General features: G+C 36.7%; 3 protein-coding genes and 1 long non-coding RNA gene across 13 annotated transcripts; 2 read left to right on the top strand and 2 right to left on the bottom strand.

Annotated features, from left to right (window-relative positions):
- Positions 1–20,359: 20,359 nt before the first annotated feature.
- LOC106050647 (cytochrome c oxidase assembly protein COX18, mitochondrial-like) lies at positions 20,360–41,137 on the bottom strand. 3 transcript variants are annotated; one of them, XM_056018654.1, is made up of 7 exons: positions 40,987–41,137; positions 36,480–37,010; positions 35,225–35,442; positions 34,462–34,612; positions 23,424–23,548; positions 22,025–22,132; positions 20,360–20,564 (listed from the first exon to the last, which is right to left on the bottom strand). In XM_056018654.1, exons 2-7 carry the CDS (start codon positions 36,919–36,921, stop codon positions 20,394–20,396), a joined length of 1,215 nt encoding a protein of 404 aa, XP_055874629.1. In that variant the 5' UTR covers positions 36,922–37,010; positions 40,987–41,137; the 3' UTR covers positions 20,360–20,393. The 3 variants fall into 3 exon arrangements, with proteins under 3 accessions (XP_055874629.1, XP_055874630.1, XP_055874631.1); XM_056018655.1 differs by having other exon boundaries at positions 40,975–41,134; XM_056018656.1 differs by lacking the exon at positions 36,480–37,010 and having other exon boundaries at positions 40,987–41,134.
- A 5,670-nt stretch (positions 41,138–46,807) lies between these two features.
- LOC106075649 (caspase-3-like) lies at positions 46,808–78,856 on the top strand. 6 transcript variants are annotated; one of them, XM_056018649.1, is made up of 8 exons: positions 46,834–47,115; positions 54,423–54,470; positions 61,160–61,741; positions 64,934–65,065; positions 67,994–68,109; positions 73,454–73,629; positions 73,811–74,027; positions 74,988–78,856. In XM_056018649.1, the coding sequence occupies exons 3-8, from the start codon at positions 61,281–61,283 to the stop codon at positions 75,233–75,235; spliced, it is 1,350 nt and encodes a 449-aa protein (XP_055874624.1). In that variant the 5' UTR covers positions 46,834–47,115; positions 54,423–54,470; positions 61,160–61,280; the 3' UTR covers positions 75,236–78,856. The 6 variants fall into 6 exon arrangements, with proteins under 6 accessions (XP_055874627.1, XP_055874622.1, XP_055874624.1 ...); XM_056018652.1 differs by lacking the exon at positions 54,423–54,470 and having other exon boundaries at positions 46,808–46,933; XM_056018647.1 differs by lacking the exon at positions 54,423–54,470 and having other exon boundaries at positions 46,830–47,115.
- Positions 78,857–81,462: 2,606 nt separating this feature from the next.
- Positions 81,463–90,260, bottom strand: LOC106061865 (mitochondrial import inner membrane translocase subunit Tim23-like). Its single transcript, XM_056018653.1, has 7 exons — positions 90,050–90,260; positions 85,930–85,997; positions 85,679–85,778; positions 84,938–85,025; positions 83,229–83,287; positions 82,321–82,431; positions 81,463–82,229 (listed from the first exon to the last, which is right to left on the bottom strand). Exons 1-7 carry the CDS (start codon positions 90,099–90,101, stop codon positions 82,123–82,125), a joined length of 585 nt encoding a protein of 194 aa, XP_055874628.1. The 5' UTR covers positions 90,102–90,260; the 3' UTR covers positions 81,463–82,122.
- Positions 90,261–95,757: 5,497 nt separating this feature from the next.
- LOC129924416 (uncharacterized) lies at positions 95,758–109,302 on the top strand. 3 transcript variants are annotated; one of them, XR_008776359.1, is made up of 8 exons: positions 95,758–95,858; positions 99,033–99,200; positions 99,963–100,133; positions 100,336–100,491; positions 102,341–102,461; positions 102,780–103,019; positions 107,340–107,471; positions 107,609–109,302. It is a non-coding gene; the product is annotated as an uncharacterized LOC129924416 (long non-coding RNA). The 3 variants fall into 3 exon arrangements; XR_008776357.1 differs by having other exon boundaries at positions 95,759–95,858; positions 102,373–102,461; XR_008776358.1 differs by lacking the exon at positions 95,758–95,858 and adding an exon at positions 96,087–96,111 and having other exon boundaries at positions 102,373–102,461.
- The last annotated feature ends 805 nt before the right edge of the window (positions 109,303–110,107 follow it).

Genomic DNA, 110,107 nt, shown 5'->3' with positions numbered 1-110,107 from the left:
TTCTCAAGTGGGGGGCCCGTGGGGATTTTCAAATACTCCCCCTCCCCCCCCCATTTTTTTGTACAAAGCTTATATCAACTCTGTCTGTTTGGTCAAAAAGTTTTGTAGTTTTTTTGTTCAAAAAGTATTTTTTTATGTTTTCTTGTTCATATATTAATTTTTAAGAGATGGGAATTTCAAGTCACTGTCCACTGAAGGAAAATCTAGATCAGTGGTCTTCAACGGGGGCGATATCGCCCCCTAGGGGGCGTTTTCGAGATTTTGGGGGGCGCTGAGAGCCAAAGGGGCGGTAGGGGGGCGCTGGGCACAAAATGGGGCGGTAAGGGGGCGCTGGGCATAAAGGCGGAAAGAAGAAACTAAAGGTGCCCTGAAACAAAACAAATTTTAAAATTCTTCAACATTAAACTAAATAGAGACAAAGTATAGTTAACTTACTTCTAATTTAAGAATAGGAACAGCGTTAGAAATTGAGTTCGGGAATCCCATTTTCTATTTTTAAAATTCTTACAGTTTTGCTATAGAAGAGTAGGCCTATTTATTGTCCATGGATCTCGCGCATATAAACGTTTAACATTTGATAAACAAAGTAGGTAATACGCCTTTTAGATTAAAATTTATTTTATCTACATATGTTAATATATTAATATGTAAATGTTAATTGCAAAAAACATTACAGGTAACATTTAATAGAATAATTTAACTTTTTAAAAACAATAAAAACATTGATAAAATGTTACGAAAACTCACTGGTATGTCATGTAATATTTCCTTGAGATTTAAGGGAATGGCCACTAGAAAAATAGTAAGTTCTACTTTGATGGCATTTTCAGATGAGGTTATGAAACCAAGTCGGTTTCACGAACATATAGCGATTTCCAAAAATAATTTAAGAATATTCATGAACAATTATAAAAATATACAATTAAAACAATATTAAAAACAAAAAACAGCAAAGCAGGATATGTTTTAATGGCTTCTTAGAAAAATGCATAGCTTTTAAAAAATTCTCATGATATTGTTGAAAAATTGATTAAAACTAAATTTATTTTAAAACATGTGTAACACAAAAAGACTTTTTTTCTGTTAGAGATGAAATATTATTTCAAAATTATCTAGTGATGTAGCTTATGGGGACATATAGGAAACCATCAGTGGTTGGACGCTACAATGACTTCGTAGGTAATATAGAATAAAGAACAAATCTATTTACTATTCACATTGTGAGTTATGATACACAAGAAAAGTTTAGCCAGCAATTTCATTTCTATTTGAATCTAATTATAAAACTGTAAATAAAATATAAACCCATGCCGAAAATAAGCGCATCTTTCAACAGTTTTTTTGAAACAAATGAAGAAAAAGGTGTTAGACTCTTGTTGTAAACTGAAGTTCAGTGGATTTCGAAAGGGGTTTGTTAATGGTTATGGCTCGTTATTTAAGCTCTTAAATAAATTTTTTTTTTGAGAAACGGGAAGATTCAACGATTGGCGATGACTTAATGCAGGCTAAAAAACATTGTTTTACATGGTAGGCATCTCACACAAATGAATGAAACCAACCTCTGACTGCTAGGAAAGAAATTGACTTTTATTGATAATATCATTTTCTCTTTTATCGAGACATCAAATCTATTTTAAAGAGTTTTACAATCTCACATAACTTGTTTGTTGACAAATGAATTACTGCCCGAGGACACCGATATCTATGCAATTCACATAACAATGCTCTATGAAGAAATTAAGATTCGCTTCTAAAATAAAAAAATATATATATAAATGACAATTATTAAACATCTGTTACTGACGTTCAAATTGAGTTGCATGAAAAAATAAATTTACAAAATCATGTCTTAGTAAAAAAGAATGTAAACATAGGAGGCACACAGCGGCGTAGCTAGGGTGGGGGGAAATTTGAAAATCCCCCGGGCCCCCATTTAAGAGGGGGCAAATTATTGCTTTTTTAATTAATTAAATTAAATATTACGCAATTTTATGCCTCCCAAGATGTCAAGCCCTCTGGCCCCCAAACGATGGAAATTCCTAGCTTTGCCCCTAGAGGCACAACAGAGATGTGGCTGCATTTAAATGTTTCAGTAAAATTCCAAACTTTGGTCGAAAATGGAATTATGTTTTAGCTATTCCATCAACATACATGGTTAACCTACATTTAGTGCGTAACAAAGTTAATGAATAAGCAAAGAAATAGACTGGATGTAGCCACTAGAGGAGACCTTCGCCTTGCCTTGGCTAATTTAAAGCTTGAAATTTCTAATATTGTCAGACTACGGAGGCACAAGGTTACCATTTGCTTAATTTCATTTTGTAGTGAATTCAGCAATAATAATATTTATATTAAAAATTAAAACTAAATTTACAATTAAACCTAAAAACAGTAGGCCCTAATATTGAAAACTTCAAACGGAGACTATTCTTAAATTCTTAGGATTTGAAAGAAAGTCTTTACAATTAATTTTTGTGCGTAATCACTGCAAATTATTTGACATAATTTTTGCATAATGATAATATTGGCTGTTTTTGCCTTTAATTCAGTAAATTACGGCTGAGTCCAGTGTTTCACATAACTACAGAAACCCAACTGCGACCTACATATTTTCTCGAATTTTATGCAGACAAAGCCGTTGTATGCTGGCTTTTCTTTGAGTATCAAATGTTTGTCCAGCAGTTTTTGTAAGAGCTCTCGAACTGTTTCTGTCAGAGGCTATCTGCTGCCAGAGAATGCTGCCAGGTACTTTCCTCTATGCCAGTGAGAGCGAAATGGCGCCTGAATAAATCTTTATAGCGCTCACGGGGGAGAGGGGCACCTCAAAGCTCGTCAGTCATAGGCCAAGGAGTTCACAACAATCGCCTTTGGCATGCGGTCGTCTCTCAAGCGGGATATTGAGAGCATAAAAATTAATAGATAGATGATATTTTGTTCAAATTTGCCTTCTCACGCTTCTTTATAACTTTTTTTCTTAGAGGGGGGCGCTGGCGGATTTTTTTAAAGAAAAAATTCGAAAAGGGGGCGGTAGGCCAAAAAAGGTTGAAGACCACTGATCTAGATCAAAGTCAGCGCTATTGTGTCTCTAGTGCAGTGTTTCCCAAACACATCGCACGTTCTGAGTATTTAGCGAAACTTTTCGCTTATTTGTTTTTCACTTGGTGGCCTTAATATGGATTGTGTATGTGTGTGTTTATATTGTTACGATCTTCTCTATCAGGCCTTCTGCAAACACTGCCAACAACACAACACATCTAAAACAACTTGACTACAAGAGCTTCAATAAACAAAGTGACGGTTTAATGACAAATTACAACAATAGCCAATAAACACAATTGGCTACACTAACTGAAATGCTTTTCTTCACAACAGAACTGCCTAACTAATCCCTACAAGTCTCTCTAGCTCGGACAGCTACATCTTCGAGGGCTCTCAAGGTACTGCACAGTTTTTCTCTTGCTGTCCTGGACTCAACTGTCCTTTCTTTACACCAGTGTTTCTCAAACTGTGTGCCGCGGCAGATTAGTGTGCCGCCGAAGATTTGCAGGTGTGCCGCGGGAGATTTTAGAACGCCACACGTGCAGCGTTACACAGGTCTGCCTAATATTAAATTTTTATTTTACGTTGCAATGACATCTCCACTTGAAATGACCAGTAGTAGTAGTGGATCTTTCCATTATGACGGAAAGGGGTGTTAGCTATTCAGGTTATGGAATTGTCCACTATACATATATTATTATAATGAATAAAATGTTGGCCGCCTTAGCAGACGCACAGCAGTTCTCGAATTGGTAACAATAATAATAAGCGATGTGTTTCATGTAAATTGGTTAGGTGTATGCTAATAATAACAAATTATCAATAAGCCTTATTCATTGTTATCCATGGAGAAATACGTTAGCAAGAATGAAACTGCGAAAGCGTTAAATGAAAAGCAAGGAACCAAAGAAGGTACAAAGAAGATTACACCAGATATGGTTTCATATCTTCTGAACCATTGCCATTCTGTCTGATCTGCAATGCAACTCTGTCGAATGAGACGCTTGTTTCAAGCAAATTGAAGAGACACTTGGAAACTAAATATCCAGCTGTAAAAGCGCAACCGAAGAAATACTTTTGAAAACATCAGGGCTCAACAAAATAAACAAGCTAAGACACTTACGAACTACCTAAAGCTGCCAGAAAAGGGATTGATTGCAAGTTATAAGGTTGCTCAGTTATTAGCAAAACGCAAGAAAGCACACTATGGGGCTGAATCAGTCATTGCACCAGCTTTAGCAATAGTTGTTGAAACTATCCTTGGACCCGATGCCGCCGAAAAAGTTAAAAAAAGTTCCTTTGTCAAATGATACTATCTCACGCAGAATTGAAGACTTATCGTCAGATTTACAAGATCAAATCTTCGAACACTTCGACGGGACTGACGATGACATGTCTCTGCTCTGGACTTTCCAAGTTGATGAATCCACAGACATTAGTGGCAAAGCCCAGCTGCTAGCCTATATTCGATTCATAAAGGATGAAAAATGTGTCAACGAATTCTTATTTTGAAAAGACTTACCAACTACGACCAAAGGTGAAGATATTTTCAAAGTGGTGAACGAAAATGTTTTGCCATTCAAACTACAGTGGGAAAACTGTCAGCGTTTGCACCGATGGCTGTCCTTCCATGCAGGGAAATAGAAAGGGATTCTTCACTCTTGTGCGTCAAGAAAATCCAAATTTATTAGTTGTTCACTGCATGATCCACAGAGAAGCTCTTGCCTTCAAATCTTTACCGAAAGATTTGATGTCTGCTCTGGATCAAGTGATTCAAGTTGTAAACTTCATCAAATCTCGACCGCTTGCATCCCGACTTTTCTCTCTGCTTTGTGAAGCAATGGATTCAGACTAGAAATGTCTCCTGTATCACACTAACGTTCGTTGGCTCTCCAGGGGAAAACTGTAAAAGCGCGCCGTCCAACTCAAGGCTGAGCTGATTTCATTCTTGGAGGCTGAAAAAAAAAGACTTTGGATTTTCTATTCATGACGAGATCTGGTGGTTAATGTGACGTTTATAATCTAGACTTGTATTAATTATTAGATCTAGCTCTAGATTCTAGATACAGTTTTAAGTCTTAGATCAAGACCATGAAGAAACCTTCTAGTTACGAATCTTGATTAGATTACTTACAACTGTATTTGACCTACATGTTACTTTATTGCTGTTTTTTTTTTATTACTATTGAGATCAGTAGATCTACTAAATGTGGCCTGAGTAGATTTACCTATATAAATCCTATATGTTAAGATATATAATCTAGATCTCTAGCATTTACTTTTGACTTTAGCCATTGGAGTAAGTGATACACTATTGTTGGAGCATAGTGGTATGAAATCTAGCATACCAGATTAACATAGGTGGACATAGGTTTCACCAGTCACACGAGGAAGCACTAAACCCCACATGAACGCAACACAAACTCATTCTCAAGGATGACAAAAACACAAGAGAAATTAAGGGGGATACAGAAAGCCCTAGGGAAGATGATAAAGTTAGTAACTAGAGCCAGCTAAAAACGATACCACGTGACAGCCTAACCCAATAGAGACTGGTGTGATGAGAACAAGGAAGAAATTCAAGAACTGCTAAAGAAAAAGCACAACTGCTATTGTTCTGTTCTTGCAAACAATAATGACAATGCAGCCAGATCTCTCTATAAAGCTTCTTGTAACACTCTGCATTCAAAGGTCCGGGCATATAACTAAATGGTGGCTTAAAGTTGAACTCTCCGGGGTTATACTAACACTGGTGACACACGCTCTTTCCACGAGTCGCTTATAGCTCTCATCTTACCAGACTGTAACCACACTACTTCGCCGCTAAAATCTTCCGATGATTCCACTCTTTTAACTAGCAAGACGGATACACAAATTTGCTGGACAGAACACTATGGCCTGCTATTTGGTGACAAAAGGTTTGTATCGGAGGGATCGGTGGTAAATATTCCTAAAAAAAAACTATGAGAGAGGAGCACGATGATTCACCATTTGAGGAAGTTGAAACTGCAATTCTCATATCCCTATGCAAAAAGAGTGACAAGTCTAACTGCTCCAACTATAGAGGCATCACACTTCTGTCAGTAGCATGAAAGCTCTTTGAGTTTTGCATGAGTTTTGCTTGACCGACTAACCCATATTTTAGTGGAGAACCAATGTGGCTTTAGAGCCGGTAGAGATAAGCCTACATGATATTTGTTTTGCGACAGTTAGAAGAAAATGCAGAGAGGGGAACTTAAATATATATGCTGCCTTTGTGGATCTCACCAAGGCTTTCGACACGGTTACTTGCGATGGCTTATAATCTTCTGCTGTAATAGCAAATGGTAATTTTCACGATTAACTAAACAATAACCATAGGCGTAGCTAGGGTGGGGCCACCTAAATGAGTGGGTTTGTTTTTTTTACACTAAATATTAAATATTACTCAAAATGCAGGGGCCACCAAAGAAGTTAAGCTCCGGGGCCCCAAAAGGACGGCAGATTCATAGCTACGCCACTGACACTAACAATGACGCTAAATTTAATTCACTGTTGCTTTTCTAAAGAATAAGAAAAGAAACTGTGGCAAAATTGAGCCTTGAGATTTGTAAAATGTTTGTAAAATATTTGTTTGTAAAATGTTTTTCTAAAATGTTTTTCTAAAATGTTTGTAAAATGTTTGTTTGTAAAATGCTTGTTTGTAAAATGTTTGTTTGTAAAAAGCCTGTAAAATGTGTGTTTGTGAAATGTTTGTTTGTGAAATGTTTGTTTGTAAAATGTTTGTTTGTAAAATGCTTGTTAGTAAAATGTTTGTTTGTGAAATGCCTGTAAAATGTTTGTTTGTGAAATGTTTGTTTGAAAAATGTTTGTTTCTAAAATGTCTGTAAAATGTTTGTTTGTGAAATGTTTGTTTGTGAAATGTTTGTTTGTGAAATGTTTGTTTGAAAAATGTTTGTTTGTAAAATGTTTGTTTGTAAAATATTTGTTTATAAAACAATGTTTGTTTCTAAAATGTCTGTAAAATGTTTGTTTGTGAAATGTTTGTTTGTGAAATGTTTGTTTGTAAAATGTTTGTTTGTAAAATGTTTGTTTATAAAACAATGTTTGTTTCTAAAATGTCTGTAAAATGTTTGTTTGTGAAATGTTTGTTTGTGAAATGTTTGTTTGTAAAATGTTTGTTTGTAAAATGTTTGTTTGTAAAATGTTTATTTGTAAATTGTTTTACTTGTTTTTGATGTTTTTTCAGACTTGAATATGATTTACTTCCTTGTCCAAACATCCCGCAGGGTGACGGGGGATGGCAGCGGACAGGGTTTGAACCGAGAACCATCGTAACGACCGAACGCACATACCGCACCACCAGGCAACCCTCCTTGTAACCATTTATAACAAACGAATATTCACACTTGATTCGAGGTACCCTACTAAAAATATTACTAAATTCAGACAATTCAGGAGAACATCTATGACACGAGGTAAGAATACAGAGAAACACAAAACCCAGAAACAAAGACATAGACAAATTTCTTATTTCACATGCTAGGACAAATTCGTACAAGTGCTCCTTCTTTTCGGTGCTTTTAGTGCATGTATTGGGTTATCTAAATTAGCTAGGAAAACCAACAACTTTAAGGAATTTTTAGTCTTTGATTAATATATTGGCTATTTAGACGTAATTATATTTCTTAATGAAGTTACGTCAGTATTTCATAAGATAAGTACAAAGAATTGAGTTATAATTTTAACAATAGCTCAATGCGTGACAGTTGATCTTCGTATCAAATCTCCTTTAATACACTAGTCAGTTGCCATTTTTACGAAGCGTATATCAACTTACTCTGTCTGTCAATCTGTCTGTCTGGCTAAAATTGTGTGCCCCTTATATCTCCAGCATCCATTCTCGGAACAAGTTGAAACTTTGCACGATTATTCTTTGGCAAAGACAAGACACGAATCAGTAAAAAAAAAAACAATAATCCGATTAGTCTATTAATTACTTGTAAATAATTATTTTGTTTGATTCTAACAAGAGAAATTAATTCCATCAGTAGTCTAAGTAAGCAGAGTTTCGTCCCCTTATATTATTGAACATGTTATTTTTACCTCACCCGTTCTCGAATTAAGTTAAAAATTGAAACCATTATTTATTGTACCTTATAAAAAACAAATCAAAAACAAAATTAAACAATTAGTCATTTGAATATAGGTAATTAATTATTTTGTTTGATATCGCATAAGGAAAATAATTTTTACATTAACGAGAAATATGCTTGCAAGTGTGGAATTCTTTCCCTTAGATAAGGTTTGTATTTCATAATTGGATTTAAAAAAAAAGACTTTCTCCCTATTTAGTGCTATCAAGGGACGAGCTTCGAAAATTCAACTCTACAGTGCTACAGTGTGTAAAAAAAAAATCATATAGTCCTAACCTTTCAATAAAACAACCGTATCAATGCTGCCTTAGTTTTTATACACCGGATACACCAAAGATAGCCGCATATAGTTTTATCACCTTTTTATGGAAATGTCCAATGACAGACGTAAACAAAGAGAAGAAGACTTTAACAAAAAGACAAAAGCACTGCGCGTGTGTGAGTGATTCTCTTATCTTATTATTGTGTTTCGTGTTTAAACAATACGTTTCCCCTTTCAGATCTTGCGAACTATGGGGCGGATGATGTTAATGTCATCTGTCTCTAGCATGGTGTCATGTGGCCAGCACAAGATCTATGGGGCGGATGATGTTAATGTCATTTGTCTCTAACATGGTGTCATGTGGCCAGCACAAGATCTATGGGACGGATGATGTTAATGTCATCTGTCTCTAACATGAGCATGGTGTCATGTGGCCAGCACAAGATCTATGGGGCGGATGATGTTAATGTCATCTGTCTCTAACATGGTGTCATGTGGCCAGCACAAGATCTATGGGACGGATGATGTTAATGTCATCTGTCTCTAACATGGTGTCATGTGGCCAGCACAAGATCTATGGGGCGGATGATGTTAATGTCATCTGTCTCTAACATGAGCATGGTGTCATGTGGCCAGCACAAGATCTATGGGGCGGATGATGTTAATGTCATCTGTCTCTAACATGAGCATGGTGTCACGTGGCCAGCACAAGATCTATGGGGCGGATGATGTTAATGTCATCTGTCTCTAACATGGTGTCATGTGGCCAGCACAAGATCTATGGGACGGATGATGTTAATGTCATTTGTCTCTAACATGGTGTCATGTGGCCAGCACAAGATCTATGGGACGGATGATGTTAATGTCATCTGTCTCTAACATGAGCATGGTGTCATGTGGCCAGCACAAGATCTATGGGGCGGATGATGTTAATGTCATCTGTCTCTAACATGGTGTCATGTGGCCAGCACAAGATCTATGGGACGGATGATGTTAATGTCATCTGTCTCTAACATGGTGTCACGTGGCCAGCACAAGATCTATGGGGCGGATGATGTTAATGTCATCTGTCTCTAACATGGTGTCATGTGGCCAGCACAAGATCTATGGGGCGGATGATGTTAATGTCATCTGTCTCTAGCATGAGCATGGTGTCATGTGGCCAGCACAAGATCTATGGGGCGGATGATGTTAATGTCATCTGTCTCTAACATGAGCATGGTGTCATGTGGCCAGCACAAGATCTATGGGGCGGATGATGTTAATGTCATCTGTCTCTAACATGAGCATGGTGTCATGTGGCCAGCACAAGATCTATGGGGCGGATGATGTTAATGTCATCTGTCTCTAACATGAGCATGGTGTCATGTGGCCAGCACAAGATCTATGGGGCGGATGATGTTAATGTCATCTGTCTCTAACATGAGCATGGTGTCACGTGGCCAGCACAAGATATATGGGGCGGATGATGTTAATGTCATCTGTCTCTAACATGAGCATGGTGTCACGTGGCCAGCACAAGATATATGGGGCGGATGATGTTAATGTCATCTGTCTCTAACATGAGCATGGTGTCATGTGGCCAGCACAAGATCTATGGGGCGGATGATGTTAATGTCATCTGTCTCTAACATGAGCATGGTGTCACTTGGCCAGCACAAGATATATGGGGCGGATGATGTTAATGTCATCTGTCTCTAACATGAGCATGGTGTCATGTGTCCAGCACAAGATCTATGGGACGGATGATGTTAATGTCATCTGTCTCTAACATGAGCATGGTGTCATGTGGCCAGCACAAGATCTATGGGGCGGATGATGTTAATGTCATCTGTCTCTAACATGGTGTCATGTGGCCAGCACAAGATCTATGGGACGGATGATGTTAATGTCATCTGTCTCTAACATGGTGTCATGTGGCCAGCACAAGATCTATGGGGCGGATGATGTTAATGTCATCTGTCTCTAACATGAGCATGGTGTCATGTGGCCAGCACAAGATCTATGGGGCGGATGATGTTAATGTCATCTGTCTCTAACATGAGCATGGTGTCACGTGGCCAGCACAAGATCTATGGGGCGGATGATGTTAATGTCATCTGTCTCTAACATGGTGTCATGTGGCCAGCACAAGATCTATGGGACGGATGATGTTAATGTCATCTGTCTCTAACATGGTGTCATGTGGCCAGCACAAGATCTATGGGGCGGATGATGTTAATGTCATCTGTCTCTAACATGAGCATGGTGTCATGTGGCCAGCACAAGATCTATGGGGCTGATGATGTTAATGTCATCTGTCTCTAGCATGAGCATGGTGTCACGTGGCCAGCACAAGATCTATGGGGCGGATGATGTTAATGTCATCTGTCTCTAACATGAGCATGGTGTCACGTGGCCAGCACAAGATATATGGGGCGGATGATGTTAATGTCATCTGTCTCTAACATGAGCATGGTGTCACGTGGCCAGCACAAGATATATGGGGCGGATGATGTTAATGTCATCTGTCTCTAACATGAGCATGGTGTCACGTGGCCAGCACAAGATATATGGGGTGGATGATGTTAATGTCATCTGTCTCTAACATGAGCATGGTGTCATGTGTCCAGCACAAAATCTATGGGGCGGATGATGTTAATGTCATCTGTCTCTAACATGAGCATGGTGTCATGTGGCCAGCACAAGATCTATGGGGCGGATGATGTTAATGTCATCTGTCTCTAGCATGAGCATGGTGTCATGTGGCCAGCACAAGATCTATGGGGCGGATGATGTTAATGTCATCTGTCTCTAACATGAGCATGGTGTCATGTGGCCAGCACAAGATCTATGGGGCGGATGATGTTAATGTCATCTGTCTCTAACATGAGCATGGTGTCATGTGGCCAGCACAAGATCTATGGGGCGGATGATGTTAATGTCATCTGTCTCTAACATGAGCATGGTGTCATGTGGCCAGCACAAGATCTATGGGGCGGATGATGTTAATGTCATCTGTCTCTAACATGAGCATGGTGTCACGTGGCCAGCACAAGATATATGGGGCGGATGATGTTAATGTCATCTGTCTCTAACATGAGCATGGTGTCACGTGGCCAGCACAAGATATATGGGGCGGATGATGTTAATGTCATCTGTCTCTAACATGAGCATGGTGTCATGTGGCCAGCACAAGATCTATGGGGCGGATGATGTTAATGTCATCTGTCTCTAACATGAGCATGGTGTCACTTGGCCAGCACAAGATATATGGGGCGGATGATGTTAATGTCATCTGTCTCTAACATGAGCATGGTGTCATGTGTCCAGCACAAGATCTATGGGGCGGATGATGTTAATGTCATCTGTCTCTAACATGAGCATGGTGTCATGTGGCCAGCACAAGATCTATGGGGCGGATGATGTTAATGTCATCTGTCTCTAGCATGAGCATGGTGTCATGTGGCCAGCACAAGATCTATGGGGCGGATGATGTTAATGTCATCTGTCTCTAACATGAGCATGGTGTCATGTGGCCAGCACAAGATCTATGGGGCGGATGATGTTAATGTCATCTGTCTCTAACATGAGCATGGTGTCATGTGGCCAGCACAAGATCTATGGGGCGGATGATGTTAATGTCATCTGTCTCTAACATGAGCATGGTGTCATGTGGCCAGCACAAGATCTATGGGGCGGATGATGTTAATGTCATCTGTCTCTAACATGAGCATGGTGTCATGTGGCCAGCACAAGATCTATGGGGCGGATGATGTTAATGTCATCTGTCTCTAACATGAGCATGGTGTCATGTGGCCAGCACAAGATCTATAGGGCGGATGATGTTAATGTCATCTGTCTCTAACATGAGCATGGTGTCATGTGGCCAGCACAAGATCTATGAGGCGGATGTCATCTGTCTCTAACTTGAGCAGGGTGTCATGTGGCCAGCACAAGATCTATGGGGCTGATGATGTTAATGTCATCTGTCTCTAGCATGAGCATGGTGTCACGTGGCCAGCACAAGATCTATGGGGCGGATGATGTTAATGTCATCTGTCTCTAGCATGAGCATGGTGTCACGTGGCCAGCACAAGATCTATGGGGCGGATGATGTTAATGTCATCTGTCTCTAGCATGAGCATGGTGTCACGTGGCCAGCACAAGATCTATGGGGCGGATGATGTTAATGTCATCTGTCTCTAGCATGAGCATGGTGTCACGTGTCCAGCACAAGATCTATAGGGCGGATGATGTTAATGTCATCTGTCTCTAGCATGAGCATGGTGTCATGTGGCCAGCACTGTATGTATAGGGCGGATGATGTTAATGTCATCTGTCTCTAGCATGAGCATGGTGTCATGTGGCCAGCACAAGATCTATGGGGCGGATGATGTTAATGTCATCTGTCTCTAACATGAGCAGGGTGTCATGTGGCCAGCACAACGATAAACCGTTTTTACTTTCTCCAACTACAGTCAGGTACCCATTACAGTTGAATGGACAAACATCCTGAAACTGAAAATCTCTTGTCTTCGCCGAGATTTGAACTCAGAACAACACGTTCGGAAGCCAAGCGCTAAAGCACTCAGCCACCGCGCCCCTTCAAACAATTTTGCTATTAATGTTTGTTTCTTAGTATATGAATAAATATATCCTCAAAAAAAAAATAACTTGTTGTTTTGAAATAAATATATTCCTAGCCATCAATATAAATTATCAGATAATATCTGCTTGAAATACTTGTATTAGGATCTGTCGTCATTGAGAAGTTTTTGAGTGTGTAATTCCTTCGTGCGTGAATATTGTTTGTATTTGCATCTATACAGTTATTATTACAGTAGTTACGCTGAGGTGTTCAATTGTAGTCAAACTGAATTTCCATTTGATTGGATTAATAAACATTATATTATCTTATCTTTAACTTTACCTATCCCTAAGTCTAATGGACCGTCGTCGACGTCTTTTGCCTTAGTAAGAACTTCTTTCAATGGCATGTTGCATCGTATCTTATCTTATCTTATCTTAAATAAAGTTTACTTATCTAAGCATAATTTAGAAAATCTTCTTACATTTTTCTCTATGCCCTTGACTGATAAGTTTCAAGCACTCTGAGATCTGTCCACCTAGTATAGTCTCAGGATGACACCTACAGACCACTTCTCTGTTGCCTCCTGCGAAATGGACGATGCCACCCACCCCTACAGCTACAGCAGCAGACAGCATCAGAAAGACGAACCCATCCAAGGCATTCTTATCTTCTTATCTTATATAATACAGACGTTACTTCAAAAAAAGAAGATGATTACGTCCTACGCGTTATGCATTTAGTCATGTATATTAACATGACATCCACTCCTGCTGTCACGCATGGCTGTTAAGTCGGTCTGACTGTTGGATAAATCCGTTAGTTCAAATTTTTGTAACAGCATAGCGTTCGGTGTACCAATAAAAAGTTAGTAAATCAATTTGCAGTGGAAAAAAAAAGAAAAAAAACTCTAAACTATTTCAAGGTATAGGTTTGACATCTGTCTACTAATTCATGCACAAATAAACTAAATCTAGATCTACATATCGAGGCATGGCGACCGAATGGTAAAATGGCAAAAGCAGACATAAAAAAAATCTATATATCTATCTATCTATCTGTCTGTCTATCGATCTATCGTTCCATCTATCTATCTATCTATCTGTCTGTCTGTCTGTCTGTCTGTCCGTCTATCTATCTATCTATCTATCTGTCTGTCTATCGATCTATCTATCGTTCCATCTATCTATCTATCTATCTGTCTGTCCGTCTATCTATCTATCTATCTATCTATCTATCTATCTATCTATCTATCTATCTGTCTGTCTGTCTGTCTGTCTGTCTGTTTGTCTATCTGTCTATCTATCTATTCCCGAAAATACACATCTACTAAAGTAATCTAGTTGTATATATTTATTTTGGCCTTGTTATATTTTGTGTTGGTACAAATGTCCTAGACGTTATTGCTTACAAAGAGGAAATAAAAAGGCGCCATTCTTGGAAAACCAAACAGAAAAATGGTTGCATTTGAATTGTGTTTTACGGGATACACATTTGAGCCCAAACGAAAATCCACTGCCGAGGACGGACGTAGACGGCGAAAAGAAAATCTAAATCGAACACCGGTGGACAATGGTTAAGCCTACTCTAGATGTGGCAAAATATGTAGGTCACTGCTGGGGCTGCGTAGCCAGGGGAAATACTGCATTCCCCATTAATCTTCGGATTCGAAGAGAAATCTTTTAATTATATCTGAGTAAAAGCGACATTATTAAAATGTAAAAAAAAAAATATTAAAATATCAATTTAAGCTACGTCGTTTCATTTTCTAAATAGAACTTTTCTATCTAAGCGACAAGATTGATTCATAGCATTGGTTTGGGAGCCCTGGGAGCTCCTTCATTTTGACATTCGACATCATGATATGAGATAATGGGAAGCGTGGTCGAGAGGCCAAGTACGCTTGAACTTGGCTTGGCTTGGCTACCTAGAAGGGAGCTCGATATTCGACACCCGACTCGGGCAGAGTTGTGTTTACTGAGCACCTAAAGGCAGCACGGAAAACCAACTCCTAGATACCCCCTCCCCTCACTGGTCCACAAATGAGATTGGACCAAAAGTGCCCTGAGCATGCTATAAGCATAAAAGTAGCGCTATATAAAAGCTATAATAGTAATATTTAATCTAAAAACATTTGGAGGATCCCTCACGTGGGGGCCCTGGGGTGTTTAAAATTTGGACCTTCCCTTCCCCCACCCTAGCTACGCCACTGATTCACTAGGTTCTTTTGAATAAAACAATTTAATGTAACTACTATACAACAATATAGATGCACAATATAGATGCACATAAGAACGACATTCACACACGAAAAACACATACACATAACCAGCGCTTTATAAATAGACTTCTCTGTACTTCTCGATGACGACAGAATGTTAATTTTCAATGTTGGTAATCCAGGGTCTATTATTACTGAATGTTTTAATTTTTCTTCTTTGGTACAATCATGCTTTCACGGAACTGGATGTACGAATTAACAGTTGTGGTATGTTCATCTATGTCTGGGCAGTTGTTTACAAACATATCCCAATCTGTTTGCTCCAGACAACTTTGCAGCTGTAAAACAGCGTCGTCAGACCATGACTGGATGGACCGTACTTTTGGTTTTGTTGTTTTTATAACCGGTTTGTACGTTGGTGTAAGATGGATTGTGTGGTCCGACTCTCCGAGGGGAAATAACGATCGAGATGTGTAGGCCACTTCTATGTTGCTAAAACACATGTCCAAGGTTTTATCGTGCCGTGTGGGACAATTAACATATTGAGTATATGTTGGCAAGTGTTGAGCCAACGAAAGATGATTGAAATCTCCCATAACTAGTCGGGAGGAACCATAGGAAGGGATTCACAAAGTGGTACAGGGAACCCACCTCCTCCGGCCCGAGCCTCAAGGCGGCGACGATGGACGCCATCGAAACTCTGCTCCCTATCCGGACAATTTTAGTAGCAGAGTGCCTGGTGGGTGGACCAAGCCACCCTCCAGATCCTTGCGTTCAATCAAAAATGTCTTTATAGACATAGTAGAAAAAGAAAAAAATGTAAACAAAACAAAAAAAAAAACTATAAAAAAAAGAGACGAAGACACCACACTCCTCGCGGAATCGAAAGTAATCTAAACGGAAGTTTAACCCTTAGAGTGCTGAGCGGTGTCTACTGTCTACAAGTAGGGCCTGTTCTGTTGTCACAGATTAATAATAAATTACTGTAGACGTTACTAATTAAAAATGATAATAACGAGACTGTCTTTATCAAAGTAGACATATATAACTAACTTTTTATTTCCGTCCGATCTTTTGCTTTCGCACAAAACATAAACAACAAACAATGACGTAATATATTATAATATTAACACACAAAATGAGTTGATATAAGCTTTAAAAAAACGAACAACAAAAGTTGGCCTCCCTTCTTTCAACTAAGACCTCGAAGTAGCTATACATTTTTAAAAATTTACTAATATCTAAAGATGTGAGGCAGTAATATATACACTGTCAACATTTAAGAAGGCTTTGTGTGATTATGCCATTTGAAAAATATAATAATATAATATAATCTTCATTGGGGAAAGTCACATTTTTAGAGTTCAACCCATTTTTTTAAAACAGTTATGGCGTGGATAAATCAAAAGAGACTCGATCGGATTGGGAATTATCTAATGAAAAATTAGTGAAAGGCGCTAAAAATGGCCTCTGCTGAGTAAAAAGGGCTTTTGTTGACCTTATTGTTACAAAAAAAAATTGTTGTTGGTGTACTTGGTGATGGTGTTGGTAGGCCTACACTCACTGACAGCGTGCTTGGCCAACTCACCAGGAAGGAGGGGGACGGACGGCAGTCTAGATCTCAGAGATGTGATGTGATGGAGATGCGTTTTGTAGTGTAACTGAGTTGATTTTCTGCGTGCGTCCAGCGTGTCAGAAGGTCATGCCCAGTGCGTGTTTCATGTCCAGTGTGTGTGTGTGTGTATAGACTGCATCCGCGTTATGCGAGACGTGCTGGTTTCATTCACTGTTTACTGTGGTCTAATTTTGTCGAATAAAGCCAAGTTATTGGTATACCGTACTAGTATTTGTTGTTTCATTACACGTTTGTTGTAGGCCAACTAGCTCAACTGTTAGCTTCAGCTGAGATGTGCTCAAACGACTCATTGAGTTTATGATAGACATGCGGCTTTTGAGGAGATATTTAGTGTCAGGGTGCGCTTGTTTCAAAACGTTGGAAAAGTAGAAGCAATAGCTTTCCCTTTCTCCTCTTTTACCGCCGGTGCCTACAACTCTAGCCTTGCCGACTTTAATTCTTGGCTCCGCTTGACGATACTTTAGGTGACTTTTATTTTCAATCTGTGCGTGACAAAGCTGAGTGGGACGGACGAAGTGGTCACTTTAGGTACGAAACTGCGTGGAAATCGGGCGAGCGCTTCGAACCAATCGGAGGGCTGCCTTTTTACACCATTAATCAGAATATATATAGATCAAAATCCTTCGAAAGAACACACACATTATGTAAACCAGGTTGACACAAAATGAGTTGGTGTTGCCCCCATATGCACTGCCCACTGTAGTCATCGAACTATTAGCAGTCCTGGGCATATAATTGTGATGTTTGGTAGCACGCTTCACTGGCAAAAATAAACGATTAATTATTTTTTTATGATGGTTTCGTGAAAAATTATTTTCATAATTAGCATAAAGGCTGGATTTAAAAGAGACAAAAAAGACCTAAATCATAATTATTTTTAGATACTGAGTAGATTTCCAATTAAATATAGGCTACCCTATTGATATTGAGGCGATGTGGCTGGGTATTTAAAGGGAAACTCTGAAGGTTTCTCAAATGGACCTCATTCACCAATCGTAAACAAACAACATTTAGCAACGTGGTGCTCTATCTCTTCTATATAATTTACGATCTCATGTTTAATTCATGATGGTTGTCACGTGACAGTTTTTTTTCCATTGTTTTATCAATAAGATCACGTGACTAAATGTTGTTTGTTTACGATTGGTGAATGAGGTCCATTGAGTTATTGACATATTTAAACTCTGCGTAAAAAAAGTGTGATAGTAAACATTTTATCATTTTTTATTGCTTCATTCTTATACGTTGGCTGTTAATCTTAGTGACGACCTAGCCCATAGCTATATGATAGTCACTGGTACAGTTATAGGCCTATAGATTTAAAGTATTAGGATAACAAACTCCAGACAAAAGTAGCCTAACATTTTCATCCACACCACTCCTTGTCACAAAATGTAAATAGATCCTGTGTCCCACTGATTCTAACAAACTGGTCAGTGTAAGGCTAGCCTAGAACTTTAGTAGTCGGCCATGATAAGACGACCATGCGATAGTGGCGAGTAGTCAGGCGAGACACACTGACATGATTAGTCAAGCGTTGTAGATCTAGTCTTAACACGTATTTTTTTTTCGTTGCTTACAAGATATAGATCTAACGGCAAAGACCTAGATCTATTTCTGTTACTAGATTGTAAACTTTACTGAATTGTTTTTCGTTACATAGCAAGGGCCGCCCAAGACTAACATATAGAGATGTCTGCAAGCGAGACATGAGAGCCACAGGCATCAGCGAAAGTACCTATGTGGGAAAACATAGCCAAAGACCGAAGTGCATGGAGACAGACTGTGCGTGCTGGGACAACCCTGCTGAGAATAAAAGTACTGAAGCGGCCTTAATCAAGAGGGGAAAAAAAGAAAGCTGCCTTGTCCGCTAGCCCTGAATCAGAGGCATACACATGTATAAATTGTGGCAAAGTCTGCCGTTCTAGAATTGGCTTGACTAGCCACACCAGATTCTGCCCCGTCTCAAGATTAAGCCAAAACCAGTGACTCATTTGGGCGCATCCATTGCCTTTCGAGCCAAAAGGAGCCATATATATATATATATATATATAGCAAGTCAATGAAATAAAAAAAAAAAAAAAAAAAAAAAAAAAAAAAGAAATGAAGGTAGACACTTTTCTAAATATTTTAATCGAAGGGGGCAAAAATAAACATAGATAGATACTAAAAAAAATACTTTTTTATTGTGCAACACATTTTTCAAAGATATGTGGTGCCAAAACATATCATCATCATCATCATCAAACTCCATTAGAGTGAGGGCTTGAGAGGCTCAAATCCTCTCTTGCAAAAGCCTTGGACAGAAACCCTGCTGTCTTGCGTAGTGCATAAATGTCGCCATAGAGGTCGAGAATTTTGGGTTTCCCAGACCTGTCGAGATGGAGATCAGCAATCTGGGGCAGTCAAAACAGAATATGAGGCACGGTTTCCTCTTCTTCCCCGCAGCGGGGGCACCGTGAATCAAAATTTGGCCAAAACATATAATAGATACCATCATACCAGTCGGTACTACTGCTATCTGGGTCGAAATCTACAATCATTTAGATCTACTCAAAAATCCAAACATACAAGTAACATACAAACATATACAAAAGATAAAAGAGTTACTTATATTTAAGCGGTGTTAAAAAAAAAACACTCCCCACAAATATTTGAAGATGCAACATTTGCGAAAATTCTCTGAGCTTGTGATATTAAGTTTTTTTAAACTGAATTTTGACTAGTTCTTGCAAAGATCCAATTTTGAAAATTTTAGAAATAAATCTTATTGTTTCAGATTATAATTACATTGGAGTTCAATTAATGCATGTTAAAATTCTGGTTTCACTTCTTCATAGCCCACATTGAAAGGCCTACTGAAAATGTCTAGTACTAACTGAAAGGGGAACTCTACTAAAACTTAAATTGACATTATAAGTGAAAACTAATTTGTGTAAAAATTATTATTATAAAATATGTGATCGACCACTATTAAGTAGTTTACTAGACCAGGAATGGCTTATTACTGATCTTAGCGAAAGGATTTATTATAAGAGTTTAATAAGACAGAAAGAAAAACAAAAAATGGGGTCAGACAAATGAAAGAGAGCATAGAATTTTACTTTGCAATTTGTAAGGATAGTCTGTTCCATTTAATTAAGTAGACTAGAAAAGTGGATTGTAACTAATTTATAGGAATGTCTCCTTCTGAAGGTTAAATTAAATTTTTGATTAGGACCATATTCCTTTCCAGAGACTTTGTGGGACTGTTTTATTTTTAAATCACTGCTTTAGAAAGAATATTGAACTAGTAAACAATTACATACTCCTTTAATGATGATGATATTCTCTATAGGTAGGAAATGATAAGCTTGCTCTATTAGTAAGTAAAAGTAGTAATAGTAAAGTTCCCCTTTTAGATTTTGCAATCTATAGGGCAGATGATGTAAAGGTCATCTGTTTCATTACAAAAAAATTATTCTTTAAAAAAAGTGAAACACAAATAAAACAATAATAAATAGTCAAATTATATTTTTTTATTTTTACACTTATTTGTTTAAATATTTGTTTCTGAATTTTTTCAAAAGGCTAGTAACAGGAGAATTACTTTCGAATGGAGAAACAGGAAGTCGGCACAAACGTCGAAAAGGCGACAAATCAAAAAGTAAATTTTGTGCCACAGCTAAGGCTCCAGAGCTGGCCCAATACAAGACAACAGCCTGAAACAAAGAAATAAAGTGAATCTCAAGAGGCCATATATTGAATATATTTCAAAAAAGCTAATATTTAATAGATTATAATAAAGCTTGTCTTTGAGTCCGAAGATTAATGAGGAGTGCAGTATTTCATGTGGCCACACAGCTGCAAAAGAGGCACTGGGCTGAGCGGTAAAGCACTTGGCTTCTCAGCAGTGGGTTAGGGTTCGAATTCTGTTGAAGACAGGGATTTTTAATTTTGGGATCTTTGGGTGCCTCTGAACCCAACCAACTCTAATGGGTGCCTGACATTAGTTGGGAGAAAGTAAAGGTGGTTGGTTGTTGTGCTGGCCACATAACACCCTCGTAAACCATAGGTCACAGAAACAGATGACCTTTACATCATCTGACCTATAGACCACAAAGTCTGAAAGGGGAAATTTTTTTACTTTTACACAGCTGCAACCTACATAGTTTGCCATATCCTGATTAACAAAAGAAATATGCATTTCCATTTCAAATACTTATTGACAAAACACACTATAACTTATGATTATCATAAAAAAACAACAACAAATAACTAATTTGAAACCTTCAATTCTTTCATTTACAAACATAGACGCAATCCTTTTAACTAATCATATGTTTTACAGGTGATTTTATCTAGTTTCTATTTTGCTATATATAAATGGTCACCACAGAATAAAACTTATTTACGTTTTAAATTTCAGGTTTCTTAAAAATCTAAAAGATGTTTATTCTCATTCAAATGGTATATATGTCAAAATACCTACTTCTTCAATACAAATATAATTTGAGACTCTAATGTTGTATTGGGTGTTCATATCAATGATTGTTTTAAAATATATTTAGTAAGTATGTTGGTTTTCCAAGCTGATTCAGGCAAACCCTTACATCTTCTAATGGCACTAGGGAAGAAGGAGCACTTGTACAAATTGGTCCATGTTGTTATTGTCCATTGTCGCTGAATGAACCCTTTATGTTGTCTGTTGTATTTATGTGTATTTTTCTATTGTGTTGTCTTTATATGAGAAACGAGTCCTTGTAATCACAACAAATTTCCGTAAGGATCAATAAAGCAGTCTTAGTCTTAGTTGATGCAAGACCACAGCTTATGAGAATTTAATGAAATTGCAAGTAACTCCAGTTTTTACTCATGGTACACTATAACTTATGGTTCATGCAACGAAAATACTTATTCTAGTACATCGTATAACTTTTGCTCATTACTAGGAAAATACTTATTGACAGTACACACTATTACTTATGGTCATTAAAAGGAAAATACTTACTTATAGTCCAATCGACAACTTATGGTTAATACAAATTAAGTAGTCGCTAATTGCAAAATTAATAACTTATGGTTATTACAAAGTACTTACAAATTAGCAAATGATTATTTCAAAGAATGAACTCACTGCTAGCATACTAGAACTTTTGGTTATTATAAAGAAAATACTTACGGTTGGCACAGTAGAGCTTATAGGTATTATAATAAGAGAAAGACCCCTGAGAGTTACAGTCAACCATTTCCTGTATGTTGTTACAACTGGTAGATTCAAATAGGCAATCTGTAAAGAAAATGAAATACTAATTGAAGAGTTAGTACAGCATGTATATAGTACAACCCAACCCAGTAATGGTCATTACCATTGTGGAACCCGACGGCCATGTTAAGTTGCAGGTGAGAGCACAAAGTTGTGCACTGCGAATAAAGGTGTGACCAAACCCAGTAATCATGTCATACAATGAGGAATCTTCAAAACAGGACTAGAGGCGAAGAGTTCCTAGTCCATGCTTGCTTAGAGAAATCTCAGTAGTCAAAGAGTTTCTGGAGTGTCTGACATGGCCTTTTTTTAAGGTAACATCATCAAACATAGTGGGATGCCTGCTCAACAGGCAAAGTGCGCTTGGGCTTGGGCTCGGCTACCTAGAAGGGGGCTCGAGGTTCGACACCCGACTCGGGCAGAGTTGTGTTTACTGAGCGCCTAAAGGCAGCATGGAAAACCAACTCCTAGATACCCCCTCCCCCCCACTGGTCCACAAATGAGATTGGACCAAAAAGCGCTCTGAGCATGCTATAAGCATGAAAGTAGTGCTATATAAAAGCTTTAATAATAATAAGAAGTATTCATCTCTCAAGTACCATTCAGACCCATAAATAATAGAGTTACTTTTGTCACATTTTTAAAATGTGGGTTGAATGAAAAAAAAAAAAAGAAACACTATAAAGATCAAATCATGCGCCAGTTTGCTTTTGCTGGCATACAGGAAAGCAGATGGCCCATGAAGAGACAGCTAGAGAGTTCTCATAAGGCCCTGGCCAAAGACGATGACGCAGATGATGATCCGATTCAATTAGAAAAATATGGCAATATGACAATGACATAAACAGAAAGTTGATGTTAAGGTGAACAAAGTTGCAAGCAAAAGTTTTTAAATTTAATAATATTTGTTCAATGTCAAATACATTCAATGTACCCAGCATCTCAAACAGAAAAAAAAAACAAAAAAACTAAGAAGAATTACATCAACAACAAGAGTTATACAAAGAATTATAAAAACAAGAATCATCAAATAGTGAAGCAAGAACTTAAGAAACAAGATTTGCAGAAAAGAGAATAAACAAGAAGTAGGGAAACTTTAGAGCCCCACAGGATAACATTTTTTTTCTTTGCAATATATACGGTCTTAATAATTGTACAAAGCCTGCAACTTTAACACAATTTATATTTGTGATTAAGAGATATAGATACAAAAAAATATAATTCCAACAGATGATAGACTATTTAATTTTCATGTGGCAGTTGCCACAGTCAGTCACTACAAACAACAAACTATAGTACCCTGTTTAAAACTTACTTCTATGTTGATTAAAGTCACAAGACCAACTAAAACTGGTAGAATCCAAGTTGCATCTGTTGCAACCAAGTCCGGAAACCAAGCTACACCTTCATTGGTTAAACTATTCAATACTTCATGATTTTCTGTAATTGTAAAAGAGATGATTAGCTTGAATTGTCAAAAGTAATTCAGACAAGAATACAAGACATATTAATAGTGTTAATGACAGCTCTTTTTATATTTTGCTTGCCCTGCCTATTTTTCTCACTCAAACAGTCTGCCTATTAAACACAACCTTCATCCCAACATGGATGTGACATGGAAGTAATCTGCAAAAATTGAGCGAAGGTTTAATGTGGCTAAGCAGAAGTGGCTTTGACAGATTTTAGGACTCACAGAGATCAATCACTAAGAAATCCTAAGCTGAACAACACTTGACCACTTAAATGTAATTGAGCATAATTATCCTATTCCATAGGCTAGAACTAATTTGTACAAGTGCTACTTCTTCCCTAGTGCCATTAGAGAATAAAATGGGTTGCCTGAATCAGCCAGGAAAACTAACGACTTAGCAGAGTTTAAGTCATCGATTAACTAATTTGTACAAGTGCTACTGCTTCCCTAGTGCCATTAGAGAATAAAATGGGTTGCCTGAATCAGCCAGGAAAACTAACAACTTAGCAGAGTTTAAGTCATCGATTAACTAATTTGTACAAGTGCTACTGCTTCCCTAGTGCCATTAGAGAATAAAATGGGTTGCCTGAATCAGCCAGGAAAACTAACGACTTAGCAGAGTTTAAGTCATCGATTAACTAATTTTTACAAGTGCTACTGCTTCCCTAGTGCCATTAGAGAATAAAATGGGTTGCCTGAATCAGCCAGGAAAACTAACGACTTAGCAGAGTTTAAGTCATCGATTAACTAATTTGTACAAGTGCTACTGCTTCCCTAGTGCCATTAGAGAATAAAATGGGTTGCCTGAATCAGCCAGGAAAACTAACGACTTAGCAGAGTTTAAGTCATCGATTAACTAATTTGTACAAGTGCTACTGCTTCCCTAGTGCCATTAGAGAATAAAATGGGTTGCCTGAATCAGCCAGGAAAACTAACGACTTAGCAGAGTTTAAGTCATCGATTAACTAATTTGTACAAGTGCTACTGCTTCCCTAGTGCCATTAGAGAATAAAATGGGTTGCCTGAATCAGCCAGGAAAAATAACGACTTAGCAGAGTTTAAGTCATCGATTAACTAATTTGTACAAGTGCTACTGCTTCCCTAGTGCCATTAGAGAATAAAATGGGTTGCCTGAATCAGCCAGGAAAACTAACGACTTAGCAGAGTTTAAGTCATCGATTAACTAATTTGTACAAGTGCTACTGCTTCCCTAGTGCCATTAGAGAATAAAATGGGTTGCCTGAATCAGCCAGGAAAACTAACGACTTAGCAGAGTTTAAGTCATCGATTAACTAATTTGTACAAGTGCTACTGCTTCCCTAGTGCCATTAGAGAATAAAATGGGTTGCCTGAATCAGCCAGGAAAAATAACGACTTAGCAGAGTTTAAGTCATCGATTAACTAATTTGTACAAGTGCTACTGCTTCCCTAGTGCCATTAGAGAATAAAATGGGTTGCCTGAATCAGCCAGGAAAACTAACGACTTAGCAGAGTTTAAGTCATCGATTAACTAATTTTTACAAGTGCTACTGCTTCCCTAGTGCCATTAGAGAATAAAATGGGTTGCCTGAATCAGCCAGGAAAACTAACGACTTAGCAGAGTTTAAGTCATCGATTAACTAATTTGTACAAGTGCTACTGCTTCCCTAGTGCCATTAGAGAATAAAATGGGTTGCCTGAATCAGCCAGGAAAACTAACGACTTAGCAGAGTTTAAGTCATCGATTAACTAATTTGTACAAGTGCTACTGCTTCCCTAGTGCCATTAGAGAATAAAATGGGTTGCCTGAATCAGCCAGGAAAACTAACGACTTAGCAGAGTTTAAGTCATCGATTAACTAATTTGTACAAGTGCTACTGCTTCCCTAGTGCCATTAGAGAATAAAATGGGTTGCCTGAATCAGCCAGGAAAACTAACGACTTAGCAGAGTTTAAGTCATCGATTAACTAATTTGTACAAGTGCTACTGCTTCCCTAGTGCCATTAGAGAATAAAATGGGTTGCCTGAATCAGCCAGGAAAACTAACGACTTAGCAGAGTTTAAGTCATCGATTAACTAATTTTTACAAGTGCTACTGCTTCCCTAGTGCCATTAGAGAATAAAATGGGTTGCCTGAATCAGCCAGGAAAACTAACGACTTAGCAGAGTTTAAGTCATCGATTAACTAATTTGTACAAGTGCTACTGCTTCCCTAGTGCCATTAGAGAATAAAATGGGTTGCCTGAATCAGCCAGGAAAACTAACGACTTAGCAGAGTTTAAGTCATCGATTAACTAATTTGTACAAGTGCTACTGCTTCCCTAGTGCCATTAGAGAATAAAATGGGTTGCCTGAATCAGCCAGGAAAACTAACGACTTAGCAGAGTTTAAGTCATCGATTAACTAATTTGTACAAGTGCTACTGCTTCCCTAGTGCCATTAGAGAATAAAATGGGTTGCCTGAATCAGCCAGGAAAACTAACGACTTAGCAGAGTTTAAGTCATCGATTAACTAATTTGTACAAGTGCTACTGCTTCCCTAGTGCCATTAGAGAATAAAATGGGTTGCCTGAATCAGCCAGGAAAACTAACGACTTAGCAGAGTTTAAGTCATCGATTAACTAATTTGTACAAGTGCTACTGCTTCCCTAGTGCCATTAGAGAATAAAATGGGTTGCCTGAATCAGCCAGGAAAACTAACGACTTAGCAGAGTTTAAGTCATCGATTAACTAATTTGTACAAGTGCTACTGCTTCCCTAGTGCCATTAGAGAATAAAATGGGTTGCCTGAATCAGCCAGGAAAACTAACGACTTAGCAGAGTTTAAGTCATCGATTAACTAATTTGTACAAGTGCTACTGCTTCCCTAGTGCCATTAGAGAATAAAATGGGTTGCCTGAATCAGCCAGGAAAACTAACGACTTAGCAGAGTTTAAGTCATCGATTAACTAATTTGTACAAGTGCTACTGCTTCCCTAGTGCCATTAGAGAATAAAATGGGTTGCCTGAATCAGCCAGGAAAACTAACGACTTAGCAGAGTTTAAGTCATCGATTAACTAATTTGTACAAGTGCTACTGCTTCCCTAGTGCCATTAGAGAATAAAATGGGTTGCCTGAATCAGCCAGGAAAACTAACGACTTAGCAGAGTTTAAGTCATCGATTAACTAATTTGTACAAGTGCTACTGCTTCCCTAGTGCCATTAGAGAATAAAATGGGTTGCCTGAATCAGCCAGGAAAACTAACGACTTAGCAGAGTTTAAGTCATCGATTAACTAATTTGTACAAGTGCTACTGCTTCCCTAGTGCCATTAGAGAATAAAATGGGTTGCCTGAATCAGCCAGGAAAACTAACGACTTAGCAGAGTTTAAGTCATCGATTAACTAATTTGTACAAGTGCTACTGCTTCCCTAGTGCCATTAGAGAATAAAATGGGTTGCCTGAATCAGCCAGGAAAACTAACGACTTAGCAGAGTTTAAGTCATCGATTAACTAATTTGTACAAGTGCTACTGCTTCCCTAGTGCCATTAGAGAATAAAATGGGTTGCCTGAATCAGCCAGGAAAACTAACGACTTAGCAGAGTTTAAGTCATCGATTAACTAATTTGTACAAGTGCTACTGCTTCCCTAGTGCCATTAGAGAATAAAATGGGTTGCCTGAATCAGCCAGGAAAACTAACGACTTAGCAGAGTTTAAGTCATCGATTAACTAATTTGTACAAGTGCTACTGCTTCCCTAGTGCCATTAGAGAATAAAATGGGTTGCCTGAATCAGCCAGGAAAACTAACGACTTAGCAGAGTTTAAGTCATCGATTAACTAATTTGTACAAGTGCTACTGCTTCCCTAGTGCCATTAGAGAATAAAATGGGTTGCCTGAATCAGCCAGGAAAACTAACGACTTAGCAGAGTTTAAGTCATCGATTAACTAATTTGTACAAGTGCTACTGCTTCCCTAGTGCCATTAGAGAATAAAATGGGTTGCCTGAATCAGCCAGGAAAACTAACGACTTAGCAGAGTTTAAGTCATCGATTAACTAATTTGTACAAGTGCTACTGCTTCCCTAGTGCCATTAGAGAATAAAATGGGTTGCCTGAATCAGCCAGGAAAACTAACGACTTAGCAGAGTTTAAGTCATCGATTAACTAATTTGTACAAGTGCTACTGCTTCCCTAGTGCCATTAGAGAATAAAATGGGTTGCCTGAATCAGCCAGGAAAACTAACGACTTAGCAGAGTTTAAGTCATCGATTAACTAATTTGTACAAGTGCTACTGCTTCCCTAGTGCCATTAGAGAATAAAATGGGTTGCCTGAATCAGCCAGGAAAACTAACGACTTAGCAGAGTTTAAGTCATCGATTAACTAATTTGTACAAGTGCTACTGCTTCCCTAGTGCCATTAGAGAATAAAATGGGTTGCCTGAATCAGCCAGGAAAACTAACGACTTAGCAGAGTTTAAGTCATCGATTAACTAATTTGTACAAGTGCTACTGCTTCCCTAGTGCCATTAGAGAATAAAATGGGTTGCCTGAATCAGCCAGGAAAACTAACGACTTAGCAGAGTTTAAGTCATCGATTAACTAATTTGTACAAGTGCTACTGCTTCCCTAGTGCCATTAGAGAATAAAATGGGTTGCCTGAATCAGCCAGGAAAACTAACGACTTAGCAGAGTTTAAGTCATCGATTAACTAATTTGTACAAGTGCTACTGCTTCCCTAGTGCCATTAGAGAATAAAATGGGTTGCCTGAATCAGCCAGGAAAACTAACGACTTAGCAGAGTTTAAGTCATCGATTAACTAATTTGTACAAGTGCTACTGCTTCCCTAGTGCCATTAGAGAATAAAATGGGTTGCCTGAATCAGCCAGGAAAACTAACGACTTAGCAGAGTTTAAGTCATCGATTAACTAATTTGTACAAGTGCTACTGCTTCCCTAGTGCCATTAGAGAATAAAATGGGTTGCCTGAATCAGCCAGGAAAACTAACGACTTAGCAGAGTTTAAGTCATCGATTAACTAATTTGTACAAGTGCTACTGCTTCCCTAGTGCCATTAGAGAATAAAATGGGTTGCCTGAATCAGCCAGGAAAACTAACGACTTAGCAGAGTTTAAGTCATCGATTAACTAATTTGTACAAGTGCTACTGCTTCCCTAGTGCCATTAGAGAATAAAATGGGTTGCCTGAATCAGCCAGGAAAACTAACGACTTAGCAGAGTTTAAGTCATCGATTAACTAATTTGTACAAGTGCTACTGCTTCCCTAGTGCCATTAGAGAATAAAATGGGTTGCCTGAATCAGCCAGGAAAACTAACGACTTAGCAGAGTTTAAGTCATCGATTAACTAATTTGTACAAGTGCTACTGCTTCCCTAGTGCCATTAGAGAATAAAATGGGTTGCCTGAATCAGCCAGGAAAACTAACGACTTAGCAGAGTTTAAGTCATCGATTAACTAATTTGTACAAGTGCTACTGCTTCCCTAGTGCCATTAGAGAATAAAATGGGTTGCCTGAATCAGCCAGGAAAACTAACGACTTAGCAGAGTTTAAGTCATCGATTAACTAATTTGTACAAGTGCTACTGCTTCCCTAGTGCCATTAGAGAATAAAATGGGTTGCCTGAATCAGCCAGGAAAACTAACGACTTAGCAGAGTTTAAGTCATCGATTAACTAATTTGTACAAGTGCTACTGCTTCCCTAGTGCCATTAGAGAATAAAATGGGTTGCCTGAATCAGCCAGGAAAACTAACGACTTAGCAGAGTTTAAGTCATCGATTAACTAATTTGTACAAGTGCTACTGCTTCCCTAGTGCCATTAGAGAATAAAATGGGTTGCCTGAATCAGCCAGGAAAACTAACGACTTAGCAGAGTTTAAGTCATCGATTAACTAATTTGTACAAGTGCTACTGCTTCCCTAGTGCCATTAGAGAATAAAATGGGTTGCCTGAATCAGCCAGGAAAACTAACGACTTAGCAGAGTTTAAGTCATCGATTAACTAATTTGTACAAGTGCTACTGCTTCCCTAGTGCCATTAGAGAATAAAATGGGTTGCCTGAATCAGCCAGGAAAACTAACGACTTAGCAGAGTTTAAGTCATCGATTAACTAATTTGTACAAGTGCTACTGCTTCCCTAGTGCCATTAGAGAATAAAATGGGTTGCCTGAATCAGCCAGGAAAACTAACGACTTAGCAGAGTTTAAGTCATCGATTAACTAATTTGTACAAGTGCTACTGCTTCCCTAGTGCCATTAGAGAATAAAATGGGTTGCCTGAATCAGCCAGGAAAACTAACGACTTAGCAGAGTTTAAGTCATCGATTAACTAATTTGTACAAGTGCTACTGCTTCCCTAGTGCCATTAGAGAATAAAATGGGTTGCCTGAATCAGCCAGGAAAACTAACGACTTAGCAGAGTTTAAGTCATCGATTAACTAATTTGTACAAGTGCTACTGCTTCCCTAGTGCCATTAGAGAATAAAATGGGTTGCCTGAATCAGCCAGGAAAACTAACGACTTAGCAGAGTTTAAGTCATCGATTAACTAATTTGTACAAGTGCTACTGCTTCCCTAGTGCCATTAGAGAATAAAATGGGTTGCCTGAATCAGCCAGGAAAACTAACGACTTAGCAGAGTTTAAGTCATCGATTAACTAATTTGTACAAGTGCTACTGCTTCCCTAGTGCCATTAGAGAATAAAATGGGTTGCCTGAATCAGCCAGGAAAACTAACGACTTAGCAGAGTTTAAGTCATCGATTAACTAATTTGTACAAGTGCTACTGCTTCCCTAGTGCCATTAGAGAATAAAATGGGTTGCCTGAATCAGCCAGGAAAACTAACGACTTAGCAGAGTTTAAGTCATCGATTAACTAATTTGTACAAGTGCTACTGCTTCCCTAGTGCCATTAGAGAATAAAATGGGTTGCCTGAATCAGCCAGGAAAACTAACGACTTAGCAGAGTTTAAGTCATCGATTAACTAATTTGTACAAGTGCTACTGCTTCCCTAGTGCCATTAGAGAATAAAATGGGTTGCCTGAATCAGCCAGGAAAACTAACGACTTAGCAGAGTTTAAGTCATCGATTAACTAATTTGTACAAGTGCTACTGCTTCCCTAGTGCCATTAGAGAATAAAATGGGTTGCCTGAATCAGCCAGGAAAACTAACGACTTAGCAGAGTTTAAGTCATCGATTAACTAATTTGTACAAGTGCTACTGCTTCCCTAGTGCCATTAGAGAATAAAATGGGTTGCCTGAATCAGCCAGGAAAACTAACGACTTAGCAGAGTTTAAGTCATCGATTAACTAATTTGTACAAGTGCTACTGCTTCCCTAGTGCCATTAGAGAATAAAATGGGTTGCCTGAATCAGCCAGGAAAACTAACGACTTAGCAGAGTTTAAGTCATCGATTAACTAATTTGTACAAGTGCTACTGCTTCCCTAGTGCCATTAGAGAATAAAATGGGTTGCCTGAATCAGCCAGGAAAACTAACGACTTAGCAGAGTTTAAGTCATCGATTAACTAATTTGTACAAGTGCTACTGCTTCCCTAGTGCCATTAGAGAATAAAATGGGTTGCCTGAATCAGCCAGGAAAACTAACGACTTAGCAGAGTTTAAGTCATCGATTAACTAATTTGTACAAGTGCTACTGCTTCCCTAGTGCCATTAGAGAATAAAATGGGTTGCCTGAATCAGCCAGGAAAACTAACGACTTAGCAGAGTTTAAGTCATCGATTAACTAATTTGTACAAGTGCTACTGCTTCCCTAGTGCCATTAGAGAATAAAATGGGTTGCCTGAATCAGCCAGGAAAACTAACGACTTAGCAGAGTTTAAGTCATCGATTAACTAATTTGTACAAGTGCTACTGCTTCCCTAGTGCCATTAGAGAATAAAATGGGTTGCCTGAATCAGCCAGGAAAACTAACGACTTAGCAGAGTTTAAGTCATCGATTAACTAATTTGTACAAGTGCTACTGCTTCCCTAGTGCCATTAGAGAATAAAATGGGTTGCCTGAATCAGCCAGGAAAACTAACGACTTAGCAGAGTTTAAGTCATCGATTAACTAATTTGTACAAGTGCTACTGCTTCCCTAGTGCCATTAGAGAATAAAATGGGTTGCCTGAATCAGCCAGGAAAACTAACGACTTAGCAGAGTTTAAGTCATCGATTAACTAATTTTTACAAGTGCTACTGCTTCCCTAGTGCCATTAGAGAATAAAATGGGTTGCCTGAATCAGCCAGGAAAACTAACGACTTAGCAGAGTTTAAGTCATCGATTAACTAATTTGTACAAGTGCTACTGCTTCCCTAGTGCCATTAGAGAATAAAATGGGTTGCCTGAATCAGCCAGGAAAACTAACGACTTAGCAGAGTTTAAGTCATCGATTAACTAATTTGTACAAGTGCTACTGCTTCCCTAGTGCCATTAGAGAATAAAATGGGTTGCCTGAATCAGCCAGGAAAACTAACGACTTAGCAGAGTTTAAGTCATCGATTAACTAATTTGTACAAGTGCTACTGCTTCCCTAGTGCCATTAGAGAATAAAATGGGTTGCCTGAATCAGCCAGGAAAAATAACGACTTAGCAGAGTTTAAGTCATCGATTAACTAATTTGTACAAGTGCTACTGCTTCCCTAGTGCCATTAGAGAATAAAATGGGTTGCCTGAATCAGCCAGGAAAACTAACGACTTAGCAGAGTTTAAGTCATCGATTAACTAATTTTTACAAGTGCTACTGCTTCCCTAGTGCCATTAGAGAATAAAATGGGTTGCCTGAATCAGCCAGGAAAACTAACGACTTAGCAGAGTTTAAGTCATCGATTAACTAATTTGTACAAGTGCTACTGCTTCCCTAGTGCCATTAGAGAATAAAATGGGTTGCCTGAATCAGCCAGGAAAACTAACGACTTAGCAGAGTTTAAGTCATCGATTAACTAATTTGTACAAGTGCTACTGCTTCCCTAGTGCCATTAGAGAATAAAATGGGTTGCCTGAATCAGCCAGGAAAACTAACGACTTAGCAGAGTTTAAGTCATCGATTAACTAATTTGTACAAGTGCTACTGCTTCCCTAGTGCCATTAGAGAATAAAATGGGTTGCCTGAATCAGCCAGGAAAAATAACGACTTAGCAGAGTTTAAGTCATCGATTAACTAATTTGTACAAGTGCTACTGCTTCCCTAGTGCCATTAGAGAATAAAATGGGTTGCCTGAATCAGCCAGGAAAACTAACGACTTAGCAGAGTTTAAGTCATCGATTAACTAATTTGTACAAGTGCTACTGCTTCCCTAGTGCCATTAGAGAATAAAATGGGTTGCCTGAATCAGCCAGGAAAACTAACGACTTAGCAGAGTTTAAGTCATCGATTAACTAATTTGTACAAGTGCTACTGCTTCCCTAGTGCCATTAGAGAATAAAATGGGTTGCCTGAATCAGCCAGGAAAACTAACGACTTAGCAGAGTTTAAGTCATCGATTAACTAATTTGTACAAGTGCTACTGCTTCCCTAGTGCCATTAGAGAATAAAATGGGTTGCCTGAATCAGCCAGGAAAACTAACGACTTAGCAGAGTTTAAGTCATCGATTAACTAATTTGTACAAGTGCTACTGCTTCCCTAGTGCCATTAGAGAATAAAATGGGTTGCCTGAATCAGCCAGGAAAACTAACGACTTAGCAGAGTTTAAGTCATCGATTAACTAATTTGTACAAGTGCTACTGCTTCCCTAGTGCCATTAGAGAATAAAATGGGTTGCCTGAATCAGCCAGGAAAACTAACGACTTAGCAGAGTTTAAGTCATCGATTAACTAATTTGTACAAGTGCTACTGCTTCCCTAGTGCCATTAGAGAATAAAATGGGTTGCCTGAATCAGCCAGGAAAACTAACGACTTAGCAGAGTTTAAGTCATCGATTAACTAATTTGTACAAGTGCTACTGCTTCCCTAGTGCCATTAGAGAATAAAATGGGTTGCCTGAATCAGCCAGGAAAACTAACGACTTAGCAGAGTTTAAGTCATCGATTAACTAATTTGTACAAGTGCTACTGCTTCCCTAGTGCCATTAGAGAATAAAATGGGTTGCCTGAATCAGCCAGGAAAAATAACGACTTAGCAGAGTTTAAGTCATCGATTAACTAATTTGTACAAGTGCTACTGCTTCCCTAGTGCCATTAGAGAATAAAATGGGTTGCCTGAATCAGCCAGGAAAACTAACGACTTAGCAGAGTTTAAGTCATCGATTAACTAATTTGTACAAGTGCTACTGCTTCCCTAGTGCCATTAGAGAATAAAATGGGTTGCCTGAATCAGCCAGGAAAACTAACGACTTAGCAGAGTTTAAGTCATCGATTAACTAATTTGTACAAGTGCTACTGCTTCCCTAGTGCCATTAGAGAATAAAATGGGTTGCCTGAATCAGCCAGGAAAACTAACGACTTAGCAGAGTTTAAGTCATCGATTAACATGCATAACTAGATTGATGCATAGGATGTAACTATCTTTTTTTATGAAGTAACATCTGTAATATATGCATCACATGAGGTTTGCAGGATATGTCCTATTCGTCAGAATGAATCCCATGTCCCAAGGGTAGCAACGACCTGGTGGCTGATATGAGGAAAAAAAACCTGGGATGTCCTTCTAAGTTGTAGGACCTCAGGGCAGCAGACACCAGTTCGGAAGTTGATCAAAGTGAATCTTTCTCTTTTATTTCAACTAGTTACGTTAATTCAGGCAACAAAAGCGACTGGTCTCTGACATTAGTTGAGGAAAGTAAAGTTATATGGTAATTGCGCTGGCCACATGAGAAAGGGTTACTTCCTCTCTGTTGCTAAAAGTAAAGTGAACATTAATAGAGAAATATTAAAGGAAAAAAAATTATTGAAACATCACCCACCACTATTTAGGTCGTTGTTAGTCCTTACTACCATGTTTCTCAAAGCATACGACAAACTGACGAAGACAGGAACCTGGATCCAAAACGTGACAACATTTTTCATGGGGTGACAGTTGTCTCGGGTGTACAGCTCTCTCAGTAAGATAGACAACTGAAAGTTTAAAAATACATAGATGAATAGTAATCTTATTTGTGGCTGGTTGTGTTTCATAGGTCCTGTTCAAATCTAATGTAAGGCAGTCACATAGCTGGCGCTGTATATGATCATGTGCACCGCCGGTGCAATACTTAGGATACACACTGTTGATTAATAAACAATAAAAAGGGCACAGTCCTCTGTCGTCGCTAGCCTAGCGTCGTCCTCTTAGGCGTCTTGTCCGTTATTCTTCTTGTTCATAATCCTACTCTGTTCTTACTCGTCACATTACTTAGGAAAAACCCGATTCACATCAACTTCTACGCATCTTGTGTCATTACAAAACTCATGGCAGGTATAGTGAAATCATTTAGACAATTATTATATTCACAACATGTGCCAAAATCATATTCAAAGCAAGACTTATACAGGTATACCCTGTTTGATAAGTTTAATCCTTAGCTAAAAAAAAAAACATATCTAAAAAAAAAACTTTAATCAATCAACCTATTCCTCTTTCTTTCTTTATTTCATTCAATTTCCTAAATATCCTCCTTATGTTAAAAAAAAAAACAAGTTTATCACATTGTTCTCCTATTTCATCTTTTAAAATACATAGAAAGATACCTTGTTATAATATTCTTTCTTAGCTCTGTTCTGGTCCCAGCCAAACTGGATCACAGCCTTTTTCACCTCAGACTTCAGTGCTATGGATTTCTCTTTGATTTCTGGAGCAAGTCGTTGAAGTCTGCTATTATTGTGTTGAGTTAGAAGAGTCACAGGAATCATCAGAACTACTCTCAGCAAGAATGCTGAAGAGATTATAGTCAACCACCAAGGTAAGCCTGAAATAAATACATATATAAAAATGGTCGCAAATCATCAAGATACTACTTTAAAAAAAATAATAAAAGATTTTTTAACAGCATCATTTCTTTGATTATTTTTCTGGTCAAGATTATTTGTAAACCTTGACGACAAAAGTTTCTTCAGAAAGGACGATTATGAAGTCTTTGTCCTAATCTCCTGCAGGGTGCAGCAGGTAGAATTTAAGCTCTGGACTTTCTTGACAACAGTCCAGAGGACATATCACATGTCCAGGCTGCCATCCTCCCTTACATGACCCACTTACTAATACATTATTTTTTGCCTTGACCATCCCAAGCTTTAAAAATGTTTTTTATCCATACAATTATTTAACATAAGAATAAATAGCATAAGTTTGGCACAGGTTATGCTGGGAAAAACATCTATCTGTAGTTTAAGAAAGGATACTACAATGACACATATCTTATATTTCTCTTAACTACTAAGACAATGTCTGATAGAAGAACGAACATAAAATTCATTGTCAAATACATAAGTAAAAAAAATTTTTTTACAGAAAAAGAATTCAAGATAAAGACCAATAAAGATTTATTCTTAAAAAATGACTTAAAGGTTGCTGCATTATTTCAAAAGGCCAATGTGAGGAATAAATCTATTTATGATATAAAGAACATATTGAGTATTCATTACATTTACAAATCAAGTTGATGTAAACGTCGATACTGAAGCACCATAATTCTAATACTCAGCTTCATGCCTGACAATGTAAATAAAGAAGAAATACTGCTGTTGCAAAATACTGTCATTTCAAAAAATCTACAGAGGAAAAATAACCAACTTCATGCAATTTTAATTTTATTGAAAAAAAAAATTATTGATAACTGTAGGATAATTATATTTGCTAGTTGTTAGCAAACTCCAAAAATTTCAATCAAAAACAAAATATGATCCACTAGTGGATCTAAGCTGATCATTTTTACTTAAATATATATAAGCAGGATTATGTAATTTAGGAACTATTGAACCGTTTGCTTATTTTATGAATAAAAAATACCTGTAAGATCATGCAAGTTTTTTAGCATATAGTCTGCTGCTTGAATAGTTGGAAAATCCTGAAAGATGAGTTGATTCGAAGGATTTGGCTTGAATACATGAGTGGCTATATCCTGTGGTATTTTGACACAATACGAACAACTTGTTGAGAACTGTCGCCTGACATTAGAAACAGGATGCGCAAAATGCTTTTTCAGGTTCAAATATGTTGAGGAATTTAGCACACTTTTGTCAATCTCACTATAGTGTGCCCTTGATGAAAAACTTGCATTATTGTTTAGTGAGAAAAAGTGATTCAATGTGCACTGATGTGTTGATCTTTTCCAGACACATGAAAACATAGTGTACTTACGTCTGACAAACAGGTTGTTTATATTTTTACAGTTTAATTGTGCACATCTGAATGACATCTTGAATAATGTTAAATTATTTTTGTTCTTCATACAGAATAAGAAAATTAAACCTCAATCTCATATAGAGGTCTAGTATAAGGCTAAAAATTTAAGCAGAAGTAACCTGGTGTGCTGAAGGTCTATGCAGAGGAAAACATTAACATTACTATAATAAAAAATTTATATAGTCCCATAATAAAACACACACTCTCTCTCTCTCTTAGTAACAATAATTACAATAATAATTTGGCTTTATGGAAGATTAGCTATTATATATTACAAACCAAAAAAAAAGTATTTATGTTCTATTTTTTTACAGTACTTTTAAAATGATTTTTTTTTTATGATTACATAGTAAAAAGCATGGTTCTCTGCATTGATTTGAGTAATTTTACTAAAGATTTTAAAAAATTTAGTATGTTTATGTATATTAATTGGAGGCACGGTGGGTAAAGTGGGTGGTAAAGCGCTTGGCTTCAGAACTGGAGGTGTAAGGTTCAAATCCCAGTGAAGACTGTGATTTTTACTTTTGGGATCTTTAGAGTACCTCTGAGTTCATCCAGCTCTAATGGGTACCCAATGTTAGTTGGGGAAAAGTAAAGGCGGTTGGTCGTTGTGCTGACCACATGACACGCTCATAAAACCGTAGGTCACAGAAACAGATGACCTTTACATCATCTATCCATAGATCACAAGGTCTAAAAATAGAACTTAACTTTACTACTTCTATGTATACTAACAATGTTATTTTAAGTTTCAATGACAAAAGTAATATTCTTATTTGATCTGTAAATTAAATTATCATTGGCCTCCTTCAGTGGTAGAACGACTATGGTTCATCTCAGAGCACACTTCCTCATGAGGCTGTGGAGCCCTATATTGGAGAGACACTCCCATCCACAGATAGCGCAGGTTAAGGTGGCTTTTGCTTTTGGTAGAGGAGCTGGCCATTTTTCGGATTGTATGTTTTTCTTCCTGAGCTGAGACCCATGTACTTTCACTGTCCATAGCTTTCTTGGTCACTGTCTCTCTCCATCTGGTGCGGTGTGGAGCTGTCTTCCCAATTGTCAATATTGATGTTAACTGATTTGAGATCACGTTTTATTACATCTATGTAACGGAGGTGGGGGTGACCAGTTTTTCTCGTGCCAGTCGCGAGTTGTCCATAGAGGATGACTTTCGGGATGCGCTTGTCCTCAATCCGGCGAACATGTCCAATCCAGTGCAAACAGCGCTGTCTGAGGGCTGTCAAGATGCTGGGAATACCTGATCACGCAAGTATCTCAGTATTGCACACTTTTTCTTTCCATGTGACTTTCAAGATCCTACGGAGACATCTCAAATGGAATGAGTTCAGTTTTCTCTCTTGCTTTGCATAGGTGGTCAACTATTCACTGCCATACAGCAGTGTACTCAAAACGCATGCCTTGTAGACTTCCATTTTGGTCACTGTAGTTAGCTTATGGTTTTCCCAAACTCTTGGCCTGAGTCTGGCGAAGGTCGAGGCAGTCTTCCCTATGCATTTTTTTATCTCATCTTCTAGAGACAGTCATGTTTAATTGTGGATCCCAGATAGCAGAATTCGTTTACGGCGTCCAGCTTGTTATTGTCTATGAGGATGGAGGGTGGTGCTATAGCAGGTGGTCCCATAAAATTTGTTTTCTTCATGCTAATAGTCAAGCCATATTCTTTACAGGCCTGAGAGAAGCAGGACATTAGTGACTGAAGTTCTTCTTGCGTGTGTGTCACTACCGCTGTGTCATCCGCAAATAACATAGCTCTTACGAGGGTGGTTCTGATTTTAGTTTTGGCCCTCAGTCTGGCAAAATTTAGGAGTTTGCCATCAAATCTGGAATGGAGATAGATGCCTTTGGTGGATTTGTCAAACACATTGTGGATAAGCAGTGAAAATAGTATTAAAAGAGGGTTAGGGCCAGGACACATCCTTGTTTAACTCCGCTGTTTATACTGAAACTTTCGGAGCTGGCACCGTTGAATTGCACTGTACCCATCATCTTTTTGTTGGAAATATATGATTACATTTAGTAGCTTTTATTTTAAAGAGGCCATCTCTGCTGACTAGATCAAAGGCCTTTGTCAGGTCAATGAGCGCAATATACAAAGGTGGATGGAGAAAATCATGTAAATCGTGAATTTCCCTAAGCGAAAGCCGCATTGTGATTCTGGATAGACCTGATCAGCGAGTTTTTGTAGCCTAGGAAGTATCACTCGAGCAAAGACTTTGCCTACAATACTTAGGAGGGAGATTTCCCTGTAATTGTTGCAGTCGCTTCTGTCACCTTTGTTCTTTTACAGTGTAATGATTTTAGCATCCCGCAGGTCTTGTGGCACATCACCTTCTTGCCAACATTTGCAAAGCAGTTTGTGTAGAGGTTAGATTAGAGTATTGTTTTAGAAGATCTGGGGGGATACCATCGCATCTGGGTGCTTTGCGGGCAGCAACGTTGTCTATGGTTTTGTTGAGCTCTAACAGGGTGGGTGTTTTGTCTATCTCGTTCATTGTGGGTAATTGTATGATAGCCTTAAAGGGCTGAGTCAGAGACTGAGCTTGTTGTGGCGTAGAGCTCAGAGTAATGTTCAACCCATCTGTGCGTTTGTTGGCACTTGTCTGTGATAATTTCCCCAATGGTTGATTTAAGAGATGCTGTCTTATTTTGGGAGGGTCAGAGAGCCTTTTTGATTCCTTAGTACATCCCTCTTATGTTGCCCACTTGGGCTGGGAACTGTATATTCTCACTGAGCTCTACCCAGTATTCATTGGCACAGATCCTTGCTGTCCTCTGTGCATTGGCTCTAGCTTCTTTCAGGTTTAATAGGTTGTGTTGGGTAGGTTTTGCCTTGTAAGTAGAGAGTGCATCTCTCTTTGCTCTGATGACAGGTGCTAAAATAGCTGATTTAGAGTCGAACCAATCATTTTGTTTTGTAATTTTTCTTCCAAAGATTTCCAGGGAAGTCTTTTGTATGGTGGACTTGATGTGTTCCTATTTTTTTGTTGCTGTATTTCCAGAGACATTTTTATACTCGCATTCAAAAGATTCCGCAAACTGTAACTAGAGATCAGGGTGGCACATCTTGCTTACATCCAATTGGGGTCTTCCAATCTGCTTGGTATGGTGGATTTTTCTGAGGAGAAGATTGATCTTACAACATACCAAGGAGTGATCTGTGTCACAGTCTACACTGTGATAGGACCTGGTAAGCTTGACAAATTTTAAGCACTTTTGTCTTACCAAAATTAGGTCTAGTTGGTGCCAGTGTTTGGAGCGAGGGTGCCGCCAAGATACTCTGTGCTGCCGTTTAGTCTTGAAATAGGTATTAGTGACACAGAGGGAGTGTAGTGAGCAAACCTCGAGGAGCTTGACTTCTACAATAATTATAATAGACTAATATAGTCTGTATATACTCTCTACTGTAGTCTAGTCTTTACTATAGTATAGACGTATAGAATACTATCATCTCTTTTGAAGTAACGTCTGTAAATGTAAGTAGTGTAGGATAAGAAGAAATCATCATATTCATATACTTGATTGACTTCATACTCCTCAAACTTAAGATATACTATGACTAAGACTACATAATATATAGATCTAGACTATTCTAGACTTTAATTATAATTTATTATTATACTATTATTATTTATTATAGTATTTATAATTATAGTTATTGATCTAGTTTTAATAGACTACTACTTGAGACTAGTAACTTACTAACTAGTAACTAGACTAGTACTACTTAGATCTAGTACTAGGTCATCTAGGTAACTAGTACTATGTTCACTATGTTCTGTTAGTATGTTTATAATAATAATGTTATTGTAATATTGTTACTATGTAATTAGACTATGTAGATCTAGTAATAACTTAAATTATAAATAACGACTAGTTTTATATTATAGATTAGAAATAATACTTTAACTTAGTTATTAATAATAAATAATATAATAGATTATAGATCTAGATCTATAATTATCATCTAATTGACTAATTCTATTGATCTAGACCTAGATCTAGATTGACTAGATACTAAGATTATGATAGTACTAGTTAGATACTAGTAACTAGATCTATATCTACTTGCTACTACATTATCATTTACAATCAAGTCTAGTGTGTTGATAGTGGTATTCATCTAATCTCTACATTCTAGGCTACATCTTTGTTTTCTTCATGCTAGTAGTCAATCCATATCTTTACAGGCCTGAGAGAAGACTAGGTCATGATTACATTAGTCTAGTAACCTTTTTTAAAGCTTGTTTACCCTCTTGATTATCTGAGTAACCTCCCGTTTCTAGTTCTAGATCTCGTTAATTAGAGCAGAAATTTATAATAGTTTCGCCTTTTTGACTCTTTATGGTGACCAAAACCATAGGCTATATATTACATATAGTCTATGCCAAAACTAAGTACTGATTCCTAAGAAGTAGATCTAGATCTACAACGTAGGCCTACCAAGTAAATCTAGAATTTTAGATCTATATAGCACTTCATTTCGTTGTTTTTTTGTTTGTTTTGTTCTGGGCTTGGGAAATCAGAACTCGTCTTTTGGTGCTCATTTTATAGAAAATTGTTAGGTATAAGATACAATAAAGATACCAGGAAAGGAAGAAAATGTTTTATCATGAAAGGCCTATAAGCCAGGGGCGGACTGAATGGGCATTTGGGCAAATGCCTGGTATGCCGGTACCGAAATGGGTCGGTATGGATCCCGAAAGGGCGCATGAATGTCAGTAAACTATATTAAGATTTATAATATTCTCTTTAAAAGCAACACTTTGAACATCGTGATTTAAAAAAACACAATCTTTTACATTTAAAATTTAAATCTAGATCTAAATTTAAAGCATTGTCGTAAATACCCTACATCCGTAGGCCTATATGGTTCCCGGTCATTTTATCCCCGGTCACTTCATCCCCGGTCACTTCATCCCCGTTCATTTCATCCCCCGGTCACTTCATCCCCGGTCCCTTCATCCCCGGTCACTTCATCCCCGTTCATTTCATCCCCCGGTCACTTCATCCCCGACCATTTCATCCCCCGGTCACTTCATCCCCGGTCACTTCATCCCCGTTCATTTCATCCCCCGGTCACTTCATCCCCGACCATTTCATCCCCCGGTCACTTCATCCCCGGTCCCTTCATCCCCGGTCACTTCATCCCCGTTCATTTCATCCCCCGGTCACTTCATCCCCGACCATTTCATCCCCCGGTCACTTCATCCCCGACCATTTCATCCCCCGGTCACTTCATTCCCGACCATTTCATCCCCTGGTCACCCCCGTATATAGGCTAGTGCTTCTAGGAGACTTTGGTTGCGCTCATCAACACAACACGCTCAACACAGCATTAACTAGCATTACACACCGGCTATTTCCGTAGCTTTGTTCCCAGGACATGTGCTCTGTAAATTCCCATTTCCCCCGCTTTTTTTTTTTTCGCAACGCTTCTCAACTTAAAACACACGCAATATGCTTTTCGCCCCCCCCCCCCCCACCAAAAAAAAAGTTCATACTACATTTAATCTTTGACTTTTCTTTTGCTTTTTAATGAAATAATTCAATTATTTCTGTGACATTTTACGTCGCGAGAGACGATCTTTTCCCTTTGCAACTTCTTGTGTGGCTAAACAGGCCAATAAGCTACTTGATACAAAACTGCAGTCACAGGCTGGGCATATTTAATCACCAGGCGCCGTTGCATTTTCACCCTTCTTTCTGCTGCTTTATGTATGGCATCTGCTATCCAATACCCTTCCTTTATGCTCTCTCTCCATGTTGATCTATCCAGTGCCTCTTTTTCCCAGCTTCTAGTGTCGATTTTGAAGCGCTTCATGTCGCGTTTGCATACATCCGTTTACCGTAAAAGTGGGCGACCAGCGGCTCTCCTGCCTTCTGTTAGATCGCCATACAGAATGTCTTGTGGAAGTCGACCTACTGGCATTCTTCGAACGATGCTAAGCCAGCCAAGGCGTCTGCTGCTGATAACAGAGCGGATGTCCTGGCACCCTGCTCTTCGTAGCATTTCCTCATTGGTTATTTTATCTTGCCACCTTATTTTAAAGATCCGCCATAGGCATCGGAGGTGGAAGACATTCAGCTTTTTTTTCCTGCCATGAGTAGGTTGACCATGTTTCACTTCCGTATAGCTAAGTGCTAATCACATAGGTCCGGTAGACTAAGGCTTTAGTAGGCCTATTGTTAGTCCGCAATATAGTGAGCCAAATATTTAGTATATGCTGTATTGTTCATTTAGGATGGAACATTCCATTCTTTTATATTAGATATCGCAAACATTTCTTTAGATCATCAGGTCTAGAGGGGGGGGGGGTGCAGTTTCCGAAGGCCCAAATTGAATTTGTCCTTCCCATTCCGTACACTACAATTTCTTTGGCATGCTGTCCTCTAAAGACAAGGAAATATTTTGGTTTTATTATTTGTAATCGTTTATTTGGTCCACCTCAAATATACCGTTTCTTCTTATCTTATATAATACAGACGTTACTTAAAAAAAAAAGAAGATGATTAGACCTACGTCCTACGAGTCATGCATCTAGTTATGCACGTTAACCAAAGTATAGTAGTCTTATCTGTTTGTTTGTATAATTGAAAAGTTGGACACTGAACGCTGATGCTGAAAAAAGAATCCAATCTTTTGAGAGAAACTACTACAGAAAAATTTTGCTTCAACTCTATGTTGACAGCATTATTGCTCGTACCCACTGAAGCTTCTATATGTCATGTGTTTATGTTGTCCACTTGTCTTTGTGAGAGATATACAATTAGATAGAGCCATCGTTTGTCTAATGCATGCCTAACGGCTGTCTGTGTCGGCTCTATCGAAGTTGTTAGTGAACGGATGCTGCGAGGGTGGGGGAGGGACTAGCTGGGGCTTGTGACCTTTGACCACTGGGGTGGTAATTTGCATACGGGCGAAATGACTCTGGATCAGAAGAATGTTTTTTTTTTTTGGACATTCCGATGGTCTAGTGTCTAGAGGTTAGTTTCGCTTGGTGCGTTATCGCTAGGCGGTGGTATCGTAGCATTTTGATTTCTACTTTCTCTCTTAGAAACTTGGTCCCTGGTGCTGTTATTCATTTATGTTTAATATATGTATAGAAAAATTTTTGGGTATCAGATACCAAGAAAAGAAGATGAGTTTGTACTTTTACAAGTGAACAATCTGGCTTGCAATAAGGAAGAACTCAATACTGTGAAGAAACGAAAACTGACTGAACTGGTTTGGTCATACTGTAAGTCATTCTTCAAATTACAGCGGAGAGAGTACGAAGAAGAGTTGGCTGGATAACACAAAAGAATGGACCGGCCTGTCTGTTGATATTCTGTTAAGAACAGCTGCTGACCAGGAAAGGTCGAGCGATTTGATTACGCGGAACTGTCACAGCACCCCTACGACGAAAGTCAAGGGACAGATGATGATGATTCCTCAAAAGGAAATTTTATCCTATCATTCTTTGCTCTCTCGAAGTAGACTTTAAAATTCATCATTTTGATGCTATTAGGCTAAAGTTTTGTTCTTACTTAAACGAAGTGGAAATGAAATAGGACGTAAGGCATTGAAGAAATACCGAAAATACAATACAAAAGTTTAATCAACTCTTTCTCTCCGTAATTATTCTTGCACGTTTTGAAGGATTTCTTCATTTGCTTATTACTATTTATATACTCCTGTTACGATTGGGCTTCAATAGCTTTGTCGTTTGTTTTCAGAAAATGTTGTATTTGGTATAGAATTAAAGGGACATGCATGCTCTTTTTATATAATTCAAAGCCAAGTTTTAAAAAAATAAACATTAATTTAATTTAATGAGGTCAAAATCCACGATGGTATCGTCGATTAGGAGAGAAAGAGTTTATAGAAAGCTTGCTGTTTTTCGTGAATTGCAGCGTTTAGGCTGCGTCTGTTAAAATCATGCCCCAGTGAGCACTTAAGAGATAAAACTAAATGTAAAGTAAAGTTCCCCTTTCAGACCCTTGATGATGTAAAGGTCATCTGTTTCTGTGGCCAACGGTTAACGAGGGTGTCATGTGGCCAGTACAACGTCCAACTGCCTTTACTTTTCCCCAACTAATGTTAAAGCTGGGTAGAGTCAGAGGCGCCCAAAGATCCCGAAATAAAAAATTCCCAATCTTCACCAGGATTTGAGCCCGGGACCCCCGGTTCGGAATCCAAGCGCTTTACTGCTCAGCCACATCGATAAAACTAACAAATTTTCATGCGAATACATTTGATAGCTTAACAGATTTCTTGATCAATCAGTGAGTGGTATTTGGTAAATAGGCTCTATAAAGTAGATTATAGTAGCCAATCAGAAAATCTAAAGTTGAATAATGATGGTTTCCTCCATTAGAAAAGATAAACCTTTCTATCTGCTACTAGATAATACTTATAAAACTAGTTTTTAAAAGGCTATTTAAAGCTATATATGCCTATATTTTACTCATTCATATTTATTTCCTGGTTTAATAAAGATTTAATTTGTATATATATTATTAATTCGATTCTATATTCTCATTTTTGTTTGTGTAGAGTGTGTCAATTATTTTTAGCTGTCAAAATGAAAAGAGTAACTTGATTTGCCTTTTCACGTAAATCTGGCATGCTTTGAAATCTCTTGTGCTTAAATAATGTTTGTCTTCCTAAATGAATCGCCAATCAAACGTCAGGCTGACATGCCAGAAAAAAAGATCAATAAAGTCTGCTCTGTATAACCATTTTGCATCATAAATAAAGTCAATCACGGTGGCGCTGGGGGGCGCTGGCTTGCTACAACACATCATTCCAGATCTCCCCAAGTTTTTTGTTGCCATTTTCCTAGCTCCAATTTTTGTAGATCTACTAGATCTAGCTCTAGATCGACATCGTCAAGCCATCGTTGTCGTGGTAGCCTTGTGTAGCCTTTTTTTTTTTTACAACCAGGGGTGGACGAACTATGGCAGATATCAGGCGTGTCCATAGATTACACACACACGCACACACACACAACACAAATACATATATGTGTGTATATATATATATAGCTCGTTACCACGTCATAGGACGTAATCATCTTCTTTTTAGAAGTAACGTCTGTATTATATAAGATAAGATAAGATAGGTCTATAGGACGTGGCAACGAGCTATTGGTCCAAACCTTTATATTCTGTCTCTGTGACATTGTCTTGAGAAATATTTTTGACCCTTTGCAACTTCTTGTGTGACTAAAGAGTCCAATCCTTGATAAACAGCTGCAGTCACAGGTTGAGCATCTGTAATCACCAGGTGCTGTTGCACTTTCACCATTCTTTCTACTTCTGTTATGTATGCCATCTGCAATCCAGGACCCTTCCTTTATGCTCGCTCTCCATGTAAATCTATCCAGAGCTCTATCAAATGTTACCGTCGATTCTGAAGAGCTTGATGTCGCATTATACCTTAAAAGTGGACGACCAGTGACTCTCCAGCCTTCTGTTAGTTCACCATAGAGAATGTCCTTCTATAGGTCTAATGTTTGATTCGGGCCTCGATCAACAAAAAGTTTGCCCACCTCTGAACTACACTATTATCCCTGTCTATTCTCCATCGTTCGTTCAAGGTAAATTGCTCAACGTAGAATGTCTTTTATTTATTTTTTATTTCTTTCATGATAAATGGGTCTTGTTCATCATCATCATCTGTCCCTTGACTATCAACGTAGGTGCTGTGACGGTTCGCATTACATAATCATGACACATTAGCATTAACAAATGTAAAAGTTTATTATTCTCATTTGGAGAATCCGACGATAGGCCTGAACTTGTCCTTATAAAGAAAATAAAGAAAGTGAAATTCAAAGAAAATCATAAAAAAAAAAGAAGAGTGGAGAAATGAGATAAACAAAAGAGGAGGGTAATGTGACGCACAACGTTTGACTCAGTCACTAGCGGCTAGTCACACATGAGTGACAGACGCATTGCGCTCTCGACAAGGGAGGGCACAACTTTAAGGAGTGCGATTTCTTTGGCATTGTTGCTTGCAATTGTTAGCACTGGAAGATATCGACATACTAGTAGGAATATGATGATATAATGGAAAGAATTTTTTAAATGAAAAAAAAAACGGAAGGGAAAATTTAAAAATCTGTGTTTAAAATCTGTTTATAATCTGTGTTTATATTCTGATATTGTGATGATCATATTTTGATGTTAGTTTCACTATGTGATGTTGCAGTATTGATATTGAAATGTAAAGGTAAGCTAGCGATACACTCAAAACGGCGACATTGAAAGCTTCTATTTAATACACAGAGGGTGAGCTGGTCACGATTTCCTCCTAACTAGAAATGTTAGTAAAAATACACTCTGAAAAGTTTGTCCATATCTCTAATGCTTTCAGCGTTTACATTATCATTTAGAGCAATTTAATTTTTTTAACATTAAGTTCTTATGTTTTTATGTTAGTTCACGGATTAATTAATTTAATCAGAAGATCCCTGTCTATAATGTTCGGGTGAATTTTCGATGCAAAAGTGAACAGAACAAACATATAAGATGATTATGTAGTAAAGGGCCGGCCTTAGATGAGTGTAGGCCCTAGGCGAAGTGAATTTGGTCACAATCTGGTGGCCCCAAATGAAATAGAAAAATTAGAAATAAACAGCAAAAAAATAAAATGACAACATTTATTTAAAACCTAGTGTACTCCAACAATAACATTGGGCGCACGTTTCGCTATTTCTTCTTTTAGACACAAAGACAGACAGACAGACAGACGGAGTGAGTTTTTATAAGATTTGTAAAAAAAAAAATAATATTAGAACACAAAATGTGTGGTAACATCATACGCTATTATGCTCTAGCTTCCCTTAAACAAAGATTTAGAGAATATAGACCATATGATAATAAACTGTTAGGTTTCTTGGGAGCGCGATCGATGGCTGAGTGGCTAAGCGCTTGGCTTCCGAACATGAGATCCTGGGTTCGAATTTAGGTGAAGGCTAGAATTTTGATGGGTGTCTAACTTTAGTTAGGGGAAACTAAAGGACTTTGGTCGTGTGCTAACCAAATGACACCCTGCTCGTTGTCCAAAGAAACAGATGACCTTAACTCTTTCTCTCCTAATTGATGATGCCAGCGTTGATTTGACCCCATTAAACTAAATTGATTTTTGGATTTTTAAAACTTATTTTTTGTGTTGTGTAAAAAGAGTAAAACATTCCCCTATAATTCGATACCATATATAACATTTTCTGATAAGCAAAGAAAAAGGTTATGGAAGTTTAATCATACCAGGATCGTGGAATACAAATGAGCAAAATGAATATCGGAAAGAGGAAAATAATTACGGAGTGAAAGAGTTAACATCATCTGCCTTATAGATCGCAAGTTCTGAAAGGGGAACTTTAATAGGCTTCTGCTAAACAGTTGTTGTTTTTTTTTAATGTGTAGATAAAAACAAGAAAAAAATAAAAGTACTTTAAAAAAAACAACAACAACAAAGCTTATATTAAGTTTAATTGTACCAATTAGTTTGGATCAGCAATTGCATGCATGGTAGACCTAGACATATAAATCTGTATGATAGAAATATTTTTATCAATTGTTTTTGTTTAGCCTTTAACTTTCTCAATGCGCTTTGATCCTGTCTGGACCAGTTGTGAAAGGAGGAGGGAAGAAGGGGGGCATCTTGTGAATGTTTACATGATCGTTTTTGAAATGCATTTAAACATGTTCGTTCAGGGCTAAAGATTCCTCACGGGGATTAATTCAACTTATACCACAACATCTGTCAAGTACGATTTCTTTCATTGTTCAAGAGGCCAAACAAAATAATTAATTTAAAATAATTAATTAACTAATTGGTTCTTTTTTTTTTAATTGATTATTGTGTTGTCAGGTAAAAGATATAATTGTGCAAAATTTCAGCTTAATTCGAGATTGGGTATGAGAGAAATAACGTACCTGTACAAACTTTTGAACATACAGCAGACAGTTAGTATAAGCTTTATAATAAGCTAATAGGTGCTAACCTATTAGACGTATCTAACCCGTTACACTATATTCACGTAGTTTCGGTATTTCTGGCCCGCTACATAGAGATCTAGGATATCCTAATAGGTACACAACACAATGTAATGGAATAAAAAAAAATGACACTCCTAATATAGTCAAGTGTTCATTGATAAAAATTTTGCCCACTACTGTTGATAATTTACATTTTAACAATAACAATAGATGATTATTAGTTTACACTGAAAACTGAAATTAAAAAAAAAAATAATAAAATGGCTTCAGAAATGTAAATGTAATAGTTGGATGTTAGTGCACCCAGAAAAATTGTTTTACATTACCAAATACAGAAAACATTTTAAAAACATAAAAAAACAACGTATCCAATTCTTGGTTAACCCGTGATTAGGATTACATATTCGAAATTATGGCATATTAAATAAATGCAAACATTTAATCCACATATGATATGGATTTTTAAAAAATAACAAGAATAAAACGCCAAGGGCCAATAATAGAATATGCATCCTCCGTTTGGGACCCCCTCAACTCAAGAAAACATTAAGAAACTGGAACAGACACAAAATAGAGCAGTCAGATTCATAACAAACCGAATATTCACATTTGACTAGAGTAACACCTTTAGTAAAATCACTAAATTTAGAAAGCCTTCAGGACAGAAGGCTCAAAAGTAAAGTAGCAATCATACATAAAACACTGAACCATAATCTTCAAATACAAAAACAAAGTTTAATAAAATACTCTGAAAGACACAAAGATAAAGGCACATTCCTCGTCCCATATGCTAGGACAAATTTGTACAAATACTCCTTCTTCCCTAGTGCTATTAGAGCATGGAATGGGTTGCCTGAGCTAGCCAGGAAAACCAGTGACTTGGAAGAATTTAAGTCATTGGTTAATATGCATGACTAAATGCATGACGCGTCGGACGTAATCATCTTCTTTTTTGAAGTAACGTCTGTATTATATAAGATAAGATAAGAAGGGAATATTTTTTTTTATTCAAGACTAGTTAAAACACTCGAAAACAAAGGAAGTTTTTGTTGGTAAGTAGGGTCAAAGTACAGATTTGGTTGTTCGGAACAAGATGAACATGAATGTGAAATAAAGTTTCAATAGCACTTTAAAAAATTTCTAAACGTGACAAACCGATAGACAGAGTGTCCTCTTTTTAGGGGCGTTAACCAACTGAATAGGCTTCTTAAACTTTGTTAAATGAGTTTTAGAATATGCGTGTGACCGTGACCTCCGAAGGCGCCGGTGTGACACGCTTATACGACACAACTGAAGTAAGGTCTTGAGAAACAGCACAATGACCAGCACAATGACCAACCACCTTTACTTTACCCCAACTAGTGTCAGGTACCCATTAGAGTTGGGTTGACTCAGAGGTGCCCTAAAGATTACAAATCTAAGTCTTCACCAGGTTTCAAACTCGGGACCCCTCGATTCAGAAGCCAACCGCTTTACCTCTCAGCCACTGTACCACCTGTTCCACTAGCTGTAAAGACTTTGTTAGGACAATCAACAGTAGCCTACAGTTTTATTTTTCTGTCATTACGGTTCCTTTTATATCTTAGCCCATTTCAAAGAAAGTCATAGAAAAAAAAACATCTTAGAAATACAAGGTGTACAGATATCATGTATAGTTATTTTTTAAAATAAACTTCGAGCTTCACTTTTGTTTGATTAGTTAAAATCCAGGTGGACTATTCACATCATAAATACAAGTTGTTTTCACATCTTGCAAGAAGCGGCTGCTCATTTTCGAAAAAATGTTCTTGCAGCAGGGAATTAAAAGAGGGAGAGCTTAACCCAAGTTAGTAGAGTAGACCTATCTGTCGTGGGAGAACCTAAACCAAGTTAGTAGAGTAGACCTATCTGTCGTGGGAGAACCTAAACCAAGTTAGTAGAGTATACCTATCTGTCGTGGGAGAACCTAACCCAAGTTAGTAGAGTAGACCTATCTGTCGTGGGAGAACCTAACCCAAGTTAGTAGAGTAGACCTATCTGTCGTGGGAGAACCTAACCCAAGTTAGTAAGTAGACCTATCTGTCGTGGGAGAACCTAACCCAAGTTAGTAGAGAAGACCTATCTGTCGTGGGAGAACCTAACCCAAGTTAGTAGAGTAGACCTATCTGTCGTGGGAGAACCTAACCCAAGTTAGTAGAGTAGACCTATCTGTCGTGGGAGAACCTAAACCAAGTTAGTAGAGTAGACCTATCTGTCGCTTATAACGAATTTTCCAGTAACAAAAATGTAATAGAAGGAAGTACGGAAAACGTTGTAGTCTCTTTGTTCTATGATATTCAGAAATTATTTTGCAGTTACATTAAGTAAACCGTTAGTTATCTTTACAGTTACATTAAGTAAACCGTTAGTTCTCTTTGCAGTTACATTAAGTAAACCGTTAGTTCTCTTTACAGTTACATTAAGTAAACCGTTAGTTCTCTTTGCAGTTACATTAAGTAAACCGTTAGTTCTCTTTACAGTTACATTAAGTAAACCGTTAGTTCTCTTTGCAGTAACATTAAGTAAACCGTTAGTTCTCTTTACAGTTACATTAAGTAAACCGTTAGTTCTCTTTGCAGTTACATTAAGTAAACCGTTAGTTCTCTTTACAGTTACATTAAGTAAACCGTTAGTTCTCTTTGCAGTAACATTAAGTAAACCGTTAGTTCTCTTTGCAGTTACATTAAGTAAACCGTTAGTTCTCTTTGCAGTTACATTAAGTAAACCGTTAGTTCTCTTTACAATTACATTAAGTAAACCGTTAGTTCTCTTTGCAGTAACATTAAGTAAACCGTTAGTTCTCTTTACAGTTACATTAAGTAAACCGTTAGTTCTCTTTGCAGTTACATTAAGTAAACCGTTAGTTCTCTTTACAGTTACATTAAGTAAACCGTTAGTTCTCTTTGCAGTAACATTAAGTAAACCGTTAGTTCTCTTTGCAGTTACATTAAGTAAACCGTTAGTTCTCATTGCAGTAACATTAAGTAAACCGTTAGTTCTCTTTGCAGTTACATTAAGTAAACCGTTAGTTCTCTTTACAGTTACATTAAGTAAACCGTTAGTTCTCTTTGCAGTAACATTAAGTAAACCGTTAGTTCTCTTTGCAGTTACATTAAGTAAACCGTTAGTTCTCTTTGCAGTAACATTAAGTAAACCGTTAGTTCTCTTTGCAGTTACATTAAGTAAACCGTTAGTTCTCTTTACAGTTACATTAAGTAAACCGTTAGTTCTCTTTGCAGTAACATTAAGTAAACCGTTAGTTCTCTTTACAGTTACATTAAGTAAACCGTTAGTTCTCTTTGCAGTAACATTAAGTAAACCGTTAGTTCTCTTTGCAGTAACATTAAGTAAACCGTTAGTTCTCTTTGCAGTTACATTAAGTAAACCGTTAGTTCTCTTTGCAGTAACATTAAGTAAACCGTTAGTTCTCTTTGCAGTTACATTAAGTAAACCGTTAGTTCTCTTTACAGTTACATTAAGTAAACCGTTAGTTCTCTTTGCAGTAACATTAAGTAAACCGTTAGTTCTCTTTACAGTTACATTAAGTAAACCGTTAGTTCTCTTTGCAGTAACATTAAGTAAACCGTTAGTTCTCTTTGCAGTAACATTAAGTAAACCGTTAGTTCTCTTTGCAGTAACATTAAGTAAACCGTTAGTTCTCTTTGCAGTAACATTAAGTAAACCGTTAGTTCTCTTTGCAGTAACATTAAGTAAACCGTTAGTTCTCTTTGCAGTAACATTAAGTAAACCGTTAGTTCTCTTTGCAGTTACATTAAGTAAACCGTTAGTTCTCTTTACAGTTACATTAAGTAAACCGTTAGTTCTCTTTGTATTAACATTAAGTAAACCGTTAGTTCTCTCTCACATATTGTGTAAGAAATCTTGTTTATTTCATCAACTATTTATTTCCTCCCTTGACAACATGAAGCAGCCTATTTTTAGAAACGGAAACACAGAACTTCGCATTTTAACTTGCATTTATTTCCCTCGGGTACGACCAGTGTCTTGGCTTCCTTTTTTTTTAGTGCTATTTAGTGGGACAGCCCATTTCTTTCAACCCTGTTTACAACCAAAACTACTGACCAGGCCAGATGCCTCGGTTTGATCGATAAGGACAAAATATAGGGGCTGCCCGCGCTATCTGATCTTTTCCTGTTTCTGTGGCAGTGAGTAATGTCTAGATCTTGATCTACGTACCGTAAAGCCGCTTGGGTGGTAAGCATTTCTGACAAGCTCTGCAGTGATATCTGTCCAAAGATGTTGACTATCGCAACGGTCTTCATGTTTGTTTCTTTACCGTTTGTAATTTCTAAGCTCTGTAGCTTTTTATCTTTTAAACAGACTGTCTTTCCCTATCAAGATGACTGTAATGTTTCATGTGCTGTAGAATGGTACAGGCATATTTAATGCACTCGTTGATTTGGCCTGGGTAAAAAGAGATAATGTTAGAACGTAGCATGAAAGGCGAGGGCTGTAGCTTATCTTATCTTTTGATATACAGAGGTTACTTCAAAAATGATGATTACGTCCTAGGTCAATCTAGTCATGCATGTTAATCAGTAACTTAAATTCTTCCAAGTCATTGGTTTTCCTGGCTGACTCAGGCAACCCATTCCATGCTCTAATAGCACTGGGAAAGAAAAAGCATTTGCATAATTTTTCCTAGCATATGGAACAAGGAATGTGTCCTTCGATTCTTGCTAGGTGCGCTAAATAATTTAAAACCTTAACCTCCACTCAACCAACATGTATGTTTATTTTGTGCACCATTAACCCGTTGGTGTGTGTGTGTGTGTGTCTTTGAACTGATGGCTAGACTCTAGATTTGTACTTTTGTCTCATTTGATTTACATGCCAGTCATTGACTGAACAGATGCAAAATCAATAGTTCTACTCACTTCTATCAAAGTGTAGTGTCTGTCTAACTATTTCTCTCTCTCTCTCTCTCTCTCTCTCTATCTATCTATCTATCTAGACTCTATATTTGTGCTTTTGTCTCATTTGATTTACATGCCAGTCATTGACTGAACAGATGCAAAATCAATAGTTCTACTCACTTCTATCAAAGTGTAGTGTTTGTCTATCTATCTATCTATCTATCTATCTATCTATCTATCTATCTATCTATCTATCTATCTATCTATCTATCTATCTCTCTCTCTCTCTCTCTCTCTCTCTCTCTATCTATCTATCTATCTATCTATCTATCTATCTATCTATCTATCTATCTATGTGTAGCCTGTGTCTCTAGCAGATGTTTATAGTGCACAAGTCAGAGAGATATTTTGCAAAACACTTGATTCAATCAATAATATTATCTTTTTAGGATAAACACGGATAGTGTCAGCTGACCATTTCCTCCGCATGACGTCACTGCACGTCACCTGTCAGTGATTGCTGTGAGTTCTAACGTGAAAAGCGAGAGAGGCAGAGAGTAGAGGGAGACGGCTTGACACTGTTGTATCCAATTAGATTCCATTAGTTTTTCAATTGCTTCTAATCTTTACTTGTTCACAGGTTCAACACACAGAAATGCACTGGCGAATCCAAGGGGGAGAGGTGATGGTTAGTGTATCTAAACAATATGTGCTAATTATTAATATTTTAATCTAACGTGTCGCCCCCTTCTTCTTGTGTTTATCAGACTTTTGCTTAACATGAAAGGTACCATATAAAAAAAAAAATACGCTTTGAAATTCATTTGAATAATTGCACACATCTAAGAGTAGTATTTTTAAGCCCAAGAGATGATCCTTCTTCCAGGACATTCAACCATTTTACTATCCCAACAGTAGAACACTTGTTTTTTGTGGGTTTCTTTTTGCAATCAGCGATTAAGGAGAAAGATATTTGCCCCATTATCTACGTTTCCTTACTTAGAAATATTAGAAATATAGAAATTGTCCGCCCATCCCTTTATCATTGCCGAGAGACGCTGCTATGGACAGAATAATTAATAATAATAAAACACAAATAACAAACATAATTACAAAATACGAAACAGGAACACATGGAAACGAATTCTGAAGACATAGACTGATTTTGAAATGCCAGACAGTGCTTGTGTTGACATTAGATCCACACTTGTGCAGATAGGAACGTACAGTGGGGGGAGGGCTGGAGGGAACGTTCGATCTCCTGCAACTAATTATACCGCCTTGTTTGCTGCTAAACAGTGTTCACAAGTCTTACACATACAAACACACAGATTATAGAAACACGCACACAGGCGCACACACTCTGCGATCTGTCATTTTGTTTTGTGAGGAAACGATTTCATGGATCGAAGATGTTCACTTTATATCTCTTTAACTTCTCTCCCTTTCTTTTCTATCTCTTTTTTTTTTTGCTTCTCTTTTCTTTATTTCTCTCTCTCTCTCTCTCTCTCTATCAGATCTCTTCTTTTTCTGTCACATGCACACAAACACTTGTATCCCTTTTTTTTTCTATCTCTCTATTTTTTTAAACTCTATTTCAGAATGACCTACATTTCACTACACTCTCGGTCTCTTCTGTTCTCTTCTTTCATTCTCTTTCACTACACTCTCGGTGTCTTCTGTTCTTTTTTATTCTCTTTCACTACACTCTCGGTGTCTTCTGTTCTTTTTTATTCTCTTTCACTACACTCTCTGTCTCTTCTGTTATTTAGTTCATTCTCTTTCACTACACTCTCGGTCTCTTCTGTTCTCTTCTTTCATTCTCTTTCACTACACTCTCGGTGTCTTCTGTTCTTTTTTATTCTCTTTCACTACACTCTCGGTGTCTTCTGTTCTTCTTTCATTCTCTTTCACTACACTCTCGGTCTCTTCTGTTCTTCTTTCATTCTCTTTCTCTACACTCTCGGTCTCTTCTGTTCTTTAGTTCATTCTCTTTCACTACACTCTCGGTCTCTTCTGTTCTTCTTTCATTCTCTTTCACTACACTCTCGGTCTCTTCTGTTCTTCTTTCATTCTCTTTCTTACACTCTCGGTCTCTTCTGTTCTTCTTTCATTCTCTTTCTTACACTCTCGGTCTCTTCTGTTCTTCTTTCATTCTCTTTCACTACACTCTCTGTCTCTTCTGTTCTTCTTTCATTCTCTTTCACTACACTCTCGGTGTCTTCTGTTCTTCTTTCATTCTCTTTCACTACACTCTCGGTCTCTTCTGTTCTTCTTTCATTCTCTTTCACTACACTCTCGGTCTCTTCTGTTCTTCTTTCATTCTCTTTCACTACACTCTCGGTCTCTTCTGTTCTTTAGTTCATTTTCTTTCACTACACTCTCGGTCTCTTCTGTTCTTTAGTTCATTTTCTTTCACTACACTCTCGGTCTCTTCTGTTCTTCTTTCATTCTCTTTCACTACACTCTCGGTCTCTTCTGTTCTTCTTTCATTCTCTTTCACTACACTCTCGGTCTCTTCTGTTCTTCTTTCATTCTCTTTCACTACACTCTCGGTCTCTTCTGTTCTTCTTTCATTCTCTTTCTTACACTCTCGGTCTCTTCTGTTCTTCTTTCATTCTCTTTCTTACACTCTCGGTCTCTTCTGTTCTTCTTTCATTCTCTTTCACTACACTCTCTGTCTCTTCTGTTCTTCTTTCATTCTCTTTCACTACACTCTCGGTGTCTTCTGTTCTTCTTTCATTCTCTTTCACTACACTCTCGGTCTCTTCTGTTCTTCTTTCATTCTCTTTCACTACACTCTCGGTCTCTTCTGTTCTTCTTTCATTCTCTTTCACTACACTCTCGGTCTCTTCTGTTCTTCTTTCATTCTCTTTCACTACACTCTCGGTGTCTTCTGTTCTTTAGTTCATTTTCTTTCACTACACTCTCGGTCTCTTCTGTTCTTTAGTTCATTTTCTTTCACTACACTCTCGGTCTCTTCTGTTCTTCTTTCATTCTCTTTCACTACACTCTCGGTCTCTTCTGTTCTTCTTTCATTCTCTTTCACTACACTCTCGGTCTCTTCTGTTCTTCTTTCATTCTCTTTCACTACACTCTCGGTCTCTTCTGTTCTTCTTTCATTCTCTTTCACTACACTCTCGGTCTCTTCTGTTCTTCTTTCATTCTCTTTCACTACACTCTCTGTCTCTTCTGTTCTTCTTTCATTCTCTTTCACTACACTCTCGGTCTCTTCTGTTCTTCTTTCATTCTCTTTCTTACACTCTCGGTCTCTTCTGTTCTTCTTTCATTCTCTTTCACTACACTCTCTGTCTCTTCTGTTCTTCTTTCATTCTCTTTCACTACACTCTCGGTGTCTTCTGTTCTTCTTTCATTCTCTTTCACTACACTCTCGGTCTCTTCTGTTCTTCTTTCATTCTCTTTCACTACACTCTCGGTCTCTTCTGTTCTTCTTTCATTCTCTTTCACTACACTCTCGGTCTCTTCTGTTCTTCTTTCATTCTCTTTCACTACACTCTCGGTGTCTTCTGTTCTTTAGTTCATTTTCTTTCACTACACTCTCTGTCTCTTCTGTTCTTCTTTCATTCTCTTTCACTACACTCTCGGTGTCTTCTGTTCTTCTTTCATTCTCTTTCACTACACTCTCGGTCTCTTCTGTTCTTCTTTCATTCTCTTTCACTACACTCTCGGTCTCTTCTGTTCTTCTTTCATTCTCTTTCACTACACTCTCGGTCTCTTCTGTTCTTTAGTTCATTTTCTTTCACTACACTCTCGGTCTCTTCTGTTCTTTAGTTCATTTTCTTTCACTACACTCTCGGTCTCTTCTGTTCTTCTTTCATTCTCTTTCACTACACTCTCGGTCTCTTCTGTTCTTCTTTCATTCTCTTTCACTACACTCTCGGTCTCTTCTGTTCTTCTTTCATTCTCTTTCTTACACTCTCGGTCTCTTCTGTTCTTCTTTCATTCTCTTTCTTACACTCTCGGTCTCTTCTGTTCTTCTTTCATTCTCTTTCTTACACTCTCGGTCTCTTCTGTTCTTCTTTCATTCTCTTTCACTACACTCTCTGTCTCTTCTGTTCTTCTTTCATTCTCTTTCACTACACTCTCGGTGTCTTCTGTTCTTCTTTCATTCTCTTTCACTACACTCTCGGTCTCTTCTGTTCTTTAGTTCATTCTCTTTCACAACACTCTCGGTGTCTTTTGTTCTTTAGTTCATTCTCTTTCACTACACTCTCGGTCTCTTCTGTTCTTCTTTCATTCTCTTTCACTACACTCTCGGTCTCTTCTGTTCTTTCTTTTTATTCTCTTTCACTACACTCTGAATCCTTTCTTCTCTTTTTCTCGCTGTTTTGCACACAGTTTGTATTTTCAGTCATTGTCTCTATTTTCTCTTCCCCTTTTGCACTCTGACCTCATTTGTCTATTCATTCTGTCTCTCTATTTTCTCACTTTCACATCTATCTCTTTCACGCGCACACACACACACACAAATTCTCCGTTCTGTACTTGCCACCCTCTCTGCGTCCAGCCTTCTCTGCCCCGCTTTCTTTGTGTCACAGACAACCCTATCACTTGATCACTGGTTGTCTCTCTCTCTCTCTCTCTGCCTCTCTTTCTATGCTTTGTCTCTCCTTCTCCTCTCTATCTTATTCACACACCCACAGAGAGGAGTCAAAGGCACCCACACCCACACAGAGGAATGAAACATAACACACCCACACAGAGGAATGAAAGACACCCACACACCCACACAGAGGAATGAAACACACCCACACAGAGGAATGAAACACACCCAGACAGAGGAATGAAACAACACATCCACACCCACACAGAGGAATGAAAGACACCCACACAGAGGAATGAAAGACACTCACACACACCCACACATAGGAATGAAAGACACCCACACACCCACACATAGGAATGAAAGACACTCACACACACCCACACATAGGAATGAAAGACACCCACACACCCACACAGAGGAATGAAAGACACACACCCACAGAGGAATGAAACAACACATCCACACCCACACAGAGGAATGAAAGACACCCACACAGAGGAATGAAAGGCGTATCGATTCACTGTATTCGAGGAAATCATTCATTTATAACGTCCGCACGGATTTGATGTTAACGCATGTGGACGGGTGGAGCTGAACTGAGTAAACTCCGTGTAAGACTGTCAAAGATGACTTTTTTTTTTTTTTTTTTTGCTTCGCACATTTCAGCGATTAGCATACATAGGCCTATGTTAAGCTGAAAACGTCTCCGACAATAAAATCTCTTGTCGATCTTACATAAGCATCTCATTTTCCATCTTTTCTGTCTTTCGATGAGTAATGTCTGTGCATTTCAGGTATAGTGTTCCCTCGGTTAGTGTAGATAGGGTGTCCCCTTGGTTAGTGTAGGCTGGTTTGTCCCCTCGGTTAGTGTAGGCAGGGTGTCTCCTTGGTTAGTGTAGACAGGTTGTCCCCTCTGTTACTCTGTTAGTGTAGGCTGGGTGTCCCCTCGGTTAGTGTAGGCTGGGTGTCCCCTCGGTTAGTGTAGGCTGGGTGTCCCCTCGGTTAGTGTAGGCTGGTTAGTCCCCTCTGTTATCACGGGTGTTCGGTTCCAGTACCACCAGCAATAAGTGAATCAAGATGAATTTACACGATTTTTTCAAGTCTTTAAAAAACCTTGCCACGTTTCCTTTAAGAATTTGTAACTTATTCATAGCTCGTTCCCATTCCTTTTAATAACGTTTTCTCACATCTACTTTTTAAACAATGCAAATGTTCCCACAGATGTTTAGAACTTTGAAATCTGTATAATCATCTTCTGTCTGTCAGTTGTCTGTCTGGTAACACGTTTGTACCTACTCGTTATTTCTCCCACACCCAACTTCTCGGACCAAGTTGAAATGTTGCACAATTGTTTCGTTGACTTCATAAAACAAGAATCTTGTACATAGACCATAGACATAAATAAATATAGACTGGAAGTAGGAAGTTATTTTTATTTGGGGGGAGTCAATATGTTTTATGTACTATATCTATGTGAAAAAAAAATGGCGGCGATTGAGCTATAAATTCTAGGACTAACATTTCAGCCAATATATACCTTTGATCTTTAGTTTTGAAAAGTACAAAACTGCCATATTCCCAATATTTTGTCTTTGTTTTATAATCATAGACATAGGCAAATATATATAGGTTTGTGATGTGGATCTACAAACTTATCTTTTCCCAAATATTTCCGATAATAATTTGTTCTTTATCGTCCAGTCTATATATATATATGTCTATGACATAGACATAAATAAATATAGACTGGCCGAAGGAAGTAACTTCATGTAACTTGAAAACATGTATCTATATCTATTGTATTCGGATTTCCGAATTATGAAAAATTGCATGATCTTCATTCTTAGAGATTAAACAAAACTACACTGCCTCCTTATTTACAATATATATAGGTGTGTGGCTGAAATAGATATGAATACTTAACTTTTATACTGCTCATAAATGCTGTATAATAAAGTACACAAAATTGCAAGTCACTAATTTTCGTTTCATAAAACTCTTTAATCGGCCAGTCTATATTTATTTATGTCTATGGTCTTGTATTATATGCGCTTTTGATTTGTCTATGTTCTCAAGTTGAAACTTTGGCGCTGTCTCATACCATTAAGCCAGGTATTAATACAGTTGTTGTTGTTGTTTTGGACAACGAAGTTTCATAAGAATGTAGCATATTATGTAGACTCAAATCCCCCCCGAGCCGTTCGACGCATAGGGCCATGATAGGGCGGCAAGCTCTCTCAACAGATCGATCATAGGCGACATCCACAGCCTCTCAATTAAAGCCCACTGATTTTAGGTCTTTTGGGGCGACGCCATGTTATGTGTGGACGGCCCCTTTTTTCGGCCACCGTGTTATAGTTGACTCTGGTAAATGTGTTTTGTCTAAAGGATGTGCCCCGCAAATCTCATACGAAGTTCGGTCACCATTCACTTGGAGGGCGAGTGTTCGTGCGGGAAGGATTTCTTTATTGGCGACATGAACCGAGATCAGTCTATAACGACTGGTTTCGCATGATCTCGGGATGTTATTTCTAGGATCCTTCCCAGCCATTGCTGCTGAGCCACGTTTAGCCACTTTTTTGTGAGGATATTACGAAGAAACTCACAATAATATTTATTCAACCTGAAATATATAGTATAAATAAATCATTGTTTAGGATAATCGATAGAGCCAATTATGAAATATAGAAACTTACACACACAAGAATGGCTCGTAGTGCAGTGAAGTTTTCGCTGTGAATCAGTGCACTTTTTCTATAGGCCTAATCTACGAACTCAATTCATTGCATTATTATTGTTTTTATTTTAAGTGTAGCGTTTATTTCGATTTAATAGACAACTAGAATTTCAGTTTGAACAGTCGGCCTGTTTCTCAAACGAAGCAATTTCTAAAAAAAATTGTAGTCAAAGTGTAACTTATTTCCAAAACTCATGCAGAGTAACGTCGACCTTAATTCGACAAAATTAACACTGGAGTCTAACTCCAACCAAGATTTTCAATACAATCTGGAAACGTTGTCTCCGGAGGGGCCGAAAGCACCTCTGCTAAGTAGACGCCATCGAGTGTCATGTGGGAATTTGACTATTACCTCATCATCGGCAGAAACCACCGGCAGTAAAATAATCCGAAGTTGCAGTTCCAGTTTCTCTCATTCCAGTGAGTTTCAGAAACCTGTTGGCAGGTACTATCACTTGCATCAGCAGCAGACACAGCAGGTCCAACCGGTCAACCAGTTGGAAGCATCAGTGCTGGCCAGCGCTGTCAGGGTGGCCGCAACTATCGGTCTTTCTGTCAGTCATTCAGGAAGTGGTGAGCCTCCCGGATGTGACGTAAGCCCTACAATGAGCACTGCCAACGTTGGAGATTTACCCTACATTCTCAAATCAGTAAGGTAAGTTTGTCTTACTTTATACAAATCGAATGGATATTTTGAAATCATGTTTGGCTAGAATTATGAACTATTTAGATACTTATGTAATACATTTACTTCTTTTTTATCAAATCAAATTGTTCTTTTTCTTGACTAAATAATGACATTATTATGGGGCGCGGTGGCCGAGTGACTAAGCACTGGGCGTCCTGGGTTCGAATCTCGGTGAAGACTGGTATTTTGAATCCCTGAATTTTTAGGGTTCCTCTGAGTCCACCCGATTCAGAAGCGATAAAAAGAGTTTTAATTCAAATAATTTTTGAAAATAAAATATGAAAAATTTTGTTTCCATCAGTTGCACAATGTTACTAGATTCTAACTTTATATCACTAGGCCGCCTATGCATTATAAAGATTCAAAACTGGAATACACACATTGTTCACGGGCCTCCTTCAGTCGTAGAATACTAGAAGGGTTCATCTTGTGGAGCACTTTTTCGTGTTGCTGTAGAGCTCTTTTTTTGGAGAGACATTGCCGTCCATATACCAAGCAGGTGTCTTTATTATAAAGACACCTTTAAGAGCTCCATCAAGGAGTGCGATATTGACATTCACGGCGGGGGAAGCACTAGCTCTCGATCGCTCCTCATGGCGAGAAGCTGTGAGTGTCTGAGTCACGAGATTTGAAGCAAGAAGAGTGGCCAGCATGAAAGAGCGCAGAACCAACGAAAAGCTGAGAGAAGAAGCAGGCCTATCTGCAACTCACCAAACCTACCCATGCGGTATGCGGCCGGCTTTTTAAAGCGAGGATTGGACTTTACAGTCATCTTCGAAATGAGATATGAGAAATGTGATATATATATATATATATATATATATATATATATATATATATATATATATATATATATACACAAAGCATGTGATGGTGGTATTTGATTTGGTGGTAGAAAAATCTTTTTTCATCGGCTCGCAATTTCCAGAACTGTGTTGATTACTTGTACGCTATGTCACCATTTCTCTCCACATAGTTCGGTCTAGCTAGGGCTGTATCGTCCCAGTAGCCTACGTCGATGTCCACTGTTTTAAGATCCCGTGTGATTAAATCTACGTATCGGAGATGGGGGTCAACCAGTTTTTTTTTTCCTTGTGCCAGTCACAAGATGCCCGTAGTGGATGACTTTTAGGATTTGTTCGTCTTCCTTAGTATAACGCTTAATAGCTAAATTACTTTTCAGTTTGGGGTTATCAACTATAATACATTGGGGTGGGACATATAAAAAAAAATACACTTTAAGATAGTACTTATCAACTAGAATACATTGGTATGAGACCTATCGATAAACATACACTTTAAGAGTACTTATCAACTAAAATACTTATTAATATTGGGCTAATTAATAGGTTACTACAATACACTAGTATGACTTTAGTATAGGCCTTAAAAACTAAAAGAAATTTTGGTATAAGACTTATCAACTAGAACAGCGGTTCTCAACCTTTTAAGCTCGGCGACCCCTTATTACAACCACCCCACTCTGGCGCGACCCCTTCCCCCGCACACACATACAGCAATAGAAGAATAGACAAATACAATAAATTTTTTTTCTATGATCTTTGGCGTCCCCTGGCAAATCGTCAATCGACCCCAAAGGGGTTGCGACCCACAGGTTGAGAACCCCTGAACTAGAATAATCTAGAATCTAATTAGGCCTACTAACGGAAAACTAAGGTTTCTTTAAAATATAGAGGATTTGTTTTCCTTTAAAGACTAAATCTAAATGATCTGAAAGCTTGATTTTACCCGTGTGCCCGATCATAAAAAAGTGATAATTCTAGACTGATTGATCGCATTGGTAAACTTGGCATTTATCGGAGAGGCTCATCCATTTAGCACGTCCTCGTTTAAAAAACAAATTATTGACAGCCCAGCTTTTCTTAAGCCCTTCTGGTCCACATGCTACCAAATTGGCCGCACCACTATAATTCTTTTGTGAACGGCTAGTTACCTCTTAAGCCTTAAGCTATCAACATAATAGCCTAAAAGTATCTATGTATATTACACCTGACAATATATTATTGTGTGTATTATATCTTAATTTAGTTCCGGAAGGTTGTCATTGCCGGAAGTGGTAATGGATATTAGCAGTCCACTACCTATAAAAACACGCTTCCTGTCATAGGCCTGGTCTTTTGTATGATGGCCTTCTGGCTTCGACCGATTACTCAGAAGATGTTTGAGTTTCTTGTACGGGCGTAGGAGATGCGTTTCAAAATTACTAAAGAACAAAGCCTATCACAAGAACAAGATGTACGGACTAAGTCCAGGCCGTTAGATACTTTGAATATAGTTTAACACATAAAGGCCACAGTCGAGTCTCTGACCGTAATAAGATGTTTGTCACTTTGAATTCCTGACACCAACTGAATAATGCTAACATAATCAAGCGAAACCCAACTGTCCGTGACGTCACTAAATGTCGCGTTCAAAGTCCATCAACCGTTGTACTTCTCTATACTAACTGAGTGCCTAACATTCCTAATGTCATGCGTCTCACATAGCCTCTGACAACCAGTGCAACTCCCGGCATTCACTAACACAAGGGGCGAAAGCGAGTAACTGGCGCCTAAAACAGTAAACTTTTATAATAGTGATCTAATGACAAAAAAAAAAAAAACAGCAAAATATTTTTTGTTTTAAATTATAGAATGAAAAAAAAAAAAACTGCACATTTATGGTTACATGTCTCAATATTGTAAGATTTATTTCCCTTTTTTTCTCAATCTAAGGAAATTTGTAAATTAATTTGCACTAATCAATTAGTTAATTAACTATTTTTTTGAAATTTTATTTCATGTGTTGTTAGTAGGGACAATAAATAATTGTGCAAAGTTTCAACTTGATCGAGAATGTTGGAAGTGGGAGAAGTAACGTGTACAAAATGTGTACCAGACAGTCCCATCTATGGAGTTGATATGAGCTTTGTAAAAGAAAAAAAAAAGGGGGGTGGCTAGAAAGACAGTTTCAACTCTTGTCATTCTGGTAGGAACAGTTCAATCCTAAATTTCTTTCTCCAGAAAGTCAAATCGAATGCATCAAGTTTTTTCTGTGACTATAATTTATTTTTCTACTACTTGTTTATGTAAAAAAAAAATTTGTAGTTGGCAATGTTTTAAATCCCGTTTTGTATACTACTTTCACTATATCCTATAGCCCAGAACGTCTAGATGTTAGGCCTGGAGCCCCGTCTGAACCAAATGAATACAATTTCAACTTCAAAAAGAGAGGCATCTTCGTCATCATTAATAACAGACACTTTGATGAGGACCTCGGACAACCGGCCAGGTGAATACAACTAAACGACTTAGCAGAGTTTAAGTCATTGATTAACATGCATGACTAGATTGACACATGAAATGCGTAGGACGTATATCTAATTATCTTTTTTTTTTTTTTTTTTTTGAAGTAACGTCTGTAATATATAAGATAAGAAACGTAGAGGGAGAAACGTAGAACAAACTTATTTAAAAAAAAAAAAACGAACTAATATTTTTGTATGTACTATCCTCGGGGCGTGGTGGCTGCGTAATATAGCGCTTGGCTTACGAACCGGAAGGTCTTGGGTTTGCATCTCGGTGAAAACTGAGATTTTGAATCTCGGGATTTTACGACACCCTGGGTTCACGCAGCTCTAAAGGGTACCTGACATTAGTTGAGAAAAATAAAGCCGGGTGGTCGTTGTGGTGGTCACATGACACCCCCTTTAACCTTCGGCCATAGAAACAGATGACCTTTACATCATCTGCTATATAGATCGCAGGCGGCTTCCGAACGAGCCAACTGGAGATTTATTACAATGGCCGCGGGATGTACATTTGATACCAAAATGAAATCTATTCCCGATAGACGTAGACGGCGGAAAGACAAGTTAAACCGACCATCTGTAAACAACGGCTATGTCTGCGTTGAATGTGGCAAAATATGTAGATCACAGCTAGGACTGCGTAACCACGTGAGAGACTGCGCTCCTCCTAATCTAGCTCTAGTGCGCATTAGTCAGTAACAATAATTTTGTAAACCTACTTTTATGCGTTCATACATATGTTTGTAAAATGTTTTACATGTTTCGGATGTTCCTTCAGAGTTGAAGATAGTTTACTTCCTAGTCCAAACCTCCCGCAGGACGACGGGGGATGGGAGCGGGCAGGGTTTGAACCCTCGACCGTCGATAAATCCGAACGACATTCCAGCACGCAAACCGCACGACCAGGCAGCCAGCCATAGGATTCTAGGATTATGTCTGCATGTACCTATGTCTGTTTGTGTGTACGGTAAATAAAAGGTAAAGGTAGGTAAAGGTAATAAAAAAAAACACTAAATGTTGTGGAGCAGATAACTTCAGGGCCGTCCTTAAGCATGGGCAAACTAGGCAGCCTCCGATTTTTTGGGACCTCGCAAGGACTTAAAAAAAATAATTTTTTTAGAAAAAAAAAAATGGCGAAACTTGGATTGCAAAGCAGACCTCTATGACTCGTCTACTAATCTAGCTCTCTAAAAGTCTCTACTACTATTCAAGATGCCTTATCTTATCTTATATAATACAGACGTTACTTCAAAAAAGAAGATGATTACGTCCTACGCGTCATGCATTTAGTCATGCATATTAACCAATGACTTAAATTCTGCCAAGTCACTGGTTTTCCTGGCTAGCTCAGGCAACCCATTCCATGCTCTAATAGCACTAGGGAAGAAGGAGTATTTGTACAAATTTGTCCTAGCATATGGGACGAGGAATGTGCCTTTATCTTTGTGTCTTTCAGAGTATTTTATTAAACTTTGTTTTTGTATTTGAAGATTACGGTTCAGTGTTTTATGTATGATTGCTACTTTACTTTTGAGCCTTCTGCCATATGGAACGCTACGGAAATCGCGCTAAATGAATTTATCTTCTTAGATCTGTCTGTAAAGGATGATTGCTCAACATTAGATCTATATAGGCCTAAATAACTCCAATCTTTGAAATGAGTTTCGAATTTTGCTTATTGTCAAAAATTCAAGGAACTTTTTATTTTAAAGTATGTTTTTGCTTGCTTGAGACAATTGAGCTTGTGCTTTCTATAAAGAATATTATCCTTTTTTTTTTTTTAAATCATGCTAAAAAATGTTATCTTTTTATTAAATTTGATTCACGACATCTTTGCTTAAAGCTAACATTTCTGGCAATTAGCTGTTCTTTTTTTTTTACTGAAACATAATAACATATCGACGAATTCTTCATCAGAAGCTGATCCTAATGTTGTAAAGTGGACTACCCAATGCAATAAGGGGGAAACTATTAATCATTTTTATGTGCCACTTCTATTTTAAGGTTACAAACATTTTCAGGGATCTCTTGCTTCCACTCCCTCTCTCTTTCTCTCTGGTTCCCTTCTTACCCTCTCTCTCTCTCTCTCTCTCTCTCTCTTCTGTCTGTGTTTCGTATTCATGTATACACTTGTGTAAGTGTGTGTGTGTGTGTGTTTGGTCAAGGTCAGCTCGTAATGCCCCAGTAATCTAATAGCTTGTTCTCAAGTCAAATTCTTCAATTCTGTACAATCCAAACAGTTCATTGAGTTGGCATCAGCAGGCCAGGATTTTATCGATCTGCGTGTAGTAAAGAATTGGTCACTGAATGGTTTCCTTCCAATACTTGCAGTAACCTAGTTTCACTGCTAAAGTAATCGCTAAATCCCAAAACTGATATTGAAACAATATAGTACTCGAATAGCACAAGTGTATGTGAGAGGGATAGTGGTATATATATATATATATATATATATATATATATATATATATATATATATATATATATATATATATATATATATATATATATATACCACTACCCCTCTGACATATAGCACTAACCCTCTGACATGCAGATAGGTAGTGGTGTATATATGACATAGTGCTATTCGAGAAGATAGATATATAGATAGATAGATAGATAGATAGATAGTAGATAGATAGATAGATAGATAGATAGATAGATAGATAGATAGATAGATAGATAGATAGATAGATAGATAGATAGATATAGATATAACAATTTAACTTTGTGTGGTAGGATCTATTAAGTGAATAATAAGGTACAAGATGTTTCGCTTTGATCTATCAGTTTTAGAATTTTAGAATACGACATTTGTATGGTGCCAATGTGAAAAAAAAAACACATTTATTTTATTATTGTTTTTTTGTTATCTACATGTCATATTTGTTTGCTTTCATTACAAGGGAGGGAAGTGATGTCGATGCAGAAAGACTGGAGGAAAGATTTCAAGACTTGGGTTTTGAGGTGCGGAGATATGACGATGCTACAGCCACCAAAATGATCACTTTACTACAAGAAGGTAATGCATGTCCACAGCCTAGTGATCAACTTGGTTTTCAAGATTTAATTAGCATCTGCCAATAAACAAAATATTATTTATCGATTTTTTTTAGTTAGATCGTCCACCACAGCCCACACTTGCTGCAATGTGGTTTTTATTTCCAAATTAAATTTAGAAAATGTTTTTGTTTTCTTCCGAAGCTAGGTTTCTCTAACTGTAGGCTACTTCTAGCTTATAAAAATAAGCGATCACAATAACTCTATATCACATGTAAATGATGTAACATATGTTTTGGATAACGTTGGCTCTGGCATGTCACTGTCATGCCAGATGTCCCAGGGCGTATGCCTACAGTCATACTCTATATATTTATATTGTAACATCTCTCCTCTACTATCCAGGCTCTCTTCAAACTGCACTACACGACACAACGAACTTAAAGAACCTCAACAACTCAGGGCTCCAAAGTATCAGTCAGTTTAATTTCAAATACATCGCAATCGGCAACAACATTAACACTGTCTTTACAAAAACCTAGCCTTGCTCTGCCTGACCTCACCGTGACCCTCCGTGACCCTTGCTGGTTCTCGCCTCGTACTGGTTCTCGCCTCGTACTATATATCTATTTAGAGAGATCTAGAGATCTAGATCTATATTATATTATGTCTAGATCTAGTAGTAAGTAGAGTGCAGTACTTGTAGTAGAGTAGAATTATACTGATCACATTGCGAGGTAACGTGAAGTGAAGTATTGAGTCTTAACACACTGGCTCTTTTATAGGGTTTGTACTGGTCTTCTAGAAACGCATGGAACGTCGCTTGACCACTCGCTTGATTTACACATTCACCGTGACTTACGTGCGTGATCTTTACGACACTGGTCCTTGCCGAACTGGCGTGTACTGTCACAGTTGACCGCTCGTCCTGCGCTGGACTGGGGCGAGTTGGGTAGGCTAAAAACATACAGCACTACCCCCCATCTGTCTCACCACCAGGTTTATAACAATAGTATTATTATTACAGAACTGTTCTTGCATGTTTTTACGAGCCCATATTTGAATTTCCATAGCTGTTATGTAAACCTCTATCTTTATTAGATTGCAATGGAAATCAAACTTGCAAAGAGATTTTTTTTTTCTCCGCTCAATTCCATAGTTAATGATTGACCCAGCATCCGATTAAATAAAACCTACTGAGAGTGTATCCCATAAGGATGTGTTTATGCATGCATCTCTAATAATTGATCCTATTACCCCCCCCCCCCCCCCCCCCCACATAAGCTAAAGTCGATACAAGATCTTGGCTGGTAGTGAATTAGATATTTTCTGTGGAATCACAAGCCGTGGTTGCCTATCCCCCCCCCCCCCCACACACACCTAGTCTCGTCACTTTCGTGACTCGTGGTAGAGATAACTTGCCTAGTCTTACGTTCGTGCTGTGGACAAAACCATCAAATTACTGACAGCTCGGCTCTAACATAGGCCTAGATCTTAGTAAAAAAAAAGAGGAAAAAAGATTTAGAGATTGTAGCGTAAAATTGGGGTCGATGGTAAGGAAGTGATCTCCCCCTGAATAAAAAAACAATATGAATACATCAGATAATGTTGTCTTCTATTATCTTATCTTATATAATACAGACGTTACTTCAAAAAAGAAGACGATTACGTCCTATGCGTCATGCATATTAACCAATGACCTGGTTTTCCTGGCAACCCATTCCATGCTCTAATAGCAATAGGGAAGAAGGAGCATTTGTACAAATTTGTCCTAGCATATGGAATGAGAAATGTGCCTTTATCTTTGTGTCTTTCTGAGTATTTTATAAGATTTTGTATTTGGGTGGGTAATGGTACACCTATATTTTCCTTTTAAATTTAATCAGAAAAAAATTGAATAACCATTTGAATTAATGCTTTGCTTACTTTTAAAAACAACTAATTTTTTAAAATGAATTTTCTTTATGAAACTGATTTTTAAAAAGTTTGTGTTTTCTCATTCTATTTATTTGTTGTAATGATCATTATTTTAATTCCGTAATTACGAAATATCTTATATTATTATACCATCTTATAGTATTATACCAGCTAATGATGATATTCATAAGACGATGTACAAAATGTTCTTGCATGTCTATTTTTTATTCAGCACTTTTACTGAACACAAAGAAACATTTGAGTCGAGTGCGAGAATCCCCGCTGAAATCGTGTTCAAAATAAAAAGTAATAAGCCAAATTTAATTTTAAAATGATTATATTTTGAAAAATTCTAACCGTCGATCAAAGTTTTCACTGTATGGCCAGTTAGATAGCTATTTTTTTTTTGGTTCCAAAGATATAAGCTACATAAAATGTCCAATTTCCAGGGAAAGCCGTTTTCAAAATACACGTCCACCCAGTGTCCAGCCACCTTTTTGAACCCATGACACATTAATAGGAGGAACAGTAACAATCTTTTAAACAATAAGTTCATCACACTGATTACTAAAATACATGTGTGTAGGCTATATTGGAGTGAGCATAAACTGAACTGTTTCTCGTCCTTGTATTCGTTTTGTTATTTGTACTCCTGTTTGTATTCGTATTGTAGTCTGTTGGAAATAAGTCTGGGCCTCACGTCTGGGACTGTGTTATTCTGTAAACTCTCTGTCTTATCGTAATAGAATAAAGCCTTAAAGGGAAACTCCGATGGTTTTGACAATTTTTGTTATAATATGTGTTTTGATTTACAGATAATGAATATATTATTATTTTGTTTTTATTTGCAATAATAACTTAGTAATTGATATTTTTCTGACGTTATTTTCAAAGAAAAAAATGCGTGTTAAAGGAGATTTAGATGCTTGACTAACCACGGCAGTGTGTATCTTCTCGCCTGACCACTCAACACACAACAAACACTATCGCTTGGTTGTCTTGTCATGACTGACTACACGTAGTCTATACTAGCCTTACACTGACCAGTCAGACCTGCGATCTATTTATTTCTTGGGACATGGAGGGGCTTAGATGAAAATGTTACTTTTTTTTCTCGCGTAGGTTGCCCTAATGCTTTTAAAACTATATATGTATATATAACTGTACGCTTGACTAGGCCGCCACTAAGACTTACAGCCTAACAGCTACTGTAAGAATGAAGCGATACGATTGGTCAAATCTAGTTTCCAATTCAGTATTGTTGAGGGAAGTGACGTATGCCTAACCTAAAAAACAAAATATCATAGAACCCCGTTTTTTTTTTTTTTTGGAGATGTCAAGAATTTACTGTCTAGTTTATTAAATACAAATGTTTCTAAGCATTTAAATAAAAAATGGAAAAATGTTTACTACATAGACATAAATAAATATAGACTGGAAGTAGGAAGTTATTTTAATTTGGGGGGAGTCAATATGTTTTATGTACTATATCTATGTGAAAAAAAAATGGCGGCGATTGAGCTATAAATTCTAGGACTAACATTTCAGCCAATATATACCTTTGATCTTTAGTTTTGAAAAGTGCAAAACTGCCATATTCCCAATATTTTGTCTTTGTTTTATAATCATAGACATAGGCAAATATATATAGGTTTGTGATGTGGATCTACAAACTTATCTTTTCCCAAATATTTCCGATAATAATTTGTTCTTTATCGTCCAGTCTATATATATATGTCTATGGTTTACTATTACAACTTTTTACGCAGAATTTAAATATGTCAATAACTCAAATTTGAAAAACCTTCGGAGTTTCCCTTTAATGAAAAGGTTATGAGTTGATTCAGTGTATTTCATATATTTGACTTTTTGCTGATATGATTTGCAAGAGAGATCAGCATTCTTAGCACAAGATATAATTTGGCGGCTTATCTAGGAAAGCCTTTTTTAAATGAAAGAAAGGGCTATATGCTCGTTTTTTTTTAATTATTAGGTCTAATATTATTGTTTGCCTTTTGTTAGGATAGTTGGAAGCCATTTGTAGCAAAATAGCCAGTGTGTTCCAAGGACGCAACTTACTCAATAGATTTATATGTCTATGTATATGACATTTTGTCACATTCTCTCCCTCTTTCTTTCTATGTCTTAATTTATGATATGTTGTCATATTCTCTCTCTCTCTCTCCTTCTCTTTTTCTATCCATCTATCTGTATTAGTCTATCTGTCATAGCATAAACTCATTAAGATCATTCTGTTTCCGGTTTGGATGTAACGTAGAAGACCGATGATAAACAAACAAACAAAAAGTAGGCCCTATATGGGAGACAGCGTTGCCAAGCAACATGCATTCACAAAGTAGTAACTTCATTGGCCTCCTTCAGTCGTAGAACGACTATGGTTCATCTCAGAGCACACTTCCTCATGTGGCTTTGGAGACCTATTTTGGAGAGACACTCCCGTCCACAGATAGCGCAGGTTAAGGTGGCTTTTGCTTCGGTGGTAGAGGAGCTGACCGTTTTTTCGGATTGTACGTTTTTCTTCCTGAGCTGAGACCCATGTACTTTCACTGTCCATAGCTTTCTTGGTCACTGTCTCTCTCCATCTGTTGCGGCCTAGAGCTATGTCTTCCCAATTGTCAGTATTGATGTTCACTGATTTGAGATCACGTTTTATTACATCTATGTAACGGAGGTGGGGGGCGACCAGTTTTTCTTGTGCCAGTAGTAGCTAGTAGTAACTATAAGAAGAGAAAAGGGTCAACTGGTCAGCAAAAATCTGAAGGTCTGTGTACAAAATAAAAGCTCATGACTTTATTATACGTGATCCAAATAGTCCCTAAGGATATTTCTCGCCCCTTACTTGATGCCCCTCTCTACTTTATTTCTTTATTACCTTTAGGAATGCCCTCATAGAAAACAGAAAAGGTTTGAAACTAAGAATAGATTACTATAAACTTATTTTCATAAGCACTTCCCTGGCACAGTGGCTAGTGTGTTGACCAGAGTAAGCTTTAGTAGCATGAGCTCTCGAGCACCAATGCAGGTCGTTCAACTTAAAAAAAAATAAATGTACTGAAAAAGCGATCACGCTACCATCACACCGATATTCTGTTCTTTCTCCTCCACCCCTTTCCCAACTGGTCCAATTATTTTATTGATTCTTATTTTATCAGGTAAAAGAAATAATTGTGCAAAATGTCAGCTTGATCCGAGATTGGGTGTGGGGGAAATAAGGTGTACAGAATTTTTACCAGACAGACAGTTGCTATAAGCTTTGTTAGAAAAAAATAAAGCTGTTAAGTTTAATGTCAGGTTTTACACGTTAGAATATTTAAAAAAAAAAAACATACTTCCTAAGGTCTTGGGCGAGCCCGGCAAATCATCATTCGATGTACTTTTGTTAAGAAACGCTTTACATCTTGGCATAATTATGCTTTCTTTGTTTTCAGTTGCATCTTTGGATCACTCTGATTCTGATTGTTTTGGTTGCGCCATTTTGTCGTATGGTAAGGAAGGCGTGGTCTATGCAAGAGATGGTGATGTATCGTTAGATCTGTTAGTGCAACCGTTCAAGGCAGACAAATGTCCAACGTTAATCGGAAAACCAAAGCTGTTTTTCATACAGGTCAGTGTCACTTTGTTTTTTCTTTGTAAAATGTGACATTTTATTGATTAAAAAGTTGGTTTTTTTTTAAAACTCTTTGAATGTTTTTTTTTTAATTTAGCATTAATATTTACGCTAATTAAATTGGATTTAATATATTTTCTTTCATTAATTTTTTTAATCTGTCTCTTTTCTATGCAAGGCTTGTGAAATAAGGCGGCAAAATCTCTATTTAGATAAGCCTCCAAGGAATAAGACAAGATCTTCGTCACCATCTTCGCCAGCATCTAGCAGACGACGATCTTCTGCATCCCCTAATTTGACCGGCGATGAAAACAATTCTGATGTGTCGCCTGCTGTGCACGTGAGGAAAATCCCAATCGAGGCTGACTGTTTGTTTTGTTATTCTACCGTGCCAGGTTGGTTCATATTTAATTAAATAAAATATGAGATGGCATCTTTTTTTTTTTTAAATTATTATTTCAATCACATTTTAACCATATGGGTAATAAAGATAATTATTATTATCTAACAACTCCGAAATACAAAGCACTTGAAAAATCATCCTCATTACTTAAGGCTCACTACGGTACCATGAAGCATATGATTAAATAAGTCGTGAAACAAAAGTTAGGCAATTCGCAAATGACTGCATAATTAACTTAGACTTATGTAGTCTTAGATCCTACGCATTCTGGAACAACTGTCTCCCAAATCGGTCACCAGCAATGTCTGCAGCCTCTTCCCAATTGGTGTCCACTACCATGAGGTCCTCCATGCGGCGTCAAGTTATACGAGGACGTCCGTGTTTGCTCTAATGGGTACCTGACATTGATTGAGGATAAGTAAAGGCGGTTGGTCGTTGTACTGGCCATATGACACTCTCGTTAACCGAAAGCCACAGAAATGATCTTTATATCACCTGCCCTAGAGATCGCAAGGTCCTGTTTGCTTTGTCCTTGTTTCGGCCTCCATGTTGTCGCTACCCTTGGGATTGGACGATTCCTGTCCCGCAAACCTCATTGATCGGTCGAGTGCCTTTCGGCATAGGATTTCTTAGTTTGTGACCCGATCTCTGTGACTTTCGTTCCGTAAGAAATCATCATAAAAGTTTGATCGGCACATTAGAACTTCCTGTCAGACAACAAGCTCCCGCCAAAATGCCACAACCCCCCCCCCTCCCTTTTCTAAATTAATATTCAAAGCGACAAGGTAGGGGGGCTGGAGAAGTTTGAAACCATAAAGACGGCCAAGCAGTCACGCTATTGTATTAAATTATATTATTATATTATACTTATAACTTGAATGTTGGCAAAAATGATCTTGAGCTCGCGTGAATATTAAAGTCATCATTCTCTCTCTCTCTCTCTCTCCACTAGGCTACTATTCTTGGCACAACAATCAAGATGGCTCGTGGTTCATACAGGCGTTGTGTATCGTGCTGGAGAATTATGGTACAAAAATGGAGTTTATGCACATGTTAACTCATGTCAACAGAATAGTGGCCTATGAGTTTGCCTCTTGTACAGATAAAGAGCTGACAGATGCAGTCAAACAGATGCCTTGTATTGTCTCCGTGTTAACCAGATATATTTACTTTAGACCGAAAAAGCAAGACATTCGTTAAGTGTCCACGACGGAAGTCTGTTAAGTGTGTTTTTGTTTCGTTTCATTTAACTAACACTATTTTCTTTTTTAAACAAGAACAATAGGCCTATCCCATAAGTCATAAGTCTATGGCCATAGACATAAATAAATATAGACTGGCCGAAGGAAGTAACTTATGTAACTTGAAAACATGTATCTATATCTATTGTATTCGGATTTCCGAATTATGAAAAATTGCATGATCTTCTTTCTTAGAGATTAAACAAAACTACACTGCCTTCTTATTTACAATATATATATATATATATAGTTGTGTGGATGAACTAGATATGAATACTTAACTTTTATACTGCTCATAAATGCTGTATAATAAAGTACACAAAATTGCAAGTCACACATTTTGGTTTCATAAAACTCTTTAATCGGCCAGTCTATATTTATTTATGTCTATGTCTATCTATGGCCTATGCCATTCAGATATTGTTAGTGTGTGTGAATATGCAAATCGACCATCAACATTGCCTTACCCATTAACGGCACGTGCATAATGTGAGGTCAAATGTGTTTTGTTTTTAATTTTTGTTGATTGTCTAAAACAAATTGTTAGGTTGAATGACGTTTATTTGTTTCAATAAAAGAAAAGTATAGGCCTACATTTACTTTACACAATCGTTTTATGCTCACAATGAACCTTATTCAGCAATCTTAAACAAACAACATTTAGCCACGTGATAATATTGATAAGACAATGGAAAAAAAACGTATCACGTGATAGCCTTTATGGATTGCGTAATTTGTTTAGAAGATATAGAGAACCACGTGGCAAAATCTTTGTTTACGATTGGTGAACGAGGTCCATTAAGTAAGTCATATAAATATTGTCTATGCATTATAATTACAAACGGATATGCATAAGTAACCTGCTTGGATGCACGAACTATTTAAACTAATTTTTAACGGATCATCTGTAGAGAAAATCCTGCTATTGGTTTTGTGTTGTCTGTTTCTCCGTCTGTCACGTTTAGATCTCAAAATCTAAAAAAAACGCTACATGTAGAGAGAATTCGAGCTTGTATGGTGCTCGAACTAAGTGGCAAGACATTTTTTTAAGTCTTCTGAAAGAGCACTCGTTTGTTTTTATTTAAATAGGAAAAACTTTATAAAGGCCATAAAAATAGACATTTTTATAAGATTTAAAAGTCCTATAGGTTGAACTGTTTGTTTGTTTTACATGTTTCGGATGTTCCTTCAGAGTTGACGATAGTTTACGTCCTAGTTCAAACCTCCCACAGGTCGACCAAGGATGGGAGTGGGAAGTGTTTTTTACCCGCGACCATCGATGAATCCAAACGACAGTCCAGCGCGCAAACCGCACGACCAGGCAGCCATCATTATATAGAGATACTGGTAGACCTACTACTGAATGTAGATAGTTAAAGATGAAGCAGACCGCACGGCCAGGCAGCCATCATTATATAGAGATACTGGTAGACCTACTACTGAATGTAGATCGTTAAAGATGAAGCAGACCGCACGACCAGGCAGTCATCATTATATAGAGATACTGGTAGACCTACTACTGAATGTAGATAGTTAAAAATGAAGCAGACCGCACGGCCAGGCAGTCATCATTATATAGAGATACTGGTAGACCTACTACTGAATGTAGATAATTAAAGATGAAGCAAACCGCACGGCCAGGCCATCATTATATAGAGATACTGGTAGACCTACTACTGAATGTAGATAATTAAAAATGAAGCAGACCGCACGGCCAGGCAGCCATCATTATATAGAGATACTAATAGACCTACTACTGAATGTAGATATTTTAAGATGAAGCAAACCGCACGGCCAGGCCATCATTATATAGAGATACTGGTAGACCTACTACTGAATGTAGATAATTAAAAATGAAGTTAACCGCACGGCCAGGCAGCCATCATTATATAGAGATACTGGTAGACCTACTACTGAATGTAGATAATTAAATATGAAGCAAACCGCACGGCCAGGCAGTCATCATTATATAGAGATACTGGTAGTCCTACTACTGAATGTAGATAATTAAAGATGAAGCAGACCGCACGGCCAGGCAGTCATCATTATATAGAGATACTGGTAGACCTACTACTGAATGTAGATAATTAAAGATGAAGCAAACCGCACGGCCAGGCCATCATTATATAGAGATACTGGTAGACCTACTACTGAATGTAGATAATTAAAAATGAAGCAGACCGCACGGCCAGGCAGCCATCATTATATAGAGATACTAATAGACCTACTACTGAATGTAGATATTTTAAGATGAAGCAAACCGCACGGCCAGGCCATCATTATATAGAGATACTGGTAGACCTACTACTGAATGTAGATAATTAAAAATGAAGTTAACCGCACGGCCAGGCAGCCATCATTATATAGAGATACTGGTAGACCTACTACTGAATGTAGATAATTAAAGATGAAGCAAACCGCACGGCCAGGCAGTCATCATTATATAGAGATACTGGTAGTCCTACTACTGAATGTAGATAATTAAAGATGAAGCAGACCGCACGGCCAGGCAGTCATCATTATATAGAGATACTGGTAGACCTACTACTGAATGTAGATAATTAAAGATGAAGCAGACCGCACGGCCAGGCAGTCATCATTATATAGAGATACTGGTAGACCTACTACTGAATGTAGATAATTAAAGATGAAGCAGACCGCACGGCCAGGCAGTCATCATTATATAGAGATACTGGTAGACCTACTACTGAATGTAGATAATTAAAGATGAAGCAGACCGCACGGCCAGGCAGTCATCATTATATAGAGATACTGGTAGACCTACTACTGAATGTAGATAATTAAAGATGAAGCAGACCGCACGGCCAGGCAGTCATCATTATATAGAGATACTGGTAGACCTACTACTGAATGTAGATAATTAAAGATGAAGCAGACCGCACGGCCAGGCAGTCATCATTATATAGAGATACTGGTAGACCTACTACTGAATGTAGATAATTAAAGATGAAGCAGACCGCACGGCCAGGCAGTCATCATTATATAGAGATACTGGTAGACCTACTACTGAATGTAGATAGTTAAAAATGAAGCAGACCGCACGGCCAGGCAGCCATCATTATATAGAGATACTGATAGACCTACTACTGAATGTAGATAATTAAAGATGAAGCAGACCGCACGGCCAGGCAGTCATCATTATATAGAGATACTGGTAGACCTACTACTGAATGTAGATAATTAAAGATGAAGTTCAGAGTTAGGAGCCGTGCTGGCTTAGTGGTAAAGCGCTTGGCTTCCAAGCTAGAAGAAGAGTGACTTAGAAAGTCACATAAAATAAAAGACAAATTTAGAGAGAGATTGCAAAATTCAAAGACTAAGCACAGCTAAACTGGAACAGAGAGAGAAGGGGAGGGGGCAAAAGTGAGAGAAAGTGGGAAAGACTCGAGTTGAATTGAACCATACCCACTTTTGACACCAAACATGACTGATCACATTGGATTCTTACAATTCCTTGTTCACACGAGTAGCATCTACGAGGTTTTAGTGAATCTAATTTATTATTATTTTTTTTGTGTAACGTGTTTATACTTAATAAACTAACATTAAATACACCCCAGCTATGTGAGTTTGTTTTTGCCTACTAAACTGCAGTACTTCATTTTCTCTAGCTTTTGGATCCACTTTTTTGAAACACACTGTATTACATCAGGCCGATCGTTCAGTGTCATAACAAACAAACACAATTTTAAAAGTGTGGGCATTAAAGTAATGGGTCAGGGTTAGGGTCGTCGTCCATTATTTTACTTTAAAATGTAACAATTATCACTGTATTGATATAAAGGTTTCAAAGAATAGTATAGGCTCAAGTCGGTTTAAAAACATAACAAATCAAATGTACCTGAAATAATAATTAATAATAATAATAATATATTTGTAAAAGGGGTCCTGTGTTCGAGTCCTGGTGAAGACTCGGATTTTTTTTATTTCGGGATCATTGGGCGCCTCTGAGTCTACCCAGCTCTAATGGGTACCTGACATTAGTTGGGGAAAAGTATAGGCGGTTGGTTGTTGTGCTGGCCATATGACACCCTCGTTAACCGTGGGCTACAGTAACAGATGACCTTTACATCATCTTCCCTATAGACCACAAGGTCTGAAAGGGGAACTTTAATCTTTCTTTTACATTTGTAAAAATTAAATGATTGTTTAGTCTTGCTAGATCTCTATCTACACCTGTTTGAGTTTAGGCACATCGGCACAATTTAGGCCATGTCGTGCCCGTAATCCTTTAAGGAGCATCCGTAACACGTAAATCATGTTTAAAATTCTTTAATTTTGTTTTATATAGAAAATGGACAAGCTAAGTGGAGGTTGTCCTCTACAAAATTAAAACTATAGACTTTGTTTTCAGACTATGAAACCTTTTATTGTAATAAGTACTGGGCACTTAAAATAGCAAAGTGGCTAACACGTCGGCCTACCATTATGAATGGCTTGAGACCTGCCCCCAACTGTGGCCTCTAAAAAGTGATGGGACCATAGCGCACTGAGCATGCCATACGCAAAGTTTGTCTAAGCAAAAACAATTAATAAAAATATTTACAATAGCACAAATTCATTATGGTTAGTCCAACTTCGATTGATCCAAAATGATTGATGCAATTTCACGCAATATAAGCTTTGTTTTTTTTAATAAGTATTTTTTTTTTCAAATTTTACATAAATATACATTTATAGACTACGGGTTTTCTATGCCCTAATGTAATAAGACTAGACCAAGACCTTTCATTTCAAATTAAGTGGGATTCCACAAGAATAGAGACTTGTAAATACAATTCTTCTGTCTCAACCTACTGTTCAGGTTAAACCACTAAGACGAAATAGATGAGATTAAATTGTCAGGTGAAACTTCTCCCTACCACTTCAGTAAAAGGTTGGATAGAGGCCCCTCACTAATGACGGGATAGAACAGCCAGCAACATAAAGCCGACCTTTCTACCAAAGAGCAGTATGGGTGGTATGTTGACTAAACTAAATCATAAACTTTTTCATAAAAAATGTCTTTCCAAAACAGACACGATTCTTTAACCTGTAGCCATCAGATCTGAACGAAGTTGTCGTCTCCTTTCTATTTGGACTAAAATAGAAAGGTTTAAAATACTCCTCCATCCCACTGTCGGTCAGAGTGTTACAAGATCATCTGTCGTCATCGAGAAAAGTACATAGAAGTCTAATTTATAAAGCGCTGTGTTGTGAGTGTGTATGTTTCATGTGTGTGTGTTATTCGTATTTGCATCTATTTTGTTATTGTTATAGTGGTTACGCTGAGGTTGTCAATTGTAGTTAAGCTGAATACCCGTTTGATTGGACCAATACAAATTATCTTATAAAGTGAGGCAATCAGCAGTGGGAACGTAACAACGCAAATATTTTACGGTAATTTTATTTACCAAATTAAACTGTTCTTGTACTAGCAAAGGAAATGGCATCGGGTCCAATGCAGCTGGTAGCTACCAAGAGATAAGCCCATTAACTAGTTCAGAACAATTCAGCACTTGGTCCTTCATAACGGATCAATACATAACCAATATATCCTGACAAAATATTCAGATGTTAAGACCAAATTTTCCTTTAGTCTGCATCACGTTTAATAACTCAACCCATTCCTGTCTATACAAATCAACCCAGACTCTAACTCATCCAATTAGGTTTCATACATAATGTATTGCTTTTAAACTGGTAACATTTCCTCAGATGACTTTTCATTATTGAAAGGCATTTCTTCATGTGTCTCATATTTCGAGTTGTGCTTTTCTAGTATTTAAACTTGTCTAAAAGTTTATGTATTTCCTTTTATAATATACCAGTACTATTAAGTTTTGTCTACTTGATGCAGTTTCCTAAAATTACTTTCAAACAACTGTCATGTATAAACTAAAAAAAATAACAGGATCAGAATCTTCTTTGCCTGTGCTGGGTAATGGTCTATGTTGTTATTATTTTTTTTTCAACGACCTTCGTAGTGCAATAGAGAATAAGAGAAGTCAAGACAAGTCTAGTCAATTATTGCCTGGACAGACACCAGTGCTGCTGTGTATAAGACTATTAGAAATTAGATGCTCATTTCATTTTTTTTTTTTATTATTTCATGGCTTTTATTGAATTTAAAGAATAGTGTCATACATTCACCAACTAAAATTCAAACAAATAACTTCACTGGCATAAAGAGTGTTGTCTTTATTTGTATTCTTTCAAATGCATACATCAGAAACATATCCAAAAAAAATGCTTCATATTTGAATCCTATGGCACACATACTAATCATTTAGTCCAGACATGGTCAAGTGGCTCAAACACAGACAGTAGAATGGGAATACTTAAGACATATTGAAATAGACACATTTTTTCTTTTTAGACATAGTTGAACAGCTATACTCCTGTATAAAGGGATTTACTTTCTGACTTAGAAATACATTAAAAAAAAACACAATTAATTCAAGCCTAGTACATTCATAACATAGCATCTCCTTTTTAAATTTCTTAATTCAATCTTTCTCAGTGAACTGGCCAAAACAAATTCACCCTTAAAAGGAATCCAGTTGAGGTGAATCACTGGAGGACTTCCAATGTTTTTCACTAGCTTATTCTAGTATGCATTTGGATGATCAATATTTCTATATACATAGGTATGTTAAAATTATGGACGATGGCATGAATTCTATACACATGGATGAAAACTCTGCATTCAATTGACATTTATAGGATCTTCACACCATTCAGCACATCCACGATGCTTACATGTTCTCTGATACAACACCAAACTATGAAACAAATGATCAAACTTTGTAGGCCTCGTTGATAAATAAAACAAAAGATCACCTTTTATCTTCCCCTCCATACACTTTTAATTTTGTCACTCGTGAAGAGAACATAGATTAAAGAAAGTCCAAGTCCAAAAGCACCGCCGCGGAGACAGGGTTTCAAGCCGCCTGTTGATATACAGTGATAAAAGATACAAACAAACTGTATCACCAGTCTAGTCTTAATTACATCACCAAAGCCAATGACAAATAAGCGTACCTGATGACTTGTATAAAACTCCCGTAGAGGTACCCGCAGCTACAGTGTTGAGTTCATCGTCAACACCACGCCCCCATGAAAACACAACTCCAAACACACTGTACATTAAGGCTGGAAAATGGAATCCAATTCTATTGAATGGAATTTTAATGAAAGCACACACTGAACTATTATAAACTACATAGCGATTCATCCTGAGATATCACTGTACAATGTTGTCACTTTGATTAGACTAGTTTGACCAAAGAAATTTGTAGATGCAAAAGTGGTGGTTTTGGAGAAGGCCAAGATAAAAAAAACAACAACATAAAAATGTTTTCAAAAAAACAAAAATCAAAGCTTATACAAAGTGTAATTGTATCAATTGGTCTGGATATGCCATGTAATTCAATCTGTCATAGATCTAGACCAACAACAATAAATCTGTGATTAGATATATTTTTACCAATTGTTTTTGTTTAGCACTATTTCATACTTTAAGCTTTCCTAATATGCTATGATCCTATTACTTATTTGGACTAGTTGGGAAAAGGAAAGGGGTGGCAGAAGAGAAGAAAGGGATGTACAAATGTGTTTAAACTTTTTACCAGATAGACAGACACAGTGAGTTAATAGAAGCTTTATACAAAAATATGGAGAAGCCTCCTTGGGCCAATAAACTTTAACCTGCAATGCACAATCACCATTTTTAAGTTCCATGGTCTTTTCATTATGATTCTCATTTCTCTTGTAGTGATGTTTTTTGTTAATGTGTAAAGAGTTAACTGTAAACATAACTGCACAAGTGATTGTTGATATTAATTTTTTTTTTTAAATCTAGGAAGCAAAAATAATAGCAAAGGGCTGCTAAGATTTGAACCTTCCTCCCTGTAATATCAGCCTATAACAAGTCTGAAAAGATCTCTTACCTACAACACCTAATGTTTGTGCAGTTGATGCTCCACCTTTTGTTATGAAATTGAGCATTCTGGGGAACAAATATGACTTTTATCAGAGATAGAATGAATTCTATTGTGAAAAGAATAGACTTCGGTTATGGACATAACAATTTTGCTGATGTGTCTATATGTTGAACATATTATGGAAACGTTTAAGGAACAGAAATGCTTTTCACATTTTAAAAAAAATGTGTCATAAAAAAATGGGTCAAGACTATATATTGACATCAGGTTTAAACTGCTTAGGTCTACTATCTAATTTTTAAACAAGTGCTGAAATTTTTTATTTTTTTAAATCTAATAACTTAATATCCTTCAGTTTTGATTCAAATTAAACAATAAATTACAATGATATGCTTATTGAAGTTGTGTAGGTTTCTAATGTCATGAATTACATTGTTTGACTCTTGATATCAAAGTTTTTAAATTTTTTTTGCAAAAGTCAACATGTTATGTTTTTTCCAATAAACATGAATAAACCTCAACCCTAATCCTCGTGTTATTTTATAAAATAGAATAAACACTAATGGACGGCAATATACCAGGAGATGTCAACGGCCATTACTAATATAATGTTGAAGATTTTGACATTCAAATATTATATAACACATAAAAGATTTTCAAAATTTCAATAACAAAGGGAGCCTTTTCAGGTTTATACCTACTAAAAACTGAGGGTCCAAAAATTCAGGCAGTAGCCTAAAACAATATGTACTAATAGATATTATCTATAAGATTTCATTTCTTTGTTTGTAGCGGATGAAGACCGTATGGCCCAAATATTTTGTTTTTGTGTGACAACTTTTTTTCATGCAGGCTTACATGACAGTTGAAGGTTGCTGACAAGAAGCAGAGCATTGTGTTTGTAAAGCATCAGTTAGGTGTTCATTTATAAATATTTAATTTTTTTTGTTTCATGATTTTGAATTGTATCATTATCTAATATAGCCCATTTTTTTTAAAATTTAAATTAGGAGAGACTTGCTTTAACTACATTAGATCTAAGTTCTTTGATCTTAGCTCTAGAAAATGTAAACCTAGATACTAGTCTATTACAAATAGAACACAAAAATCTGTTCTAGAACAGAAAATGTTTGTTTTTTTTAATGACTAAATGCATTCCTAGTACAATTGAAGACATGCTGAAAGTGTCTTTCTAACTTTTGTATTTTAAGATGAATACATAATGGTAAGTGGTCAATACAGTGTAAAAAAAAAATAGATGAAATTAATTAATTTTCTTTCAGAAAGTGAATTAATGATTTGCATGCTCCACATGGACTGAGTTCTTTGTTGATATTCTAGTTAAACTATTGATTATTACAATCTATTCATGTTTTATATCTTCCCTATTCATGTTTTATATCTTTTATTCAACTTCTAAATTCCTCTTCATTCTCCTCTTGTAGTAAATTTTACTGTTATGAAAATTCATATATTATACTAATTCTTTTTTAAAATGTTCAACAAGTGGATAGTCAGCTTTACAAGAATATACTTAAGGGTACAAACTCAATTTAACAGATAAGTGAGAAATAATTACTTATAAACTCCAACTATATCAATATGTTTATATGAACTAACTAATCGAAGTAACTTGTGATTTAAAAAAAAAATGATTATAAAAATCATTGGGTTGACATTCGTAAAATATTATTAAAATATATTTGTATTCTTACTGTGTCCTTCTATTGGCCCCAACCAACTGTCTTGCCTGCACATCCTGGACCCCCCTATAGAAACCATTTACACCACCAACTGCTGCTCCTGAAAAATAATAAAAACTTGTTTGATACAATGTTGAAAAAAAAAAAGGAAACTTTTATTAACCTTTTATAAAATTTAAATTTTACATTTCTTACAAAAACAAACAACCAAAAAGCATTGCATGGTACCAAAAAAGGATCCCATCAAAAAGGATGTCCACATTTAGAGAAGGTTACCAAAATGAATTTTTCAATGTAATCCTAATGCACACTTGTCAGTACAAATCATCATTCGAAGAGAAATTTGTGATAATCACCCACAGTATGATTCACTATACTTATAAAAACTAGATACATACAGGCAAAATGAAAGCAATAGATTGTTAGTGATTAATAATTATAAATAATGATTTAAAAAAAAAAAAGAAAAGATTTTTTATATTCTAAAAATAGTTTATGAAGAACAAGTTGTTGTTTTTTTGTTCTAAATAACTTTTGGAGTTTATTTCATTGGTTCACTCGAAAACATTTTCCAGTGAACATGCTTACAAGAATAGGATGGTTATGATACAGCAAATAATTTTTAGAAAGAATACTTTAATTTTTAAAGGACATACAATTTTGTTGTACAGCTACTTCACTTAGAATGGAATACATAACATATATATATATATATACATTTTAAATTAGCTAAATAAAAAAACAACAACAAACCTAAGAACACTGAACCACCTATCTGCGAAAATGAAAGTTCAAGTCGACCTCGAGTTCTGGCAGCACCTTCTGGAAATATGAACTGTGAGTCTGCTGCATTCTACAAGAGGAAGTTGAAATGGTACTTAGGCAAAGAAACTAATTGATACTGTAATTTTTATATACTAGATAGTTAAAGTTTTATTCTGCAATCAAGAGTTCAAATAAAATGTCTTCTTTGATCACTATGATCTAAAGTAAACTATACTTACTGGTCCAAGATAAGCTGGATTAAAATTAAGATATGGTGACATGATTGCACCTGCTGCTCCAGTGGTCACTAAAATATAGACAATATTTATATTATATTTTTATATATCATATGATTTAAGACTTTTGTTACATAAATATTTACAATTTTGAAAAAAAATGTTTTTTCCTCTTTTTAGTGCAATTAAGTAAAAGTTTATCTGTGTACTTTTTTAAAAATGAACTTTAAATTCTACTTTTTAGTATTTTAGGATGCAGTCCAGAAGTTCAAAGATATCTATTATGAGCCCTGAAGAAAATGAAATACTGATGCATCTATATAATAATATATTGATATTTGCAGCAGCATTAGCATTGAAAGCACTGGCCAATCTAATACTGTCTACATTTGGTGTAAATTAAAAAAAAAATTTGAACTGATTGAAATAAAGATGTTATAAGATGTGACGATTTCCATAAACTATATTTTCTACAAGTATTAGATAAAATAGGCATCCAATAAGGCATAATTATATGTATATAGAGAGATTGATCTTGAGACTTTTCTAGTCTAAAGCTAGAGTCTCTAGAAATTTCATCAAGACATTGCCTTTATCATTTAATATAATTCGTCATGGCCACCTGCTCATGTGATTCATGTGCTTTGGATTGTTGTCACGATAATCCTGAGTGTGAGCCCAGCTTGCTGCCTTTCACTATCATCTTACAGAAGAGTTTCGGGTTAGGACATAAGATTTAGATTCTCTTAACCTCTGGAACAAATAATAATCTTCATGTCTTAAGTCTAGGGAAACTTATAAAACAATTTATGAGCATACATGCTTTGATTCAATGACATCAACATATTATATAGCAGGGCCGGCATTAGGCAAAGGTAAACTAGGGAGTCACCTAGGACCTCCAATCGCACAGGACTAAAAAAAATTTTTGCGAAAAAAATTGCTTAAATTTGGATCAAATTTCAAACATAGCAGAACTCTCATGACTCGTCTACTAGCCTTGCTCAAAGTCTCTAGTACTACGATTCAGGATCTATATGCAAAGAGGAACGCTACTTGAATCACACTATATATGAATTTATTTTTGTGATTTAGAGTATTTAAAGTAAGTGAAAGTTAAACTATACTTACTGCCTAGAGGGACACCTGGTTGTATGGTATGTTAGACACTTAGTTAGTATTATGAGTTTATCTAGAGACGTACCATAATTGACAGATTCTGAACGCGATTAGTGACGCTATGACTTAGTTGGATTAGAGGCTACTTAGAGACAGAAAATCAGTTGGTGATAGGATTTTATAGGTTATATATATAATAATATATATATATATATAACTTTTATAGGTTATTAAATTTATAAAATGTTATTATTTTCAATTTTCTTTTTTATATCAATTTCTTTTTACACTAAATCAAGACAGGTCAATGTAACTTGTCCCATTCTCAATTACTCCATTCTCTGTTTATAACTGATGCCACAACCAGGCCATTAGACAAGTTTTACCTACACTGTAGCACATCTAGTTGACTAAAATAAAAAAAAATAAAAAAAAAAAAAAAAAAAAAAAAAAAAAAGTGTGACCCCACGTGTTTGGCTCGCTCACTCCACTCCGTGACTGTTTCCTAAATTTGGTACCTAATCGATCAATAATTATTCCTCCCGCTATGTTTTTCTTTCTGGCACTGTGTTGATGATACCATACTTAGTAACTACCTGGTTGATTAATTAGGGCACCAAGGAGAGACAGAACAAGAGAAATGGAGAGCACGGTTGTGCCTATCACTGTGTTTGTTAATTGTATTAGCATACTTTTTGCTTTAGTAGCCAATCACTTTTGATTGCCTTTGTCTTTTATTGTAATTTGTAGCACATTAAAATTATTAATAATAGTAATAGTAAAATAGTAAAAATAGTAATAAAATAGTGTTAACCCTGGACATACCCTCCTTCCTGGTTGTGCGGTTTGCGCGCTGGACCATCGTTTGCATTTATCGATGGTCCCAGATTCATACCCTGCCCGCTCGCATTTAGGGAGGTTTGGACTAGGAAGTAAACTATCTTCAACTCTGAAGGGACATCCGAAACGTAAAACCTTTTACAAGAAAAAAGTGACATCAACTTGAGCCTAAGTAAAACCCTTGTTTTTCAGAGTAGATGAAACTAAGTAAATGTGTCTGATCTATAAAGAAATGGAGCGTGAACAAAATAGACTAGATCTAGTCACAATCTAGTGCCATCATAGTCATAGCTATAAATTTAAAATAAAGGCTCATTTTTACAAATGTGGATGTTCACTAATACCAGAAAAATCAAGGGTTGTTGGTTAGGATCTTGATACATGGAATGTGTAGATCTGGACTCTAGTAAATAGATGATGACTCAAACTTAGTGTTAAGAAAGACTTAGAAAAGGCTTAACTGAAAATAGTGACTAAAGTTCTAGTTCTAGATCTAAGTTCTAGTTCTAGATCTAAAGTCTAGAATGACTAGAGTAGATAACTAAGATAATTGCAGACTCTTTGGCCCAACAGGGAGGGCAAATTCCACCCACTGATGAGGCTGTAAGCTTTCATCAAGCCCTGGCTATAATACAAAAAACAGAAATGGAAAAGTGGTTTGAGTGCTGGGACAAGTCCCAAAAAGCCCCTGGAGTCTGGGAGCGCATGAGGCGCCCTGACCGCACTTCCCCATGGTCGAGGCTGTCCAGGCCTGAGCAAGCTATTATAGCACCGTGCAGGACAGGCCACTGTCCTGTTGGCTCATATTTCTCGCGGCTATGGCCAAATTTTGATTCATGGTGCCCCCGCTGCGGGGAAGAAGAGGAAACCGTACCTCATATTCTGTTTGACTGTCCCAGACTTGCTGATCTCCGTCTCGACAGGTCTGGGAAACCCTAAATTCTCGACATGTATGGCGACATTTATGCACTACGCAAGACAGCAGGGTTTCTGTCCAGGGCTTTTGCAAGAGAGGATTTGAGCCTCTCAAGCCCTCACTCTAATGGAGTTTGATGATGATGAACTAAGATAACTAAGACTATAGTCTATCATAATGTATCTAATGATTCACTAATCAATCTAATCTAGTTCTAATCTAGATACATGATTCTATCATTAGTCTAGATTCTAGATTCTGATCAAGTCTAAGATCTGACTAAAGTCAGTAAAGTAAAGTCACTATATCAATATGACTAATCATCAGTAGATCTTTTTTCTAGATCTAGATCTAGAGCTAGTCTTGACGCTTAAAGATAAAGTTTTTAAGTTTTAAGAAGTTTAAGAAGGTAAGTCAAAAGTCTAAGACTAATCTAGAATCTATATTGACTATATCTAGAATCTAACATAGAAAATGATAGATATGAATGATAGTTAAAATTATACAGTCACTGATTATCTGATAGATCTAGACTCTAGTTAAATCTAGTTCTAGTTTTAATTTACTTAAAAATAGGTAAATAGGCTTATTTTTTAAAGTTTAAGACTGTCATGTCAACTGTCATATCGACTAAATTAGTCACTTATTAGTGTCATCACTAGACTAGACTCACTACTAAAGTCGAAGACTGTCACTAAGTCTAAAACTTAAGACTGTCAAAGTCTAGCTAGCTAGACTAGATCTAGAATCTATTAACTCTACTCTATAATTCTATATATAATATAGTTTATATAGTGACTAGATAGACTAGAGTACTAGATCTATATTAGTCTATAGTGTAACTATAGACATAGACTTTAGAATAGACTCTAGTCATGAGTCAACTGTCAAGTCTAGTCTTCTAACTTCTAGATCTAGATCTAGTTCTAGATTCTAAATTGACTAAATAAAGTATTATAAACTAAATTAAATTAAAAATAATAAAAATATTAATTATTTAATTATCTTACTAATCAATCAATCTAAGACTTAGACTGACTAAGATTAAGTCAATTTAAGTTTAAGAACAGACTCATCAGATTCTTGAGACTGTCACAACAGAGACACAGAGTCTAACAGGCACACACTGACACAGAGTCTCACAGATCTTAAATCTAAAATCATCTGTAATTTTAATGATCATTCTTTGTATTCTAATTCTATAATTCTTAGTCTTAGTTAGACTTAGAGTCGGAATTAGACTAATACCTGGAACGTTCATCGTTGGATCGGATGAAGAATAGGGATTTTTATCACTCATATTCGTTAGAGAACTGGAGATCTAGAATCTGTTTAAAATTCCAAGAAATAGAGTAACTCCTAGATAGATTTGGATTTCTAAATAAATCTATTGTAATTGACTTGATTACTCAACTCAAGGACAGGGCAGTCAATACTTTTAGATTTTCTAAATAAAGCCTCCGAACAGCCCCAAGAACTGAAGAAGAAAAAATCCCAAGCTTGTTTTCTCGTGGCCACACAGACTGATACAGTATATGTATATAATTATAAATCCTTTCCTTTACTAATCTAGATCTAGTTATATTTCCTAGTTAATCTATTTTTTTTTATTAATTAAAGACGTTGCTATGGTCGTAAGTTATGCGAACTCATGGCTCAAGGCTTCTGGTCGTGCGGTTTGCGCGCTGGTCTGTCGTTTGGATTTATCGATGGTCCCGGGTTCAAACCCTGCCCGCTCCCATCCCCCGTCGTCCTACGGGAGGTTTGGATTAGGAAGTAAACTATCTTCAACTCTGAAGGAACATCCAAAACATGTAAAACATTTTACAAACAAACAACAAGCCAACACGGTATGTGACCACTCTGCTAGTGGAGAGCTTATGAACATGACTTAGGCCTACTTACTTAGACTTAGGTCCTCCCGCGCCGTTCGGCGCATAGCTGTCTCCATAAAGGTCTGTCACTGGCAATGTCTGAAGCCTCCTCCCACCTGGTGTCCACTGTTCTGAGGTCCTCCATGAAGGTGTGATGCCAAGTTATACGAGGACGTCCCTGTTTGCGCTTTCCTCGTATAGGCCTCCATGTCATTGCAACTCTTGGTATGCATAGTTCATTTTGTCATAGGACATGCCCCGCAAACCTCATGCGACGCTCTGTCACAACCTCGCTAAGTGTTCGACTCCCAGTTCGCATAGGATTTTTCTTGTTTGAGACCCAATCTGTGTAATTGACTCCCAAAATCCGTCTCAGCATGAACGATTGTGTATATATATATATATATAGTCTCGTCCTATTTTTAATCTTAAAATTTCACTAAACGACCACAAATAAAGGTGACTAATTCAGCTTATACCCCCACTTCAGTCAAGTACAATTTCTTTACCTTGTTTAAGATACCAAACAAAATCATTTATTACCAATAGTTATATATAAATTTATATATAAATTAACTAATTGGTTATTTTTTTTATCCATGTGTTGTCAGGTAAAAGCAATAATTATGCACAGTTTCAGTTTGATTCGAGATTGGATGTGGGAGAAATAACGTTGCTAACTTTTTACCAGACAGAGATAGTGTGATATAAGCTTTGTAAAATAGACTAATTTTAGCGTAGTCAAGAACCCCCCAACCTGCTCTGATTGAAACCCAGATCTGGGTAGAATACTCAAAGTACTTCAGGCCTGCTGAACGACATTAGGCTAGAAACGGATGTTGTGAGAGCATGGGTAAGCTTTGAAAAAGTAGCTAGCATTTGGGTTTTTAACACGAAACAAATAGTAAGTCCTTAAACAGATAGATCTATATAAGTAATCGTTGTAGCTGAGAAGATATGGCCTTATAGTACACAAATTTATAAACTTATTTATTTTGTTTCAAGAAGTGAATGTCTCTTTTAAAAAAAATATCTTCTTCATTTTATTATTATAATACAGAGGTTACTTCAATAAGAATCATCTTCTTTTTTGAAGTAACGTCTGTATTATATAAGATGATGATTACGTCATACGCGTCATGCATTTAGTCATGCATATTAATCAATGAGCATATGCTATCTGGAAAAGTAATGCTGGTTTGAACAATGTCTTCCGTACTAGAAGGTCTTATTATAACAATGTCTTCCGGACTAGTAGGTCTTATTAGTGGGAAGCGTGAACTTGGCTTGGCTACCTAGAAGGGGGCTCGAGGTTCGATACCCGACTCAGGCTGAGTTGTGTTTACGGAAAACCAACTACTAGATACCCCCCCCCCCACTGGTCCACAAATGAGATTGGACCAATTGCATGAAAGTAGCGCTATATAAAAGCTATAATAATTATTATAGCAATGAATTTCAAGAAAGCACTTAACAAAGCTAATTTTTTGTTGTTTTTGGTGAAGACGTCCTATATTTAACGGTGTGATGAAATCGACAAAAGTTTTGTTAATGGTTCAGTGTAAACCAGAATTGACTTCTATAAGAAGTGTAGGCCTGTCATGAATTATCGTAACCTTGATCTCTGTAGAGTAATATAGACTAGTTTTTTCTTCTAAGTCACTGCTGCAATCCCACTAGCATGCTTATCCTTAATGTCGATGAAGTACTCTCGAGCTTGTATTCTGCCATCATCAATGACGACGTAAGGTAAAAATGTGGAGGATAAATCGGAGAATATGCTTGCTGTATAATTTGCCTTCTAAAGTGAACAGCCATATGGTCTTTTTGTATATGTGCTAACATCTAGATAAACATATTTGGCATCTGTTCGAAGCTTATTATATGTTTTCTTGGGACTGGATCGTATTTGTAAGAAATTGCCTTGATTTTTTTCCTACGAATTTTTCATCAGTTCCTTTGTGATGATCGTGGAGTGCCAGATTTTTATTTTAAACAGTCTATAATGTTAAGATCCTCGAGACCGATAAATGGGGCTGACAGGGCACGGCCCTTTTTACACTACACGCAGACCGATAAATCTGGATGTCGGGTTCAAACGGTTAATATTGGGTGAAATTTTGATGCCCCTCACAAGCTGACGCCCCGTGCGGTTCGCAACACCACCACATGCATAGTTACGCTACTGCTTATAACGTAACTTCTGTTAAATATTTCTGCTGCGACAATTAAAATGTTTTAAATTATTATCATTAATAATTATTTACTCTCGAAGAAAGACCAAAATCGATATTTTTTAGGCCAGTGGTTCTCCACGGACCCCTAAGGTTCTACGAAAGGGTCCCTAGAAAGATGAAGATTGTATATTACAGAATAATCTCTTCGATTGCTTAAAGCCAGTTTAATTTTCTTTGTAAAATGTCATGTTTCTTGTGTTGTTTGTATTCTTCTATGTATTATGATATAGCCTATTATGCAATTATCTGCAAATAATCTGACTTTTGTTCCTAAACTAATGCAATTTGGTATCTAGATCTAATATGTATTTATGTAGCTTTTTCACTTAAGGTTCCGTCTGCAAGCTACAGCTATATAAAGGGGCCCCCGGACAACAGTTTTGAACCTCTGTCTTAGGAGACCCCTAGAAAAAATTCAATCCCAATTTGATGAGTACTGCTGATCTATATCTATATATATGACATATATATATATATATATATATATATATATATATATATATGTAACCTAACACAACTACACCAAGCTGCATTAAACTTTCAACAAACATTCTTATTAGAAAAAGACATTAACCAACCAGTCGATGACCTCTGGAATTTCATTAAAAACCATCTTAAAAGCATTTTAGAAAATCATATACCAACTAAATACACATCAAACAAAATAAATAAATGCTGGTTTAATAATAGACTAAAGAAGCTTTGTAAACAGAAGGAAAACCTATATAGAAAATTTAAAGAAACTAATGCAGAAAGAGTTTACAAAAAGTATATAAAAATTAAACACTTAACCCAAAAAGTAAGCAGACAGCTGCAGAGTGAATACATAAACAATGTAATATCTAAAGACAACAACAAAAACCTATGGTCATACATTAAGTCTAAGAAAATGGAAACAACAGGCATAGCGCCATTAAAAGATGAACATAACATAATACATAATGATAATGAAACTAAAGCAAACATTCTAAACAAATACTTTGCATCAGCATTCTCAGCCCCAGGAGACAAAGACATATTACTGAATTTGAACCAAGTAGACAACATAGAAGATATAGTAGTACAAGAAAATGGAATTTAAAAACTATTAGCCAACACCAAACCAAATAAAGCTTCTGGACCTGATGGTATTCCAGCTAGATTACTCAAAGAACTAAGTAATGAGCTAGCAACAGTGTTCAAAATACTCTTTCAGGCTTCACTTAACCAGGGCAGAGTACCAAAGGACTGGAAAGAAGCTAATGTCACCCCCCTATTTAAAAAAGGAGAAAAATCTGACCCAGGAAACTACAGACCAGTATCACTTACCAGCATCACATGTAAAATCCTAGAACACATAATATGTAGCAACATCATAAACCACTTAGACAAACATAATGTCCTCACACCATACCAACATGGCTTTAGGAAATATAGATCATGTGAAACACAACTAATAGGACTAATTGATGATTTTTCAAAAGGTTTAGATAATAGTGAACAAATAGATGCTATCTTACTAGATTTTTCTAAGGCTTTTGACAAAGTTCACCACCATAGCTTGCTTAAAAAATTAAAATATTTTGGCATTAATGGTCCACTGCATCAGTGGATTAAAGACTTTCTGATAGCGAGAGAACAAACTGTAATAATAAATGGCTCTAAATCAACACCGATAACAGTAAACTCAGGTGTACCTCAAGGAACAGTCTTGGGTCCACTACTATTTTTAATTTACATAAATGATTTACCAAATTGCATTACTTCAGGAACAAAAGTCAGATTATTTGCAGACGATTGCATAATATATAGAACAATAAAAACAACACAAGACACAGATATTTTACAAAGAGAATTAGATGAATTACAGAAATGGGAATCAAATTGGAGCATGTCTTTCCACCCAGAAAAATGTCAGTTGTTAAGAGTAACAAAAAAACTAAAACAAATTAATTCCACTTATCTTATTCATGGCAAACCAGTAACACAGACTAAAAACGCAAAATACCTAGGTGTTATAATAAATGAAAAACTGTCATGGAATCCACATATTGATGAAACTACAAAAAATCAAACAAAGCATTAGGATTTATTAAAAGAAATTTCTATAAATCAAATAAGAACATAAAACTAAAATGTTATTTAACCTTGGTTAGGCCAATAATAGAATATGCATCCTCTGTTTGGGACCCCTCAACTCAAGAAAACATTAAGAAACTAGAACAGACACAAAATAGAGCAGTGCGATTCATAACAAACGAATATTCACATTTGACTAGAGTAACACCTTTAGTAAAATCACTAAATTTAGAAAGCCTTCAGGACAGAAGGCTCAAAAGTAAAGTAGCAATAATACATAAAACACTGAACCATAATCTTCAAATACAAAAACAAAATTTAATAAAATACTCTGAAAGACACAAAGATAAAGGCACATTCCTCGTCCCATATGCTAGGACAAATTTGTACAAATACTCCTTCTTCCCTAGTGCTATTAGAGCAAGGAATGGGTTGCCTGAGCTAGCCAGGAAAACCAGTGACTTGGCAGAATTTAAGTCATTGGTTAATATGCATGACTAAATGCATGACGCGTAGGACGTAATCATCTTCTTTTTTGAAGTAACGTCTGTATTATATAAGATAAGATCAATAAGGCTTGTCTTCGAATCCGAAGATTAATTAGGAGTGCAGTAGTTCACGTTTCTTCGAAGCCCCAGCTGCGACCTAGATTCTATAACACACACACTTTGCCACATCCAGCGCTGACACAACTATAACCTAGTCTCACGGGCCTATATATAATATAATCATATCTAGTTCTTGATCTAGGTTCCAATCTGCTAATCTGGGTACTTCAAACACCCATCACAATCGAGTATGTGCACTGAACTATATAGATTTGTTTATTCGGCCTTAATTTACGCTACCACAATACATGGATTTTATCATTCATAGTTCATACATCTGGTTATTCTGATTTTTTAATCAATTTAATCAAAATTTAATGATATATAATTTACTGTAACTATTAGATCTAGATATAGATATATGTAGACACCTAGGGTATTAGTTTACGAGACTAGAAACGCTAAATCAGGTTTCTCTTATGATATGTTAAGAATATGCAGAAAAAAATGCAGATTACAAATATGTAATTTGATTTCCTCGGAGATAAATAGTTTTTAAAATATAATTTTTTAAGTTTTATTGACAGTCACAGGTCGGTGTGTAATAGTAGTAATACTAGTTAAAAGATATTTACACTAATTAATTATTGAATTATTGCATAGGCTAACCAGCTAGAAGCCTGTAGAATGAAAGTTTTCAATGATATGTTTTTCGAAAGTAATATTGCTTCTAAATTACGTGGCATTGTGTCCTAGTTGAGTTAGAGCAGTGATGCCCAAAATAAGGCCCGCGGGCCAGATACGGCCCACGAAGTGGTTCCATCCGGCCCGCCGAAATGACGGCTCTCCAAAAAGGTTGATAAAGTTATTTTTACATACATTAGAGTCCTAACTTTTTCTCTGATGGATTGGTGCCATGACCTTTAACATTGTGTTTATGAAATGGGACTAGATGTATAATCTAACAGGAAAAGTGAACTGATCTTTACTTTGTTGTGGAACATGATAATAAGCCAATGACTTTGATTTGTAAAGAAAGTGTGGCTCTTTAAACAGCAAACATATATATACATATATATACATTCTTGATTTGAGCCTCGAATAAAATATTGTTAAACTACACCTAGAGATTGAAGAATTGAATAGTTGCCAAAAGAGATAAGAAAATGAGTCGGTGGTTGTTTGTTTGTTTGTTTTACATGTTTCGGATGTTCCTTCAGAGTTGAAGATAATTACTTCCTAGTCCAAACCTCCCGCAGGACGACGGGGGATGGGAGCGGGCAGGGTTTGAACCCGGGACCATCGATAAATCTGAACGACAGTCCAGCGTGCAAACCGCACGACCAGGCAGCCAGATAAGCTAGATAGAATGCTGCTCCCATTGTAAGTAGAGAAATGAAGCCATTGTTCCGAAGGGTAGAAAAGTAGATAAACTTCAAACATCTCCTTAATTAATGTAAGTGAGCTAGATCCACGGGATTCTAATAAAATAGTTTTAGTTCCATATCATTACGTTTTTTGTATCTTTTCGGCCATGTGGCCTGCGACACGAGTGTCAGAAATTAAAATGGCCCGCAGGTCGAATTAGGCTGGGCATCACTGAGTTAGAGAGTATGTTAGCTTTGGTAGATTATATTGTGCATTGTTTTTAGCTCCGGTTAAAGGAGTGACAGTGACTTAGTCAGACAGACGAATGACGCAGGAGAATAGGCAAACAAGGAAGAACGATATGGCGATAGCTTAGAAGATGGTTGATTAGAATTAGAGATATTTAAATAACGACGGATAAGTAGACAAAACAGGCTTCCCAAGTGTTAATGAATGCATCATTTATAGTAGTAGAAAGTCTTGAGTACGTTCATCTTATTAGTTGTAATGTTCTTTGGCTAATGTAGAATAGTTGATGAAATAGTAGTGGATTTGCATAACACCCAAGATACTATCCAGAACAGCATGTGTGGATACGGAGGAGTCTCTATCTAAACACTGGGAAAACACTATGTAGAATTGATTTACCTTGCGTTTAATGTTTTCAAATTCAATTCAATACTTAAATGATCCAGCGATAAACAAAAAAATAAATGACTTGTACGAATAGAATAGCGACTTACATTTAAGTATTATCTTATCTTATCTTATATAATACAGACATTACTTCAAAAAAGAAGATGATTACGTCCTACGCGTCATGCATTTAGTCATGCATATTAACCAATGACTTAAATTCTGCCAAGTCACTGGTTTTCCTGGCTAGCTCAGGCAACCCATTCCATGCTCTAATAGCACTAGGGAAGAAGGATAAAGGATCCTTGAATAAATAAAACACAATGATGATAATAATCCACCATAGCTGGGCCTGTTTTAGATAAGTAGAGTCCCTAGGCGATGTGATTTGGTGGCCCCAAATAAAATAGAGAAATAAAAAAGAAACAGCGAAAAACTAAAATTACGCAATTTTATATAAATATATATTATATATATAAATATATATATTATATATATATATATATATATATATATATATATATATATATATATATATATTTATATTTATAGATAGAGAGATAGATAGATAACTCTTTTTCTAGCTGTAAGGAAAGTTGCCCTGAATCTTGGAAAATCAATCTTCTCTGTCTTAGAAAAGTTGTGTTATATATTTAAAAATAATGTAAACTCATTTTTCCTGATTTTTATTAGAATGGGCTACTAATCACAGAACTATATACCTAGGTGAATCTATAACATAAAGCCATTTCCTTTTAATTTCCATGGAGAAGACAACATAGGCCATTACAACAATCCTCAATCTAGATTATAAATTTTTCAAGCCTGTTGTTTTAAATCATTTTTTTATATTGTACATTTAAATAATGAAGATCTAGATATGTTTGAAAATAGTCTAATTATGAGACAAATGTGCTCGCATTTTCAATGTCCAATTACTGGGACTAAACTTTCCTAAGACAGAGAGGGATTACTTTTTTTAGGCTAAACTAAACTTTCCAAAGACAGAGAGATATTACTTTCTTTAGTCTAGTCTTGTAATCGTTCTCATCTCTTAAATGATTTCCACTACCGGTAGCCTACTTCCACCACACCTTGGCCTTTGATGATAAGTTATCAGCGGCATGGTCATAATTATTCTAATCGTTCTCCTCTCTCAAAAGATTTCCACTACTTCCACCACACTTTTGCCTTTGATCATTACGTCATGTATATCCCTTACAACCACAAGAAGCCCTGTAGCTAAGTACACACCCAGATGTACAACTCATCAAGAATGTGAAGTGGAAGAAGAAACACTATAAACGCATTTATAACATGTCAAAAAATATTTAAAAGCATTTAAAATATTCATATTTATATATTAGATGAAATGAGGGCTTAAAGCCAAAGCCTTAACTGCACAATTAAACAATGAATAACAAAAAATATTTAATTGGGGATGAAATTATTGGTCACCATTTTTTGTACCGGTATGTTATTCATTATTTATTATTTCTTTATGTTGCAGATTCCTTAAATAAGCCAACATGTGAGATAAATGGTTGCAGCAATGAAAAGAGGGAAAGGATGGACCCCTGATGTGTATGACTTTGTGGACAGCACACATTTTATTGATGCAAACTTTGATGATATAATGAAAAATCTGAAACCCTCAGCTATTCCTACAATATTTCAGGTGATACTTAATGTAGAAAATGTTAATTTTAGACTTCTATGTGAGTTTGAATTGGTTTTACATTTAACTATTTCAAAAAAAAGTACTGCTCATGAATCCCAGTATAGTATTTGAAGCAAAGTAGAAATAACAGCGAGTATTTTCAGTATTGTCTAAATAAATGTTTGACTAGTATAATGAAATAACAACTGACATGAACTGATCTAGACTGACTTTAACTTACTTTTACCTATCCCTTAGTTTGTAAGACCGTTGCGGCACCATGCAAGATTTGTCAATCATCTTTCTCCATTCCTCTCTGTCTTTTGCCTTAGTTAGAACCTCTTTCAATGGATGTACCGTCCATTCTTTTATGTTGTCCTCCCATCGCTTTCTCTGTCTGCCTCTTCTTCTTTTTCCTGGTACTGTTCCCTGGTCTTTGCAAACACCTAAGAGGCATTCAATATGGTAAATCAAAATGCACTGTTAGATTTAATATATTATTGTACTTATGTATATTTTATACATTTAGTGATATTGATATTCATATCTTGGACTTCAACTAAACAACAAAATGAATTCCAATTGTATATGTGATATTTTATTTTTTGTCATATTTTCATTATTAATTAAATCACTATCTGTATTTTTTCTGTCAATGCTATAGAATTAGAGATATACTTATGGTATCTGAATGAAAGCTTATCTAATTTTAATATATACTCCAGAATTTACTGTTATGCCTGAATGGATTTTGTATTGCTAACAATTATTATTTTTCAGTGTCATAACGATGCAGCTTCCTGGCCAGTTTAAAAGAAGGAAAAATAAAGTCTTAAGGTGAAAGAAGAAATTGTACAATTCAAAGAGACTTCTGATATATTATAAAAAGAAAGTTCAATGTTTATGAGAGGAGTTATAGAAAAGCCAACCTCACCTAAAACAGTTATGATGGTAAATGTATTTACTCGATAGTTTAGTGATAAGAATATATAATAATTCGCATAACAATCATTGATAAATTATTCATGTCCATGTGGCACTCTTTTTATTTGTTTGGCAATAGTTATAGATAACATTTAGATCAACTGGTCTAAGATGGATCCCAATTTAACATTTAATATATGATTTTTAAAAATATATTTATGCTTTTCAGATTTATCTTTACATCTGTTTGAGGAGCCTACAGGAAATGCAAATTATACAGATGAAAAAATATCCTTCACAATAACATTGCACTTTTACTGTCCTAATGCGTATGAGTTCCTTTCTACCACGTTTAACCTGCCTTCAACCAGAACACTAAGAAGATGTATGTGTTGCTCATTAGTATTTTTCTTTTATAATTCTATGATATAATTGGATGATCACCAGGGATGAACAAATGTATGCTGTGATGGATCACCAGGGATGAACAAATGCATGCTGTGATGAATCACCAGGGATGAACAAGAGCATGCTGTGATGGATCACCAGGGATGAACAAATGTATGCTGTGATGGATCACCAGGGATGAACAAATGCATGCTGTGATGGATCACCAGGGATGAACAAATGTATGCTGTGATGGATCACCAGGGATGAACAAATGCATGCTGTGATGAATCACCAGGGATGAACAAATGTATGCTGTGATGAATCACCAGGGATGAACAAATGTATGCTGTGATGAATCACCAGGGATGAACAAATGTATGCTGTGATGAATCACCAGGGATGAACAAATATATGCTGTGATGGATCACCAGGGATGAACAAATATATGCTGTGATGAATCACCAGGGATGAACAAATGCATGCTGTGATGGATCACCGGGGATGAACAAATGCATGCTGTGATGGATCACCAGGGATAAACAAATGCATGCTGTGATGGATCACCAGGGATGAACAAATGCATGCTGTGATGAATCACCAGGGATGAACAAATGCATGCTGTGATGGATCACCAGGGATGAACAAATGCATGCTGTGATGAATCACCAGGGATGAACAAATGTATGCTGTGATGAATCACCAGGGATGATCAAATGCATGCTGTAATGAATCACCTGGGATGAAGAAATGCATGCTGTAATGGATCACCTGGGATGAACAAATGCATGCTGTAATGGATCACCATTAATGGATGCTGACAGCTGCCATGGTATGATTATGAGCTCAGTTTTTATAATAATATTTTTTTTTATTATCCTGAAGGAAATTTGTTATAAAAAATAGTGCCTTACATATAAATTATTACAATGCCAAAAATGAAATATAAATTCATACAATGGTGTTCCTCTATTTTCTAGTACATCTAAAAATGTCCGAGAAAAGTTGAGGACATCCTTATACTTGTCTAGAATCTCTTGAAACTTAAGGCTCTAGGAAATTATAATAATTATAAGAAGAATTACAATATTAGAGCAAAGGTTTATTTTAGCTCATATTATTAAAAAAGTAAGTTTCCCTTTCAGACCATGATGTCTATAGTGCAAATGATGTAAAGGTCATCTGTTTCTGTGGCCTATGGTTAGCTAAAGTCATGTGACCAGCACCATAGCCGTCATTACTTTTCCCCAACTAATGTCAGGTACCCATTAGATCTGGGTTGACTAAGAGGGGCCTTAAAGATCCGATCCTGAAAATAAAAATTTCAGTCTTCTAGGATTCGAACCTGGGACCTGTGCTCATAAGCCAAGTGCTTTACCACTCCCCACTGTGCCTCTCATATTATTAGTTAGGCTTTAAAAATTTCTTCATTGGAACTGAAAACTTGGTGATTCAAAGATATAACTATACTTGTTTAATTAGTTAATTAAAGTGTTTCAATTTCACTTTGTTTATTATCTTCTGTAGATTATTCATTATTGAGTAGGTCTATTTAGGTAAAAAATCCACTAGATTCAACCAATTCAGTGAAGCATTTCATGACACTTTTAGCTATTATACAAATCAACTTACTTGCACCTGGTTAGAAACAGAAGTAGGCCACAAATTACCTTCATACTGCATGAAGGGCTAAGGATTCTTGGCTTAGGCATAATATTTTAATCATGATGATATGAAGGATTTGAACACAGGTTATTATAATAACAACATTAGTGTAAGTCAAGTTTACTTGAGCCAACTTAATGAAATTATGCGAAAAGTATCTTAATCTAGTTATTATTCCATAGGATGTTGGCAAGTTTACCTTCATCTATTTCAGTCATGATTGCCTTTATATGTGGACAAATAAGCCTATACAGTATTTCCAAGAATGAGAACTTTGCAGGGTAGAGTCATTTGACTTACAAGGTGAAGGTTTTTTATATTTAATTTATGGATGTTTTTTTTGCAAAGCAAAATAACTTCAGGTTGTATAGACATACTCAAAAGAAAGAAATTTTTTCTGCAAGTGACCTTAAAACTTAAAATAAATAAATTATGGCTTTTATTGGTAGTGTTTAAAGTTAAATACTTTGAAAGCTGATCACTAGTTAAGATGTTTAAGTTTACAAGATGATATATTAAATTAGCTAGATGATATTAAATTTACTAGATTTTACAGGAATTAATTTATTCCCAAATGTACTTTAAAAAATTTTATTTACTGACCAAAGACTTTTTTTTCAGCCTCTTAGAGACCACTGGGACATTGTTCTGGGCTGCCTTTGGTATGGGGAACTCTCAGGCACCAGCTATTTAAGAAGAAGCAAATAGCAGTCAGGTTAATGGTGACTCAGAGATAACAGACAGTGTGCTGCTGAAAGTCATTGAGGTGATTGGCTACGTTTTGTATGGAGTTTACATTCTTGATGCTGTCGTGGTCCTGATCAACTTGTTCATTGCTATGATGAATTTGAAGACATTTAGGTTTGTTTCCTGTTATGTTAATCATTAAGTTAAAACTATTTATATATCCCATTTCATTCAAATACTCTTTACCTATCAATTCATCGGAGAGGACCTTTTTGTAGTTTGTTTTACATGTTAATTCAGGTTTGATGATTATTACATCCTAGTCCAAACCTCCTGCAGGAGGCAGGGTTTGAACATATCAGTATGACAGTATAGAGTGTATGCTTCATTAATAGAAAATCATCCAAAGTTGTGGGGTGAAAGTCTCTGATGATTAAATATAACATCATCTATCTATTTCCTTTAGAAGTGTTCAGTGCATTTATGATTCCTCTGAACCTTCGCACTGTTATCAGCAGTAGACATCTTGGCTAGCTTGGACATGTTCATGGAATGCCACAAGGTTGACTTCCTCAAGACATTTTGTATGGTGATCTATTAGAAGCCAGGAGAGCCTTGGGTCACCCACTACTTCTAACTATCTCAACATTTCAGCACTATTTCTAACTATCTCAACATGCCAACTTTGGATGAGGAATGATTCCTTGCCAAGGCTGATTTGTTACAAAGCAATATATAAAAATCCAAACCTATCAAAGTGGTAATCAAAACTATGGCTTATGAAGCAATTAATAATAATGGCAATGTCATTGCTATATCAGCATAGAAATTCAACACAGGCAAAACAAAGAATGTGATTCCAGAATTGATATGTCGTTCTTAGCTTTGTTCTAAGGCTGTTAGCCACTTGATAAAAAAAAATAATATTGTATACATGGACAGATTTTATAACAGTCCCACTGTTTGACACTTTAGCCAATGATTATGGAATATTTGCTGATGGAACTGCAATGGCTTTAAAAAACTGACAAAGTTGAAGAAAAAGCAGAGAAGTCAATCTGAATTGATCTATCATGGCAATAGAGTAAGTCTTATTCTGGATGGAGAAATGACCCATTCATCTGTTCACACCACAATCCAGGCAATATTCTTATTCCATATGCTAGGCCAAATTCCTACAAGTGCTCTTTCTTCCCTAGTTTGAATATAGAATGGGCTGCCTGAATCAGCCAGGTAAACCAGTGACTTAGCAGAGTTTAATTCACTAATTAACATGCATGACTAGATTGACACATGAAATGCATAAAACATAATTATATTCTTTTTTGAAGCAACATCAGAAATCTATAAGATATGAGGCCTTGTTAGGATGGACCAAAGAGCCATTCATTTTAGTTTTTCATCCAACACAAATGGGGACCCTAAAAAAGAAGAACTAAAGATGGAATATCTGTGGATGTGCTAAAACCATTGCTCTGTATTGACTTCACCAAATACATGGTTTTGATGTCAACAACCAGGTTTGCAAAAATGGCTCTTTCATCCTTTTCAAAAGAAAAGATAAACTGGGTACTTTATTTTTATATATTTTCTTGACAAAAAATTGAAACATATTTGGAAAATTGGTAGGCCAATGATTCCACTTTCACATGGATAAGCAATTGTGGAAAAATGATTTTCTATTAAGAACTAGAGAATTGCAACTTGGCAGAGAAAACACTGGACTTGGAGAATCGTCATAGACAGCTTTTGAGGATTATCAAAACTTAGTGACTTTGTTATTAGACCAAAAAGTTTTATTCTGCTGGAAATGTTCATGGAAGATGTACTCTGTATTTGATGAGCCGAGAAAGAAATGTGAACAAGACCAAAGGGGAGTAAAGAGAACCAACAGTAGAGATGATGCAGTGATGCAACTGAACAATAGATAATGAGTCCTCTATTTGTGAATTGGCAGAGTTTAAGTCATTGATTAACTTGCATGACTAGATTGACCCTTGAGACACCCGTAGGATGTAATAATCTTGGATAAGAAGATGAGATACTGCAAAAAGATGGCAATAGACTGGGGGCTGTGAAAGCTCTTAGTTTATTTCATTTGCCAATGAACAGTCTAAGAAAGAGTGAAGGAAGGAGAGTCCAAATCAGTGGAAAGACAGTCTGAATTAAAAAAACATGGGTTTAATTGTTTAGATTGGTTTATATTTGTATCAAACTGGTTGTTTTATTTTGATTTTGTTGAATTTTCTGTTAAACTTGATGATTTCTCACTTTGATATTGTCTGTAATATTCTTCACCTATCTCTTAGTTTGTTGGGGCATCTTACAAGATTTGTAGATCGTCTTTTGGGGTGTTATTCAGGAAGTCTAACTTGCATCTGGTCACAGCTATGTGATGGGGATGGTTCTGAGGTCCAAGGTTTGAGTCCTCCTTAAGACTTATCTATGTATTACTACAGTTTCTTCACCTTCTTCTCCCTGGGTGCTGCTATTATGTTTGATGTCATGTTTATTTCATCAATAGCCAAAGTAAGAAGTATTGGGGCCTGATATTGATTAGTTCTATACCTACTATTACTTAGTCATAGTAAAAAGTATTTGGACTTAATAGTGTTTAGTTTTGTTTCACTTTCAAATAGAATAGTTACTTATTCAAATTCATTTGTTAAGGTATGAAAGAGTTGAAAAAAACATGTAAATCTTTTTTTTTTAATGCTTTTGATATAGTGCATAGTTCATGCTTAGAGCATACTTATTTTGCTATGGCCCAATTTCCTTTTGTTGACTATTGGGGGAAGGGAACACATGGGAGGTTTACATGCTGTCTTTGGGCTTTCAGAAAACAACTCTGCTCGAGTCAGGATTCAAAATCGAGCCCCCATGGTAAGTGGCTAAGCTGTAGCCAAGCAGTGTAGGCCCGCCTCTCAGCCACACATGCCACAAATTTTGTGAATGAAAATGGGAAAATGGAACCTGCATCTGACAATGTTATTATAGAAACTCTTTTAGAAAATACTTTTTACTATGACTATGGGTGGCTGCCTGGATGTGCAGAATGCACGCTGGACTGTTATTTGGACTTGTTGATGGTCCTGGATTCATTAACATCATTTTGGGATATTATCTTTCCTGAACAAAAAATCCTTATTCTGTTAATTTTTTACTCTTTGGCTTAAAAGTTTTTAGGATAAGAAGAGCTGAGTCTGAATCTGGGACTATCAAGTTGACCACCATTTCTGAAAGTTAATTTAATTTTTTATTTAACTTACATTGTGATACCATGCAGTGTTAACTTGATGTGAATAGAACTGATGTAGGTCAGTGAGTTCAGCAATACAAACTTAACCAGCAGAAATAACTGGAATATAATGGCAAAGTTTCCCTTTCAGACCTTGCGATCTACAGTGTCAAGGCTCTTTTTCTTCTCTAATATATGTATGTGTACTACAATGCTGATTACTAAATGTACCCAATTCCTGGCAATACCTTAACAACACATATAACGACAGAATAAAGTGTTGAGGAGATGGAGTGTTGAGGAGATGGAGTGTTGAGGAGATAGAACGTTGAGGAGATGGAGCATTGAGGAGATGGAGCGTTGAGGAGATGGAGTGTTGAGGAGATTGTGTTGAGGAGATGGAGCGTTGAGGAGATGGAGCATTGAGGAGATGGAGCGTTGAGGAGATGGAGTGTTGAGGAGATTGTGTTGAGGAGATGGAGCGTTGAGGAGATGGAGCGTTGAGGAGATAGAGCGTTGAGGAGATAGAGTGTTGTGGAGATAGAGCGTTGAGGAGATAGAGCGTTGAGGAGATGGAGTGTTGAGGAGATGGAGTGTTGAGATGGAGTGTTGAGGAGATGGAGCGTTGAGGAGATGGAGTGTTGAGGAGATGGAGTGTTGAGATGGAGTGTTGAGGAGATGGAGCGTTGAGGAGATGGAGTGTTGAGGAGATGGAGTGTTGAGGAGATGGAGTGTTGAGGAGATGGAGTGTTGAGATGGAGTGTTGAGGAGATGGAGTGTTTACAGGAACAGGAAACTTGTTCTATTCTAAAGTCACTAAAAGAAAGCCTTTACATTTATTTTGTTTAGTTTTGTAATTATTTTTTCTCTTTTGTTAAAAAAATTTGAACAGAATTTTTTAAATACTCATTTGGGAATCAACAGTGAAATTTGGTGAAATTTATTAACCGGCATATAGGCTAATTGATTCATACTATTTGATATCTATCTTGTAATTTTGCTTTCCTCTGCTATGCTGTTTTTTTTTATTTACACATTTTATCTTATATTGTTGATCTATATTATCTTGTTTAAGATCTATCTGATCTAATTTGTGATCTATCTTGTTTGAGATCTAAATGATCTAATTTGTGATCTATATTATCTTTTTATGAGATCATTATTTTCATATTTGAGATCTGTCTTAGCTTTTGCAAATAGAATTTCAAGAGATGATGATATTTATATTAAGCCCTTCTTGCATTTATTTCTTCCAGAATGTCCAAAAGATTAGTCAGCTAAGGAGCCTAAAATGTTAGCCTGTTTACAAATATGAGATCTTCCTTGACTACACAAGTACCTTACAAAAGAAGGCTACTCACTTGTGTTTGGATATGTCAGCTGTTTTGGTAATAAATCAAGTGTTGTTTTTTCTACTATCTCTAATGTTTGTAGGTTCTAAAGTTAGAAAGTGTTGTTGTTTTTTAATGCCACATTGCCTGTCAATTCTGTTTAGTTTTTATTTATTCTTTTTTTTTTTATACAGTCCCTGTGGCCCTTTTCAAGCATGACAGATACCATTCTAAGCAGCTTTTTTCTCTGGAAATTATTCAACCACAGAAGCTGTGAGGGATATCTGAAATCCATTGCTTACTTGTCTAGAAAGACTTCCATCGATTGAGTGATAAAAGATTAAGTGTACACAACTTTTAGTAGTCACCACATAACACTTAACATTTTGCTGCTCAAGACAATACTGTTCATGAATGGTTTATTTTTCTTTATGCTGAGTGTGTCCAAGAAAGATAAGGTCAAAGGTTAATTGGACAAACAATAAACTTTGTCTTTGAATCTGAAATTGTAGAACTTGTAGAGAAAAACAACTTTGTGTTGTTTTTTTTTAATTTACCAGGTACCAGGTACCTTCTATTCATTTACTTTGACTGTTGACTTTAAGTTAGAAATTAAGGAAAGATTTCTTTGAGCTATATTTGTCAATGATCATAGGCATTAAGAGAGTTGACACCTCATTTTACTTTTCAACAAGATGATGTCTTAAAAAAATTAAGAGCTTTTGATGGAATTCTGTGGTTGAATAACATAAGGAATAATCACAGGATTCCATCAAAATCATTGCAATTTGAACATTGTTGGTAGTGTCAATGTTATTAAGTTTTTTAGTTCTTGGTGTTATTACAGTATTCATTTTCTAGTGACCAGGCAGTGTTTTATACCATGAATGAATATGTAAGAGGTTTAAGGTATACCACTCAATCAATAATATCTTTGACAATAAAATATTTTGATCAAGTTTATATTTTTGGAACAGAATATGCTAATGTGTTAAATGTACATTTTTCTTTTTTTTTATGGAATAACAACTGATATTTAGTTTTATCCCTTTGTATCTTTCTACAGTAGATGCACTGTCATACTAAAAAGAAATTTTAAAAAATTATAATAACTTCTAATCAAATTGTCTCCCTTTTAAAATCAAATATCTAAATGAATCATGCTACTTTGATTCTACACAATCTACAGGACTACCAATGTACATTAGTTTTGAACAAAAAGTTGCTAACTTTAAATAATTAACTCATTTTGATATTTATGTATACCTTGTAATAAAAGTGGCATTCATTTTACAATTTCATTTTTTTTATTGTAACTGGTCTGTGTTAATTTCTTTTTTTTTTTCAAATTACTTTGTATTGCCTATATGGGGAAATGGTATTTCTGTTGTTTCTTTGCTCAGCAAAAACAAATCAGGATTTGAACTCAAGCCCCCTTGACAGTGGTTTATGCCAGATATCCAGCATTTCATGCAGTTTGTAGGCCAAATTTGATACTCACAGTGCCCCAGTGCAGGTAGAAAGAGGAAACCTTGCCTCATTAATGTTTGCTGCTCCAGACTTGCTTCTCTCTATCTCAACTGATCTAGGAAGCACTACAGCTGGGTTTCAGTCCACTGCATTGGCTAGAGAGGATTTCAGTCTCTCAGGCTGCAACTTAAATGAAGTCTGATGTGATTTTATTCTTTAAAAGTTGTATGGATGTCTTTAAGCTACATAACTTATCCTAGTCCAATGTGTTGATTGACATAGTTACCAGGTACTGGTACTAAGAAAATTGCCGCTTTTATCCTCCCCTTCCAGCAACCCTTAGATCTAGTTTTTCTAAATTTCTAGTAGTTTAATAGTGCTTTTCCATATGTCATTAAAAAGTTATGTTAAAAGTTAACAGGTTTCTTTAGCTAATTGCTTTGTAACAATATTTGTTTTTGAGCAAATTTTTTGCAAATCTCAAACTTTGATCTGATTCTATGGCCTCCTTCAGTCACAAAGCTGCTATGGATCATCTCATTTTCCAAACATTAGCTATGAATCATTTTCCTGACATTAGTTGTGGTTGCAATGATGTCACCCACACAGCTATATATTTGAAGAAATGGAATATGCCAATACAGTTTGGGATCAATGGCATCGTAGGCTCTGCCTGGGAGTAGCACTGTATGCTGTTAACTTAACCCTAACTCCTGATTTTTCCTCAAAGGCTTTCCCATGTTGGTTTTAGCTGCAGACTTTGCAATCTGTAGGGCAGATGATATAAAGGTCATCTGTTTTTGCGTCCCATGGTCGGCACTATGACCAACTGTCTTTACCTTTCCCTAACAAATGCCAGGAACCCATTAGAACCAGGTGTACTCAAAGGTGCCTAATAGTCCTAAAATTAAAAATCCCAGTCTTCAAACCCTGGACCCATGTTTGGAAGCCAAGTATTTCACCGCTCAGTCACCTCACCTCCAAGTGAATTATATAGAAGCTTTTCACTGTTTGCTCAACTTTCATTCTACAACTAAAGCAAGGTAATTATGTATTGTTAGGGACAGGGGTGGTCTCAATGCTGTCTGGAATGATTCAAGAGAATATTAGTATTATGTTAGCATGGCAGGGCCCAAGGTCATGTCTAGCCTGCACTAACAAGAAGTTACAGTTGCCAGAAGGTCAACTGGGTGGGTTGTATCTGTGCACCTCAGTCTGTGACC

The sequence above is a fragment of the Biomphalaria glabrata genome, chromosome 2 (assembly GCF_947242115.1).
Source record: "Biomphalaria glabrata chromosome 2, xgBioGlab47.1, whole genome shotgun sequence".
Taxonomy (NCBI): Eukaryota; Metazoa; Mollusca; class Gastropoda; family Planorbidae; genus Biomphalaria; species Biomphalaria glabrata.
This window is presented reverse-complemented; position numbering and strand designations above follow the sequence as displayed.

Coding starts and splice junctions, on each gene's coding strand:
- LOC106050647 (XM_056018654.1), bottom strand. CDS start 36,921: ATGAAGAACAAAAATAATTTAACATTATTCAAGATGTCATTCAGATGT. Junction 34,613..35,224: donor AGAAAGAATATTATAACAAG/GTATCTTTCTAT, acceptor TTAAACTTTCAG/TTGTCTATCTTACTGAGAGA. Junction 20,565..22,024: donor TAAGCTCTACTGTGCCAACC/GTAAGTATTTTC, acceptor TCTTTGTTTCAG/GCTGTTGTCTTGTATTGGGC.
- LOC106075649 (XM_056018652.1), top strand. CDS start 61,281: ATGCAGAGTAACGTCGACCTTAATTCGACAAAATTAACACTGGAGTCT. Junction 73,630..73,810: donor CAAAGCTGTTTTTCATACAG/GTCAGTGTCACT, acceptor TTTCTATGCAAG/GCTTGTGAAATAAGGCGGCA. Junction 74,028..74,987: donor TTGTTATTCTACCGTGCCAG/GTTGGTTCATAT, acceptor TCTCTCCACTAG/GCTACTATTCTTGGCACAAC.
- LOC106061865 (XM_056018653.1), bottom strand. CDS start 90,101: ATGAGTGATAAAAATCCCTATTCTTCATCCGATCCAACGATGAACGTT. Junction 85,779..85,929: donor ATCCAGCTTATCTTGGACCA/GTAAGTATAGTT, acceptor TTCCTCTTGTAG/AATGCAGCAGACTCACAGTT. Junction 82,230..82,320: donor AGTTTTATACAAGTCATCAG/GTACGCTTATTT, acceptor GTATATCAACAG/GCGGCTTGAAACCCTGTCTC.